The 144,179-nt window shown below is 46.0% G+C and overlaps 1 protein-coding gene and 1 pseudogene across 2 annotated transcripts; both read right to left on the bottom strand.

Moving 5' to 3' along the window:
• Positions 1 to 54,008: 54,008 nt before the first annotated feature.
• On the bottom strand, positions 54,009 to 143,649 carry DCP2 (decapping mRNA 2). Of its 2 annotated transcripts, none has more exons than XM_063964136.1 (11): positions 143,208 to 143,648; positions 141,118 to 141,269; positions 139,888 to 140,015; positions 133,299 to 133,397; positions 111,031 to 111,183; positions 110,389 to 110,501; positions 109,300 to 109,407; positions 77,672 to 77,801; positions 76,941 to 77,051; positions 76,564 to 76,615; positions 54,009 to 54,228 (listed from the first exon to the last, which is right to left on the bottom strand). In XM_063964136.1, the coding sequence occupies exons 1-11, from the start codon at positions 143,258 to 143,260 to the stop codon at positions 54,200 to 54,202; spliced, it is 1,128 nt and encodes a 375-aa protein (XP_063820206.1). In that variant the 5' UTR covers positions 143,261 to 143,648; the 3' UTR covers positions 54,009 to 54,199. The 2 variants fall into 2 exon arrangements, with proteins under 2 accessions (XP_063820206.1, XP_063820205.1); XM_063964135.1 differs by lacking the exon at positions 54,009 to 54,228 and adding an exon at positions 73,044 to 74,774 and having other exon boundaries at positions 143,208 to 143,649.
• LOC134934535 (5S ribosomal RNA) lies at positions 135,279 to 135,397 on the bottom strand (annotated as a pseudogene).
• Positions 143,650 to 144,179: the final 530 nt, after the last annotated feature.

The raw sequence follows: 144,179 nt of genomic DNA, 5'->3' as shown, positions 1-144,179 counted from the left end.
TAGCCTAAGAAGCCCAATCCACTCTGCACGCAGGTGAGTTCGCTTCTTCTCCCCTTAGTCCCTCGATGCAGTGAGCCTGTTGCCAGCAGGTCTCACTGAAAATAATAAACCTAAACTAAAACTTTCACAAAGAGCTCAGGAGAGCCCCTAGTGTGCACCCTTCTCGTCGGGCACAGAAAATCTAACTGAGGCTTGGAGGAGGGTCATAGGGGGAGGAGCCAGTGCACACCAGGTGATCCTAAAGCTTTCTTTAGATGTGCCCTGTCTCCTGCGGAGCCGCTATTCCCCCCCATGGTCCTTACGGAGTTCCCAGCATCCACTAGGACGTTAGAGAAATATATTTCTATTTTTATTTTAAGTAAAATTTAGCCTGTTGTTGTTGTTCTTCTTCTTCGTCCTCTTATGATGATGATTATTATTATTATTTTGTACTTTATATATTATTTATTCTGCAGTCTAGAATAGGGAATTTCAGACTAAGATTGGTCCAGTAATCTCACAAACTTGTCCTATAAAAGGAACAAGATGGCGGGAGCCTCATAACTCATGAAGAGTCATCCTTCAGCGCTCAGGAGAGGAAAAACCCCCTTGTGGAGGAAACCTCTGGCGACCCATGGCTGAAGGACTGCCTGTCCCTCTAGGCATTAAGAGACTATGCAGAGTTTGCCCAGACCACCCGCCCACCAACTAACTTTGCCTAACCCAGTCATCTCTTCTGTTGCCTCAAATCTGCTATTTTGACCTATTTACCCGGTCGGAGAAAAACGCACCTGTACGTCAATGATGAGAGTGAAAAAGGGAGCAAGAGATGAGTAGGAGGGAGGGGGGGGGGGGGGGGGGGGAACAGTCATAACCACCATAGTATTAATTTCTGACGCTAACTGGGATTACAACTGTACAAATGTAGCCATTCTCGTCGTGGCTCCATCTTACGGCGATTGCGCCTTGGTAGGCGCGACTGCACCGCGTACGTCTGGACATCTAAGATGTGTGTGTGTCCTATTCGCATGGATGGAGCGGCAAATACAGCTGTTCGGCACGGCTAGGCACAAGAGCGCATAGCTGCGTCGAGGGTGCACGTTTCCTTAAGATGTAGCCATGATCAGCATGGCTACATCTGTATATAGTATTGGATAAAAACAAAAGTAATGATTAAAGCACAATATAATTCTCTTACATCTCTGCACATTAATAAAAATGGATCAGCCTGCAATACTGGCACACTGGGATTTAGGCAGGCAGAGCGAGAGTAAAGGATTTCATTTGCAACATTATAGGCTCACCAAACAACTCCAAGGAGCAGTCGCACATAAAGGATTTCATTAGGAACATTATAGGCCCATCTAGACAGCGCTATTCAAATATCTTCAATGGCCCATTTGCAGCAGCTTGTGTTTGTTATGTAACGGCACTGTCCCAGTAGGTGTGAGATTTTGTTTTTATCCAATACTATGCTATCCCCAAGGTCATAAGTCCTATATTATAATAGTCATGCTAAAAGTCTGCAGACGATTCGAACTAAGCTGCTCTTATCTTTGTCCATCACTAACCTTCTACCAGTGTGCTATGCCGTGCCAGGCCTCTGAGGCATATGCAAGAGACAGCAACAGCAGAGCCCTGTATAGGCAGTTACCATTATGACATTACAGTATGACCTCACACACCCCACCAGACCGGCTAAGACTGGTTATTACTGGTTTGAGGCCCTTGTTGTCTTTTACATGACTGACCTAAGGGAAATGTGATTTCACTTATTATTTAAAACTATTACATGAGAACATTTTTATTACTAGCATTTGCCCGCATTTTTCTCGCATAGTGGCATCTAATATTGTGATGTATAATTTATATTGTACACCTAGGGCCTAATTCAGGTTGGATCGCAATAAGCGACCCAACAGCAAAAATTGCTAAGAGGATGCAAGCTCATGCGCAGTGCAGAGAGCACTCCATTTCCAAGGCGGAGACGGGTTGTTGCTGGGACAAAGATTCAAAAAGGGGGCGTCAACGGAGAAACAGGGGGCAGATTTAGGGCGGCTGCGTGACGTCACATGCAGCTGCTGCAAACATAAAAATGGCGGCGGACCTCCTGCAGGCCTCTGCAGTGGCAAACGCAGGATTTCTTGAAGGGGGTTTCCAAATGCAATCCCACAATATCCCACTCTGCGGAACATTGGAGCAAGTGCAGGAGTCTGGGGGAGTGGTAGAAGACCCTAGTAACGACTCTGAACATTGGTCTTTTTATACACTGTATACTGTATGGAAATGGAATACAGTATTTATATTTAACACTACAGATGGTCTATAGTATAGGCTGTATCAAACATACTTAAATAATATAATAATAATATAAATAAGTGGTCAGAAAAAGGTTACACATACCATAATAAATAAATACACAAACATAATAGAACCAGTACTACACATTCTTCCACCTTATGTTAAGGCTCCTGTCTCTTCTTCCTGGTAGCTACTCTCTGGTCCAGTGCACTGATTGAGGACTCAGATCCACACACACAGCAAACTTGGTAGAAGAAGCTGCTACCACTGGGCATCTGGGCATGTGCAGCAGCTCTGCTGTCCCAAAAACTACATGATGTGGCGGCAGTTCTAGTAATAGTATTATTTACCATTACTATTGTTGTCATAATTTGAGCCACTTGACAAGGGTAGGGGTGGTTTCTGTGCAACCAGAACCCCCCTGTGTTTACCTATGGCCTGACATGCGGGGTGGACTACATGCAGAGATGGGCGGGGGTGGGGGCAGCAACGCTCCATTTCCAAGACGAAGCATTGCGGGGACGAGGCTTCAAAACAGAGAGGGCAATGGAGAAACAGGGGGCATAGTCGGGGCGATCACAACAATGGCTGCAGGCTTCCTGCGGGCGCCTGACATGCGAGGTGGACTAGCCCTGTGCTGGGCGTCCCCCCTCATGTCAGTTTATCTGATCGTAGATGTGCTAAATTTAGCACATCTACAGTCAGGTCTGAATCAACTCGATTGAACAAAAAAAAAAGGCCCAAATTATCTGATTTTAGTTTTGTTTGTCAATTTTTGAAAACAAAAAAACAAAACCAGTCACGGTGGTTTGGCAAAAACCAAATACAAAGCCGGATGACGAATCAGGGCCAAATCCAGCAAAAATGGTCATGTGCATATCTCTAGTAATATTCTAATATCACATTGAGTTTGCTAGCATTGTATGCCTAGGTATATGCTGATATGAGACATTCCTTTTAACTCCTGTTTGGGGTATTCAGAGATTAATGAATTATTCCTGTAGTTTAGCTGGTCATTCAAAACTTCAGATCAGTGCTACCATATGGTCCCTACTGGTCTGCACATGTGCACTGATGTTGCTTGCTAACTGGTAGCTGCATTAGAAGTTTTTGCATTCCACATGAGATGCACAGTTCAGGAGCACCAGTGCCACGTTTTACACATGGTACCCTGAGGTTACCGGCAGAGAGGTACATCTCGGCTTGACCGATTACGTGACTTAAGTGAAATGTTTTTTTGTTGCGCTTTGACCTTTGGGACCTTGTGTTAATACTGTTGCTATAGGAAGTGATACCACTACCAGGCAGGCCATGTGGTCAAAAATGAAACTACTGCACATGTAGTTTGCCGCCTTTTTGCACATTATTCTGTTGGTAGATTGGGGAAACAATATATCTGGTGGAAAAATAGGAATTTTAATACCTACCGATAATTCCTTTTCTCCTAGTCCGTAGTGGATATTGGGGTCTGGTACTTTAGTACCATGGGGTATAGATCGGGTCCACTGGAGCCTGGCACTTTAAAACTTTTAGTGTGTGTATGTGTGTGCTGGCTCCTCCCCTCTATGCCCCTCCTACCAGACTCAGTCTAGGAAAACTGTGCCAGAGGAGACGGAATATAATATGAGAGAAGAACAATACAACAGCAGTGAGGCAACAAGCCAACACACAGCCATGAACGAATGGAGGGCGCTAACCAGAACAGCGGATAGCAACACCAACCTAACCAGGATAGCACAGCCAACCCAACAACATAATGGGACGGCAACGTCGGTGCAACCAAATACTTACACAGGTAAGCAGGAACGAAGCACTGAGGCGGGCGCCCAGTTTCCACTACGCACTAGGAGAAAAGGAATTACCGGTAGGTATTAAAATTCCTTTTTTCGCTTACGTCCTAGTGGATACTGGGGTCTGGTACTCTAGCACCATGGGAAGTCCCAAAGCTCCCAAACGGGCGGGAGAGTGCTGAGACCCCTGTTAAACCACCTGAGCAAACTGAAGGTCATCCTTGGCCAAGGTATCGAACCTATATAATGTAACAACTGTGTTCGAACCAGACCAAGTTGCAGCTCGGCACAACTGTATCCGCCCAGGAAGTGTCCACCGGCCTCGTCGAGTGGACCTGAATAGACGTCGGCAAAGGCAGAGCCATCGAAATATATGCCTGTTGAATGGTCAACCGGAGCCAACGAGCAATAGATTGCTTAGAAGCTGGCCAACCAATCTTGGAGGCATCATAAAGGACAAACAGCGAGTCAGACTTCCGATTACATGCCGTCCTTTTGACATAAACCTTCAGAGCCCTGACCACATGCAAGGACTCGGGACCAACGGAAGCGTCAGATAACACCGGAAGCACAATAGGCTGATTCGCATGAAATTTGTTTGCTTAACTGCGCACTGAGTCCCTTTTTGTTCGGATAAGCTGCCGCACTTAAAGGTGACCAACCTCCAAATAGAAACAAAAAATACAAATTTGTGCTGCGCTCAATCCTGGTGATTATATTGTACCTAAAACCATACAGACAATTAGTGATAACAGATTGAGGGGTAAGCACATTACAATCACCAGGATTGAGCGCAGCACAAATTTGTATTTTTTGATTCGCATGAAAAGCTGACACCACTTTAGGCAAAAACTGAGAACGAGTCCTAAGTTCCAGTCTGTCTTCATGAAAAATTAAATAAGGCCTCTTACAGCATAAGGACCCTAATTCAGAGACACGTTTGGCAGATGCCAATGAAAATAACATTACCGTCTTCCAGGTGAGAAATTTCAACTCCACCATATGTAAGGGTTCAAACCAATCCGATTGGAGAAAGGACAGAATCACATTGAGGTCCCACGGAGCCGTGGGAGGTACAAAGGACGGTTGCATATGAAGAACACCCTTCAGGAAAGTCTATACTTCTGGTAACATGGCATGTTGTTTCTGGAAGAAAATAGAGAGCACCGAAATCTGAACTTTGATGGAGCCCAAACGTAGGCCCATATCTACTCCCGCTTGCAAGAAAAGTAGAAAACGACCAATTCTAAATTCCACGGGAGAAACCTTTCTACTTTCACACCAGGAAACATACTTTTTCCAGATATGATGATAATGTTTCGACGTAACCATCTTCCTAGCCTGGACCATGGTGGAAATAACCCGGGACGGAAGACCCTTTCTCGCTAGAATCTCCCTCAACTTCCAAGCCTTCAAACGTAGCCGCTATAAGTCTGGATAGATGAACGGACCTTGCTGAAGAAGATCATCTTGGAGTGGCAGAGGCCAGGGATCCTCCAGAGACATGGCCAGAAGTCAGAGTACCACGCCCGTCGAGGCCAATCCGGGGCAATTAGCATTGCTTGAACACTTTCCCTTCTTAGCCTTTTTAGCACCCTTCGGATCAGCGGTAGAGGAGGAAACAGATACACAAACCGATATGTCCATGGTGTCGTCAGCGCGTCCACTACTACAGCCTGCTGTTCCCTCATTCTGGAACAGTAACAGCATAGCTTATTGCTGAGACGAGAAGCCATCAGATCTATCTGCTGACAGCCCCACAGGCGAACTAACTGTTGAAAAACCTGGGGATGTAGGCCCCACTCCCCAAGATGGAGGTCGTGCCTGCTGAGGAAGACTACTTCCCAGTTGTCCACTCCTGGAATGAATATGGCTGAGATGGCCCTTGCGTTGGCCTCCGCCCAGAGGAGGATTTTTGATACCTCTCGCATCGCCGGTCTGCTTCTTGTTTCCCCTTGTTGGTTTACGTACGCCACCATTGTCTGATTGAATCTGGATCGCCTGACCCTTCAGGAGATGGGAGGCTTGTAGAAGAGCATTATAAATTGCCCTGAGTTCCAGTATGTTTATCGGTAAAGCCCATTCCTGAACTGACCATAACCCTTGGAACTGGGCCCCTTGGGTCACCGCTCCCCAACCCCGGAGGCTGGCATCCATTGTCAGTAGAATCCACGAGTGGATATTGAAATTTCTTCCCTCTACCAGGTGAGGAATTTGAAACCACCATAATAGAAAAATCTGTGCTTTCGGAGAAAGGGTCACTTCCTAATGCATATGAAGGTGAGACCCCGACCATTTGTCTAGCACAGAGGTTCTCAAACTCGGTCCTCAGGACCCCACACAGTGCATATTTTGCAGGTAACCCAGCAAGTGCACAGGTGTATTAATTACTCACTGGCATATTTTAAAAGGTCCACAGGTGAAGCTAATTATTTCACTTGCGATTCTGTGAGGAGACCTGCAAACATGCACTGTGTGGGGTCTGGAGGACCGAGTTTGAGAACCTGTGGTCTAGCAGATCCAGTTGAAATAGCCAAGCATGAAACCTTCCATATTGGATTCCCTCGTAAGCAGCCTTCCCTAGTAAGCAGCCACCATCTTGCCCAGTAATCGGATGCAAAGATGTATGGACACCCTGCGAGGACTGAGTACTGAGCGGACCATAGCTTGGATAGTCAAGGCTTTGTCCATCGGGAGAAACACCTTTTGAGATACTGTATCCAGTATCATCCCCAAGAAGTAAAGACGCTGGGTCGGTTCCAGGGTCTTCAGTTCCTGCGGATCTGAAGATTTCTGAAATTTAGGATCCACCCATGATCCATGAGTAGGCGAGTAGTCAGATCGATGCTGTGCAGTAGACGCTCCCTGGACATAGCCTTTATTAGGAAATCATCCAAATAGGGGACTATGTTCACATCCATCTTGCGCAGCTGCAGCATCATCTCCGCCATGACCTTGGTGAAGACCTTCGGAGCTGTGGATAATCCAAAGGGTAAGGCCTGAAACTGGAAATGGCCATCCAAGATGGCAAACCTGAGGTAAGCCTGATGAGGGGGCCACATGGGAATGTGTAGGTAAGCATCCTTGACATCCAGAGACACTAGGAACTCCCCCTCCTCCAGAGCGGACACCGCAGGGACTCCATCTTGAATTTGAACACCCGCAGATACGGGTTTAGCGACTTCAGGTTCAAGATGGGGCGCACTGAACCATCTGATTTGGGAACGACAAAAAGACTGGAGTAAAAACCACTGTTGCGTAACAGAGGAGGTACAGGAACTACCATCCCTGTTTTCAAAAGTTTTTGAATAGCCTCTTGCAAGGTAACTTTTGCTGCGGGTAAAGCTGGTAAGCCAGACTTGAAAAACCTGTGAGGAGGGAGTGCTTGAAATTCCAGCCGGTATCCATGGGAAATGAGGTCCATAACCCAAGGATCCCGGCAGGACTCCGCCCACACGTGGGTGAAGTGTTGCAGTCGAGCACCTACCTGAAAGTCGCCTTGTCGCTGGAGCCAACCATCACACGGAAGGTTTAGCGACAGGGGATCCGGTGGTCTGGTCCAGGGAGACAGCAGGTGCAGGTTTACGGGACTTACCACAAGATCCTCTGGAAGTGGTGGAGACCCCTCGGCCCCTGCATCTGAACCTTGCCACACGAAAGGACTGCAAGGAGGGTCCGGAGTAAGAACGTCTAGCAGGTGGCGCAGCCGACTGCAGATATGTAGATTTACCCACCGTTGCTTGGGAGATCCACTTATTTAATTTGTCTCCAAACAAGGCATCACCTGTAAAGGGAAGATTTTCTACACCCTTTTTGGAATCAGCGTCCACCGCCCATTGACATAACCACAGAGCTCTGCACGCTGAGACAGCCATCGCAGAAGTGCGGCCATTTACCTTACACAACTCCTCAATAGCCTCGCTCATAAAATTTGCAGCATCCTGTATATGTTGCAGCAGAGTAACAACGTCATCCCAGGGTACAGAGTCTAAACCATCAATAACATTATCAGACCACTTTACCACAGCACTGGAGATCCACCCGCAAACTATTGTGGGGCGTTGTACTGTGCCTGCTGCCGTATAAATTGCCTTGAGCGTTGTCTCAATTTTACGGTCAGCTGGCCGCTTCAGGGATATAGCCCCAGGAACAGGCAGTAACAATTTCTTAGACAGTCTGGATACAGATGTATCGACCAACGGGGGTTTTTCCCCACTGAAGAGCGTACCCAGCAAACAGAACACAGCAGTATAATGTGTGGATATAAGTGTAAGTGATATAAGTGCAGCGGCGCTACCGCTGATGTGCTCCCCACTGTCTATGAACCCCTGGTACAAGTTTCAACAGTCTGTAACAGCGTGGGTCCTGGAGGAGCAGCGTGCATGCAGCCTTGATGATCCACAGCAGTAGGACATGGTGGCTTCCCGCCGCTGGTTCTGCTCCGGGAAGCCCCATCCCTTGCAATGGCGCGTGGCCCATCACAAAGATTATACTGGCCACAGTAGTAAAACACATGAGAAATGCATTAACCAGTCCACACAAAGCACCGCTAACCGGGGCCCCGGTGTCACACTCACCACACCTAGGTCTTCGGCATCTGTTAGAGGGTGGCGGCTAGCTGCTGGCATGGGCACACATACTGACGATGAGTGATCAGCACCTCAGGAGCTCAGTGTCCTGTCAGCTGCAATCACGAACCATTAACCCTCAGGAGGTTGGTTCAGTCCCCCCTCTAAGTCCCATGAAGCAGGCAGTCTGTTTGTCAAGCAGAGCTACCTGAAAATAATAAAATAGATTAAAATTAAAGAAAAATCTCTTGAGCTCCAGAGAAGTGCACCCTGTCGACCTTTTGTACTGTCTACCTTTTTCATGTCAACCTTTTGACCATGTCGACCTAATGTTTGTCTAACATACAGGGCTGGCGCCACCATTAGGCAGCTGCCTATGAGCGCCGGCGACTGGAGGGCGGCGCCGCAAATGAGGAGCAGGGATGCCGTAGACCCGTAGCCACCCACCTGTGTTATCAGCCGGCACAGCAGTTGCAGCACTGACAGTGTAAGTGTATGTAACCCATCAGCCGGCTCTTCTTAACACTGTCTGCTCCACACTCTGCAGTACTCACCCCACCCCCTCCCTCCATCATACCAACTGTGATTCCAGTGGGGCTATGCATGTCATTATCATGAAGGGTAATTCAAGCAGTAGCGGAGGAAGGGGGGGGGGGTTGGGGGTTGGAACGTGTCCCCCGCCCCCCACTCCCCCGGCTCTCTCTATGCAGCGATTGCGGTCGGGCTGTGCTGTAAACGGAGGTCGGAGGTGGTGGGGAAGGAATGAAGTGCAGTGTCCAGAAAGTTATTACTGTGTGCAGCCAACATAGGACTGGGCTAAGCTCAAGCAGGTACAAGCTAGACCAAGTCAGGGGTGAGGGGAGCTGAACATTCAGCTCATGGAGCCTAATAACGGTCAGCAGCAACAGCAGGTGTGATCCTGCCCCCTTCTCTCTCCCTGGCCACATTACACCCTCTGTAGTCTGCCCATCAAGCAGTATGTTCTCCTTGCCCTGCTTCACGCAGATAAGTGACTGCAAATATGGGCACCCCAGCTAGGGCAGGTACATGGCTAATGGCACCTTTCTGTGAGGGAGATGGGGGGTAATAACAGTGAAATGCAATAAAAAATGTGCAAACTGCAGTCTTTGGAGGTTTAACTGCATTTCCCAAATGCTCAAAGCTCTGGAAAGGTGCCTGATAGGCACAGCCAAGAATGTGGTGCTGACCTGATGGAGAGGGACCTCCTGTCTTAAGTGCCCCAGGCCTCCCAAAGGCTTAATCCATCCCTGGTCTAGCTGTTCTTGCACACCCTGGGTACACCTGCAGCATTACAGCAGCAACCTGCCCTGAAGTTCCCACTAAGTCAGCACACTGGGCGGGATGGGGATGTAGCTAGGATCCCGACGTTCAGCATCCTTGTGGTCAGAATGCCAGCTTCGGAATCCAGACACCAGTCAGAATGCCGACAGTGGCATTTAGACAGCCAGAATCCCAAACAAAAGTTTGGTTAGGGTTAGGCTGCAGGGGGTGGGGGGTTAAGCTGTGGGAGGGAAGGTTAGGGTTAGGCTGTGGGAAGTGAGAGATAGGGTTAAGCTGCGGGAGGGGAAATTAGAGATAGGTTTAGGCTCCAGGGAAAGAGGGTTAGGGGGTGGATCAGGGTTCTCTTACCTAAGCTCCCCTGTCGGGTTTGAGTCAGTCGGAATGTCGGGATCAGTATTCTGACTGCCGGCTTCCCGATTGCCAGTATACCATACCCAACCTGCGGGATGCACTAACGGGAAAATGTGGTAAAAACCCAGTTTTGGAGTTTTTATCACATTTCCAGTATGTACTAGGTGTGTGTGTGTGCAGGTGGATTGGGGGAAGGGGCAGAAGATAAAACACTTTAGGTCATCCTGGCCAGCATGTGGCTCTACAACTGTTGGGAAACCACACATCCCAAGATGCCCTGCCACAGATTTTGCATTCCCCAAGTGCATAACTGTGGCAGAGCATGCTGGGAACTGTAGTTTCACAACATCTGAAGAACCACGGGTTGGCCAGCCTGCCCTAGGTCCTTTTCAAGTCATTTAATAGAAATATGAAGGATAAAGCTAAGTACACACTATACAATTATTGGCCCAATTTGCCAATAATTGGGAGAGCGACCAAAGTTATTGTATAGTTTATACAAATGATTGTTTTGGCGTTTTGACGATCATTTTGAAACATCTTGCCCACACACACGAACAATCGTTTTTCTGTTGTCTCAAACCAAAATTCTCAGACACAATCTCCTGATATCGAGCAGTGTGTGTGCTTTCTCAATAATCCAGTGGCGCACGTGGGGGAGTTTCTGAGTACCCAGAAACCCCCCTCTATGGACCAAACCTGTTTAGGAGATGGAGACAGCCTTGTCCCCTTCTCTGCAGCACTCGCGGGCCACCCGCGATCAGAGCTGCCCGACAGGTCATTGCCTGTTCAGCTCAGTTGTCAGCACTTCCACAGAAGCGCTGAGTAACTGGTGAACTAGCCTCTTACCGGGCATGGCTGGGCTGCGCGCAGCAACCACAAGCAGCTGAGATCCTCAAGAACAGGAATGAGAGAGAGGGAGTAGGATCTGCACCGCCCAGCACGGCACTTAGTGTCAACAAGGAGACCCGCAGCTCAAAGGGCATGCTTTAATATTTAGTGTGTATAAGTATGCTATGTGTATGTATACTGTTTGTTTGTTTGTGTGTGTGTATCGATGTATGTATGCACTGTATATATGATTGCATGCTTGTAAGTAGGCTTTGCGTGTTTACTATATGTGTTATCAATGCGTTTGTGTGCAGTGTATGTACGCCGTCTGTGTTTCTCTCTCCCACAAACACACATATATATATATATATACCGTATACGTGTGTGTGTGTGTGTGTGTGTGTGTGTAAATATAATCTATATATACACACACATGTGTGGCTGCAGACATTTAGGCATCTCCCCCGACCTGTGGCTGATGCTTATCACAGCTGCAGTCTGGCCAATAACGTATGGTGTGGGGAACCCTGGGCAGAAGGGTGAGTGATTATTACTGCGCCCAGCTTTGAATCCCCCTCGGCTGCTGTTGACACAGGGGGTCATTCTGACCCGTTCGCACGCTGCATTTTTGCAGCCGTGCGAATGGGTCACAACTGCGCATGCGCGCGGGCGGCAACGCGCAGCCCGTCGCCAGGCAGCGACAAGAACAGCGAAGGAAGCGATCGAAGTGGCAAGTGCAAGAAGACTGACAGCAGGGAGGCGGATCTGGGTGTCAACTGACCGCTTTCTTGGAGTGGTGAGGAAAACGCAGGCGTGTCGAGGCGTTTGCAGGGCGGGTGTCGGACGTCAATTCCGGGACCTGACAGGCTGAAGTGATCGCAGTGGCTGAGTAAGTACAGAGCTACTCAGAAACGACACAAAACTTTTTTGCCTCGCTCCCCTGCACATGCGATTGCACACTTGCTTAGCTAAAATACACTCCCCCATAGGCGGCGACTATCTGATCGCACGGGCTGCAAAAAGTTGCAGCGTGCGATCAACTCTGAATGACTCCCACAATCGCCTGCTCCATTGCTGGTTTATCTGCTATGGGGCCTTCATACCAATCTTCTGTTGGGATTCACTTTAGCCCCCTGTGGACTCTGCTGCCTGACATCTCCCCGCATGTCCCCTCCCAGATGCCTTTCACCTACTGCAGCTTCCTATTGTGCAGCTCCAGGTCTGTAGATGCTCATTCCTACCGGGCACACATCTTCCTCAGAACAAGCCCTTGCCTTTCTGGGGGTTTGCCCTCTTTGACTCCCCTCTCAGCATACTGTAGCATCTTGCTGGTGTTGGTGGAATTCTACCTGATTTTTCTCCATTTCCTACACCATGGGAGCAGACAAGAAATTGTCTCACAAGGGAGAGATTTTACAAGCCCTAAGGATTCATCTACACAGCCAGACGCCTTTTCCAGAGCAGATTTGGACTCTGACCTTTGCGACTCTCCTTCTTAGTTACCCCCCCACCAAGCACTCTTTCTACAGGCAGCCCTGAACTCCCTACTTGTCTGTCAAAATGTGGGCCATCAATTCACGTTATTATCTATATGCCTAACAAGAACATTTTCAGTGGTATTTTGGGCAAGGCCGAGCCCCTTGTTAAAGGTGTAGTTGTCCTAGGAGGAAACATCAAGTGAGTCCTTGATCCTGCTTTGAATACTTATAATAATTCTCCGGGTGCTGCTAACAGATTGTACAATAAGGTTAGGCGGGGTTTCCATGATCATCAGCTGATCAATGCCTAGAGGACATTAAATCGCTCTGGGTGAGACCACACCTTTTCTTCGCTTCCCCTTGAAGCTTAGTCTAGAATACACTATATATTTGTTAGGCCACAGTTGCCTACATTTTCTCCATGATGCTTCTATTGGCCAGATCACATGGTCTTGCTCATACCCCAACACTTGCTACACTCTCCCTTCCACAACCATTCTTTAAGCAATAGAACTGGCATTTTAATAAATATTTGTTGCAGGATGACTACAGTAAGGCAGAACTAGATTGACAATAATCTTAAGCATAAGAATACCCCAGATCTCTCTCGTTCGGTGTGGGAAACACATAAATGCATCCATAGGGCAAATTGGATTCTACTTTATTCAAGGCTGCATAAAGATGCCTTGTTCAAAAGATTAAACACTTGGACACTCTCTCAGGTAATATTTACCTGCAGTTGGTTGAGGCAAGATCGGCGCTAAATAAATTATTGTCAGATCATATTACATAATCCGGTTATTTACATCATGCATTTCATGCTTGAATTGTAGAAATTTCAAAAGCCCTTAAATTTTAAAATTACTTTTTTCTAAATCTAAGGTCCTTGCAATTAAATTCTCTGCCTCCTTCTAGTTTTTGGGACTAGTTTTTCCTTCTTCCTGGAACCCAACCCATATTAAATACCTTGGGATTAAAATTACCAGAGACCTGTTCCATAGAAACTCTCTACTCTTGATCTCCTCACTCTGCTCTGACCAGAACAATTGGCACCTGCAACAAATCTCCAGGTTGGGGACAATGACTGTTGTGAAATTAACACACTTGTGGATTCAGAAAACCACTAGAGTTCGTGGGGAGGATGTCTTTGGGCCTTCAACTGCTGGATATTAAGAACTACCACCAGCTGATCATATTAAATAGAATTCTTGATTGGACAAGTGATGGTTACTCCAATCAGTGGGTCTCCATGGAGCGATTTTCTACATTATCACCCCTAGACAGTCCTTGGCACCAATCCAGCCCCAAATAATCATCCAATTATGACCCTCACTCTTGCATACTGGAAGCGCTCGCATCAACTCCTGCATATGCCCTGTGAATTCCCCCCCCCCCCCCCCTCCCTTCTACCTCATTTCCTGCCGGATATCACTCTACTCACTTTAGAATTTGGTTCAGGGTTGAGACCTATTGCATCAGTCAGATGATGCATCACTTCCCTCCCACCATACATCAAAGCTTAGAGGGATTTAGGACTAGATTTGCAAATGTTTCTTAACATCCACTTCAGCTCAGTATGTATCACAGTCTGTGAAGACCATATAAGACAGGTACATGCTGGTAAAGGCTTCCCTCTTGACTCCACACAATGTGTCCCTCGATCTCAGTCACCTGCAGTAGAAGTATTGGCTCTGCTGGAACACTGTTTCATATCTTGTAGGGCAGTTCACAGATGTCCTCTATGTGGTCTGACGTATCTCAGTCTCTATTCAAAATATGAGTGATTTTTGTGTGTGAGTGAAGTGCGATTGTGGGTTGTTTTTTTTTATGTTTGAATAATTCTGTTAAAGACCAGTCATGTCTTGTGAGAGACATCATAATCCTGCATGGAAAATATTTCTGTCATTCAATTGTCACCTGTCATAATCAATTAATTTATCTGCTGTTTCAGCAAACATGACTGTGTGAGGCCAGTCATTTCTTTTGGCAGGTATGCTATGGTTTTATGGTGGTTTACAAAACTGCAGCTTAAGCAATCCGGAGTTTCAATTCTATTCTTTCTATGGCCTCTATTATTTATATGGCCTGAGTTTGAGAACACAGGTTCTCAAACTCAGTCCTCAGGACCCCACACAGTGCATGTTTTGCAGGTCTCCTCACAGAATCAGAAGTGAAATAATTAGCTCTACCTGTGGACCTTTTAAAATGTGTCAGTGAGTAATTAATACACCTATGCACCTTCTGGGTTACCTGCAAAACATGCACTGTGTGGGGTCCTGAGGATCGGGTTTGAGAACCGGTGGCCTAAAACATAGGTTCTCAAACTCGGCCCTCAGGACCCCACACAGTGCATGTTTTGCAGGTAACCCAGCAGGTGCACAGGTGAATTAATTACTCACTGACACATTTTAAAAGGTCCTGCTGGCAGGAGACGCTGTAAACGGAGCAAAGCGGAAGCGGAAGTGACGCGCGCACGAGCAAGAGGAAACCAAGTGCTGGGGTTGAGAGGGGCTGAGCACAGCGGAGCAGCCAGCGGGCAGCAGGGGGATCGCTGCTGCTGCGTGTGTAGGTGTGTGAGGCCGCTGTGTGTGTGTGTGTGTGTGTGTGTGTGTGTGTGTGTGTGTGTGTGTGTGTGTGTGTGTGTGTGAGACCACTGTTGGAACTGCTGTGTGTGTGAGAGTGAGGGAGAGTGTGTGTGTTTGAGGGCCCTATCACTGCCGGGCCATTGCTGCTAGCAGCTAGTTGAGTGAGCAAACAAGTAAGGGTGTGAAGGCCACGTTCAGTGGGTGAGAAAGAAGGAAAAGAGAGGGCTGCTGCTGATAGGTGAGTGAGTGGGTGCTGCTGGGGGTGAGAAAAAGTGTGAGTTCTGTAGCAAGGTGTGAGTGAGAGGGTGTTGCTAGGGGAGACAAAGGGTGTGAGGGCTGATTCTGGGGAGTGAGGGTGTGCTGCTGCAGCCACAGCCTGCGGGAGTGAGGACTGGGAACTGTGGACAAAGCAGGTTCCGGGAGCCGGGTGCGTGGCAGCAAGTGAGAAGGAGGTGCGGAGAGCTGGAGCAACTGCGAGGAGGAGTATCGGTGACGCAGGAGAGGGCCCACTCGGATAAGTATTGATTATCTACTTTATTGTGTATATGATTGAATTGACTGTTTCTGCTGTGTTGTGAATATTGATTCTCTTCACAGCTAGGTCATAGTCAATATTGCATTGCATTATTATTATTATCCTTTATTTATATGGCGCCACAAGGGTTCCGCAGCGCCCAATTACAGAGTACATAAACCAATAATCAAAGAGGAAAACAGCAACTTACAGTTGAAGACAATATAGGACAAGTACAGGGTAGATAAACATAGCTACATCAGCAGATGACACTGAAAGTATCAAGTATCAGACCAAATCTCATCCTAACCCTCTGTTCCACGCTCTCTATGTACCCCATCTGTGTCACCCGTCTGCCTACCCCTCCCCTTAGAATGTAAGCTCTCATGAGTAGGGCCCTCTTCCCTCATGTGCTTATCCTTTTCTTACTTTAATAATCCTCAACTGCCCAAATCACGCAGTTTTTTGTCCACCTTGAAACTTATCTCTGTCATTTACTGGTGTAGTTATGCTTAGTTACCCTGTACTTGTCCTATATTGTCTTCAACTGTAAGTCACTGTTTTCCTGTTTTGATTATGTGCATATGTACTCTGTAATTGGGCGCTGCGGAACCCTTGTGGCGCCATATAAATAAAGGATAATAATAATGATAAAATAATAGGTGGCAGAAGACTGCTGGATTTGGTGCAGTTGAAGAATATTAAAGTAAGAAAAAGGATAAGCACATGAGGGAAGAGGGCCCTACTCGTGAGAGCTTACATTCTAAAAGTATAGTTTTGTATTGTTTTGCATTGTTCTTCGGAAGGTAATAGGGAGTTGAGTTTTCAAAAATGGGAGTGGCCATGATTGAGAATCTAACTCAGAGCGTGTCGTGCAAGATGTATGCGCACCTGGAGCAGCCGACCCAGTGCGAACACATATGCACGAGATCTGATCGAACGGCTGCCCTGGAAGCTCAGGTAACTGATCTAGAGCAGACCGTTACGCGACTGAGAGATATTCATAATCTCGAGCAAAGTTTAAACAGAACGGTGGAGGAGTTGTGGGTGGGGTCACCGGTAGACAAGGATAATCAGGTAGCCAGCTGGGCCACTGTTAGAAGGAAGAATAAGAGGGGGAGGCACGACATCTCTGATCTATCAAACCCAAACAAATTTGCCCGATTGGACGAAGATTCGGCGGATGAGAGCGAGGAAATGACGGAGCCAGATGTGACTGTTCCCTCTAGCAACCAGAGGAGTGGTCCCTCAGATTGGATGAAAGTTAGAGAGGCACCAAGGCAGATGGTGGTGGTAGGGGACTCTATCATCAGGAAGGCAGATAGGGCAATCTGCTACCTGGATCGTGATCGCCGTATGGTCTGTTGTCTCCCGGGTGCTCGGGTATGGCACATCACGGACCGGCTAGATAGATTGTTGGGAGGGGCTGGGAAAGACCAGGCGGTCTTGGTGCACGTCGGCACCAATGACAAAGTTAATGGTAGGTGGGATGTCCTTAAGAAAAATTATAGGGACTTAGATGTCCTTTCTTTTAGTTTCTGGCCTAAGGTAATATTCTCTGAAATATTACCAGTGCCACGCACTAACCCAGGGAGGCAGAGGGAGATCAGGGAGGTAAATGTGTGGCTTAGAGACTGGTGTAGGAAGGAGGGGTTTGTGTTCCTGGAACACTGGGCGGAATTCTCAGTTAGGCGCCATCTTTTTTGTTGCGATGGATTGCACCTGCTTGAGGAGGTAGCTGCGGTGCTGGCGGGAAGGGGGGGGGGGGGGGAAGGATGGTTAGTAGGTTGGAGGAGCTTTTAAACTATGAGCCTGGGGGGGAGGGTTTAGTTAGGAACTATGGTACATGCAGCGAGAATAGTAAAGATGGTGGTAGTGAGCTAAATGGGGTTGTAGAAGGGGGGAGGAAAAGAGCAGCCGGCAAGGGTATTTGCATGGGTTCTAAAAACGGCAGTAACAAAGGTATTGCCAAAACATTAACTAACATTTATGTGTCATCATTACAGCATATAGAAAAGGATGTACGTCGCATAAGGGAAAATACTTATGTCAGGGCGGAGAATTTAGGCCAAAACACTGGGTTGATCAAAGAGAAGAGTAAGGTGGGCAGAAGTAAGTATGGTGGGGGTGGAAAGGGAGCGAAAAGGACAGTCAGGAAGAGTAACTCTAGGGAGGCTCTAATAAACCATGATGGGGTACCTTTAAAAAAACAGGCAGGCAAGGGAACCACCAAACTAAAATGTATGCTTGCAAACGCAAGACGTCTAGCAAATAAAATGGGAAATTTGGAATTGTTAGCATCTAGGGCTGAGTATGATATTATAGGTATTACAGAAACATGGTGGGATGACTCTTACGACTGGGTTGCAAACATGGAGGGGTATTCTCTTTTCAGAAGGGACAGGGCAAACAAAAGAGGAGGAGGTGTATTGTCTTTATGTTAAACCCTCTCTTAAACCATACTTAAAGGAGGTTATTTATGAGGGGACTGGCGATAATGTGGAGTCACTATGGGTTGAAATCTCAAGTGGGGGTCTCCTTAATAGCTTACTTTGATAGTAATGATTACAATTGTTGTCGTGTACTCATTTCACAGAAGATACATGTCTGAAAAATTAAGACATACAAAACATAGTGCAACCAATTTTGGTAATAAATAGGAGGAGTATTTATTTGTTCAACTCACATAGATATGAGTAAATATAGCATATCATCCACCAAAATGGCATTGGTCCTTAGTTCTCACAGGGACTTCAGTGCAATATGGGGAAACCTCCACTAGATGGCGTATGGCATCAAAACTCCGTAGATATGCTGGAAACTCAGAAATAATAGATATATGGTGCAATACAGCTTAACCATACAGGAGTTTTATTTTGACAAAAACACACTTACATAAAACAAATAATTAAAAGCATATATCACCCATCGGTGATCAATACCGGAGACCAGGGTCCAAACAGAGCTAGCTGAAACTGTGTCTTGGACGGGATTCCGGATCGTCAGAACCTTGTGCTTGAGCGCGCTTTCGGTCTCAAAGGACCTTCCTCAGAAGCATAAGGTTCAACACTCCAGGAGCCATTAAATACCCTCTTAATTGCCCACCCTCCTGCAGATCTATAAACTTGGCTCCCTAATTCCCAACGGCCTTAACTCCGACTTTGAACTGAAATGGTTTTTAGAATCCTGATCTCTGAACCCCTGTCTTATTTTAGCACAATTTTAAATGTATGTATTTTTGTTTTTTTATATGGATTGTATTTTATTTTGTTTTTTGAGATCCACGTCTCTTCTAAAATGATTATGACCTCATCGATGTATATATGGACCATTGAACACTCTCTTACTATATGGATCCATGCTGAAATTGAAAAACGCCGCTATGTGGAACGCAAACAGGAAGAACTAAGACGCCGGTGGAACGCAAATGTCACTTCCGGTTACGCACTTCCGTATAGGAAGCCGATGCGCGTCAGGATCATGATTGTCTGCAGGAGGGTGGGCAATTAAGAGGGTATTTAATGGCTCCTGGAGTGTTGAACCTTATGCTTCTGAGGAAGGTCCTTTGAGACCGAAAGCGCGCTCAAGCACAAGGTTCTGACGATCCGGAATCCCGTCCAAGACACAGTTTCAGCTGGCTCTGTTTGGACCCTGGTCTCCGGTATTGATCACCGATGGGTGATATATGCTTTTAATTATTTGTTTTATGTAAGTGTGTTTTTGTCAAAATAAAACTCCTGTATGGTTAAGCTGTATTGCACCATATATCTATTATTTCTGAGTTTCCAGCATATCTACGGAGTTTTGATGCCATACGCCATCTAGTGGAGGTTTCCCCATATTGCACTGAAGTCCCTGTGAGAACTAAGGACCAATGCCATTTTGGTGGATGATATGCTATATTTACTCATATCTATGTGAGTTGAACAAATAAATACTCCTCCTATTTATTACCAAAATTGGTTGCACTATGTTTTGTATGTCTTTATTTTTCAGACATGTATCTTCTGTGAAATGAGTACACGACAACAATTGTAATCATTACTATCAAAGTAAGCTACTAAGGAGATCTATTTCATTGGGTGAAATTAGTAGCGCCGGGTGTGGTCACTACATTGTGTGTTTGGTTCTTGTCTGGGGTCTTGGTGAAGGCTCATTTGTTACCACATAGGCTGCCACTATATACATTTTAGCGCAGATCAAACTACACCATTCTATTTGTCTCAAGTGGGGGTATTGATGCAAAAAAACTAGTTATAGGCACGTGCTACAAACAGCCAGATATTAGCATACATGAGGAAGAACAACTCTTGCAGCAAATCGAAAGGGCTGCGGGATTGGGGGACATCCTAGTGATTGGGGATTTTAACTATCCTGATATAAATTGGAGTAACGATTCATGTGTTAAAGCTAAGGGCAACAGGTTCTTAAATATATTAAAGGATCACTACTTGTCTCAATTAGTCGAGGACCCAACTAGGGGTAAAACTACTCTGGATCTAGTAATTACTAATAATGTGGACATCATATTGAATACTAAAGTTTGGGTAACAGTGATCACTATATGATCAGTTTTAGGAAACATAGCTATAAGGGGTCAACAAAACACATTAAACTTTAGGAAGACTAACTTCAGTATGCTGAGATGTGCACTAAACGACATTGAGTGGGAGGATTTGTTTCATGGTAAGAACACTTCGGAAATGTGGGATGCTTTAAAAGGGTTGCTAGATACCAATATTCACAAAATTTATTCCCATGGGCAGCAAGCGCAGGAGTATCGAACTTAAACCGATGTGGCTTAACAAGAAGGTCAAGGCATAAATCGATAAAAAGAAGCGTGCTTTAAAAGCATTTAAATCTAATGGAAAGGAGGATTCATTCCAGTACTACAAGGAATGCAATAAAAGATGCAAAAAAGCAATTAAGAGCAGCTAAAATTGAAAACGAGAAGCAAATTGCTATAGAGAGTAAAACCAATCCTAAAATTTTTTTTAAATACATAAACAGCAAAAGATTAAAAAAGGAGAGCATAGGTCCAATAAAAGTTGAGTTTGGAGTATTGATAAATGATGACGAATCAAAAGCGGAAATACTGAATATATTTTTTTCATCAGTGTTCACCAAAGAAGAACTGACGGTGGAGTAGTGCATAGCGATAATGACAGTAAGGATTCGTGGTTAGATACTTGTTTAAGTGAAGAAGTAGTCAGGGAGAGACTATGCAAAATAAAGATTAATAAATCACCTGGCCCGGACGGACTTCATCCGAGGGTTCTTATGGAGATTAAGGCACAACTAGTAAGACCCTTATACTTGATTTTCAATAATTCACTTAGATCTGGCATGGTACCGAAGGATTGACGTATAGCAGAGGTAGTGCCATTATTTAAAAAGGGATCCAAAAATCATCCGGTTAACTAAAGACCGGTTAGTTTGACATTTATAGTGGGGAAAATATTGGAAGGAATTATAAGGGATAGCATACAGGAGTATCTGCAGACTACTAAGATTATTAGCAAGAACCAACATGGGTTTGTAAGGGACAGATCATGTCAAACTAACTTAGTTAACTTCTACGAGGAAGTGAGCGACAATCTTGACCAAGGCAAATCAGTGTTTGTGGTCTACTTAGATTTTGCAAAAGCCTTCGATACAGTGCCTCACAGGAGACTAATCATCAAATTAAAGGAGCTTGCCTAGGAAAAACTGTTTGTACATGGATAAGTAACTGGCTGGACAACAGGTTACAGCGAGTAGTGGTCAATGGAAAGTCTTCAAGCTGGACACCGGTAGTCAGCGGAATACCACAGGGGTCCGTACTCCGGCCACTACTGTTCAAAATATTTATCAATGACCTAGAAATAGGCCTGGAAAGCACAGTTTCAATATTTGCAGATGATACTAAACTGTGTAGGATCATTAATTCAGAAATAGACGTGGAGTCTCTGCAGAATTACTTATCTAAACTTGAAATCTGGGCGTCTAAATGGGGAATGAGGTTCAATCTACAAAAATGCAAGGTTATGCATTTCAGGACTAAAAACAAACTTGCATCCTACATATTAAACGGGGAAAGTCTGTGGGTAACAGTTTTGGATAAAGATTTGGGGGTACTCATTGATAATAAGCTTAATAACCGTATACAATGTCAAAGCGCAGTAAAGAAGGCAAGTAAGGTGCTAGTGTGCATAAAACGGGGAATTGAGACAAGGGACAAGGATGTAATTCTGCCATTGTACAAATCATTGGTACATCCGCACCTGGAATATTGTGTTCAGTTTTGGGCACCACTGTATAAAAAAAAAAAAAAATATCGGGAAACTTGAAAGGGTTCAAAGGCAAGCTACTAATGTGATTAAAGGGCTAGAGGGACTGGATTGTGAGGAAAGGCTTACTAGGTTGAATATATACACACTGGAGAAGAGGCGTCTAAGAGGAGACATTATTAATGTCTTCAAATATGTAAAGGGAAACTACAGAGACTTATCAGAGGAATTATTTATTAAAATAATTTTGTTTAGGACACATGGGCACTCGTTGAGGCTGGAGGAAAAAAATTCCATACACAACGGAGGAAAGGGTTCTTTACTGTTAGGGCAGAGAAAGTGGTAATGACAGACTCTGTAAATGCATTTAAAAAAGGATTGGATGAATTTCTGATTGAAAAGGATATCCAAGGTTACAATATTTAAAATATTGACGTTGTTAATCTGGGTGTAACATGACTATAGTTGTTAACTAATCATAAAAACATTCTTCAGCAGGTACAGTAAAATCAACTCAACTTAATACAGAATACAGGTTGAACACGATGGACATTTTGCCTCTTTTCAACCTCAATGACTATGTTACTACATTACAGGTGGAGTTAATTATTTTTCACTTGTCATTCTGTGAGACCTGCAAAACATGCACTGTGTGGGGTCCCGAGGACCGAGTTTGAGAACCTGTGGAATAAAACATTGATGGTCACTTCCGGTGGGTGGCGCATCCAAGATGGCCACGTTTTAACTGAGCTCCGCTCACAACGGCCCCATCCATCACCATCCACTCATTTCCCAGCCACAAATTGTGACATCTTTGATAAGATTCTCTCCCCCTAACACTGGGATACCTGCTGCTGTCTGTTGGGAGTGGATCAGTGGAGTGGAGGCCCTGTTCCCCGGAGTCGGGCCCACGTCCGGGCCGTCGCGTGGCGAGGATCCGTGCAACCCGCCCTCCCGTTTGGATGGTCCTGCAGTCACCGCCGGCTTGCCGCACCTCTATCTAGGACTTGAGGAAGCCTGCCGTACTGTCCCCTTGGGTTGCCGCCTGCCTGCAGTCGGGCTAAAAATCTGAGCCCAGATACCCGTGGAGCCGCCTTTGTGCAGCCTAAGTTGCTAACGGGCCGGCGGAGCTTGAAGTGAAGAGGAAGCCCACACTTACCTCCTCCCGTTCCTGGGACTCCTGTGGCCGCTGGATTGGGGCCGCGCTGACAGCCTGCGGCCCGAGGTGTTCGGGGCTCCGTCACCTTGGCCGTCGCTCGGCTGGCACACGCGCTGCGGCTCCCCTGCAGGGCGGACTGCCGCTAGTCTGACCCCCTCCGGCACTGACTCGCCGGTCTTGTTACCTGCTCTCCTGGCTGTCGGGAGAGCTTGCTGCCGCAGCCGTGACCCCTGTGGGTCTGAATAACGTTCCTCCTCGAGGCGCCCTCGGTGGTGAAGAATTGAGACATCCGGAGCTGCACTACCCTGACGGCGCTTCACCTACTCCGACGCTCGTTAAGGAGACTAGACCTGCTTAACCCTTCAGCGGATGGTCCTGCTGCCGAGATCCCTGCTTGTGGTGGAACCCGTGGCCAGAGACGCTCCCTGCTTGCCTGCCTGTGTTCTCCCACAACCTCCCCAACGCTGTACGCCCACTGATTTTGGATCCCTACCTCTGAAGACCCGCTGCCAAGGCTTGGAAACCTGGGCCTTGTTGGTCATCTGAGCGGGGACAGCTGCTTGATCCGACCCTGAGGGATACTGCTGACGCTCCCTGCCTCTACTTTGACAGTCCCTGGGTCTTGCTGGAGCTCCTGGACACTGCAGAACCACTGATTATTGGAGGGTGCCTGGTATCATTACCACCTCTGCCCTTATTTTCTTTTTATTGTACTTATTTTATATATTACACTCTCTTCCTATTTTTCTCCTGCCTCCCCTCTCACTTTCTTATTCCTCTGATGCTGCCCTTCTTTCCCTATTCCCCCCCTCAATTCCATCTAAAAGATATTATATACCCCCCCTTTTTTCTTCTCTTTCTCTCCACATTGATCCTCTGCAAATTGTGGTAATTCTGCTCACTGGCCTGGTAGACATTGCCACCTTGTGGCCGATTACCATTATTGTGCATATTACATACCTCACTGGTACAATATTATTAACTTATACTCTGAATCTGTCCACATCATTTATCACCTAGTGGCCGACTACCGCCACTGCGAATATTATATACCTTACTGGTACAATATTGTTAATTTATACTCTGAACCTGTTTAAATTTCTGCTCACTGGCCTGGCATACACTGCCACCTTGTGACCATTTACTATCATTGTGAATATTATATACCTTACTGGTACAATATTGTTAACTTATACTCTGAACCTGTTTTCGCTACCACTTCTGCTAGAATACCTGCCACTCTATAACCTCCTTTTTGATATTAGAGCCTGCTGTAACGTTATAGGCTTGGTACATAGCTAGGTGGTGTAGGATTAATATCTAATTATGTGATACCTTACATACCCTATTGGGGCGATATACTTTACGAATTCAGATGTTTATCATCTGATACTTCTATTAACTGGTGAACAGTATCCGATCCTCTTGGATCTTTCCTACTAAATATTTCATAATTAATGGAGAGGTTTTTGAACAGAACCGTATCAGAAAATATGGTAAAAAACAAAAAGGCAAATAAGACAGGCGGCTCTTCCCCACCGCAGTCACAGCCCGCAACAAATGTAGATGGGAACTCCGACCCCACGTCCCAACCTGACATGACCCCCCCAGTGTCCCAAACCGCCAAAGAGATTCTCTCGGTGCTAATGCCCCATATTGACAGAAAATTAGACGAATTCAGAGACTCATTCCAGTCTGCTCTGAGAGACGTGGCTTCGAACACCTCGAGAATATCGGAGGTGGAGCAGAGAGTCAATGACATAGAGGACACGGTCCGCAATGTGGAGTCATCGTCCGACTCATCCATTGGCATGATTCGGGAACTCCAAGACAAGCTAGATGAACTAGAAAATCGAAACAGGAGAAATAATCTTCGCTTTATTGGTATCCCGGAGCATGTCAAACCCCCTCTACTGGGTGACTTCCTCGCCTCTCAATTAGTTCCTGCTCTCCATATATCCGACAAAATAGAATTTCCTCAGGTTGAAAGGGTTCATAGGGTGGGGGTCGAGCGGGAAGGTCCTAATTCCCCTCCAAGACCGGTGGTGGCCCGCTACTTTGATTATAGGACAAAGGAAATAATACTACGGGCATATAAGAAAATGGGCAAATTAGTTATTGAAGGTACCCGTATATTGATTTTTCAAGATTTTTCAGTGATGGTCACCCAAAAACGCAGAGCATTCTCACCCGTTTGCAAGTTCCTAGTAGAATCGCAAAAACGCTTTGCCTTGCTTTACCCGGCTAGATTGAGGGTCACTGAAAATGGCCGCACCCTTTTCTTTGATGACCCAGAAGAGGCCCGTAGACACTTCCTGTCCCCTCTCTCCACACAGAGTTCACCAGTAACATTATCCCAGAGGTCCCCCAATCGCTGAACAAATCTGCAAACACGAATGTGGCATTTGTATTATTACACTATTTTAAATTTAGCGATAGGGGACAATGTTTTGTTTTATATCCGCCCCTAGACGGTTAACAGTTAATATGCTATTACACAGGAGACTGGCTCTCCAAGTTCAGTTTACTATTTGTTCTTTGTTGATCTCAAGAGATGGCTGCAGTGTTGTCACTGTGTCCACTCAGAAAAAATTTTGGTATGAGAAAATTCAGAAAAGATTATTGAGGCATGACTTCTCATTTTTTGACAATTGTAATATGTTCAACCCATTGTATTTACAAACGTTTATGTTATATTTTGGAGCAACGTCGGCAGAGAGATGGGAACACCTAGCCGAAAATGGGCTAGTAGGGCTGTCCTCCGCTTGCTGGGACGGGGGACCCCAAAGAATATTGCAGGGACCGTGTGACGAACAGTCCGCAGCGCAATCGGGGATCGGATGATGGCAGGTAATACACACAATTTACCATACATGCCTCCCCATGACTCGATAAAATGCCTGTCATGGAATGTAGGTGGGCTCAACACCCCCATTAAGCGTCAAAAAGTCCTATCCCATCTGAAGAAATTCAGTCCAGATATTATTTTCCTACAGGAAACCCACTGGAGGGAAGGGGATGGCTCCTCCCTCCACGCTGGCTGGCTTGGCGATTGTTTTTCGGCTTCATTTGTTAACAAAACAAGAGGGGTGGCCATTCTTTTTGCACGACACCTCCCATACACTATTTTGACCGTTGTCCAAGATCCTGATGGCCGGTATATACTGATAGATGTTAAAATTGGAGATGCCACATATACTCTTGTGAACATATACGCCCCCAACATTCAGGTCTCTGAATTCCTGACCAAAATTACCTCCCAGATACAACAACGGGAGAATTTTCAATTAATACTCGGAGGGGATTTCAATACGGTGCGTGATCCGACCCTGGACAAAACCCCAATCCCGTCCAACCGCCATTCTCCTATTTGGTCTACACTTGCGAAATTTACACTGGAGCTCCAAGTGACTGATGTCTGGAGACTCTTCAACCCATCAGATAAATCTTTCACTTTCCACTCGGGGGTCCATCGCACAGTCTCTCGTATAGACTATTTTTTAGTGGCGGACTCTCTAATATCAGAGGTGACTTCTGCAAACATCGCTGAAATTTTGGTCTCGGATCACGCACCGATTGAGTTTTCATTTAGGTTGCCACACACAGGCCCTACACACCGCACTTGGAGATTTCCTGCATATCTATTTCAATCAGAAAAATTTAAAGAATATTTGAAACGTAATTGGCTAGATTATATAGACAACAATATCACACATTGGAATGACCCGGTCCTTTTCTGGGAAGCATCGAAGTCCGTGATGCGTGGTAGTATCATCTCATACGTATCGGGGCGCAATAAGATTCAAAAAGACCAATATCGTTCCCTCTCCCACAAGGTACAGACTACATTTGCTGAATATGTGGCGGATCCCTTGGAGGAGAAATTAACCATATATAATCAGGCTAAATCTGTACTGGAAATTTTTTTACTTTCCCAGGCCCAATCACGATTAGATTACACAAAAAATAAATATTATAGATGGGGAGCCAGGACGGGACGCTTATTGGCCTCGTTAACTAAAGGTTATAAACTAAGAAATCATATTGTTTCTATCAAAAACAATAGGACTTCTCTTTGTCTGACACGCACATCGGACATATCAAAGGCTTTTTATGACTACTATTGCAAACTATATTCCGCAAGACCATCGACCCCAGAATCATTAGAAGAAGTTATTAGAGAGGCCAACTTACCTAGTCTAGATCCGGAACAAACTGATCTATTAAATTCAGAAATTACCGAAGAGGAAATAAGACTGGCAATCTCATCCTTACACACTGGCAAAGCTCCGGGACCAGATGGATTCTCGGGAGAATACTTTAAAATCCTATCCACAGATATTGTCCCGACGTTGTTAGAACTATATCGCACCATCCACAAACAACGCCCACACTATCCTTCCTTTAACGCTGCTTACACGACTCTCATCCCGAAGCCCGACCGTGACCCCACACAATTGAGTTCATATCGCCCTATCACTCTATTAAATGTGGACTTCAAAATTTTATCTAAAATAATGTCCTCTCGATTACAACTATTTTCCTCTTCCCTTTGCTCACCTCATCAACTAGGATTTACCCGAGGCAGACAGCTAGTTAAGGGTATTCGAACAGCTATCGCTTCTATTGTGGCTTCCAACCAAAATCCCACTATCTCCAACATGCTTTTAAGTTTAGACGCCCAGAAAGCTTTCGATACGGTATCATGGCCATTCTTATTCAAAGTTCTGTCAACCAGAAATTTTGGCTCAGACTTTATCAACCTTATACAGTTCTTCTATAGTTCCCCCACAACTCACCTTTTAGTAAACGGCACAAGAAGTGATCCTATTGTCATGTCTAGAGGCACCCGCCAGGGCTGTCCCTTATCCCCACTGCTCTTTAACTTATCCCTCGACCCCTTACTCCGTATAATTGATTCCTGGCCCACATTGAAGGGTATCTCGATTGGCTCGGTGGAAATAAAGCTCACCGCATTTGCAGATGATGTTCTGATATACATGTCCAATCCTAAACACTCCCTAGGACCATTGTTAGAACTGCTGGACAGGGTGGGATCCCTATCTGGCTTCTTTATCAACTTTGAAAAATCCAATGCACTTTATCTTAAAAAGGGCTTTCATAGACCGTTATGGGCGAAGCAGCTACCTTTAAATTGGGCTAAAAAGAAACTTCCATACCTAGGAGTCACCCTTCCCAAGAACATTATGGACCTCTATGATGTAAATATTGGTAAAACACTTTTAAAACTTACAAGGGATATTGAGGCAATGGTACAATTGCCACTTTCTTTTTTAGGAAGGGCGAACATAATAAAAATGATATACTTCCCGAAACTCCTTTACCCACTACAAGTCCTCCCCCTCATACTTTCTAGGCAAGATCTCCTACAAATTACGGCGACCTTTAGGAAATTTATTTGGAACAATAAGCGAGCGAGAATTGGTCTGTTCAAATTAAGTCAGCCTAAAATAAATGGGGGAATTAACTTTCCAGACATCCTGACGTATAGTTATGCTTCCCATGTTCGTTATATCAAAGACTGGTTGTCTAACACCCACACATACGCTGACTCATCTCTCGAACAAAATTTTACTCCACAGGTGTCTTTGGTAGCCTTTTTACACTTGACTGATGCCGAGATTTCACCTGACTTAATGATTAACCCCCTCCTAATGACCACGAGGAAAGTCTGGCTGTCTTTGAGACACAAATATAAATTACACAAACATATATCCATTCATTTGCCCTTTTTAAATAACCCGGGCTTCCAAAACGGAGAAGCCGCCTCTTCTTTCAAGGAATGGAAAGCCCTGGGAATATGTAACATAGGCCAACTCCTTAACCCTAAATCCCATAAACCATTAACATATGCGGAGGCCCTATCTAAATTCCCTGACATTGGTCCACAGAACTTTGCCTTTTTTCAAGCCCAACATTATATAAGTAAAATCTCCAGATTAGTACCTACAACTGATTGGGGGAACCAATTAGATCACATATTGACGCGACCAGAGCAATCTAAAGGGGCTATCTCATTCTACTATAAACAGATTCACACCACACTAGACCATTCTTTATATAAAACTGGAATAGCACAATGGTTGGAACACTTTCCCAATCTAGAAGTAGAGGGGCTATTAAGCATGTTACATTTTTCAATAACCACATTTCCAGCCGCCAAATACACAGAAATGTACCTAAGCATATTCCACAGATCCTACATCTCTCCCCACAGGGGTTTCTTGATAGGTCTACTAGCTGACTCTTCATGTCCTAAATGTGGCCACCCCTCTGCCGACCTATATCATTGCTTCTGGGCCTGCCCGCTTTTGAGAAGGTTCTGGTTAGCAGTATGGCGCTTTGCTTCTCAACATTTAGTGAGTTATACTCCCCTTACACCGGAATGGGCCATATTTGGCATTATACCCCCTGGCATTAGAGTTTCCAAACCCGTCAGGAGGTTGTTGTTGGCAATCTCCTCGGCAGCTAGGAAAGCTGTCCTGCAAATGTGGGTCCATAGTTCTGTTCCGACACTGGAAATGTTTAAGGACAAACTTTTTTTTATCTGCCATATGGATTGGCTGGAGGCCTCACTGCAAAAGGAATCTCGCACGGAACTCTTTTTTGAAACATGGGAGAGTTTTGTTGAAACGCTCCCTATTCATACCAAGGAGGCCATTGGTCAATGTTTTCGTAACACACTTTGGTATGAAACCAGGGTTTTTCTTGGAGACCCTCCCATAGAGCTTGATGGCGCTAGCTAGGGGCCCTGATGTGTTCCTATCTCTCTGTAAGTATATGGCATATTTATAGAGGGTATCTGGTATTCTTAAATATTGTACAAACCGCTTGTATATCGACTCCTCTTTAAGTCATACATTGTACTTGGTGAATACTACGTTATATCCGTCTGTTCTGCTGTTATTTTCTTAGACTGATACTCACAATGTCATTGTATTTATTGTTACTTTATTCAAAGAAATGCTTCAATAAAGAAAGAAATGTTTAAAAAAAAAAAAAAACATTGATGGTGCTTTAATATTCTATTCTGTTGTATCATAAAGTATGTGTTCTCTGTGGTTTTGACCTTAGTAAACCGGCGGATTGAAATACTGTCCCATATCATAACAAAACTGCAGAGGGGTTTACAATCTGATACTTAGTAAATCTTGCCCTAGATCTGACTTACCTTTATTTTGAAAGTCCCAAACTTCCTACTCTCATAGAGACTAGGGGCCTAATTCAGATCTGATCACAGCAGCAAATTTGTTAGCTAATGGGTAAAACCATGTGCACTGCAGGGATGGGAGGGGAGCTGATATGACGTGCAGACAGAGATTTGGGTTCAGGTGTGTTCAAACTGAAATCCAAATTGCAGAGTAAAAATAAAGCAGCCAGTATTTACCCTGCATAGAAACAATATAACCCACCCAAATCTAATTCTCTCTGCACGTTATATCTGCCCCCCTGCAGTGCACATGGGGGGTCATTCAGAGTTGTTCGCTCGATGCCGATTTTCGCAACGGAGCGATTAAGGCAAAAATGCGCATGCGGTAAGTATTTTAGCACAAAACTTAATAGATTTACTCACGTCCGAACGAAGAATTTTCATTGTTGAAGTGATCGGAGTGTGATTGACAGGAAAAAACGCGGGAGTGTCTGGAGAAACGGGGTAGTGGCTGGCCGAACGCAGGGCGTGTTTGTGACGTCAAACCAGGAACGAAACGGCCTGAGCTGATCGCAATCTGTGAGTAGGTCTGGAGCTACTCAGAAACTGCTAAGAATTTTCTATTCGCAATTCTGCTAATTTTTCGTTCGCTATTCTGCTAAGATACACTCCCAGAGGGAGGCGGCCTAGCGTGTGCAATGCTGCTAAAATCTGATAGCGAGCGAACAATTCGGAATGACCCCCATGGTTTTCCCCACCTGCTAACAAATTTGCTGCTGCAATCAGATCTGAATTACTCCCTAGATCCATAGGCTGTCCGTGTGTACAGCTTGTCTACATCCAATTAGAGTTCTGTTATAACTGCCTGTTTTATACTTTGCTTCTAATATACATCAGGCAACAGCGGCAGAGACGGGCACAGCAGAGCTGCTCTGATACAAAGCTGGTGTTGCCCTCATTTAACCTACAGCTGCATCCTGGAGTGGTGAACCACCAGCGCTGCTGTGTATTGTCTGCGGCTCAGCATTAAGGGGTGAGCAGAGCTATCTTACTGGTCTATGGGACTTTGAGTCTAAGAGTACAGTAAGTGCCCTCAATGGTGGTTTTCGGTGCGGGCGAGCAGAGCCGCTGCCTGAGGGCGCGTCTAATCGCCTGCCGCGCATTAAGAATGCAAAATATAGTTATGTACTGTATAAATACCACAAATGCACACGCGGCTGCTAATCGAAGAGATGGAAAAAAGTGAAACCCACACTATAGACAGAATACACAAAGAAAGAGATCCACTCTACAATAAGCGCACAGAATACTAAGTATACAAAGTTCTTCACAGTCATAAGATACTCTTCAGCTTGATAGTTCATGTGTCGATGTATGTTCAAAACCTCATGAAAAACATAATAAAAATACAGGCATAGTGTAATATTGTAAGTAAGAAATCACAATTTCAGATTCTGATTGTATGAACTCGTACCGCAATTCCTGGTCTACAATATTCGTAGACAAATAGGTGAAATGGGAGTGGGTTCAGACCGGTTTCAATAGACCTGAAGACCACCTCTTTTTGTCCTTCTAGCCCACAGATACTCCAAGGTACATAGAGACAGAATAAATAAGAATTTACTCACCGGTAATTCTATTTCTCGTAGTCCGTAGTGGATGCTGGGAACTCCGTAAGGACCATGGGGAATAGACGGGCTCCGCAGGAGACTGGGCACTCCAAGAAAGAATTAGGACTACTGGTGTGCACTGGCTCCTCCCTCTATGCCCCTCCTCCAGACCCCAGTTAGGGAAACTGTGCCCGGAAGAGCTGACACAACAAAGAAAGGATTTGGAATCCCGGGTAAGACTCATACCAGCCACACCAATCACACCGTACAACTAGTGATACTATACACAGTTAACAGTATGAATAACAACTGAGCCTCAGTAAACAGATGGCTCATAACAATAACCCTTTAGTTAGGCAATAACTATATACAAGTATTGCAGACAATCCGCACTTGGGATGGGCGCCCAGCATCCACTACGGACTACGAGAAAATAAGAATTTACTCACCGGTAATTCTATTTCTCGTAGTCCGTAGTGGATGCTGGGAACTCCGTAAGGACCATGGGAACTCCGTAAGGACCATGGGGAATAGCGGGCCCCGAAGGAGACTGGGCACTCCAAGAAAGAATCAGGACCACCTGGTGTGTACTGGCTCCTCCCTCCACGCCCCTCCTCCAGACCCCAGCCAGGGAAACTGTGCCCGGAAGAGCTTACACAATAAGGAAGGGATTTGGAATCCCGGGTAAGACTCATACCAGCCACACCAATCACACCGTACAACTCGTGATACTATATCCAGTTAACAGTATGAACAACAACTGAGCCTCACGAACAGATGGCTCATAACAATAACCCTTTAGTTAGGCAATAACTATATACAAGTATTGCAGACAATCCGCACTTGGGATGGGCGCCCAGCATCCACTACGGACTACGAGAAATAGAATTACCGGTGAGTAAATTCTTATTTTCTCTGACGTCCTAGTGGATGCTGGGAATTCCGGAAGGACCATGGGGATTATACCAAAGCTCCCAAACGGGCGGGAGAGTGCAGATGACTCTGCAGCACCGAATGAGAAAACTCAAGGTCCTCCTCAGCCAGGGTATCAAACTTGTAGAATTTTGCAAATGTGTTTGAACCCGACCAAGTAGCAGCTCAGCAAAGTTGTAAAGCCGAGACCCCTCGGGCAGCCGCCCAAGAAGAGCCCACTTTCCTCGTGGAATGGGCTTTTACAGATTTAGGATGCGGCAGTCCAGCCGCAGAATGTGCAAGTTGAATTCGTGCTACAGATCCAGCGAGCAATAGTCTGCTTAGAGGCAGGAGCACCCAGCTTGTTGGGTGCATACAGGATAAATAGCGAGTCAATTTTCCTGACTCCAGCCGTCCTGGAAACATATATTTTCAGGGCCCTGACTACGTCCAGTAACTTGGAATCCTCCAAGTCCCGAGTAGCCGCAGGCACCACAATAGGTTGGTTCACATGAAAAGCTGAAACCACCTTAGGAAGGAATTGGGAACGAGTCCTCAATTCCGCCCTATCCATATGAAAAATCAGATAAGGGCTTTTACAAGACAAAGCCGCCAATTCTGATACACGCCTGGCCGACGCCAAGGCCAACAGCATGACCACTTTCCACGTGAGGTATTTTAGCTCCACGGTTTTAAGTGGCTCAAACCAATGCGACTTTAGGAAATCCAACACCACATTGAGATCCCACGGTGCCACTGGAGGCACAAAAGGGGGCTGAATATGCAGCACTCCTTTTAAAAAAAGTCTGAACTTCAGGCAGTGAAGCCAGTTCTTTTTGGAAGAAAATCGACAGAGCCGAGATCTGGACCTTAATGGAACCCAATTTTAGGCCCATAGTCACTCCTGACTGTAGGAAGTGCAGAAATCGACCCAGCTGAAATTCCTCCGTTGGGGCCTTCCTGGCCTCACACCAAGCAACATATTTTCGCCATATGCGGTGATAATGTCTTACGGTCACATCTTTCCTACCTTTAATCAGCGTAGGAATGACTTCAACCGGAATGCCCTTTTCTTTTAGGATCCGGTGTTCAACCGCCATGCCGTCAAACGCAGCCGCGGTAAGTCTTGGAACAGACAGGGCCCCTGCTGCAGCAGGTCCTGTCTGAGCGGCAGAGGCCATGGGTCCTCTGAGATAATTTCTTGAAGTTCTGGGTACCAAGCTCTTCTTGGCCAATCCAGAACCACAAGTATAGTTCTTACTCCTCTCCTTCTTATTATTCTCAGTACCTTGGGTATGAGAGGCAGAGGAGGGAACACATAAACCGACTGGTACACCCACGGTGTCACTAGAGCGTCCACAGCTATCGCCTGAGGGTCCCTTGACCTGGCGCAATATCTTTTTAGCTTTTTGTTGAGGCGGGACGCCATCATGTCCACCTGTGGCCTTTCCCAACGGTGTACAATCATTTGGAAGACTTCTGGATGAAGTCCCCACTCTCCCGGGTGGAGGTCGTGCCTGCTGAGGAAGTCTGCTTCCCAGTTGTCCACTCCCGGAATGAACACTGCTGACAGTGCTAACACATGATTTTCCACCCATCGGAGAATCCTTGTGACTTCTGCCATCGCCATCCTGCTTCTTGTGCCGCCCTGACGGTTTACATGGGCGACCGCCGTGATGTTGTCTGACTGGATCAGCACCGGCTGGTGTTGAAGCAGGGGTCTTGCCTGACTTAGGGCATTGTAAATGGCCCTTAGTTCCAGAATATTTATGTGTAGGGAAGTCTCCTGGCTTGACCATAGTCCTTGGAAGTTTCTTCCCTGTGTGACTGCCCCCCAGCCTCGAAGTCTGGCATCCGTGGTCACCAGGACCCAGTCCTGTATGCCGAATCTGCGGCCCTCTAGAAGATGAGCACTCTGCAGCCACCACAACAGCGACACCCTGGTCCTTGGAGACAGGGTTATCAGCCGATGCATCTGAAGATGCGATCCGGACCACTTGTCCAACAGATCCCACTGAAAGATCCTTGCATGGAACCTTCCGAATGGAATTGCTTCGTAAGAAGCTACCATCTTTCCCAGGACTCGCGTGCAGTGGTGCACCGACACCTGTTTTGGTTTTAGGAGGTCTCTGACTAGAGATGACAATTCCTTGGCCTTCTCCTCCGGGAGAAACACCTTTTTCTGTTCTGTGTCCAGAACCATCCCCAGGAACAGTAGACGTGTTGTAGGAACCAGCTGCGACTTTGGAATATTCAGGATCCAGCCGTGCTGTTGTAGCACTTCCCGAGCTAGTGCTACTCCGATCAACAACTGTTCCCTGGACCTCGCCTTTATAAGGAGATCGTCCAAGTACGGGATAATTATAACTCCCTTTTTTCGAAGGAGTATCATCATTTCGGCCATTACCTTGGTAAATACCCTCGGTGCCGTGGACAGACCAAACGGCAACGTCTGGAATTGGTAATGACAGTCCTGTACCACAAATCTGAGGTACTCCTGGTGAGGAGGGTAAATGGGGACATGCAGGTAAGCATCCTTGATGTCCAGTGATACCATGTAATCCCCTTCGTCCAGGCTTGCAATAACCGCCCTGAGCGATTCCATTTTGAACTTGAACCTTCGTATATAAGTGTTCAAGGATTTCAAATTGTCATCAAATGTGTCCAGCCGCAGAATGTGCAAGTTGAATCGTGGAGCAGATCCAGCGAGCAATAGTCTGCTTAGAAGCAGGAGCACCCAGCTTGTTGGGTGCATGCAGGATAAACAGCGAGTCAGTCTTTCTGACTCTAGCCGTCCTGGAAACATAGATTTTCAGGGCCCGGACTACGTCCTGCAACTTGGAAGCCTCCAAGTCCCGAGTAGCCGCAGGCACCACAATAGGTTGGTTCAAATGAAACGCTGATACCACCTTAGGGAGGAATTGGGGACGAGTCCTCAATTCTGCTCTGTCCATATGGAAGATCAGATAGGGGCTTTTACAGGACAAAGCCGCCAATTCTGACACCCGCCTAGCCGAAGCCAAGGCCAAAAGCATGACCACTTTCCACGTGAGATATTTTAATTCCACAGTCTGAAGTGGCTCAAACCAATGTGATTTTAGGAAATCCAACACACGTTAAGATCCCAAGGTGCCACTGGAGGCACAAAAGGGGCTGAATATGCAGCACCCCTGTAACAACGTCCGAACTTCAGGCAGTGAAGCCAGTTCTTTTTGAGAGAAAAAGGGATAGGGCCGAAATCTTGGCCTTTATGGATCCTAATTTTAGGCCCATAGTCACTCCTGACTGTAGGAAGTGCAGGAATCGACCCCCTGGAATTCCTCTGTAGGGCCTTCCCGGCCACACACCAAGCAACCTATTTTCGCCATATACAGTGAAAAAGTCTTGCTGTCACGTCTTTCCTAGCCTTTATCAGCGTAGGAATAACTGCATCCGGAATGCCCTTTTCCGCTAGGATCCGGCGTTCAACCGCCATGCCGTCCAACGCAGCCGCGGTAAGTCTTGGATCAGACAGGGTCCCTGTTGCAACATGTCCTGACTGAGAGGCAGAGGCCATGGGTCCTCTGAGAGCATTTCTTGCAGTTCCGGGTACCGAGTCCTTCTTGGCCAATCCGGAGCAAAGAATATTGTATACACTCCTCCGTTTATTACAATTCTCAGCCCTTGGGTCTGAGAGGAAGAGGAGGGAATATATAGACCGACTGGAACACCCACGGTGTTACTAGTGCGACCACAGCTATCGCCTGAGAGTCCCTTGACCCAGCGTAAAACCTTTTTTATCTTTTTATTGAGGTGGGACGCCATGTAGTCCACCTGAGGCAGTTTCCATCAATTTGCAAAACTGCGTGAAGACTTCCTGATGAAGTCACCACTTTCCCGGGTGGAGGTCGTGTCCACTCCCGGAATGAACACTGCTGACAGTGCGCTTACTTGATTCTCCGCCCAGCGAAGAATTCTGGTGGCTTCTACCCTCGCCACCCTGCTCCTTGTGCCGCCCTGGCGGTTTACATGAGCCCCTGCGGTCTGACTGGATCAGAACCGGTTGGTCGCGAAGCAGGAACTCCGCTTGACTTAGGGCATTGTATATGGCCCTTAGTTCCAGGATATTGATGTGAAGGCAAGTCTGTTGGCTTGACCACAAACCTTGGAATTTTCTTCCCTGTGTAACTGCCCCCCACCCTCGGAGGCTTGCATCCGTGGTCACCAGGACCCAGTCCTGAATGCCGAATCTGCGGCCCTCGAGAAGGTGAGCACTCCGCAGCCACCACAGGAGAGACACCCTGGCCCTGGGGGATAGGGTGATTAACCGATGCATCTGAAGAGGTGATCCGGACCACTTGTCCAATAAGTTCCATTGTCCTTGCATGGAACCAGCCGAAGGGGATGGCCTCGTATGATGCCATCATCCTTCCCAGGACTCGAGTGCAGTGATGCACTGACACCTGTTTTGGTTTTCAATGGATTCCTGACCAGTGTCATGAGCTCCTGAGCTCTCTCTATCGGGAGATAAACCCTCTTCTGGTCTGTGTCTAGGATCAGGCCTAGGCGAGGCAGATGAGCTGTAGGAACCAACTGCGACTTTGGAATATATAGAATCCAGTCGTGTTGCCGTTTCACTTCCAGAGAAGGTGATACGCTGTCCAGCAACTGCTCTCTTGATCTCGCTTTTATGAGGAGATCATCCAAGTATGTGATAATAGTGACACCTTGCTTCCGCAGGAGCACCATCATATCCGCCATTACCTTGGTGAAATTGGTAATGACAATCCTGTACCGCAATTCTGAGGTACGCCTGATGAGGTGGATAAATGGGGACACGAAGGTATGCATCCCTTATGTCCCGATTCATTTCAGGCATGCAATGACCGCTCTTAGCGATTCCATCTTGAACCTGAACCTTTTCAGGTATATGTTCAGGGATTTTAATTCAATATGGGTCTAACCGAACCGTCTGGTTTCAGGATTATAACATGGTCGAATAATAACACCCTCTTGTTGAAGGAGGGGACCCTTGACCACCACCTGTTGAAGATACAATTTACGAATTGCAGTTAACACTGGCTCCCTCTCTTGGGGGGAGCCCGCCGGGTCCTCGGTGAGGGGGCATCTTCTCACAGTCCAGCCTGTATCCCTGCGATACAATTTCTATTGCCCAGGGATCTAACAGGGAGTGAACCCACTTGTGGCTGAACTTACGAAGGCGTGTCCCCACCGGGCCTAGCTCCGCCTGTGGAGCCTCAGCGACATGCGGTGGATTTTTGTAGAGGCCGGGGAGGACTTCTGTTCCTGGGGACTAGCTGTGTTGTACAGCTTCTTTCCTCTGCCCCCGGCTCTGACAAGAAAGGACGCACCTCAGACTTTCTTGTTTCTTTATTCGAAAAGCTGCATTTAATAATGTTGTGCTTTCCTAGGCTGTGCAGGAATATAAGGCAAAATATCAGAATTACCAGCTATAACTGTGGAGACCAGGCCCGAGAACCTTTCTCCACACAATCCTCAGCCTTCCATATGCCTCTTAAGTCGGCATCATCTGTCCAATGTATATTCTACAGGACACGTCAAGCAGAAATCGACATAGCTTTTGTCTCTAGGACCCAGTATACTCATGTCCCTTTGGGTATGCTTTATAATTATATATCTATCACTTAAGACAGCATCTTAAAATATTTATATGCATACTAGGGTCTCAATCTCTGCTGATAAGGTACCTGTCCACGCTGCCACAGCGCTATAAACCCATGCCGACACAATCGCCGTTCTGGGTAGTATACTAGAATGTGCACGCTATCTGCAGGATCCCTGAGAATAGCTAGTGCAAACAGGACACCCAAGGGGAAGATTCTCAACACATCCTGGCCCTAGTGGTGAAAGGATACAGCCTGAGAATTCTCTTGTGGGAAGCTGCCGTCTCTTGTCTGGAGATTCCCGCTCTTTTTCCTCATGAGAGGAGGGAAATTTACCTCAGCATTCTTCCCCTTAACATGTGTACTCTCGTGTCAGGGACAGATGAGTCATCAGTGATATGCAAATCATCTTTTATTCCATTAATCATATATTGAATATCTTTTAGCCCTCTTGGCTGTAACTTTGCATTATCGTAGTCGACAGTGGAGTTAAACTCCGTGTCGATACTTTGTTATTTTGGATGGTGAACATAGAGAGACTCTGAAGGACTCTGTGACATAGGGACAGACCAGGGTAGATTTCCTTTCTGTTCCCTAACCTTTTGTGCAATAATTTTACCTCAGCACTTACACATATCCAAACAGGTGTCGGCGTTGTTGACGGAGACACCCTCCCACACACTTATCCGCTCTATCACCTCCTTAGAGGAGCCTTTTACCTCAGACATGTCGAAACACGCGTACCGACACACCACACACACAGGGGATGCTCTATTTGAAGACAGTTCCCCCACCAGGCCCTTTGGAGAGACAGAGAGTATGCCAGCACACACCACAGCGCTATATAATACAGGGATGTACACTATACTGAGTGATTTTTCCCCTATAGCAGCTTATATACACAGTTTTGCGCCTAAATTTATGTGCCCCCCTCTTTTTTTACCCTTTGTGTACCAGGATACTGCAGGGGAGAGCCTGGGGAGCTTCCTTCCAGCTGAGCTGTGAAGAGAAAATGGCGCCGGTGTGCTGAGGAAGAAGGCCCGGCCCCCTCAGCGGCGGGCTTCTGTCCTTTTGTGTACTTTAATGGCGGGGGTTAATGCACATATACAATTTATCAGACTGTATTATGTGCTGTTCGCCAAGTAAGGTAATCTAATTGCTGCCCAGGGCGCCCCCCCCCCAGCGCCCTGCACCCATCAGTGACCGGAGTGTGTGGTGTGCTAAGGGAGCAATGGCGCACAGCTGCAGTGCTGTGCGCTACCTTAATGAAGACCGGAGTCTTCAGCCGCCGATTTTCAACTTCTCTTCGTTCTTCTGGCTCTGCAAGGGGGACGGCGGCGCGGCTCCGGGACCGGACGACCGAGGACTGGGCCTGTGTTCGATCCCACTGGAGCTAATGGTGTCCAGTAGCCTTAGAAGCCCAAGCTAGCTGCAAGCAGGTAGGTTCGCTTCTCTCCCCTCAGTCCCACGTAGCAGTGAGTCTGTTGCCAGCAGATCTCACTGAAAATAAAAAACCTAACAAATACTTTCTTTTCTAGGAAGCTCAGGAGAGCCCCTAGGGTGCATCCAGCTCTGGCCGGGCACAGATACTAACTGAGGTCTGGAGGAGGGGCATAGAGGGAGGAGCCAGTGCACACCAGATATAGTACCTAATCTTTCTTTTGAGAGTGCCCAGTCTCCTGCGGAGCCCGTCTATACCCCATAGTCCTTACGGAATACCCAGCAACCACTAGGACGTCAGAGAAAAGGGGGCTGAATATGCAGCACTCCCTTAACAAACGTCTGAACTTCAGGCAGTGAAGCCAGTTCTTTTTGAAAGAAAATAGACAGGGCCGAAATCTATACTTTAATGGATCCCAATTTTAGGCCCATAGTCACTCCTGACTGTAGGAAGTGCAGAAATCGACCCAGCTGAAATTCTTCTGTGGGGGCCTTCATAGCCTCACACCAAGCAACATATTTCCGCCATATGCGGTGATAATGTTTTGCTGTCACATCTTTCCTAGCTTTTATCAGCGTAGGAATGACTTCAACCGGAATGCCCTTTTCCATCAGGATCCGGCGTTCAACCGCCATGCCGTCAAACGCAGCCGCGGTAAGTCTTGGAACAGACAGGGCCCCTGCTGTAGCAGGTCCTGTCTGAGAGGCAGAGGCCAAGGGTCCTCTGAGATCATTTCTTGCAGTTTCTTGGCCAATCCGGAACGATGAGTATAGTTCTTACTCCTCTCTTTCTTATTATCCTCAGCACCTTTGGTATGAGAGGAAGAGGAGGGAACACAAACCGACTGGTACACCCACGGTGTCACTAGAGCGTCCACAGCTATTGCCTGAGGGTCCCTTGACCTGGCGCAATATCTTTTTAGCTTTTTGTTGAGGCGGGACGCCATCATGTCCACCTGTGGCCTTTCCCAACGATTTACAATCAGTTGGAAGACTTCTGGATGAAGTCCCCACTCTCCCGGGTGGAGGTCGTGCCTGCTGAGGAAGTCTGCTTCCCAGTTGTCCACTCCCGGAATGAACACTGCTGACAATGCTATCACGTGATTTTCCGCCCATCGGAGAATCCTTGTGGCTTCTGCCATCGCCATCCTGCTTCTTGTGCCGCCCTGTCGGTTTACATGGGCGACCGCCGTGATGTTGTCCGACTGAATCAGCACCGGCTGGTTTTGAAGCAGGGGTCTTGCCTGACTTAGGGCATTGTAAATGGCCCTTAGTTCCAGAATATTTGTGTGTAGGGAAGCCTCCTGACTCGACCATTGTCCTTGGAAGTTTCTTCCCTGAGTGACTGCCCCCCAACCTCGGAGGCTTGCATCTGTGGTCACCAGGACCCAGTCCTGTATGCCGAATCTGCGGCCCTCTAGAAGATGAGCACTCTGCAGCCACCACAGCAGAGACACCCTGGCCCTCGGGGACAGGGTGATCAGCCGATGCATCTGAAGATGCGATCCGGACCTCTTGTCTAACAGATCCCACTGAAAGATCCTTGCATGGAACCTGCCGAATGGAATTGCCTCGTAAGAAGCTACCATCTTTCCCAGGACTCGCGTGCAGTGGTGCACCGACACCTGTTTTGGTTTTAGGAGGTCTCTGACTAGAGATGACAATTCCTTGGCCTTCTCCTCCGGGAGAAACACCTTTTTCTGTTCTGTGTCCAGAACCATCCCCAGGAACAGTAGACGTGTTGTAGGAACCAGCTGCGACTTTGGAATATTCAGGATCCAGCCGTGCTGTTGTAGCACTTCCCGAGCTAGTGCTACTCCGATCAACAACTGTTCCCTGGACCTCGCCTTTATAAGGAGATCGTCCAAGTATGGGATAATTATAACTCCCTTCTTTCGAAGGAGTATCATCATTTCGGCCATTACCTTGGTAAATACCCTCGGTGCCGTGGACAGACCAAACGGCAACGTCTAGAATTGGTAATGGCAGTCTTGTACCACAAAACGGAGGTACACCTGGTGAGGTGGGTAAATGGGGACATGCAGGTAAGCATCCTTGATGTCCAGTGATACCATGTAATCCCCTTCTTCCAGGCTTGCAATAACCGCCCTGAGCGATTCCATTTTGAACTTGAACCTCCTTATATAAGTGTTCAAGGATTTCAAATTTAGAATGGGTCTCACCGAACCGTCTGGTTTCGGTACCACAAACATTGTGGAATAGTAACCCCGTCCCTGTTGAAGGAGGGGAACTTTTATTATCACCTGCTGGAGGTACAGCTTGTGAATTGCCGCCAGCACTACCTCCCTGTCCGGGGGAGTAGCTGGCAAGGCTGATTTGAGGTAACGGCGAGGGGGAGACGTCTCGAATTCCAGCTTGTATCCCTGAGATACCACTTGTAGAACCCAGGGATCCACCTGTGAGCGAACCCACTGGTCGCTGAAGTTCCGGAGACGGGCCCCCACCGCACCTGGCTCCACCAGTGGAGCCCCAGCGTCATGCGGTGGATTTAGTGGAAGCAGGGGAGGATTTTTGTTCTTGGGAACTGGCTGTATGGTGCAGCTTTTTCCCTCTACCCCTGCCTCTGGGCAGAAAGGACGCGCCTTTAACCCGCTTGCCTTTCTGGGGCCGAAAGGACTGTACCTGATAATACGGTGCTTTCTTAGGCTGTGAGGGAACCTGCGGTAAAAATGTCGACTTCCCAGCTGTTGCTGTGGAAACGAGGTCCGAGAGACCATCCCCAAACAATTCCTCACCCTTGTAAGGCAAAACCTCCATGTGCCTTTTAGAATCCGCATTACCTGTCCACTGTCGAGTCCATAATACTCTCAAGGCAGAAATGGACATTGCAATAATTCTAGATGCCAGCCGGCAAATATCCCTCTGTGCATCTCTCATATATAAGACTACGTCTTTAATATGCTCTATGGTTAGCAATATAGTGTCCCTGTCCAGGGAATCAATGTTATCAGTCAGGGAATCAGACCACGCTGCTGCAGCACTGCACATCCATGCTGAAGCAATAGCAGGTCTCAGTATAGTACCTGAGTGTGTATATACAGACTTCAGGATAGCCTCCTGCGTTCTATCCGCAGGCTCCTTTAAGGCGGCCGTATCCTGAGACGGCAGTGCCACCTTTTTTGACAAGCGTGTGAGCGCTTTATCCACCCTCGGGGATGTCTCCCAACGTACCCTGTCCTCTGGCGGGAAAGGGTACGCCATCAGTAACTTTTTAGAAATCACTAGTTTTTTATCAGGGGAAGCCCACGCTTCTTCACACACTTCATTCAACTCATCTGATGGGGGAAAAACCACTGGTTGCTTTTTCTCCCCAAACATAATACCCATTTTAGTGGTACCTGGGTTAATGTCAGAAATGTGCAACACATTTTTCATTGCCGTAATCATGCAACGGATGGCCCTAGTGGAATGTACATTAGTCTCGTCGTCGTCGTCGACACAGGAGTCAGACTCCGTGTCGACATCTGTGTCTGCCATCTGAGGTAGCGGGCGTTTTTGAGCCCCTGATGGCCTTTGAGACGCCTGGGCAGGCACTGGCTGAGAAGCCGGCTGTCCCACAGCTGTTATGTCATCGAACCTTTTATGTAAGGAGTTGACACTGTCGTGTAAAACTTTCCACATATCCATCCACTCTGGTGTCGACCCCGCAGGGGGTGACATCACATTTATCGGCACCTGCTCCGCCTCCACATAAGCCTCATCAAACATGTCGACACATCCGTACCGACACACCGCACACACACAGGGAATGCTCTGACTGAGGACAGGACCCCACAAAGTCCTTTGGGGAGACAGAGAGTGAGTATGCCAGCACACACCACAGCGCTATATAAACAGGGATTTACACTACACAAAGTGATTTTCCCTATAGCAGCTATACAATACAGTTTGCGCCTAAATTTAGTGCCCCCCCTCTTTTTTTTACCCTTTGAGCCTGGAAACTGCAAGGGAGAGCCTGGGGAGCTGTCTTCCAGCGGAGCTGTGAAGAGGAAATGGCGCCAGTGTGCTGAGGGAGATAGCCCCGCCCCCTTTTCGGCGGGCTTCTCCCGCTCTTTTATTAATATTATGGCAGGGGATTTTTACACATATATAGTTTATTAGACTATATTATGTGTTGTTTTGCCAATTTAAGGTACTCTAATTGCAGCCCAGGGCGCCCCCCCCCCCAGCGCCCTGCACCCATCAGTGACCGGAGTATGTGGTGTGCATAGGGAGCAATGGCGCACAGCTGCAGTGCTGTGCGCTACCTTAATGAAGACCGGAGTCTTCAGCCGCCGATTTCCAGGACGTTCTTCTTGCTTCTGGCTCTGCAAGAGGGACGGCGGCGCGGCTCCGGGACCGGACGACCGAGGCTGGGCCTGTGTTCGATCCCTCTGGAGCTAATGGTGTCCAGTAGCCTAGAAGCCCAAGCTAGCTGCAAGCAGGTAGGTTCGCTTCTCTCCCCTAAGTCCCTCGTAGCAGTGAGTCTGTTGCCAGCAGATCTCACTGAAAATAAAAAACCTAACAAATACTTTCTTTACTAGAAGCTCAGGAGAGCCCCTAGTGTGCAACCAGCTCGAGCCGGGCACAGATTCTAACTGGGGTCTGGAGGAGGGGCATAGAGGGAGGAGCCAGTGCACACCAGTAGTCCTAATTCTTTCTTGGAGTGCCCAGTCTCCTGCGGAGCCCGTCTATTCCCCATGGTCCTTACAGAGTTCCCAGCATCCACTAGGACGTCAGAGAAAAAAGCTTTTGTCTGTGCTAGATAGACCTACATTTTTGGTAGGAGTCTGCCCTACTGTTTTTTAAAATAAATATTTCTTTGTATGGTTTTACACTATGGAGATTTTTTATTTTGTCTCTATGTACCTTGGAGTATCTGTGGACTAGAAGGAGGAACCCCCTGGGACTGAGCATGGAACCCAGAGCATGAAACCCCTGACAACAAGCATGAGACCCCAGAGCATGAAAACTACTGACAATATGCATGAAACCCTTGGCAATGAGCATAGGACCTCTAACAAGAAGCAGCTAATTTCAAATTAATTAAAAACCTTACTGTGGGGCATAATTTGTAAGGGACATTACTGTGTGGAGCATAAAATGGTGTCAGGGCATAACTGTATGTGGCATAACATGTAATGGGCATTACAGTGTATGACAATGTGAAATGGGCATTACGGTGTGTGGCATAATGTGTAATGGGCATTACTATAAGGAGGAAAAATGACAAATAATGTAAATTAATCAGGGTTTTTTTCCCCTGTGTTGTAGAGGGGACTCTACCTGGTGTAAAGTGTATAAGGGGCTCTGCTCTACTGTGGTTTGATGTGTGTAAGGGGCTCTAACATTGCATAATGTGTATATATTATTCCAGGTTGAGGGATTCTCAAGCAATAGCAGTGGATGCTCTGGTGACACCATGGGTGTTTCAGACGGTGTATGTATTCCCTCCACTTCCTCTCATTCCAAAAGTTCTAAAGCTCTTAAGAAGAACAAAGATTCAAGCGATCCTCATTTGAAGGGCTTGGTATCCAGATCTTCAGGAATTACTCATAGGAGATCCCTGGCCTCTTCCTCTACACGAGGACCTGTTACAGCAGGGGCCGTGTGTGTATCAAGACTTACCGCGGCTACGTTTGACGGCATGGCGGTTGAACGCCAAATCCTAGCCCGAAAGGGTATTCCCAGTGAAGTCATCCCCACACTTCTTCAGGCCAGAAAAGGAGAACGTCGAAACATTATCATTGTATTTGGAGAAAATATGTGTCTTGGTGCGAATCCAAGAAGGCTCCTACGGAAGAATTTCAGCTAGGACGTTTTCTCCATTTTCTACAAACTGGTGTGGATGCGGGCCTAAAGTTGGGCTCAATTAAAGTACAGATTTCAGCCTTATCAGTTTTCTTTCAAAAACAATTGGCCTCCCTTCCGGAAGTTCAGACTTTCGTGAAAGGTGTGTTGTACATCCAACCCCCATTTGTGCCCCCGTTGGCACCATGGGATCTTAACGTGGTGTTGCAGTTCCTTCAATCACATTGGTTTGAACCTTTACAGAAAGTGGAGTTGAAGTTCCTCACTTGGAAAGTGGTCATCCTGTTGTCTTTGGCATCCACAAAGCGGGTGTCTGAGTTGGCGGCTTTGTCTCACAAGAGCCCTTATTTGATCTTCCATGAGGATAGAGCGGAATTGAGGACTCGTCAGCAATTTCTGCCGAAGGTGGTTTCATCTTTCCACATTAACCAACCTATTTTGGTGCCAGTGGCTACTGACGCCTTGGTCGAGTCGAAGAAAATTTATGTCGCCAGAACGGTTTCGGTTAGGAAAACGGAAGCTCTGTTTGTCCTGTATGCTCCCAACAAGATTGGGTGTCCTGCTTCCAAGCAGACCATGGCACGCTGGATCTGTAATACGATTCAGCATGCTCATTCCACGTCTGGATTGCCGTTGCCGAAATCGGTGAAGGCCCATTCTACTAGAAAGGTGGGCTCGTCCTGGGCGGCTGCCTGGGGGGTCTCGGCATTGCAACTAAGCCGAGCAGCTACTTGGTCGGGTCCAAACACTTTTGCAAAGTTTTACATGTTTGATACCCTGGCCGATGATGACCTCAAGTTTGGTCAATCGGCGCTGCAGAGTCATCCGCACTCTCCCGCCCGTTCTAGAGCTTTGATATAACCCCATGGTTCTATGGTGACCCCAGCATCCTCTAGGACATATGAGAAAATAGGATTTTAATACCTACCGGTAAATCCTTTTCTCTTAGTCCATAGAGGATGCTGGGCGCCCGTCCCAGTGCGTACTGTATCTGCAGTTAATAGTTGTGGTTTTACACATGTTGTTTTACGTTTATGATCAGCCTGTTGCTGACATTGTTCATGCCGTTGACTTGTGTTCTGTTGAATGCCACGTGTTGCGGCATGCTTGTGGTGTGCGCTGGTATGAATCGCACCTTAGTTTAACAATAATTCCTTTCCTCATATGTCCGTCTCCCTGGGCACAGTTCCTATAACTGGAGTCTGGAGGAGGGGCATAGAGGGAGGAGCCAGTTCACACCCTTAGAAAGTCTTAAAGTGCCCATGTCTCCTGCGGATCCCGTCTATACCCCATGGTTCTATGGTGACCCCAGCATCCTCTACAGACTAAGAGAAAAGGATTTACCGGTAGGTATTAAAATCCTATTTTCGCACAAAAATACACTCCCCTGTGGACGGCAACTATGTGTGTGCATGGCTGCTAAAAACAGCTAGCGAGCGATAAACTCGGAATGACCCCCAAGATACTTAAATACAATTTCCAAGCACCAGTTACGGGTATAAATATCTGCTGCAGTCTAAAACAAGAGGTATTGCCAACCTTACCTAAAAACTTTAACGCTAAAAAATAGACTGCGCTAATATACTGTATCCTAAGTAAATGTCAAACCAGCATAAATTAATTAATAAGTACACCTTATTTCTTTATATAAATACCACTTCCTATAACTGCACATAATCTTCTTAGCAAGTACATATAGGTTGTAACAAGAAGAATTTAAAAACAACTGTTTCTTTTGGATAGCACACAGCCTAGATAATTGCAAGTATTTAAAAAAAAAAAAAAACGTTCTAAGATATTAGCAGCATCTGTATTTATTAATAAATCATAATAGATCATAAAAGTTTAAATGTCTAGACAAGAGTGCTGTCAGTCTTTATGTTTGTATAATTGTTGCTATGGAGTGTTGAATTATTCTGCCTGATAAAAGTCAATATGAAAGTTGCTTTATTAATCTTAGCTACAGTCCAACTGTATAGCCATAAGTATCAGCAGTTTCCTAATATATATGCTACTGTTAACACAATGAATGAGTGCACTTAGTGCCGGTTCTAGACCTTGTGACGCCCAGGGTGAAAGTTTTGTTTGGCGCCCCCCATTCAAAACAGGGACAGTGTGTGCCATAGAGGCGTGGCCACAGAATAGTCCCAATTCACATTACACCGCACAGTAGTACCCCTTTTCGGAAGCTTCTTGTTGAACCGAGAGGCCATCATGTCTATATGAGGAATTCCCCAATGACTTGTCACTTCTGTGAAGACCTCTGGATGGAGGCCCCACTCTCCTGGATGGAGATCGTGCATGCTGAGGAAGTCTGCTTCCCAGTTGTCCACTCCTGGAATGAAGATCACTGACAGAGCGCTTGTATGCTTTTCCGCCCAGCGGAGAACCATTGTGGCTTCTGCCATAGCCGCTCTGCTTTTTTCCCCCCCGCCCTGGCGGTTTATGTGCGCTACTGCAATAATATTGTCCGACTGGATCAGTACGGGCCGATTGCGAAGAAGATGTCCCGCTTGTACAAGGCCGTTGTGAATGGCCCTTAACTCCAGAACGTTTATGTGGAGACAAGTTTCCTAGCTTGACCATCTTCCTTGGAAGTTTTCCCCCTGTGTGACTGCTCCCCAGCCTCGGAGACTTGCATCCGTCGTCACTAGGATCCAGTCCTGGATCCCGAACCTGCGCCCCTCTAGGAGGTGAGAACTGTGCAGCCACCACAGGAGTGATATTCTGGTCTTGGATGACAGGATTATCCTTCGGTGCATGTGCAGGTGGGATCCGGACCACTTGTCCAACAAGTCCCACTGAAACACTCTGGCATGGAATCTGCCAAACTGAATGGCCTCGTAGGCCGCAACCATCTTCCCCAGCAACCGAGTGCATTGATGGATTGACACTCTTGCCGGTTTCAGAATTTGTTTGACCAGACTCTGAAGTTCAAGAGCCTTTTCCACTGGAAGAAAAACTCTGTAGTTCTGTGTCCAGTATCATTCCCAAAAGTGACAACCGCGTCGTCGGAATCAACTGTGATTTTGGCAAGTTTAGGAGCCAACCATGTTGCCGAAGAAATGTCAGGGAGAGTGCAACGTTTTGCACCAACTGGTCCCTGGATCTCGCCTTTATCAGGAGATCGTCCAAGTACGGGATAATCATGATCTCCGCCATCACTTTGGTAAAAATCCTCAGAGCCTTGGATAAACCAAACGGCAACGTCTGAAATTGGTAATGACAATCCTGCATTGCAAATCTCAGGTAAGCCTGTTGTGGAGGATAAATGGGAACATGCAAGTAGGCATCCTTTATGTCCACCGATACCATAAAGTCCCCTTCCTCCAGACTGGAGATCACTGCTCGGAGAGACTCCATCTTGAATTTGAATTTTTTTAGGTAGAAATTTAGGGATTTCAGGTTTAGGATTGGTCTGACCGAGCCGTCCAGCTTCGGGACCACAAACAGGCTTGAATAAAAGCCTTCTCCCTGTTGTGACTGGGGAAACCCTGACAATGACCTGATTTTGACACAACTTTTGTATTGCGTCGCAAACTACCTCCCTGTCCGGAAGAGAAGCTGGTAAGGCCAATTTGAAAAACCGGCGAGGGGGGAACGTCTTGAAACTCCAGTTTGTACCCTTGGGATACTATTTGTAAAACCCATGGGTCCAGGTCCGAACGAAACCAGAACTGACTGAAGAGTTTGAGACGTGCCCCCACTGGCGTGGACTCCCGCAGATGAGCCCCAGTGTCATGCGCTGGATTTGGCAGAAGTCGGGGGGAGGACTTCTGCTCCTGGGAACCCGCCACGGCTGGTGATCTTTTACCCTTTCCCCTTCCTCTAGTGGTAAGGAAGGAAGAACCTCACCCTTTTCTGTATTTATTGGGCCGAAAGGACTGCATTTGATAATGGTGTGTTTTCTTTTGTTGTGAAGGAACATAAGGCAAAAATGACTACTTACCCCCGGTAGCCGTAGATACCAAAACTGCGAGGCCGTCACCAAACAATACACTACCTTTATATGGTAGAGACTCCATATTCTTCTTGGAGTCAGCATCCGCATTCCATTGATGAATCCACAATGCTCGCCTAGCTGAGACCGCCATGGCATTGGCCTTTGATCCCAAAAGGCCAATATCTCTCGCAGCTTCCTTTAGAGAAGCTGCAGCGTCCTTGATATAACCCAGCGTCAAGAGGATGCTATCCCTATCCAGGGCCTCTATATCAGATGACAAGTTATCTGCCCATCTTTCGATAGCACTACTCACTCACGCAGATGCAATGACCGGTCTGAGTAGTGTACCTGTGGTCGCATAAATGGATTTTAACGTATTTTCCTGTTTACGATCCGCAGGGTCCTTAAGGGCTGCCGTGTCAAGTGATGGGAGAGCCACCTTTTTGACAAACGTGATAGGGCCTTGTCTACAATGGGGGGGCGATTCCCACTTTTCCCTATCCGCAGAGGGAAACGGATAAGCCACCGGAATCCTTTTGGGAATTTGAAACCTTCTGTCGGGGCTTTCCCAGACCTTTTCAAATAGAATGTTCAGTTCACGAGAGGGAGGAAACGTTATCTCAGGTTTCTTTTCCTTATACATACAGACCCTTTTATCAGGGACAGTCGGGTCCTCAGTGATATGTAATACCTCTTTTACCGCCACAATCATGTACTGAATGCTTTTTGCCAATTTTGGATCTAATCTGGAATCGCTATAGTTGACACTGGAATCAGAGTCCGTGTCGGTATCAGTGTCTGCCAACTGGGCCAAGGTACGTTTTTGTGACCCCGAGGGGACCTGTAATAACATATCCTCCACAGATTTCTTTCATGCCTGGGTCTGAGACTCAGACTTATCCAACCTCTTACTAACAAAAGCCACATTAGCATTCAACACATTTACCCAATCAGGCTCCGGTCACCCCCACAGCTGTTTGTGTCCCTAATACAGCCTCCTCCTGGGAAGAGCTTTCAGCCTCAGACATGTCGACACACGTGTACCAATCACCCACAGACACACCGGGCATATAGGGGACAGACCCACAGTAAAGCCTGTCAGAGAGACACAGAGGAGATTTGCCAGCTCAAAACCCAGAGCCAAATCAACGGTCTGAAACCACTAAGCATTTGCCCCAGACCTGTAGCACTTTTACAATCAAGTATATTGCACCAAATTCTACTGTGCCCCCCCCTCCCCGTGTGCACCCTGATACTTGTCAGCAGTGTGAGGAAGGACCAGCGTCTCTGCAGCCAGCGGAGAGGAAATGGCGCCGTGAGGAGGAAACTCCGCCCCCTTAATTGCACGCTTCTGTCCCGTTTTTCTAAATTTATACCGGCGGGGGTTAGGACAGTGCCTTGGCACTAGTGTCCCCTCTTGCCAGTGAAAAGTGAGGATTTTTTAAGCTGTTTGCTGCGCGGTACCTCAGCAAATGCCGTCACTTGAGAAGAAGTCTTCTTTTCTTCTGCTACTCACCTGTCTTCTGGCTCTGAAAGGGGGTGACGGCCGGCTGCGGGAATGAGCATCTAGGCGTACCCAGCAATCAGCACCCTCAGGAGCTAATGGTGTCCTGTAGCCAGAAGCAGAGCCATTAAACTCACTAGAAGTTGGTCATATTTCTCTCCCCTAAGTCCCACGAAGCAGGGAGACTGTTGCCAGCAGTCTCCCTGAACATAAAAAAACCTAACATAAGTCTTTTACAGAGAAACTCAGTAGAGCTCTCCTGTAGTGCGTCCAGTCTCACTGGGCACAACTCTAAAACTGGAGTCTGGAGGAGGGACATAGAGGGAGGAGCCAGGTCACACCATTTGAAAGTCTTGAAGTGCCCATGTCTCCTGCGGATCCCATCTATACCCCATGGTTCTACGGTGACCCTAGCATCCTCTAGGACGTATAAGAAAACATTTTGTGCAGTTTCTGAGTAGCTCTGAACTTACTCAGCCCTTGCGATCACTTCAGCCTGTCCGGGGCCGGAATTGATGTCAGACACCCGCCCTACAAACGCTTGGATACGCCTGCGTTTTTCCAAACACTCCCAGAAAACGGTGAGTCGACACCCACAAACGCCTTCTTGTTGTCAATCTCCTTGCGATCGGCTGTGCGAATGGATTCTTCATACAATCCATCGCCCAGCAATGATCCGCTTTGTAGCTGTAAGACGCGCCTGCGCATTGCGGTACACGCATGCGCAGTTCTGACCTGATTGCAGCGAAAAAACCTAACGTGCGATCAGGTCGGAATGACCCCCCCTAGATTCATAGGCTTGACTCTTCGTGTCTATGGAAGATATTCTCTTTGGCTGACAGATTTGTAGAATTTTAGTGGGACCTGATTTCCTGGATGGAGTACAAGACCTCAGCTGCTTATGAAATGCAAATGTCTGCCCTGTGTCCACCAACATAGAAACCATACCCCCTTATTGCATTGTAATCATAATTCTTCAGGTCTTGATCTGGACTCCTTTACAGTTATTGCCTTGTAAATGTTGTAATTTCCACATTGCGATCAGCTATCTCTCGCCTCCTTCATTTCGCTTCTCCCTTGCATCCTTTGAGGTGCATATACACGGTGCAATATAACTACCAATATGGACTATACAGAGGCATCAAGTGACAACCAGTGCGTACTCTGTATTAGTACCCCCCCCCCCCAGTCGCAGGCGTCTGCAAAGGGGTGTAGCCTAATTTAAAAGGGGCGTGGTCTTACTGATCTTTTCACCTTCGTTCCGGGGGCATGTCCAGCTTCCCCGAAGATGCTGGCTGCCCCGTGGAGACTGAGCAGCGTGCAGTGCCGACTCTTATCTGTGACAGGAGCAGAGCGTTGCAGGAGATTATCTCACTGAAGCACTCTGCTCCTGTCACTGCAGAAGAGCTGGCACTTTGGTGTCACCCCTTCCGAGGGGGACACCCGGGTGCGGGCCGCAGCCCCCTTCTGACGCCACTGGGACTATATAGCCCATATGGGAATAAAAGATGGTGCATATCGCACAGTGTGTATACACCCTGCGATGCCGTTGCACAGCCCCACAGGGCAAGTATCTCAAGAAAAAAAGACTGTGCAGGCATGGCAATGCTCACTATGTTGTGTACAATCTAGTGCATATCGCATGTTTCCAGTAGTGACCGATATTAGCTTGCGATACCGATCTACGTCCCCCTTAAATATCCCGATATTGAAATGAGCTGTCAAAATCGTCCATAGCCAAAATCGCAAGTAAATATAGTCAAAATTGGTGATTCTTGGCTCCGGGGAGTTCAAGGGAAATCGCATAGTCAAAATTGGGCTACAGTCAAAATCTCACCGGGTCTATGCACCATTACTTAATTCTATTTTTTATGTATTACTTTTTGTTACTGTTCTATTCCAGACATCTCTATATCCCTACATAATTTATATACACATGTATTTCCGCTTTCTTTTGCTTTTGATTTCATTATACGATATATATGTTGGCTTTTTTTCTGGTTTTATTTTCTCAATACGTAAAAGTTCATACAAATATTAATTTGTGAAGATGGAGTATTACATTTTAAGGAGTATTTGAAATATATGCATTGGCTAATTTTTTTATTGGTGTTTCCACAGACCAGGATATTGGAATGACTACTGAATCACAATTCTACTAGTGTACACATACATATGGATAGTACTGAAACTAGCTTAGAACAGGATATAGCCATACAATGGAAATGTGCATTGTAAATAGTGCAACAAAATGCCACGATTCAGTTTAATATGCTAATAGTTTTTGCGATTCGCTCTCCTCTAAAAATACATTTAAGGGCTGGAGGCATTAAACAAGTTTTATGCATTTAAAAGAAGTGTAATGACACAACCAGGGCACTTCAGTTTTGCAGGATCTTTAACTACTCTCTATTGTTGGGAAATGCTTTCCTTCTACTATTTAACGCAGTCTAAGAATTCCCATTACCGCCATTCCTCTCAAGTAAATTAAACTAATTTACAGAATTATGTATGCTTTTTAATGATAAGCTGATAGATTCAAAATAATAAATAAGATCTTGGTTATTTGTCTTACATAACTCTGAAATAGGAATCCGTTTAGAATGTGGGGGCAGGTCTGAGTAACTGGTGTGCAGTCTTCTAGGTAACAGTAAAATACTGACATTAAATGTTTTCACCACATAATATATGGCATAGTATGCACTGGCTTATTTTTTATTACTATTATTAATAATAATAATAATAATAATAATAATAAAACACTCCAACTTTCCTCAAACATAAAAAGCTGCAGTGGAAAAAAAGTAAAAGTGAAACTGACATTTCCCATACCATGCTGCTGACACACAACAAAAAGTTCACTACATCGTCTTATTTAACTTTATTTGGTTTATAAAATAATCACACATTGTTAAATTTCCAAAGAGTATTAACATGTGGTATATTCTATTAAAGAAGTAGATTATTATTATGATTGTCAAAAAGCTATTCTACAACTATGTAAGAGAAATGCAAGAGACCAGTAACCATGGGTAAGGCAACTTCATATAAACATGCTTAATGTTCCTTACTGAGCGGTCCACGACCTACAAAAAACAGAATATGTATAATTCATTAATTTCACAGTTGGAGGAGAGTCCGCATGGTAACTGAAGTAGCTGCCTGGCTCTAAGTGGCTCCACAAGTCCGTTACTACATCTAGATAGATGCTTCGTTTGGGTGGGGTGGGAGATAAATCTATGGAATAACAATTCAGATGAGGACTATGACACATAATATATTCTTTAACTTTTATAAAAGAGCTACTAATAACATTCGCAGATATATAATGGTCATACAGAAGACTGTAATATTATTGTTCTCTAACAGTTATTGTCAGAAAGGAAGCAGACAATAAGAATAGGGACAGCAGCTTTGCTGGGTGTACACAAATATTCCCTGCACAATCAGCACTCCAATATCATCTAATAAGCTCCCTAAACTCAGGGGTGGACAATAAAACAAAGAATTTAGGGGGTAATTCCAAGTTGATCGCAGCAGGAAATTTTTTAGCAGTTGGGTAAAACCATGTGCACTGCAGGGGGGACAGATATAACATGTGCAGAGAGAGTTAGATTTGGGTGGGTTATTTTGTTTCTGTGCAGGGTAAATACTGGCTGCTTTTATTTGTACACTGCAATTTAGATTGCAGATTGAACACACCACACCCAAATCTAACTCTCTCTGCACATATTATATCTGCCTCCCCTGCAGTGCACATGGTTTTGCCCAACTGCTAACAAAGTTCCTGCTGCGATCAACTCAGAATTACCCCCTTAGTAGGTAGCCCAGTGAAATGACACAGGGGGTATATTTACTAAAATTCGATTTGGGTCGATTTTGATTCATTTTTGGTCAATATGTGGACGAGTTTGTGTTTCAGGGTCTGTATCACACATTTACTAGTAGATGATTTTTGAAAAAGTGTAAAAAAAATTGTGAAAAATCATCTGTTCATAAATGTATACCCTGGAACACAAAAGCAACCAAGAATCGACCCAGAACGACTTTCAGTAACTATGTGCCTAATTCAGACCTGATTTTGAGCGCACATCTACGATCAAAATCTGTGGCATGCGGGGGGACGCCCAGCACAGGGCAAGTCCGCCCCGCATGGTGGGTCCTGCCCTCCCCGCAGACATGCAAAAGCATCGCCACCGTGCAATGCTTTCACACCTGATGAGTAGCTCTCTGCCTACGCAGCCTAGCTGCGAAGGCAGGCGGCTACCCATGTTTAGGGTTGCAGTGGCTGCGTGTGATGTCACGCAGCCACCATGGCCCTCCCTGCAAACGGTCCAGACACACCTGCGTTGTCCGGACCGCACCCCCCAAACGCAGCAGAAGTGCCCCGCGACTGCTTCTGCCTGTCAATCAGGCAGAGGCTATTGCACATGTGAGTTGCCATCGCATCTCACTGTGTGCACACGTGCAGTGCGGCTGCTGCGCGAGCGCACACTTCACTGGTCTTCAGCTTGCGTGCGCTGCCGCACCCAGGTCTGAATTAGGCCCCATAACCCTATATTCCACATTTACTAACAGATGATTTGTCTTTTTTTAATAGATGTCAAAAATCATCTGTTAGTAAATATGGGATTTAGACCCTGAAACACAAAATTGATAAAGAAACAAATCGACCCAAATCAACTTTTAGTAATGGACTTGTAAATATTAGTAGAGCTTGTATTTGGGGCGTGTACTTTGGGATTAGTTGTCCTTTAATGCTGTTACAGTAGTTCATAAAGGTAAGCTGCATTTAATAGATGTGAGATGTATAGCAGAGTGTGTTACATTGTGTACAGGGGGGATTTGTCACTTATTCAGTCAAAGTTGGAGCGTAAAGATAATCCATAACCACACAAACCATAGCGGATGACTTTCCCATCCCATCCAAGTCAGATCTATACACATATAGAGTTCATTGGTTACATTTATTTATTTAGCACCAATACATTAGAGAATGCTTACTCGATCAGTGCCTGCTCCAATGGAGCTTACAATCTAAATTCTCTAGCACAGAAATGCACACATCAGGGTTATTTTCATCAGACGCTGACTAACCAGCCAATATGTATTTGGAAATCCACATGACCATGGAGAAAGCCACTATGCCACCATGTTGGCCCCATTTTTTGTACTGAAAAGTAGGTGTACACGTTTATAATAGGTGCCTATGTATTCCAATTACTATAGGTTCCCTTTCCTTAATGTAACAAAATGAGATTTGAATAAAATCACACTTTAATGTAATATCTGCAACTCAGTGCGGCTGTCAAGGAAAGAACAGTGTAAATGACAGGTGTGCATCCCATGCAGCCAGATACACAGGTGACATTGTTAAGGCAGCAGTACACATTGGGTGGAAAGAACACCACTTCATACACACAGATACTGCACACTGGCAGCACAACACGACAAATGCCCCGGCCTAAAGCAGCAGTAGACACAACAGTGGGGCAGAAAATGAAAACATACTGTATACAGAGAGGATTAGTGTAGCTTGTGCCCGCTGGGAACATGTGTGTATACAGTGATGCATAATTCAGAATTTAAGTGTGTTTTGTATATTGTAATATTATATTTTCAAAGAGAGTTATTGAAGCCAATACAGATAAAACATGCACATTATACACACATAATAAAGACTCCGGTCCTCGGTCTCGCCATGTTGTATAGGAAACACAAGACTTTAGGATCAGAGTTCCTCTGCTACACTCAAGTGTTCCAAACCAAGTGTAAGGATTCTCCGCTATTCGTAAGCATTACGCAATGACAGCCATGATTTCTGAGGTGGTGGGACAATCGGTCCTGAGGTCTATAATGATAGTGACTAGTGGTGCTTAAAGTGCACATGCAGCAGGCTGAGCACTGATTGCATGGTTATTCCTAAAACTGTACATACATACATAGTGTTCCCCCTAGGATGAGGCAGGGGCAGGGCGTCGGAGTTCGGGGGGCACATTTGCGAGCGCCCGAAACGGGGGCGCTGCCATGCAAATTAGGGGGTGTGGCAACGCCCCCCATAATTTTCGTGGGCGGTGCGGCCCACAGACGCTACTATAGAGGGCATCTGTGGCCGGCGATGTCACTTTTGGGGGCGTGCCCAGCACCTCCGTCGGGGCTGGGCTTCCCCCAGCTCTCTCCCAATGCGTGAATGGATGCCTCGCGCATGCGCACAGCATCTTTACACGCTGGGAGGGCAGGAAGCGGGCGGCTGTTCTAGCAGGGCGCCGCAAAAGGGGCAGGGCAGGTTTTGCCTTCTAAAAAACGGGCAGGGCACGGCGCCCTACTAAAACAGCCTAGAGTGAACACTACATACATGCATACATACATACATACATCTTTCAGATTCAGTAATCCAGCACTCACACAATTACTCAGATATTGCTCAATGCGTTAAAATCAAAATGATCAGGTTTCGGATTGATAGGGTTTTGGCTGGAGATGCCAATGATTTTGATATAGCAGTTTGGCATCATGTGTAATCTCATCATTCCACTTACATGACAGACCCCCAAATCCAATAGTCAATTAAATAACTAAATCTGGCAATGTGTGAACAACCTAACAGAGATGCATCATGAAACAATTAAATACGACTGAAACGTATGGGCCAAACATCACCATGTAATCTCGCGTTTCTCTTCCTGTGTCAGGAACCCCTGCTTACTTCCTCTTTCAGATTCTGTGTGGCATATTTACTAAGCGGTTGGCAGTACTGCAACATAATATTAAATACGGAACAGTCTTGGTTTTGTATTTAATAATATAGCCTTTTTAAATACCACAAACAGAACCAGTGACTATGAAACGCAGCAATTGTTAAATATCCCTTGGACATCTTCGCATACTGATACTACAGATCTGACAACAGAGGGAGGTCTCGGTTAGAGATGTCCATCATACCCGTCACATGAGCTGCTCACACAGCACTACTATACTTACACCAAATAAACTCCCTCCACCAATCACCAGCAAGCTTTCTCAAGCCATGTTACTACATACGAGTATCAGACCTAGAAAGGAGAGATTATGCATACTTTATGATTGGTAGATTCTCTTGACTTAAAGGAAGTGGGAGGTACTGGCATGACTGACAGCTCTGACGTGTACCTGCCTCGCTGAAGGGTTATATGGAGCATCAGCACACCGTACAGATGAGATTGCTAACAGAAAGAACATGAAAGAGATAGTAAGCACATATTCCTGAGAATGGATAAACATAATATAAACACCCAATATACCATGATGAAACACATTATAACAGATAATAAATTGACCAATACAATAGCAGATTTCTGTTTTTAAATAACATAACTCCTGTAAGTTATAGAACCAGCTATCAATAGAGAGGTTTTAGTTACAACCTAAGAGCAGAATACACCTACCCATTAGCGTTTCTATAATGGGTGCAGTGTGTGCGGTGCCCCACGGGCCCCTGGGTCCAGGGGGTGCCCACACCGCACACATTGCACCCATTTAAATACTTACCTTACCGGAGTCCAGTGGTGGAAGCAGTGTCCGCGGCGGAAATCGCCGCCAAAATGGCCACCGCGCATGCGCGGTAGCCAAATTGGTCTCCAGATCATGGCGGGCACCATGTTTCTGGAGACCTACGCATGCGCAGTAGACTCCGGCACATTGCCGGAGTCTACATCGCCGTTCAGAGGAGGGGCTCCACCCGGAGGTGCACACGGGCCCCCTTCTCTGTAGAAACGCCCCTGCACCTACCTACTATTATAAGCCACAACTTCACATCTACATTTGCAGGTACAAACAGCTAGAGGAATATATAATGCATTTTCAGAGCTGCATGGCTCAGCTTTTAAATCACAAGCTTAATTAAGAGAGATTGTGGGGGTAATGAGACAGAAAACATAACTTATTCTAGTTTTAAAGGATTGGGGGTTATTGCAGAGCTCAGGAGCATGACAGTCAAATCCAGGAGTCAAACTTCTCCTAACGAGCCAGGGAACATACACTCCCACTGACATCAGCAGCGATGGCCCTGTTCAACTCTGTTTTACCAATCCTTTACAAAGCTTAAACCACAGGTGGAGTAATGCATAACTAGAACATGTTTACTTTTTAGGTTAAATTAGTAAAATTAAAAATTAGGAAGTATGTAAAGAATTCCAAGACTTGTCAAATGTAAAATGTCCAACACACACCATCATTTAAGCTTTAAGCTTAATTATATGTACGATAATTAAAAAGGTTGATTGTACAAAGTGAGCCTCAAAGCTGGATGTGCCTTCTTTCATGGCAGCTGTATAAGTCACACAAATGCAGTGGCTGTATTCTGCATCACCCCCAGTACAGGGACGGATGTCCCAACCTGGTCAGGTGGCAGTAGACTGTTATGGATCAATTGGTCGACATGGACATGGTCAACATGGAGAAAAAGTCGACACAGTGAAAAAGTCGACAAGGGACAGGTTGACACATGAAAAGGTTGACATGAGATTTTTAAATGTTTTTGATGTCGTTTTTTTGCATAACATGACCAGAAACCCCAATTAGTGCACCGCGTCCCCTTGAATGTTGCCGGTTACTATTCCCAATCGTAGTCCACATGGATGGTAAAGTATGAAAAAGTTAAAAATCTGATAATTAAAAAATAAAAAGTCATGTCAACCTTTTTACAGTGTCGACCTTTTCCCCATGTCTGCCAATAGTGATCAACCTACCATTTGGATACCAAAGCAGACACTGCTACTTTTTCGGAACCACTTAAGCTCTGACAGTACTAGGGATACAGATAAGTGAAAGCCATTTCTTATTACAACTGGCAAACTTTCCATATTAGTAATCAACTACATGCAGAAAGTGGCTGTATTGCACATACTGTATTCTGGTTTCTTTGGTTTTAATTTTTACAGTTTAATGTGCATCTAGCTTTCAGTCTGTACTATATGCAACATATCGAGCCCATAGTGCAGTGGTTCCCAAACTTTTTTGAATCACAGCGCCCTAGAGTATCAGATTTTTTTCCACACACCCCTACGCCAAACGTTTCTTATTGAAAAATGTAGAAATAAATATTAAATTAAGTAAATTGTCTTTATAAGTCATACTTAGGGTCAGTTATGTGGTGAGGGACAAGATTTGCTTCTGTTTGTCCAAATATTTTATGATTGGCAGCCACTAGCACTATTTTTGCCTATTACATTGACCAAACAATGGGGCAGATGTATTAACCTGGAGAAAGCATAAGGAAGTGATAAACCAGTGATAAGTGCAAGGTGATAAATGCACCAGCCAATCAGCTCATAACTGTTAATTTACATATTGGAGCTGATTGGCTGTTGAGTTTATCACCTTGCACTTAACACTGGTTTATCACTTCTGTATGCCTTCTCCAGGTTAATACATCTGCTCCATAATTTGAATTGGTCCTGGACCACCAAACCAAGGCACCCCTGCAAGTGTCCCACGGCACACAGTTTGAGAACCACTGCCATTGTGTATGAGGCATCTATTTATACAGTCAGAGTGGGTATTTTCTATCATACAGAACACTCCAACTACTTATGCTGGCTAAGTGCTGACAAAATCTCTCACAAGCCAGGCAGTACTGTGCATGCATATACATTACAGCGAGGCATGCAAATGTTCCGTGGGAGGTGGGGGAAAGTGGGAAACAATACTGTAAATACAGTTTGAAGCAAATGTATATATCTACTTTTACAGTCTGTGCAACCAACAAGACAATACTTTCCCCTTTTGGATTTTTATTTTAAAGTTACTCATAATCATCCTCAGACTAACTACAGGTCTCAGTACCTCTAGCAAGCAATAACTCCGCAATCTAGAACATACAAATATGCCTTTATATTATTGGACAAACCAAAAACCAGATCAGTATTTTTGTTGATTTAAGCAAATTACAGAGCCGAGAAGTTTAGCCTCTTTACAGTGGCGCTCATTCCGAGTTGTTCGCTCGCTAGCTGCTTTTAGCAGCATTGCACACGCTAAGCCGCCGCCTACTGGGAGTGAATCTTAGCTTTGCAGAATTGCGAACAAAAGATTCGCATAATTGCGAATAGAAATTTATTTGCAGTTTCTGAGTAGCTCGGGACTTACTCTGCCACTGCGATCAGTTCAGTCAGTTTCGTTCCTGGTTTGACATCACAAACACACCCAGCGTTTGCCCAGACACTCCCCCGTTTCTCCAGCCACTCCTGCGTTTTTCCCAGAAACGGCAGGGTTTTTCCGCACACACCCATAAAACGGCCAGTTTCCGCCCAGAAACACCCACTTCTTGTCAATCACACTCCGATCACCAGAACGATGAAAAATCCTCGTTATGCCGTGAGTAAAATACCTAACTTTTGTGTAAAATAACTAAGCGCATGCGCTCTGCGAACCTTGCGCATGCGCAGTAAGCGACTAATCGCAATATAGCGAAACTCGGCAACGAGCGAACAACTCGGAATGAGGGCCAGTGACAGGTACAACGTAGGGTAAGAAAGACAACAAGATTTTGCACTGTGTCCTCGCTTTAGAATGTTGGATGCACTTTCATTACTAGATGCACTTTCATTAATGCTTCACAAACTTCCCTGGAGAGAAGTGTACTATGAACTTGGTAAGTACCACTGTGAGTAACATTGTGTTAACTTTTCTGAATTTGAATTTTCTGAAGCTAAAACTGACGAACGTGTGTCAGAAAGCGTGTATACAGGTCTATTTGCTCAATTCATTTTTGGGCTTTCAGTGCATTTAATATGATCTAAGAAAATCACAGGAAACATTTGCACGTCTGTATGGGTCCTAAACCGAGAAGACTCCATCACTTAGAAGTTGCATTGCTCTCAGTGTTCAGTGCTGTACTGAAACTGGTACACACCATAGAATATACATTCATAAAAAAAAGTTCATAGTGACCATGATTTAAAAGAAACACAAATCCTTACACTGTATATGTCTACACATGTACACACAATGATTAATGTACAGTGCTAAGTATTGCATTCCTGTATCTACAGTTATATGCCCATTGTTGACACACTCCTTGCATATAATGGCTCTCTTCTCTTATTTTCAATTTCTCTAAGACAATTCACTTCAGAGTACGCTGTAAAGCTCTAAGCCCAAAGAAACGCAGTCAATAACCAATTTAGGGGGACATGTACTAAGCAGTGATAAAAGTGGGGAAGTGAGCCAATGGAGACGTTGCCCATGGCAACCAATTAGCTGCTCTGTACACTTTCATAGTATGCAAAGTATAAATGTTACGTCAGTGCTGATTGGTTGCCATGGGCAACTTCTCCACTGGCCCACTTCTACACTTTTATCACTGCTTAATACATCTCCCCCTTAGACACACACAGCCATCTCTCCCAATATAACTGGAGTCAAGTAGTGCAGTTATACGACCACATCACAAACTGCCAATAGCCGTTGCCTTCTGCTCAGATTCAAAAAAATACCTGCTAGTAACCCAACTGTAGTATATTCACAGAGTTCCTAAATATCCTAATGTGTGGCCAGCAGTAGTCCAGTAATATTGTTCACTTTATCTTACAGCTGACCCGCTTCAAAGCAAAAAAAAAAAAAAGATTAGATAGGATAGGTACAGTATGCCTGCACAGTTTACATTCTGATACAGAACACTATATTTCAACATTGGCAGTAACTGTCGGAGACAGCCAGAGCGACCCAGTGATCTCTTGGACGCACCAGAAAACAGGGCATGGCTTCGCTGGTAGGGAATATGGACTCATGGAAGTAACTTGCTGACATCACTACAGGGGGCATGGCCTCACAGGAAGCCCCCGATTACCCTACTTTACGGGCGTTCCCTGCATCCCTGGAGATGCTGGGCAGCCTCTGTGGATTCTGGCTGCACTGCATTGTCACACTGCAGCAACTGGCCCTCAGTCACTGTGGAGGAACCAGCATTTTGGTATTACCCGCGGGAAGGGTGACACCAAGGTGCAGCCCGCAGCCCCCTTGTGACGCCTCTAATTACAGAACAGACATCAGATCTAACATGTCAAATTTAAACGATATCCCTTTTTTCAGTAGGTTTATTTAAATGATGTACTTTATATACTTATAAAAGCATTTAATTGGTAAAATGTTATTGCACTGCAATATCTTCTATCAGAGTATATACAGCACTAGTCCTAAAGCTCCTGCTATGATCAGTGAGGTCTCAGTCTACAGCATCCCCACAGCTGTGTCATACACATGACATCATACTGAAGTAGCCTTTCATGCAGTGATCTTAGATGCAGGGTCTGACATGTTCAACGCAGTGAGAGCAAAGTGCTTGCTAAGATCACACAGGATAGACATCTTGCATGTTACTAAAACCCCTTTTCCACTGCAGCAATAACCCAAGCTATTGCCGAGTTAACCCGGGTCATGGCTCATTGGAAAAGGGTCCCAAAACAGTGACCCAGGAATCCAACCTGGGCAGCAAGCAGAGTTGGACCTGGGTAACGTGTTCAGTTAAAAGCACAAGGGAGAACCGGACAACCGGCGCATGGAGATGATTTCTGGGGGATGGGGGTGACGGAACATGCGCTAAAATCACATCAACACCACATTTGTTTCCATTCTACAACCTACAGCAGACAGAAAAGCTGTTCATTGATTTGGTGCTTTGATTTGGTGCTTTGGTTTGGTATTAGTGCAGATTGGCAACTTCGCTATGTCAGTAAATTACCCTCCCTGTGTAAATCAAAACATACAAACAATAATACTCCTTAACAATTTGTAATTTATTCATTCTGGCAGAAACCAGACCTGGCAAAGCAGTTTTTCACCGGACTCATTAAATTTTTACCCCGCCCGTGAGTCCCCATAGTCCTGCAAGCGAGCCCATAAAGTCTGTGTGAAAAATCACCACAAATATTGGGTCGCGTGTGAGAAAAAAAACCCACACAGTTTACGCAGCGTTAAGCACAATTTTTAGGCTCGGGAAAAGGGGTATTTAATTGAATAGCCTTTCCCTGTGCCGCAGGGATTATTGCTAGAAATCAGTTGCTGGGTAAACCCTACTACCAACTGAATATCCCCCCCCATAGACACCCAGTAGGTCATAAAAAAAAAAAAAAACAAACAAACAAACAAACAGATCACTGGTAGTGTAACACTGGAAATACAAATTTACAACAATCATTTTTGCAGAAGTCCCAGTCATATCATTGGAGAAAGAGACCACATTCATCCCTAAGCTGGGATATGTTACAGGCCAGTCTTCTGCATTACTTACATAGTATATCTTACCAGTAATCCTATATCTTCTGGTAGTGGTGAAGCCACTAGAATACGCAAAGTACACAGGGCCCTAAAGCTGAAAAAGTGGTTCATATCAAACTTTTCATCAAGCTGACTACAAGAATGGGAAACATACAGTGCAACAATGCAAAGCAGTCATGTACAGATGTATATGCCAACATGGGCATTCCACAGGAAGTCATGAAATACATGGCATGAACAGGTAACACACAAAATAATGCAGACATATACTCCTGCTCCTATCCGTGCAGTCTATGTAAGTAGACCCAATTCCCCAGGAGCTTTATGTTGTTCACAATTCACAGATAGAGGGGTCTATCCATGAAGCAGTGAAAAGAGTGGAGAAATGGACCAGTGGAGAAGTTGCCCATAGCAACTAATCAGCTTTGAAGGAAGCCTTTATCAAGTACATTCTATAAAATTTAAGGGAAATGCTGATTGGTTGCCATGGGCAACTTCTCCACCGGTCTTTATCTCCACTGTTTTCACTTCTTCATGAATAGACCCCAAAATCCTGCGTCTAAATGAGACCTACATTAATTCAAGAAGTCTCTGCATTGAGTACATTAGGTTACCAAACAGAAGACAGTATGGCAGGAACCAGCCCAGTTACTGTAGTATACTGAGAAACATGCAAGTAAACTAAAAACAAACCTTTACGGGCTATAGCGCCACTCCTGCTAAATAAATCAGCGGACAGAGGCCTGTTACATACACCAGGTTATAACTATTTAGGAATAACAGTATTCTAATTTTGCTTTAACCAAATTCCTACATGTTCTTGCAGGAGAACTAGGCACATACACTAATCAGCATAAGATAGCAACAAAAAGCCATTAAAATAAGTTTTACTCCAGTCCATTGTTAACGAATCCAATATAGTAAAAGGCTAATGCTGCTACTCACCTTTTTGGGGGGGAATTAAAGTGTTTTGCGCGCCGGTGGTCAGTAGATGCATACTAGGTGCGCACAGCTGTCATCACTGACATTACTGTTATATTGTTCTGTCATTTTGATGGGCTGGTAACTAGTTTAAAGTCTAGCTTGTCCTTAGTAAATCGCTTTCTGATCCATCATTATACAGAATGTTCAGCATTGTTATAGAGCTGGTAATACTGATGGACTAAGCTGATCCCAGCCAATCAAGCATCCAGAAAAGTACACTCTATGGCAGCTGTTTTCTGCTCAACAAGACAAATCCAGCCAGCTTCCACAAACTACCGAAAATCTCCCAACCGCCCACACCAGTAGCGGATCTTGCTACGGGCACACAGGATTTTTGCCCGGGGCGCCGCCTTCCGGAGGGCGCTGCCGCCGTGGCAAGATCCGCTACTGGTGGTGTCCCCCAGTGCTGTGCGTGATGACGTCATCGCGCACAGCACAGCATTGTGGGACTGGCACAGACGCTAGGGGTCTTAATTGACCTCTAGTGTCTATGCTGTGCTATGAGAGAGACGTCATGACGTCTCTCCCATAGATCCGAGGAGCGGCGCCGGCGGCCGGAGATGGAGGTCAGGAATCAGGAGCGGGGATGGTGCGTATTAATTTATTTTTGTTTTATATATTTTTTTTTGTAAGCGGCACAACTCTACTGGGGGCACAACTCTACAGGGGGCATGACTGACCACGCCCCTTTATGAAGCCACACCCCTATTTTCACCCGGGGCACCACAAGGGATAGAACCGGCCCTGGCCCACACTGATGGAACAACGTCTACAATCTACAACAGGTACATGGCATGCTAACCATTGTGACTAAAGGAAATATTTTACATAACTCTAAGAAACTGCAGACCGTCAGAGCAAATGCTCTTCTGAAGCCATATTTGTACAATTGCATCTAATCATTTATATGGGGAAGCACATGGATTAGTGTGTCACATTAATGCCAACTGCATTGGATACAAATGCACTTTCTACTGCATACACATGCAAAACCTGCTGTAGGAGAACGATCATTTAGGAACAAGGACATTTAAAAGTTTTTTGGTGATTTGTATTTTCATTTATTCACATTTTATTTATGATAGAAGTTTTCTGCAGAAATTCCAGAAGGTAATACTGAATATATATATTCACAGCATTTCAACAACTGGAATGATTTATATATCCCCCCTAAAGGGCCTCAGGTCCTGGTGCATGTGCACCACTAAATGCTTGGTCTTTGCCCCAGCAGGCCTCAAAGGCAAACTACACAGATGACATCATAAGCTAGAAGGAAACTTTGGGAAAACAAAGAGCTGAAGATCATTAGAGGCACATCATGCAAACAGTAAATACGGGGCCTGATTCAGAGATGGTTGGTAATACAGCCGCACTGTCAAGAGCGGTTGTGGAAATATGCAAATGCTAATCTCAGCCTTCCCTTTGTGCTTCGCTGTGTGATGGAGCGTACGAGCACAGAGACTCCCACTTTCAGGCTCTGTGGTCTGTGGAATTGCGATGGAGATTGTAAACACTCCAAAACCAACAGAACACGTTGTGCAATGGACATTTGTGGTAGCCTAGGGTCTACTCTAGCTACTCTCCTCAAATCCAGCTAAACATGGCCTCTGAAGCGGTGGATTGTGATGGGGAAAGCAGCAGGATTCCTGGACATGACCATGACACTGCCATAACACGCCCATGAAAACAGCCCCTTTTAGCGTTAATTTTAGGCCACTTCCCAGTCTCCATCCTGAAATGCCCAGGGTTTGCAAACCGCTTGAAGTGTCAGCGATGCTGTACACAACTGTGAATGCCATCGTACACTTGGGTAAGGGTTTCAGAGACATTACCACATATGGAGTAGCAAAAAAATATCACTTAACTCTGGGAACATCGCCACTGCGTCCGTCTCTGTATCAGGCCCATAGTCCAAACTAATACAACTTTGTTTTACCCGATTCCTGAAAATAAACTTACGTTTTTCAACTAAGTGACAAATGGGCTGTGTTAATAGTATAGAACAAGACCTGAAGACAGTCTGATTTGAAAGAATGAGAAAAGCTGCAATCCTAAAGATGCTCACTCTCCGCTCCTTCATATTACTTCAATACAGGAAACCTTACGTCTGCAACACTCTGCAGGACTAGGCACATTCGTCTACTTCACACTTTGCAAGGAATAACTTCTGACAAATATCTCAATTCTCCCTGCACAAGCGTCATCATCTTATTCATTAAATCAATGGATCCTGGCAAAAACCTAGGCACATTCCAGGACCCAAACTGGATGTTACACAGATCACAGGGCAGATCACACTTCGCAAGAGGAGCACCTCTGCCTACTTCTACTAACGGTCTCACCGAGCATGGCGTCAAATGCCACCTAATGGTTAAGGGCCAATTGCTGTTTTAGATGACTAACAGAAATGACTTTAATGCTACACAAGATGCCTCTCTATCATAAAGCACACCTGGGAGGACTATGAACTCACTTAAGTTATAGAAGAAAATAAAAACGGGGGGGAAAAAAAAAAAAAAAAAAACGAAAAAAAAACGAAAAAAAAAAAAAAGAGAGAGAGAGAGAATACCTTTTATGTAAAGCACTTTTTTAAATGGCAGCCATGATGTACACTACAAATAGCACAGCTAGAATGTGGGCCATGTGAACGTGGCTGTGAAATCTGAGAGATGCGTCTCAGTTGGGGCCCGATTCACATGTAGTTGAAGGTGCTATGGCTGTTGGTTACATGGAAACAGCAGCAATAGCACTAATATGTTCATTCAGCAGGAGGCGGTTGCTTCCTACCTGCATAAGTAACCCGAGCTTCATCTTAGTGTGCATGCCCAACCCACCCAAACCGCAGCAGAATGTCAACGACAGCAGACTATCAATCACTGACAGTCTGCTACCAACGTCACAGACCCGTACTGCACATGCGCATCGGATCCCTATGCCATCTCTGCACTACATGGCCTGCAGCCATCAGCATGCATGAACCAAGGTCCCAAATGTGCAGCTGAATTGTCCCGGTAGATAAGTATCTGCCTCCGCAACTCACCATCTGTCCCACGATGAATAGGTCCCTAAATCATGCTACTTACTTTATTTTAAATCTTGTAATAATGGGCCTAATTCAGACCTGATCGCAGCAGCAAATTGTTAGCTGATGGGCAAAACCATGTGCACTGCAGGGGGGGCAGATATAACATGTGCAGAGAGAGTTAGATTTGGGTGGGGTGACTTCCAACTGAAATCTAAATTGCAGTGTAAAAATAAAGCAGCCAGTATTTACCCTGAACAGAAACAATATAACCCACCCAAATCTAACTCTCTGCACATGTTATATCTGCCCCACCTGCAGTGCACATAGGGGGTAATTCAGATCTGACCGCAGCAGCATATTTGTTAGCAGTTGGGCAAAACCATGTGCACTGCAGGGGAAGCAGATATAACATTTGGAGAGAGAGTTAGATTTGGGTGGGTTATATTGTTTCGGTGCAGGGTAAATACTGGCTGCTTTATTTTAACATTGCAATTTAGATTTCAGTTTGAACTCACCCCATCCAAATCTAACTCTCTCTGCACATGTTATATCTGCCCCCCTCTGCAGTGCACATGGTTTTGCCCAACTGCTAACAAATTTGCTGCTGCAATCAGCTCTGAATTAGGCCCAATGGGGCAGATGTATTACGAATGGAGACGGCATAAGAAAGTGATAAACTAATGATAAGTGCAAGGTGATAAACGCACCAGCCAATCAGCTCCTAACTGTTAATTTACATATTGGAGCCGATTGGCTGGTGCGTTTATCACCTTGCACTTATTAGTTTATCACTTCCTTATGCCTTCCCCAGGATAATACATCTGCCTATGTTCCCTAAGCAACAAAAAAAACAGGCTAATTCAGCATATTAACCAAAAGAAGTTGTCAGTTTATATTATTGTAAAAAATATATATGTACTGAATGTATTGTATAGGAATGCAAATTAAAGAGACTTGCTAACCATTACACTTCCTTGGTGAAGTGGGAAGCTGGAAATTAAGATTACTCTAATGAAGGGGTAAAAGAAGCTGCTTTGGTAGAGGACGTTTAAAATCATCACACACCAACATAAAACAAGAAGAAGAAAAAAAGAGAATAATCAAGACTGAAACCAAAGAAAAAGGTGGTTTGACAAGTTTGGTTTATGGCGGTTATGTAATAGTTTATTACTAGATGGATAGAACTCCAGACTGAAATCAATGGCAAGCTTTATGTTGGTGTGTGATGATTTTAAACATCCTCTACCAAAGCAGCTTCTTCTACCCCTTCATTAGAGTAATATTCATTTCCAGTTTCCCACTTCACCAAGGAAGTGTAATGGTTAGCAAGTCTCTATAATTTGTATCTCTAGGTTCGGACCAGAAGTATGAACTCCCCTCAGAGGATAGATTCCATGCGAGTAGAGAGAAAAAAAGACGGACAATATAAGGTCTAAAAGTTCTGTGACAAGATTCAAAGGATACCACCAATTACTGTACACAATCAGGGGAATCCAGTCAAAGTGGACTGACTAATGCAAGTTTCCAAGCCAGCACAAATGAAACTCTTGGACTCAACTATAATTGACTCTTTGGCCAGTAAGGTGTAATTGCGTAAACTTCTTTCAATGATTGCGATGTCCGGTTACTTAAAAAATAAAAATCCTAAATAAAGTTTTCAGAGCAGCACCCATTAGGTACTGTACCAGACATCATGTAGAAAAGAAGAGGGGACAATTCAATTAACCACAAAATGCAGCTTTTACAATCTAAATGGGGCTTTTAGCACAACCCGTGAAAAGCCGCTATTTAACTGTGTGTGAAAAATTATTGACGGTTATTCTCCATAGGTTTACCACAAAATTATTTTCTCCATCTCCTGAGCAGGTGAAAAGTTGTGGGGAAAAACTAAATCGCTATTTTAAGGTAAAAATTATGGAATTTGGATAAGAACCCCTTGGATACCCCTCTGAAGAGGCACTTAGAAATTTTTAATTAGACAATAATAACATTTTTGTGATAAAAAAAAATGGAAAAATGATAGAAAATGGGGTACAATGTATATTGGGATACTTTATGGGTGGGATAAGTGTTTTTAGGCTTGCAGGTAGGAGTTATTGGGATTATTGTTTTTTTGGAAGTTTATTAAAAGTAGCATAAAATGACCCAAATATATACTTTATTTTATGTACCCTCAATTTTAAATTGAGCACTTATTTTGCGGAAAAAACACTTGCTTTCTATCAGTTTTACCTTTTTTTTCTGAAAAATGCATATAACTACCATTTGGCACATTATAATTACCCCAAATCTTTTTATTATGACTTCTAATACACTTCTATACTGTTTTCCTATATTAGTTTGGCTTTTTTGGGAGTACAGACAGATTTCCCTATTTTCATCTACACTTCCCTCTGGTTTTGCAGACAAGACTTATAGCATGAATCCTGTTTCCGTGTATTTGCATTGAATAGGTTGCATCGCGGGAATGCGCATACCTGCGTAGCCGCTTTTCGCTGCCCTTTTCGTGCGATAGCCGCAAAAAGTTCTACTGTGGTAATTATTGCATTTTTTGCAGCTAAATGAATTCCCCCCCCAGTGTATAACATAGTCTTTGGGATGTAGAAACTTCACAGTATTGCTTACAAAAAGGGAAAGAGTAAACAAATTACATATATGGCTCACAACTACCAATGTGGATAGGAATTTAAAGAGCTTGTATGCAATTTTTTCCTGGTTTAAAAAGGGTGTTAAATCTCTGGCTACATCATAACATTTATTGCAATGTAGGCTGGCAGGCAGCAGGACATGCCTGACTGAATATGTCATCCCTGTATTACGTTACATGATTCCCGGGAATTAAATGGCAAACGCGTCACTGGGGGTTCCTACTCTTTTAAATTCCAATCTCTGGTTTTACTGATTGCCAGTTGGAGGAGTATGAAAAAGGGAGGGAGTGTTCAGTGCTATAGAGGACAACATTCAAAACTTACACCCAATCATAATCCATCTCTGAATATTACATTTTCTATCAACGTCTACTGGCTGATCACTGTTCAAGGTGAAGATCAATGCTTAAGTAGGTGGGCCACAGTAAGCCTGTATTAAACATCTATAGACTGAAGCCCTGTACACACCGGGCGATACATTAGACGATATGAACAATAATTATCTTTTTTAAACAATCTATTGTTCATATTGCCTAGTGCGAATGCCGGAACAATGAACGATATGCACACCCGCCGGTCGTTCTCGTTCAGGCATTATCTATCGAACATGTAACTCAACTTTAACAATATCGTTGAGCTGCATGTTCGGGGAGTGCGGGAGATGACATCACTGAACGATATCATTCATTAATATCGTTCAGTGTGTATGCACTGGCGATCTCCCTTAATTAGCAATCAGTGATATAGCACTGATTTTAATTAGTCGCGGTCACCCAGTGTGTACGGGGATTAACAATGTTATTTTAAAAACTTGCTAAATCTGCACCTGTAAGAAAGCGCACAAGCTAGCGTCACATGGCGAGAAGAGGCTGCCTCCACAAACCCAGCGATAGCCGACCACATCAACTACTTTAATGTAGAGAGCTCATTAATCACTTTTACTCTTTTTAAAATAAAATAATTATTGCTTTAGAAAAATAATCCACCACCCAACCCAACCCCCCCCCCCCACCCACAAATCAAACTAAACTCTAAAATATAAGTTAATCAAATAAGAAACATCCTGTAACATTCATCACGTGTACATTAAACAGAAGGTTCCCATACTTTGAAAGAGTTTTGATAATGTGTTCACATTTGCTGTGCAATCTAGCCCAATCTAGTGTGCTAGGCTTAATAACAGTAATACAAGTGTGCACAAGGAGGCCCATCACAGCTTAATATCTCCTACACTCACAAACATGATACATACACTTCTGAATGTTACCAGTAGTTCTTTTCCAAGAGGAAACGTAATTGATGGTAGTTTTGCAAGTGTAATCAGAAAGCAGTATCTATGTCCCATTTTGCTGAAAGTTTCATTAAAACACATATCACAAAACATGCTGTAGAAAAAAAAGAAAATAAGTGTCTAGGTTTCCTTTTGAGGATTTCATCGCCCAACATCACTTTCCCCAAACCTGAAGGTACTAAAGTTGTGCTACATATCAACTACAAAATACATCCAGAAAACAGATAGCGTCACCTCCCAGAACAGAAGCTGCTGTCTAGAGCTGCTGCACACCTAATGAGTCCCATAACAGAAGGGTACGGGTTGTTGGGTCGACACAACTTAGGTCGACAGTCATTAGGTCGACCATTGAAGGTCGACATGGGCAATAGGTCGACAGGTGAAAAGGTCGACAGGTGAAAAGGTCAACATGAGTTTTTGGACTTTTTTTGGGTGTTTTCTTCGTAAAGTGACGGGGAACCCTAATTAGTACATTGCGTCCCCTCGCGAGGTGCCTCGCTCTGCTACCGCTGCACTCAGCACAGGTTACCGTTCCCAATTGTAATCCATGTGGATCGTAAAGTATGAAAAAAGTCCAACAAATTTGAAAAACTCATGTCGACCTTTTGACCTGTCGACCTAGTGCATGTCGACCTAGTGCCCATGTTGACATTCAGTGGTCGACCTAATGACGGTCAACCTAAGTTGTGTCGACCTAACGACCGTATCCCTAACAGTCATGGTCATGGACACAGTGCTACTCTCAGAACTGTTTGTATGAATGATGGAGAAGTATATCAGTGCAGACCAGGATCTGAGAATACTATAGGGTGCTGTTTACTCCATAGGACAAGCAGTCCATACAGTACATAAAGACATAACTTGGCTGAATTTTGCGTCTCGGTCTCTAAACGATCACAAAGGAAAGTGGTCCGGCCACACCAATGTTCTTTCAATCTTCTCTTTACCTTGACGTGATGAACTAGAGGGTGCGTGAGCTGCCAACAGAAACACTAAGTGGCTGACAGACCTGCACCTGTTTCTATTACAACAGAACCAAGCTGATTGGTGACAGTCTCAGGAAACGGTTATATGGGTGTCATGGGTAATACAAAGCAGCTGCTACCCACAAAGTGGGTGAAATAATTAGATGGATTCAGTATGATTTACCGGCAGCCAGGATGCCAGCCATCAATATACCAACAGCGGCATCCCGCCACCAATATGCCGGCAGCGGGGTGAGCGCAAAGGCCTGCTGCACTCGCCACGCTGTTGGCTCGGTGTGCTTGCCACAGGTTCTATTCCCACTCTATGGGTGTTGTAGATGAGTAGGAATAGTCCTGTTGCGCTGGTATTCCGACTGCCAGCATTGCCAGCTGTCGGGATTCCGGCGTCGGTCTCCTGACCGCCGGGATCCTGACAAACAGCAAATTAAACGTATACCAATTAGATAACCTAAGGCAAAGGACATACAATCCCCACAAAAGCAGACACATTCCTCCTAAGTCTTCTCCAAATCTCATACTGTATACAACAGCGGAAGAATGAACTGCTTGCAGTAGACATAAAGTGGACTGATGTGCTTGAACATTACCGTCAAGTGTGTAAATACAGTGTAGCCTCAACGAGAAGATCCACCTTGAGTCCTACTATAGTTAGGATTACATACACACTTATATTTTCACTAATTTGTCATGCTTTGTATAGAAGATTACAGGGACAGACAGAAACAGTGATGACCGTTCAACCCTGAAAAAAAACGTACCCACTTCATACATGAAGAGGTCAATGTCTGCTAATCCGCAGTAGAGATTACACAAGACAACATAAGCACATGACTGACAAGTGATTGCAGCAAGGCTGAACTCCTCTTTGACTATGCATCCAGATTACATTCAAGCTACAACATAAAAAAATAAAAAATGATATATATAGTAAACCAAATGTCACATCTATGTCAGGGAGAAGAGAAGAAAAGACAGTTTGTTAATACAAACTACATCTAGACAGTGTCCACTGAATACATATGACAGGAGAGTAAAACACTGAGAAGGTACTAGTGTGTATAAAAGTCAATATTGCAAAAACAGTGCAAGAAGAAGAAAAAACCACCGCCCACAAGTCACTCACAATCACATAGGGAACATAACCAGGTAGCAAGCCATGTCCATAGGACAGACCTTTTCCAAACCACCAGAAAATCCCTGCACATCCTGAAAAACACCTGAGGAAGGTAAGGCTGGATTAAAACTCGATCCCGGCTGCGACACGACGCAGCACTTGTGAAACTTGTGCAGCTGCTGGTGGATCAGAGATCCAAGGATTTCATGATGGCATCCCTGTCAAACCGGAAGCCCAAGAAGGCTTTTGAAGAGAAGGGGTACGGCACGATCCCATTGTAAGCTTCATCCTCAGAGTGACTGTACTGCTGTCCTTCAGAGTCAAATGCAGAGTCTGGCAAATAAGTGCATGGTAATTATTTATATGCTTATGTTTGTGTTGCACTGAATTGCATGGCTTTGTGATGTGCAAAATCATTTCTTAGGACACAAACACTAGACATCACTTTGGAGCTTTGCGGGAGTATCCCATTTTCAGTTTGTGCATCCTCATTACTGGTTAATATATATATCTATATATTGTGCAAACTATGTGCTGAAGAACATTATATGCAAATGATTTTAGTCCTGGTGCTCTGAATTACAGAATCAGTAACTCGAAGCAACAAGACTAGAACAAACAAAATTCTCATTTTGTAAACAACCCGGTCTCTCACCACAATTGGCCTTGTCATTAAATTGTTTAGAAGAGGTCCTTCATACTACAAAGGAGCACTGCTAAATAATCCTGGCTATATGTATAAAATTAGTACAAAAGAAGCATTTTTTAGATATGTTTGTTGTCTATCTCTATAACGAGTGTTGAGATAACCGACCACACCCTTGTACTGTATTACATGCTGTTTGAGTCGCTATAGTTACAAGGTGTCATACAGTGGCGTTGGCAGCATTTCCACACCATTCCAATGGCAACTCACCCCAGCATCTCAATAAATTGACCCCTATGTGTTATTATCCTACATCACAAAAATTCAATCTATTTTTTATTAAAATGCTAATATTTGATTATGCTGCAGGATGATCGAGAAATGGTAATAAATAAGTGGTTCCCAAACTTTTTTGAATGACGGCACCCTAGAGCAGTCTTTTTCAACCAGTGTGCCGTGGCACACTAGTGTGCCGCGACCAGTTGCAAGGTGTGCCGCGGAGCCAGAGCAGCTTCCTGCACCTTCAGAATGAACTGTTGGCCCAGGCTCTTCTTAGCGGATCAGTCATGCTCCGGCCATGACCTATGCCTTGGTGACGCGGCGGTGTGATATCACAGGTCACGGCCACCGCGTCTCATCACTCAGCCAGCCCACCCGCCTGCATACACAACTTCCAGTTCCCGCCTGCATCCACAGCTTTCCTTGCCAGCCCACATCCACACCTGCCCGACCGCTCGCTGCTCAGTATTTGCAGCACTCCACTATGAATAACCCCCGCCACTGAGGGACAGGGAGGAGGACAGCTGATCGGTAGGGGCTAATATTTGTTATTTTATTTCTCCTGTGGGGAGCAATAGTATTTATGGGGGGGAACAATGTGAATAATTAATGTGGGAAGCAATAGGATGTATGTAGGGAGCAACATGATTTATGTGGGGAGCAATGTGATTGTATTTTCTGTGTAGGCCAATGTGTGTGTGGTTTTTTTTTTTCACTGTGAGTGCCAATGTGTGTTTTTATTTTTTATTTTTTCCTGTGGGTGAACTGATGGTGTGCCTTGGCAATTTTCAAATATTGTTCGGTGTGCCGCGAGTAAAAAAAAAGGTTGAAAATCACTGCCCTAGAGTATAAACATTTTTTTCACGGCATCTCTAGATCAAAAGTTTGTAACGGAGAAATTCAGAATAAAATAAATTGTCCTTATGAATCATCCTTATGTTCAGTTATGTGGTGAGGGACAGGATTTCTCGTTTTGCTTGTCCACATATTTTATGTTTGGAAGCCACCAGCACTGGTTTTGCCTGTTACACTGACCACAAATAATTTGAATTGGTTCAGGACCAACACATCATGGCATCTCTGCCCTGAGGCACCCCAGGGTGCCACAACTCTCAGTTTGAGAACCACTGTAATAAATGATGATAATTTTCTCATTTCTAGAAAGAACGCATATAAAACCAAGAGAAAGACACTTACCCACTTCAAACGTGTCATTGAGCCTCTTAGGGGTAAGTTTTCGCTCAGATTTCTATGAAAATATGATTAAAATGTACTGCAAATAATACTGCGTTGGAAACACGTAGAGCACACTGTTATATGGACTTTCCACAGATAGAATCAATGCATCAATTTATTTTATTATAGCTTGGACTTTTTTAATTTATTTATTATTTAACTTCTACATAAAATGTCTTCATTAGAATTACTGGCAAATAATAAAAATGCTACACTTGGCTGCATAGGTTATTCAATACTGATATAGCGATGAGAAATACCAATGTATTCGGAAACAATCAAGGAAACATTGTACAACAGAAAAAAGTTTAAGGTCATAAATAAATGTTGTGCCTTACCAAAACACTATTCTGTGGCTTGACTTGCGAATTGAGGACCCCATTTGCCTTCTTCTTTTGGTTTGGAGAGTCTTGATGCTGTTTCTTACCGTTACTCCTCAGGTTTTGATTCTACCACACACAAAAAAAAACACTGACTTTAGTATGAGTTATGTTCCATTTAGCAAGAAAGAATGGTAGTAGCAATAGGCCACCGATGCATTCACAACCATCCACTACATTCATATCAAAATCAATGGGAGAACCAATCAAAAGTCTCTATTCAAAGACTGCAGCTGTGATTGGTCCTCCTGCTCACACATGATTAGCAGATTCCATTATTATAGAACCAGCAGAGCCCCTGGATAGATGGCTGATGTAGCAGCCCCCAGGCATCCAGCTGGTCATAGCTTTAGGTTCAAACATGTAAAATCGGCAATAATGTGTGCCAATTAACAGGGGTAGTTACTGTGCAAATTTGCTGTTATAGCACAAAACCAAAGCATCAGGTTCAGGTAGATTCTATCTGTCCAGTGCAAGTCAGACAATGAGAGCAAATGTTTTGTTGTAAATTTACAAAACCTAATGGGAAGCATTATATACAATCATCGACGTGGATAGCTTTAGTAATGTATTAGCATTGCATAGCAAATTTTATTTAATTCACAACACTAAACACTCAATAAGTATATGTTACAGCATTATGAGAAATGTTCAGGAAATTATTCCCCGTATATCTGAAATAGAATTACCTTGATTTTAAGAATTTCTGACATCTCAACTGGATTGAAATTACTATATGGCTTTTGTTGGATCTTGGCCTTTGTCCACTGTTCTGATAGAGAAGGCTCGGAAAACTGAGGCATACAATGCATTTTAGGTCTGCCAAGAAACAAATGTTAAAAAGGAGATTTATGGTACACTGGGTTCCACAGGGAATAAATTGGGGTGTAGAGATGGATCTTGATCCAGAGGCACCAACAGGCTAAAGCTTTAGACTGTCCCAGAATGCATTGCGGGTCCTCCTCTATAACCCCGCCTCCAGGCACTGTGAGCTCAGTTTTGTTAACCAGTCCAATGCAGAAGCAGGTAAAAGAGAAGGCAGGTGTTAGTCACATAAAACCACGTTCTCACGACAGGAGAAGGGACTAGCGGCTAATGCCATACAAACCCAAAGAAGCTAAGGGCGTCAGGGTTAGCACCCTGTGGAACAAAGTGTACCTCGCAGAAAGAGATTTAACCATGGTAAGACTACCATAAATCTCCTTTTCTGCAGCGGGGTACACTGTGTTCCACAGGGAATACATCGGGTATGTCCTAAAGCAGTTCCTCAAAGGAGGGGATGCACCTTAGCGGGTATGAGAACCCGGCGTCCAAATAAAGCATCCTGGGAGGCAGAAGTATCAAAGGCATAGAACCTAATAAACGCGTTCACCGAGGACCATGTAGCCGCATTGCACAATTGTTCTGTGGACGCGCCATGACGGGCTGCCCAAGAGGGTCCAACAGACCGAATACAATGGGCTTTAATAGCAGCAGGAGCTGGGAGTCCAGCCTGTGCATAAGCTTGTGTAATCACCATTCTAATCCATCTGGCCAAGGTTTGCGTATTTGCAGGCCAGCCACAATTGTGGAAACCAAACAGTACAAAGAGGGTATCTGACCTCCTGGTAGAGGCAGTCATCTCCACACATATACAGAGAGCCGATACCACATCCAAAGACCGTTCTTTGGAGGACAATTCACAAGAGATGAAGGCTGGAACCACAATCTCTTGAGTAAGGTGAAAAGATGACACCACCGTAGGTAAATAACCAGGGCGAGTTCTAAGAACTGCTCGGTCACAATGAAATATCAAAGGGTGGACGACAGGACAAAGCGCCTAAGTCTGACACCTTTCTAGCAGAGGCAAAAGCCAACAGAAATAGGACCTTGGCTGCGAGCCATTTAAGGCCCACTGACTCAAGCGGATGGAGACTCTTGCAGGGCATTGAGGGCAACAGACAAATCCCATGGAGCCACAGGAGTGACATAGGGAGGCTGAATCCGCAGTACGCCCTGAGTGAATGTATGAACGTCAAGTATAGACGCAATTTTTCTGTGAAACCACACCGACAAGGCAGATATGTGAACCTTGAGGGAGGCCAGACGAAGTCCTAAATCCAGGCCTTGTTGCAAAAAAGCCGGATGTCTGGAAGTACTAAACTTGGAAGCATCATAATTCTTAGCAGCACACCAGGTGAAGTAAGAATTCCAGACCCATAATAAATCCGTGCAGAAGCCGGTTTGCGGGCCTTTAGCATAGCTTGGATAACCGCCTCGGAGAATCCTTTGGCCCTCAGGACTGAAGCTTCAAGATCCACGCTGTCAAAGCCCGTCTGGCCAGGTCCGGGTAGACACAAGGGCCCTGAACGAGGAGGTCTGGGCGTCAAGGAAGTAGAAGAGGACACTATCGATAGACCCTGCAGGACTGAGAACCAATGCAACCTGGGCCACGCTGGAGCGACTAGAACTAGTATTCCTCCTTCTTGCTTGAACTTCCCTAGTACCCTGGGCAGAAGTGACACTGGAGGGAACACGTAGGGCAGCCGAAAGTTCCATGGAATTGCCAGTGCGTCCACTAACGCTGGTTGAGGATCCCTTGTTTTTGATCCAAAGACCGGAACTTTGTGATTGTGTCCTGACGCAATCAGGTCTACATCTGGTAGACCCCACTTGTTCACTAGGAGTTGAAAGACTTCCTGATGAAGACTCCACTCTCCAGCGTGTGTACATCCTGACGACTGAGGAAATCCGCTTCCCAGTTGAGGACTCCCGTAATGAACACTACCGATATTGCTGGCAGATGGTGTTCCGCCCAACAAAGGATTTTTGACACTTCCATCATTGCCATGCAGTTTCGAGGCCGCCTTGATGGTTTATGTATGCCACCATGGTGGCGTTGTCTGATTGTACTTGAACAGGCCTGTTCTGTATCAGAGGCAGGGCAAGAGTCAAAGCATTGAACACTGCCCGCAATTCCAGAATGTTTATCGGGAGGAGAGATTCCTCCTGGGTCCACTGACCCTGGAGAGAGTGTTGCCCCAGCACCGCACCCCAACCCCTCAGACTGGCGTCCATAGTCAGTAGGACCCAGTCGGGGATCCAGAAGGGACGACCCCTGCTCAACTGCTGGTCATGTAGCCACCAGCTCAGTGACAGACGAACCTCCGGAGTCAAGGTGATTATTTGAGACCTAATCCGATGAGGCAGGCCATGCCACTTGGAAAGGATCAACCTCTGTAGAGGGCGGGAATGAAATTGAGCGTACTCTACCATGTCGAAAGCCGACACCATGAGGCCTAGTACTTGCATCGCCGAGTGTATCGACACTCTTGGGTGAGAGAGGAAGTATCCTATCCTGTCCTGAAGTTTCAGGACCTTCTCTGGAGACAGAAACAGTCTTTGGCTGTGTGTGTCCAGCAGCACCATGCTCCGAGCAGGGACCAGCAAGGACTTCTTCCAGTTGACGAGCCACCCGTGGGCTTGTAGGAAGCGTACCGTCAGTTGCAGATGACTGAGGAGGACATCTTGGGAGTTCACCAGGATCAGTAAGTCGCCCAGATATGGCAGGATCCCGATTCCCTGACGACGCAGATGAGCAGTCATCACGGCCATAACCTTGGTGAAGATCTGAGGGGCCGTGGCCAGTCCAAACGGCAGAGCCTGGAACTTATAATGAAGGTTGCCAATAGCAAACCGCAGATATTGCTGATGAGATATGGCAATAGGTATATGCAGATAAGCATCTTCTATATCCACGGATTCCATATAGTCTCTGGGTTCCATGGCCAATACAATTGAGCGCAGTGTTTCCATACGGAACGTGGACACTCTCACAGACTTGTTCAGTGATGTGAGGTTGAGAATAGGCCAGAAAGTTTCAGGACTAGTAAAAGGGTCGAATAGTATCCTCTGCCTCTCTGGGACAGAGGTACCAGCACTACCACCTCCTGTATCCAGGAGGGAACGCACAACCATCTGTAGAGCTTGCGCCTTTAACGGGTCCAAAGGGATAACCATTGTGCAAGACTGGCGAGGGGAACGTCTCTTGAAAGAGACTGCGTACCCGTGAGAGACAACTTCTCGCATCCATGCATATGAAGTGGTCAATAACCAGACCTGGATGAACCGTAGAAGTCGGCCCCCCACCCTGGGATCCCCCAGGGGGAGGCCTGTCCTGTCAAGCAGCAGGCTCGTCATGAGAAGCAGGCTGACGAGCAGCCCAGGATTGGCTGGCCTTAGATTTCCCTTAAGGACGAAAGCAGAGAAAAGTGGTACCTTTTGCCTTCTGTGCAGAAGTAGTAGCATTTGGGAGAAAGGCAGTCATAGTAGCCGCAGATTCAGATCCAATTTTTAATTAGGTCTTCCCCAAATAAGATGTCCCCAGTAAAGGGGAATACCTCCAAGGACTTTTGGAGTCCAGGTCCACCTTCCATGACCTCAACCACAGAATACGGCGAGCCAGGACAGACGTATTCGACGCCTTGGCAGCCAACACACCCGCCTCAAAGGATGCCTCCTGGTATAGAAAAAGGTGGTGGTGGTATTGTGAGACAGGGAATGTCTAGCATTGTCAGATATATCCTTGGGCAGTTCTTGCTCTAATGCCCGATCCAGTCATCAATCTATTTTGCAGCCCCAAGAAGATGCAATTAAGGTCTATGTACAACATCCATAAGGGAGTAAAAGACTTCAGGCATCCCTCCACGCGCTTATTTGTCGGTTCCTACAGTGAGGGGACAGTGGTGAGAGGCAGAGTGGACGACACCCAATGGGTGACACATGAGTTCATTAGCAGTGAATTACCTACTTGTTATAGAACTCTGCATGGGGAGGATATCCAGCTAATGCCCATTGTAGACAGGGGGAATGTCTTCCCTGGATTAGACCAGGGGTCTTGTCTGATGTGCACTTAATGGTCAGATTATGGTAACAGAGTTGTATTTACCCTCTGACCATATCATATCAGTTTGCTTAACCACAGTAGGGGAATCCGCTTATCAGTGATTTGTAGGATTTGCTTCCCAGTAACCACAAGGGCAGTGGTGTCATTTAGCAATGGAAAATCCTTGTCAGGAACACCTAATATAGGGACTGACAGGACAGCATGATCCCCCCCTCTTCAGATAAAATATCAGAGAGATTATTGGATAGGGAGGAGGAAGCAGCCCGCTTAGATGACCCAGAGACACGAGAGTGACCTGGCATAGGGTTTTGCCTGACCAAGGAAAGAGTCATATGCTACAACCTGTGAGGCAAAATTTTCCCGCACAAAGCAGAGTAACCATGGGGACATCAGTGACTGTAATGTTACAGGTGGTCCCATAGGGGGGCATAAAGCGTTCAACTAGAGTACCCAGTAGGTTTGAGAACGCAGCCCAGGTTGGCTCCTGATTGATTACAGGGGCTGCGGACTGACTGGGAGATGTAGGAGACATAGGTGGTCATTCCGAGTTGTTCGCTAGCTGTTTTCGGTCGCTGCGCAGCAATCAGGCCAAAAAACGGCACTTAGGCGCATGCGGCGCAATGCGCACGCGCAACGTACTTTCACAACAGCCGAAGCAGTTTCACACAAGGTCTAGCGACGCTTTTCAGTCGCACTGCTGGCCGCAGAGTGATTGACAGAAAGTGGGTGTTTCTGGGAGGTAACTGACCGTTTTCGGGGAGTGTGTTGGAAAACGCAGGCGTGTCAGATACAAACGCAGACGTGCCTGGGGAAACGCAGGCGTGGCTGGCCGAACGCAGGGCGTGTTCGTGACGTCAAAACAGGAACTAAACAGTCTGAAGTGATCGCAAGCTAGGAGTAGGTCTGGAGCTGCTCAGAAACTGCACAGTCTTTTTTTGTAGCAGCGCTGCGATCCTTTCGTTCGCACTTCTGCTAAGTTAAGATACACTCCCAGAGGGCAGCGGCTTAGCGTTTGCACGGCTGCTAAAAGCAGCTAGCGAGCGAACAACTCGGAATGAGGGCCATAGTACACAGACCATCACACAAACTTCCCCCTCAGGTAAATCCGTTGCACATGTTAAACATTATACACAAATGCAACAGAGAGCGGTTTAGTACAATGAAGCCAGAGTACAATACCTGCTTATAAATCCGTTAGCATGTGACTGAGTACCCAGTACACAAACACCTGCGAATAAATCTGGTATTATGTGACTGAGTACACAGTAGAATACACGTAATAAGTAAATACTGTGACGCACTATAAATTGACACAGACGCACCTATTCCCCTAGGGTACAGTATACAGTGATAGATATATCTGGAATACACCGCAGTGAAATCACATAGCTGATAGAGGCACACAGTCACGTTTGCAATGCACATAATTATTTTCATGACATTATATATATATATATATATATATATATATATATATATATATATATATAAATAAAACAATGCGCGGTCTGAGACCGGATATAGTGCTCCCGCTAAGCTTATTTCACAGTGCGCAGCGCCCTGCCCCTTTTAAATAGACCACCAAATGCGCCCTGTCCTATTTTGTGCGCCCATCCGCCCTGCAGTACTCACGGGGATTGCCTTGAGGACCGCCATGCCCCGTCCCGCTGTTATCAAAGCACCGCCGCTCTCCGGCATGCACACTGTTCTGTCTGCGGCGATGCACCCAGCTGAGCAGTCTCAGCCTCCCCGCACTGATGCGCTGCTGTATCAGCACATAGCGGCTCACACAGCTCTTCTCGGCTGTTGTTTCCCCCTCCTCCGCCTGCAGGACGCTGGCTGGATCTGGTGAGCCAGGATGGCTGGGTTTGCCTCTCCTGCCGAGGCAAACCCAGCCCTACTGTCTGAAGTGTAAAGAAGGGCCAGTGAGGAATCTCACTATTTTGCTGGCCGTGTAAAAAAGAGCAGCTCCGCGGCGGCATGAGCTCCTTCCCTGCAGCTGCTGTGACACACACTCCAGACTGGCTTGGTTTGTAACTTTTGGCTACTAGTGCAATGGATGCCCCCTTTTACTTTAATCTGGCACCACTTTGATCTGTTCTATAAAATGCCTTGTGCCTCTTTAGCATTTTAAGTAGTACAGTACATCATAGTGCTGCCAGATTAAGGAACTACAAGACATTTTATATAGTAGATCATAGTGTTGCCAGATTAAAAAGTAATGATGAAACAAGGCATTTTATTATAAAGTGTGACCGCTGTGCCACCTTTATGTGCGCGCTGCTGGTTGTTGCCCTCCAGAGTGATTAAAAGGGGGCGTCTTGTGAGGCCACACCCCCTTTATGTGGCCGCGCACGGAGCTGTGCCCTCCTTAGTGTCTAGTACCCTGCCCTAAAAAATTCCTAGAGTGAACACTACGGATGTATAGATCAGAATACTCGTACAATATATTATGTTACAGGTACACTTGTTCTTAACGAACGCTGTCTTACTATCGACATGTAGAATACTTAAGTGCTTGTAAAACCACGGCGCTGATGTACAGGCGGGTTTACAAAGAAGACCTTGCCTTGCAGTCCCGGAGACCAGTCGCATCTATTTTAGAAAATGGCACCTAGCGTCTCAGTCAAGGGAGTGAGGGAGAGTGTGAGGCAGCTCCAGGGTGGGAACACCAGCAGTAGATGGCACCCTGGGCCGGGGGAGAGGCTACAGGTCAAGCGCTGGCTCCCCTATGCTGGACTTCACCACCTGGTACTGTGGAGTCTTATTAAAATGGATATTAGTATATCCGACCTGTACTCCTGGATATAGTGGGGTCCCTGCTCGGTGACAGTGTCCACGCCAGCGTCGCAGTCAGTCGCCCTAGACTGCGATAAGAACGCAAATTAATGGCAGGTCACGCCTGAGGGACCATCTTACCTCCTCCCTTCTGTAGCAGCCACGTGAACCAGGAGAGCGTCTGCGACCGTGTGCCTAAGCCGGAGCGTCTCCGCCGCAAGTACCCAGGAACAGAGTCACCGGGAGTATGCGACACCGCTGGGGAGGTGATGGAGCCACAGCACAGTATGTCACACTGACATATGAAGTGCTGCAGCCCTTGAAGTCTTCTAAAAAGCTTTTTCAGGGCTGTCTAGCGCAGCCTCCCTGTTAAGTGACCTGCTTCATGCAGGCACCAACTCTAAAACTGAGCTCACAGTGCCTGAAGGCGGGGTTATAGAGGAGGCCCCGCAATGCATTCTGGGACTGTCTAAAGCTTTAGCCTGTTTGTGCCTCTGGATCAAGATCCATCTCTACACCCCGATGTATTCCCTGTGGAACACAGTCTACCCCGCTGCAGAAAAAATTATTTTTAACATGTCACCAATACATGCCTAATACTCTAGTCTCTCTCTAAGCTGTCTGTGCAATGGTATGGCTACACAGCATGATAATAAACGAAAATTATATTGTCGAAGTCAAAAATATTACATAGAAAGAACATACAAACTCTACACATATATAAAAGTCGCTATACTTGCAAATACGCGCAGCGAGCACAGCAATAATAAGAATTTACTTACCGATAATTCTATTTCTCGGAGTCCGTAGTGGATGCTGGGGTTCCTGAAAGGACCATGGGGAATAGCGGCTCCGCAGGAGACAGGGCACAAAAAGTAAAGCTTTAGGATCAGGTGGTGTGCACTGGCTCCTCCCCCTATGACCCTCCTCCAAGCCTCAGTTAGGACACTGTGCCCGGACGAGCGTACACAATAAGGAAGGATTTTGAATCCCGGGTAAGACTCATACCAGCCACACCAATCACACTGTACAACCTGTGATCTGAACCCAGTTAACAGTATGATAACAGCGGAGCCTCTGAAAAGATGGCTCACAACAATAATAACCCGATTTTTGTAACTATGTACAAGTATTGCAGATAATCCGCACTTGGGATGGGCGCCCAGCATCCACTACGGACTCCGAGAAATAGAATTATCGGTAAGTAAATTCTTATTTTCTCTATCGTCCTAGTGGATGCTGGGGTTCCTGAAAGGACCATGGGGATAATACCAAAGCTCCCAAACGGGCGGGAGAGTGCGGATGACTCTGCAGCACCGAATGAGAGAACTCCAGGTCCTCCTTAGCCAGGGTATCAAATTTGTAGGATTTTACCAACGTGTTTGCCCCTGACTAAATAGCCGCTCGGCAAAGTTGTAAAGCCGAGACCCCTCGGGCAGCCGCCCAAGATAAGCCCACCTTCCTTGTGGAATGGGCATTTACATATTTTGGCTGTGGCAGGCCTGCCACAGAATGTGCAAGCTGAATTGTACTACACATCCAACTAGCAATAGTCTGCTTAGAAGCAAGAGCACCCAGTTTGTTGGGTGCATACAGGATAACAGCAAGTCAGTTTTCCTGACTCCAGCCGTCCTGGAACCTATATTTACAGGGCCCTGACAACATCTAGCAACCTGGAGTCCTCCAAGTCCCTAGTAGGCGCAAGGCACCAAAATAAGCTGGTTCAGGTGAAACACTGACACCACCTTAGGGAGAGAACTGGGGACGAGTCCGCAGTTCTGCCCTGTCCAAATGGACAACCAGATATGGGCTTTTTTGAGAAAAAAACCACCAATTTGACACTCGCCTGGTCCAGGCCAGGGCCAAGAGCATGGTCACTTTTCATGTGAGATGCTTCAAATCCACAGATTTGACTGGTTTTAAAACAATGTGATTTGAGGAATCCCAGAACTACGTTGAGATCCCACAGTGCCACTGGAGGCACAAAAGGGGGTTGTATATGCAATACTCCCTTGACAAATTTCTGGACTTCAGGAACTGAAGCCACTTCTTTCTGGAAGAAAATCGACAGGGCCGAAATTTGAACCTTAATGGACCCCAATTTGAGGCCCATAGACACTCCTGTTTGCAGGAAATGCAGGAATCGACCGAGTTGAAATTTCTTCGTGGGGCCTTTCTGGCCTCACACCACGCAACATATTTTTGCCACATGTGGTGATAATGTTGTGCGGTCACCTCCTTTCTGGCTTTGACCAGGGTAGGAATGACCTCTTCCGGAATGCCTTTTTCCCTTAGGATCCGGCGTTCCACCGCCATGCCGTCAAACGCAGCTGCGGTAAGTCTTGGAACAGACATGGTACTTGCTGAAACAAGTCCCTTCTTAGCGGCAGAGGCCATAAGTCCTCTGTGAGCATCTCTTGAAGTTCCGGGTACCAAGTCCTTCTTGGCCAATCCGGAGCCATGAGTATAGTTCTTACTCCTCTACGTCTTATAAGTCTCAGTACCTTAGGTATGAGAAGCAGAGGATGGAACACATACACCGACTGGTACATCCATGGTGTTACCAGAACGTCCACAGCTATTGCCTGAGGGTCTCTTAACCTGGCGCAATACCTGTCCCGTTTTTTGTTCAGACGGGACGCCATCATGTCCACCTTTGGTATTTCCCAACGGTTTACAATCATGTGGAAAAACTTCCCGATGAAGTTTCCACTCTGCCGGGTGGAGGTCGTGCCTGCTGAGGAAGTCTGCTTCCCAGTTTCCATTCCCGGAATGAAACACTGCTGACAGTGCTATCACATGATTTTCCGCCCAGCGAAAAGTCCTTGCAGTTTTTGCCATTGCCCTCCTGCTTCTTGTGCCGCCCTGTCTATTTACGTGGGCGACTGCCGTGATGTTTTTCCCACTGGATCAATACCGGCTGACCTTGAAGCAGAGGTCTTGCTAAGCTTAGAGTATTATAAATTTACCCTTAGCTCCAGTATATTTATGTGGAGAAAAGTCTCCAGACTTGATCACACTCCCTGGAAATTTTTTCCTTGTGTGACTGCTCCCCAGCCTCTCGGGCCGGCCTCCGTGGTCACCAGCATCCAATCCTGAATGCCGAATCTGCGGCCCTCTAGAAGATGAGCACTCTGTAACCACCACAGGAGAGACACCCTTGTCCTTGGATATAGGGTTATCCGCTGATGCATCTGAAGATGCGATCCGGACCATTTGTCCAGCAGATCCCACTGAAAAATTATTGCGTGAAATCTGCCGAATGGAATTGCTTCGTAGGAAGTCACCATCTTTACCAGGACCCTTGTGCAATGATGCACTGATTTTAGGAGGTTCCTGACTAGCTCGGATAACTCCCTGGCTTTCTCTTCCGGGAGAAACACCTTTTTCTGGACTGTGTCCAGAATCATCCCTAGGCACAGCAGACTTGTCGTCGGGATCAGCTGCGATTTTGGAATATTTAGAATCCACCCGTGCTGTTGTAGCAGTATCCGAGATAGTGCTACTCCGACCTCCAACTGTTCCCTGGACTTTGCCCTTATCAGGAGATCGTCCAAGTAAGGGATAATTAAGACGCCTTTTCTTCGAAGAAGAATCATCATTTCGGCCATTACCTTGGTAAAGACCCGGGGTGCCGTGGACAATCCAAACGGCAGCGTCTGAAACTGATAGTGACAGTTCTGTACCACGAACCTGAGGTACCCTTAGTGAGAAGGGCAAATTTTGGACATGGAGGTAAGCATCCCTGATGTCTCGGGACACTATATAGTCCCCTTCTTCCTGGTTCGTTATCACTGCTCTGAGTGACTCCATCTTGATTTGAACCTTTGTAAGTGTTCAAATTTTTTTAGATTTAGAATAGGTCTCACCTAGCCTTCTGGCTTCAGTACCACAATATAATGTGGAATAATACCCCTTTTCTTGTTGTAGGAGGGGTAATTTGATTATCACCTGCTGGGAATACAGCTTGTGAATTGTTTCCCATACTGCCTCCTTGTCGGAGGGAGACCTTGGTAAACCAGACTTCAGGAGCCTGCGAAGGGGAAACGTCTCGACATTCCAATCTGTACCCCTGGGATACTACATGTAGGATCCAGGGGTCCTGTACGGTCCCAGCGTCATGCTGAGAGCTTGGCAGAAGCGGTGGAACGCTTCTGTTCCTGGGAATGGGCTGCCTGCTGCAGTCTTCTTCCCTTTCCTCTATCCCTGGGCAGATATGACTCTTATAGGGACGAAAGGACTGAGGCTGAAAAGACGGTGTCTTTTTCTGCAGAGATGTGACTTAGGGTAAAAACGGTGGATTTTCCAGCAATTGCCGTGGCCACCAGGTCCGATGGACCGACCCCAAATAACTCCTCTTCCTTTATACGGCAATACACCTTTGTGCCGTTTGGAATCTGCATCACCTGACCACTGTCGTGTCCATAAACCTCTTCTGGCAGATATGGACATCGCACTTACTCTTGATGCCAGAGTGCAAATATCCCTCTGTGCATCTCGCATATATAGAAAATGCATCCTTTAAATGCTCTATAGTCAATAAAATACTGTCCCTGTCAAGGGTATCAATATTTTTAGTCAGGGAATCCGACCAAGCCACCCCAGCTCTGCACATCCAGGCTGAGGCGATCGCTGGTCGTAGTATAACACCAGTATGTGTGTATATACTTTTTATGATATTTTCCAGCCTCCTGTCAGCTGGCTCCTTGAGGACGGCCCTATCTATAGACGGTACCGCCACTTGTTTTGATAAGCGTGTGAGCGCCTTATCCACCCTAAGGGGTGTTTCCCAACGCGCCCTAACTTCTGGCGGGAAAGGGTATACCGCCCATAATTTTCTATCGGGGGGAACCCACGCATCATCACACACTTCATTTAATTTATCTGATTCAGGAAAAACTACGGTAGTTTTTTCACATCCCACATAATACCCTCTTTTGTGGTACTTGTAGTATCAGAAATATGTAACACCTCCTTCATTGCCCTTAACGTGTGGCCCTAATAAGGAATACGTTTGTTTATTCACCGTCGACACTGGATTCAGTGTCCGTGTCTGTGTCTGTGTCGACCGACTAAAGTAAACGGGCGTTTTAAAACCCCTGACGGTGTTTCTGAGACGTCTGGACCGGTACTAATTGTTTGTCGGCCGTCTCATGTCGTCAACCGACCTTGCAGCGTGTTGACATTATCACGTAATTCCCTAAATAAGCCATCCATTCCGGTGTCGACTCCCTAGAGAGTGACATCACCATTACAGGCAATTGCTCCGCCTCCTCACCAACATCGTCCTCATACATGTCGACACACACGTACCGACACACAGCACACACACAGGGAATGCTCTGATAGAGGACAGGACCCACTAGCCCTTTGGAGAGACAGAGGGAGAGTTTGCCAGCACACACCAAAAACGCTATAATTATATAGGGACAACCTTATATAAGTGTTTTCCCTTATAGCATCTTTTATATATTTCTAACGCCAAATTAGTGCCCCCCCTCTCTGTTTTAACCCTGTTTCTGTAGTGCAGTGCAGGGGAGAGCCTGGGAGCCTTCCCTCCAGCCTTTCTGTGAGGGAAAATGGCGCTGTGTGCTGAGGAGATAGGCCCCGCCCCTTTTTCGGCGGGCTCGTCTCCCGCTCTTTAATGGATTCTGGCAGGGGTTAAATATCTCCATATAGCCCCCGGAGGCTATATGTGAGGTATTTTTGGCCAAAAAAGGTTTTCATTTGCCTCCCAGGGCGCCCCCCTCCCAGCGCCCTGCACCCTCAGTGACTGCCGTGTGAAGTGTGCTGAGAGGAAATGGCGCACAGCTGCAGTGCTGTGCGCTACCTTAAGAAGACTGAGGAGTCTTCTGCCGCCGATTCTGGACCTCTTCTCGTTTCAGCATCTGCAAGGGGGCCGGCGGCGAGGCTCCGGTGACCATCCAGGCTGTACCTGTGATCGTCCCTCTGGAGCTAATGTCCAGTAGCCAAAGAAGCCAATCCATCCTGCACGCAGGTGAGTTCACTTCTTCTCCCCTAAGTCCCTCGTTGCAGTGATCCTGTTGCCAGCAGGACTCACTGTAAAATAAAAAACCTAAGCTAAACTTTTCTAAGCAGCTCTTTAGGAGAGCCACCTAGATTGCACCCTTCTCGGCCGGGCACAAAAATCTAACTGAGGCTTGGAGGAGGGTCATAGGGGGAGGAGCCAGTGCACACCACCTGATCCTAAAGCTTTACTTTTTGTGCCCTGTCTCCTGCGGAGCCGCTATTCCCCATGGTCCTTTCAGGAACCCCAGCATCCACTAGGACGATAGAGAAATATGGTAACACAAGCATTTACACGGACGTGCCACAGAGATGGATTCGACACTTATTTCATACAGTACATAATTATAATAATATCAAGCGCCAGACATCATAAGGATTTAAAATTATATAATGAAGTAATGTCATGTATGTGTATTATTTGAACAAAATAAGATACACCTGTCATATTTGGTATTTAAGCAACCAGATTAATGTGTAGATTCATTTGATACTTGTTATTCAGTTGTAGGACATTGCAACAAATAGTTATGATTAAATGTATGAAAGCTAAAATCACTCTTATTAGGACAATGGACAGGAAACTCAGGCCAGCCCCTTTGATTGTCTTCAGGGCTGAACCTGGTTAGCATACGAACAAACCAGTGACTCATCATGAATGAGAAAGTCCCTCCCTTAGACTAGATGTGTGCACTACCCCCAAACTAGATAACACATTGCTGATCAGACACACACAGGAGTTGTTGTTTTGTCCCAGACGATGATGGAGATGCTGTCTGACCAGTTCCTGCATGATTTTACAGAGAGAGAGAGAGAGAGAGAGAGTGATATGGAGAGACGAATTTATATGAGAAAGATATGGTAATTGTATTGCTGGCCTATAACTGTAACTGTATGTAACTATGTATTAACTGCTTACTGTATGAGTTGTAACCATGTAACTGTAGGTATACTGTACATTGTAATATATTGAATCCATATCCTTTTAATAACAAATATATACATCAATGAGCTTTGGAACTCAGATAATGTGTGGGTGTATTGTTTTCTCTTATGGGATGCAGGTGTTTTGCTATGTATAGCGCACATTCATGGCACATGGTAATAAGAGGTGCAGGCGTTTACAATATATATTAGAGCAGCATTTTAAATATTTGTTAGAAAGCAATTTGGTATTTACAATATTTTGCTAGTGCCTTTGTAAAAGCAATATGGATGATAATCAAATCTACCTATCATTTCCAGGTCACTCACCATTTGTGTTGGCCCGAGTTACCGAATGTATTTCTGCCATATCACATTGGACACCATCTCACCACCTCAAACTATCTTTCAAACACAGACTTAATAATATTTCTACCAGATATGGTAGTTACCAACCTGTTGACAAGACGACAAAACACGCTACCGCTCAAGCACGCTACCAACAACAGTCTCCTTACTGTTCTTCCCCTACACAGACTTTCACCCCTACAATCCTCTTTGAATGCAGCGGCTAGACTGATCCGACTCATAAAACGCTCTTTTACTGCTGCTCTGCTTTGTCAGTCCTTACATTGGCTATGTTTTACCAAATACTCAAGTTCATGAACCAGCAACTAACATTTTAAGCAAACCACACACACTACACAGTTCACACAAAACTTACTATGTTCTCTTACTATATTCACACATCCTGCTAACTGCAGGCCAACAATGGTCTGTGAATGGATCATAAAGCACAATAAGAACCTTTTATCCATGTAATCTGGCTACACAGTATATAGTATTTAGCAAATATCTGCATTATATTCATGTATCTAACAGGGCCCTTTTACCTATCAGTCTGTTAAGACTCAGTCTCTTTTTATTACAGTTATGATCCCAATTGTAAAGCACAATAGAATATGTTGGCGAGAAAAGTAAAGGTCAATATAGCGGTGCATCTGGCTGTGTGTATGGGCAGTTCGCTGACTGCCCGTAAACTTGCAGCATGGGCTGATATCACAGCTGGATGGGCAAATTCAAAGGCCTGCCCAGCTGGAAGAGAGGACTGACACATCGAGCGGCTGATTGGTAAATGTATGTACTTACCTGATTTGACTGTTCTATTGGCGGGTGCACAGACAAGTCTGTCTGGTGTGTACACAGAAACAGGATTCCGTTACCAAAGTACAAAAGCAACAAGGGCCTATCATAGGTTGACTGACTTGAAATGCACAACCCTGATTCAGTTTTATACTAGAAGTGGGAGGCAGAAAGTGTAATCACGATGTGCAGCGTGGATCAGCTGCAAGCTAAAGACTCAGATAGGAGTGTTGCCGTCATTAGATGCTGCAGACCTCAAAAGTGCATACAGTGTAGACTGTCTGGATCCCCCCCCCCACCCAGAACAGGAAGAAATACATTATTGTAGAAATGTTCTTCTATTATCTGTATAGTAGTATAAATGCAGAAGGTGTATTTAGCTACACACAGTGTTGAGGAATGAAGTCCAGCAGCAATGTATGTAACATAGAACACCACATATAGATTAATATTAATTGAGCATTTGCTCTGCGTCCTGTTTGGGGGATGGTGCTAATTTGACCACAACATTCTTTTGATTGCACTGAGGGAAGTCTTTCTGTCCAAGAATGATTAGTAGTGGAACTGTCCAAATGAGGAAGCATGCAGGAATTTGGAACTAACAGATGACAAACCATTGTTCCCTATGTGTAGAGCCATTCCCTGATGCTAACCATTACTATGTAATTGCACTATAATGGCGTTGAAAGCTTTCCCGGTTTCAAGGGGAGAGGATTGGCCTCATAATCAGTGAAGAGATGACTAGCACATTAGCAGAAAGTCCTTGTCCACTGGCCAAATGAAACCATGACCCGAGTCTGCCAATTATACTGTTAATTCCTTTCAAGCATCATAGCTGATCTGTATATATTACTTATATCATAGTTCCTCTAAATAGAAGTTTTGTTAATTGCCCTTACTCTCACTGCTGCACCGTCTGCAGAGTTTCTTCTATACACTGGCGATTATAATATTATTTAGAAAACCTTATAATAGAATAGTTTCAATGTTTCTTAAAGAGTTATTAATGTATATCTGATCATTTGCAGCTCCGAGTTTGCTACATATTATTATGAGTGGATATAGTTGCAGCTGACAATATTCATGGACAAGTTTGCAGGAGGAATTGGGTGGGACTGAGCCACGTTCAAAATGAACAAGTCCCAGTTAGCAGAACTCTACTGCAGCCTGGAGGTGGAAGAGGTATCGCTTGCAGCAGTTCCTCAGTGATGAATCGAGTAGATAGAAATGTTCCTACTTCTGCGCAGACTGAAATGGAATGCATATATAATAATGTCATATGTTTTAGTAAACCTTACTAGGTGTAATTTGTTGGCCTTACCTGATCTAGGTCTTTACCACAGCAACCAGTTTTATGGTTTTAATTTACAGAAAACCGGTTGCTGTGGCAAAGACTCACCAGGGAGGTTATTTCAGCAATGCTTGGCTACTCTGGTGGAGATCCACACTCACCTTGTTTGATTTATTGCAATGGCCCTCCCCTTTCTAAGTAGCTGTCTGTGGTGCCCGACCTGACTACTTACAGTACCACACTATCCTGTTAGCAATAAGCAAGAAATCTGCATGTCCACACTTACATTCACCAAATATGGATCACTGAGCTACAACAGATTACAGATATGGTGCGCTTGGGAAAAAGTTACGAATTACAATAGGTTTACACGTTTAACCACTGCAATGCTATGGACAATGGGGCCAGAGACTCATCCTAAGTGCTACAGGGTTCAAATAGGGGGGACTTGAAACCTACTTAAAAGCATCCCCCATCTATCACTATAGTTGCTGACACACAGCCAAAAGGGGCGGAGCGTGATGAATTTGCAATGGGGGGGGGAGGGGGGGCGCGCAAAAGCATTAAAAGTCAATAGTGGGTGGGGGGGATAAGTATCAGCATATGGTAAGTGTGCTGCTGTCGTTTCCCCCCCATGTACTTATTCAGTGGAGTGTGCTCAGTTACAGGGGCGCTATTCGCCTCTGTCATTATTGGAGCCGCTATCTAAGATATGCAGGGCAAAGTAGTAACGGTCAGTTGCACTGACTGTTCCGACACCTGCAGGTGTCATTGCTCATACACCACAGCCAAGGACAGTCTGCCGACTCCGGGCTGCATGTGAGATCTTGCGATAATAGCAATGTCTCGCACATGTCCCCTGGTGCCGGCCAGGGGGAGACACACAGGGCATCAGCGCTAGGCTGATGAGCTGTGGGGCACAGGCAGCGATCGCCAGTTCACTCCCCCACTTCGGCATCCGAGATGTTCATAAATCTCGGTACTGCTGCTTCAGCGAAGCAGAAAACGTTATACCCGCACGATAAGTGCTGGTATAATACTTTTACCCCTGGGAACCTTATTAGGTCATAAAGACCTACCATTTTCAGGCAAATAAGTGCACACATTTTTACATGCCAAGAAATAGGGGGAAAAGCATACAAAGGGCGGTTTTCAAATTATATATCAGGCCAACCTTCTTTATAAAATGATCCCTGTTATCGCGCATATCGCACCCATAGTAATCAGGTTTAGCTGCATAAAGGGTTGGGTGCCTCACTACCCCGGTGGTAGCGAGCTGAAATAATGATACCATGCCCTCAGCAGAAACAGAACAAATGTGGAGGGGCCCGGAAAATAAGATTTTACTCACCGGTAAATCTATTTCTCGTAGTCCGTAGTGGATGCTGGGACTCCGTAAGGACCATGGGGATTAGCGGCTCCGCAGGAGACTGGGCACAACTAAAGAAAGCTTTAGGACTACCTGGTGTGCACTGGCTCCTCCCACTAAGACCCTCCTCCAGACCTCAGTTAGGATACTGTGCCCGGAAGAGCTGACACAAATAGGAAGGATTTTGAATCCCGGGTAAGACTCATACCAGCCACACCAATCACACCGTATAACTCGTGATACTATACCCAGTTAATAGTATGAAATATAACTGAGCCTCTCAACAGATGGCTCAACAATAACCCTTTAGTTAGGCAATAACTATAAACAAGTATTGCGGACAATCCGCACTTGGGATGGGCGCCCAGCATCCACTACGGACTACGAGAAATAGATTTACCGGTGAGTAAAATCTTATTTTCTCTGACGTCCTAAGTGGATGCTGGGACTCCGTAAGGACCATGGGGATTATACCAAAGCTCCCAAACGGGCGGGAGAGTGCGGATGACTCTGCAGCACCGAATGAGCAAACTCTAGGTCCTCCTCAGCCAGGGTATCAAACTTGTAGACTGTTGCAAAAATGTTTGAACCCGACCAAGTAACAGCTCGGCAAAGTTGTAAAGCCGAGACCCCTCGGGCAGCCGCCCAAGAAGAGCCCACTTTCCTCGTGGAATGGGCTTTTACAGATTTAGGGTGCGGCAGTCCAGCCGCAGCATGTGCCAGTTGAATCGTGCTACAGATCCAGCGAGCAATAGTCTGCTTAGAAGCAGGAGCACCCAGCTTGTTGGGTGCATACAGGATAAATAGCGAGTCAGTTTTCCTGACTCCAGCCATCCTGGAAACATATACTTTTCAGGGCCCTGACTACGTGTCCAGTAACTTGGAATCCTCCAAGTCCCAAGTAGCCGCAGGCACCACAATAGGTTGGTTCACATGAAAAACTGATACCACCTTAGGAAGGAATTGGGAACGAGTCCTCAATTCCGCCTTATCCATATAAAATACAGATAAGGGCTTTTGTATGACAAAGCCGCCAATTCTGATACACGCCTGGCCGACGCCACGGCCCACAGCATGACCACTTTCCACGTGAGGTATTGTAGCTCCACGGATTTAAGTGGCTCAACCCAATGCGACTTCAGGAAATCCAACACCACGTTGAGATCCCACGGTGCCACTTGAGGCACAAACGGGGGCTGACTATGCAGCACTCCCTTAACAAAAGTCCGAACTTCAGGCAGTGAAGCCAGTTCTATTTTGAAAGAAAATCGATAGAGCTGAAATCTGGACCTTCATGGAACCCAATTTTAGGCCCATAGTCACCTATGACTGTAGGAAGTGCAGAAATCGACCTAGCTGAAATTTCTCCTTTGGGGCCTTCCTGGCCTCACAGCACGCAACATATTTCCACCATATGCGGTGATAATGGTTTGCGTTCACTTCTTTCCTAGCTTTAAATAGCGTAGGGATAACTTCCTCCGGAATGCCCTTTTCCTTCAGGATCCGGCGTTCAACCGCCATGCCGTCAAACGCAGCCGCGGTACGTCTTGGAACAGACAGGCCCCCTGCTGCAGCAGGTCCTGTCTGAGCGGCAGAGGCCATGGGTCCTCTGAGATCATTTCTTGGAGTTCTGGTTACCAAGCTCTTCTTGGCCAACCCGGAACAATGAGTATAGTTCTTACTCCTCTCTTTCTTATTATTCTCATTACCCTGGGTAAGAGAGGCAGAGAAGGGAACACATACACCGACTGGTACACCCATGGTGTTACCAGAGCGTCCACAGCTATCGCCTGAGGGTCCCTTGACCTGGCGCAATATCTTTGTAGCTTTTTGTTGAGGCGGGACGCCATCATGTCCACCTGTGGCCTTTCCCAACGGTGTACAATCATTTGGAAAACTTCTGGATGAAGTCCCCACTCTCCCGGGCGGAGGTCGTGTCTTCTGAGAAAGTCTGCTTCTCAGTTGTCCACTCCGGGAATGAACACTGCTGACAGTGCTAACACATGATTTTCCGCCCATCGGAGAATCCTCGTGGCTTCTGCCATCGCCATCCTGCTTCTTGTGCCGCCCTGTCGGTTTACATGAGCGACCGCCGTGATGTTGTCTGACTGGATCAGCACCGGCCGGTGTTGAAGCAGGGGTCTAGCCTGACTTAGGGCATTGTAAATGGCCCTTAGTTCCAGAATATTTATGTGTAGGGAAGTCTCCTGACTTTTCCATAGCCTTGGAAGTTTCTTCCCTGTGTGACTGCCCCCCAGCCTCGAAGGCTGGCATCCGTGGTCACCAGGACCCAGTCCTGTATGCTGAATCTGCGGCCCCCTAGAAGATGAGCACTCTGCAGCCACCACAACAGCGACACCCTGGCCCTTGGAGACAGGGTTATCCGCCGATGCATCTGAAGATGCGACCCGGACCACTTGTCCAACAGATCACACTGGAAAATCCTTACATGGGACCTGGCGAATGGAATTTCTTCGTAAGAAGCTACCATCCTTCCCAGGGCTCGCGTGCATTGATGCACCGACACCTGTATACGTATTAGGAGGTCTCTGTCTAGAGACGACAACTCCTTGGACTTCTCCTCCGGGAGAAACCCTTTTTATCCTGTTCTGTGTCCAGAACCATACCCAGGAACAGTAGACGCGTCGTAGGACCCAGCTGCGACTTTGGAATATTCAGAATCCAGCCGTGCTGTTGTAGCACTTCCCGAGATAGTGCTACTCCGACGAACAACTGCTCCCTGGACCTCGCCTTTATAAGGAGATCGTCCAAGTACGGGATAATTATTTCGGCCATTACCTTGGTAAATACCTCTGTGCCGGGGACAGACCCACGGCAACGTCTGGAATTGGTAACGACAATCCTGTACCACAATTTTGAGGTACTCCTGGTGAAGAGGGTAAATAGGGACATGCAGGTAAGCATCCTTGATGTCCAGTGATACCATGAAATTCTCCAGGCTTGCAATAATCGCCCTGAGCGATTCCATTTTGAACTTGAACCTTCGTATATAAGTGTTCAAGGATTTCAATTTTAGAATGGGTCTCACCGAACCGTCTGGTTTCGGTACCACAACATTTTGGAATAGTAACCCCGGCCTTGTTGAAGGAGGGGTACCTTGATTTCACCTGCTGGAAGTACAGCTTGTGAATTGCCGCCAGTACTACCTTTCTCCGAGGGCAGCAGGCAAGGCTGATGTGAGGTAACGGCGAGGGGGAGTCGCCTCGAACTCCAGCCTGTATCCCTGTGATACTATTTGCAGAACCTAGGGATCCACCTGTGGGCAAGCCCACTGGTCCCTGAAGTTCCCGAGACGCGCCCCTACCGCACCCGTCTCCACCTGTGGAGCCCCAACGTCATGCGGTGGACTCAGAGGAAGCGGGGGAAGATTTTTGATCCTGGGAACTGGCTGCTGGTGCAGCTTTTTCCTTCTTCCCTCGTCTCTGTGCAGAAAGGAAGCGCCTTTGACCCGCTTGCTTTTCTGAAGCCGAAAGGACTGTACCTGAAAATACAGTGCTTTCTTAGGCTGTGAGGAAACATGAGGTAAAAATTTTTCTTCCCAGCTGTTGCTGTGGATACGAGGTCCCAGAGACCATCCCCAAACAATTCCTCACCCTTATAAGGCAGAATCTCCATGTGCCTTTTATAGGCAGCATCACCTGTCCACTGCTGGGTTTCTAATACCCTCCTGGCAGAATGGACATTGCATTAATTCTGGATGCCAGCCGGCAAATATCCCTCTGTGCATCCTTTATATCTAAGACGACGTCTTTAATATGCTCTATGTTAGCAAACTATTATCCCTGTCTTAGAGTATTAATATTATCTGACTGGGTATCAGACCACGCTGCAGCAGCACTATTTATGCTGAGGCAATTGCAGGTCTCAGTATATAACCTGAGTGTGTATATACAGACTTCAGGATAGCCTCCTGCTTTTTATCAGCAGGCTCCTTCAAGGTGGCCGTATCCTAAGACGGCAGTGCCACCTTTTTTGACAAACGTGTGAGCGCCTTATCCACCCTAAGGGATATCTCCCAACGTGACCTATCCTCTGGCGGGAAAGGGTACGCCATCAGTAACTTTTTAGAAATTACCAGTTTCTTATCGGGGGAACCCACGCTACTTTACACACTTCATTCATTCATCTGATGGGGGAACAAAACACTGGCTGCTTTTTCTCCCCAAAAATAAAACCCCTTTTATGTGGTACTTGGGTTCATGTCAGAAATGCGTAACACATTTTTCATTGCGGAGATCATGTAACGGATGTTCCTAGTGGATTGTGTATATGTCTCAACCTCGTCGACACTGGAGTCAGACTCTGTGTCGACATCTGTGTCTGCCATCTGAGGTAACGGGCGCTTTTTTGAGCCCCTGATGGCCTTTGAGACGCCTGGGCAGGCGCGGGCTGAGAAGCCGGCTGTCCCACAGCTGTTTTACGTCATCCAGCCTTCTATGTAAGGAGTTGACATTGTCGGTTAATACCTTCCACCTATCCATCCACTCTGGTGTCGGCCCCACAGGGGGCGACATCCCATTTATCGGCCTCTGTTCCACCTCCACGTAACCTTCCTCATCCCACATGTCGACACAGCCGTACCGACACACCGCACACACACAGGGAATGCTCTGACTGAGGACAGGACCCCACAAAGCCCTTTGGGGAGACAGAGAGAGAGTATGCCAGCACACACCAGAGCGCTATATAATGCAGGGATTAACACTATAACTGAGTGATTTTTCCCCCAATAGCTGCTTGTATAAACAATATTGCGCCTAAATTTAGTGCCCCCCCTCTCTTTTTAACCCTTTGAGCCTGAAAACTACAGGGGAGAGCCTGGGGAGCTGTCTTCCAGCTGCACTGTGAAGAGAAAATGGCGCCAGTGTGCTGAGGGAGATAGCTCTGCCCCTTTTTCGCAGACTTTTCTCCCGCTTTTTTATGGATTCTGGCAGGGGTATTTATCACATATATAGCCTCTGGGGCTATATATTGTGATGATTTTGCCAGGCAAGGTGTTTATATTGCTGCTCAGGGCGCCCCCCCCCCCCAGCGCCCTGCACCCATCAGTGACCGGAGTGTGAGGTGTGCATGAGGAGCAATGGCGCACAGCTGCAGTGCTGTGCGCTACCTTGGTGAAGACTGAAGTCTTCTGCCGCCGATTTTCCGGAACACTTCTTGCTTCTGGCTCTGTAAGGGGGCCGGCGGCGCGGCTCCGGGACCGAACATCAATGGCCGGTTCCATGCGGTCGATCCCTCTGGAGCTAATGGTGTCCAGTAGCCTAAGAAGCCCAAGCTACCACCAGTTAGGTAGGTTCGCTTCTTCTCCCCTTAGTCCCTCGCTGCAGTGAGTCTGTTGCCAGCAGATCTCACTGTAAAATAAAAAACCTAAAAGTAGGATTTTGGTACTTACCAGGTAAATCCTTTTCTTTGAATCCATAGGGGGCACTGGAGTACTCTTGGGATATGGACGGCGTAGCAGAAACAAAGGCACTGAATATTTAAATTTAGAACTCTCCACCCCTCCATATCCCAGAGTACCTCAGTGTACGACCTCAGTGTTTTTTACTGAGCGAACAAGACTATAGAGAGGTTGACAATGGAGAATTCCTATCACATAACGGACAACAACAAAGTTGACCCATAACGTTACTGTCAACTAAACAGTTGACACCATAACCGATAGACCTTTATAATTTGAACCAATCGGTGAAATTTTCTTACTATAAGCTCCTCTGAGCTTAATACAACCCTGGTAAAATGTGTTATCATAAGCTCCTTTGAGCTTAAAACAACCCAGGTAAAACAAACAACCCAGGTAAAACTGCTCTGGGTGGGCGTCCAGTGCCCCCTATGGATTCAAAGAAAAGGATTTACCTGGTAAGTACCAAAATCCTACTTTCTTTTTCATCCACTAGGGGTCACTGGAGTACTCTTGGGACGTACCAAAGCTTCCCTCGTGGGCGGGAGAGCTGTTTGACACCTGTAACAGTAGACGGCCAAAGCTAGATGCTGATGCCGCAACAGTTTCATAACGTGTAAACGCGCACAAACGTGCAACCGTTTTATAACGTGTAAACGCGCACAAACGTGTGCACTGAAGGCTATGTAGCCGCGTCGTAGACTGCTGCACGACCAGCTGGTCATGACATTCCCACAGAACCTGTGGGATGAGCTATTACTGACGTAGGCGACTAACTTAGCCTTAAAGTAAGCCTGACTTGTAGTCATTTTTATCCAACTGGATAATGTTTGCTGAGAAACTGGCTAACTCCAGTTGGCAGCATCATATATAACAAACAACGTATACGTATTACGTACTGTAGACGTTCGGGACATATAGACGCGTAATGCGTGTACCACATTCATAATTCTAGAATGTGCTGTCAACACAGGAACCACTCTTGGTTTATTGCTGTGAAGAATAAGAAATCGGAATTGGTCCGAAGTTCTGCTTTGTTATGATAAAACTCAAATACGGTGGCTTGGAATACAAGGCACCCAAATATGAAAACAAAACCCCTTGCCGAAGCTACGGCTAGAAGAAAACGTTTTCCAATTGAGAAACTTAATACCCATTTGTTGTAAGGGTTCAAAAAATATGAAAACTGTAAGAAATCTGAACCCAGCTTCAAGTCGCATGGCGCTGTAGGTGGGATAAATGGAGGCTGCACCTTGATGACACACCTTGTAAAAAAGGTGTGTACCTACGCAATAGATTCAAACGTCTGTGAAAATAAATTGACCACACAGATACCTGCACCCTCAGTGCAGATAAACGCAGTTCTCCATCCCACCCCGTCTGTAAATAACAGAATACGGGTAACGTGAAAGATGATGTCGGAAACTGCTGAGCCTCACACCCACCTATATAGGCACACCAAATTGTGTAATAATGAGCTGCCGTAAGCGGCTTCCTAGCTCATAACATGGTTGGTATACCAATGCTGTAATGCCCTATGTATTTCCTTAAGAGGGTGGTCTGAACCCCCACCCCGTCAACCGCAGCCGCGGTACATATGTGAATAGGGGTCAACGAACGGTCCCTGTTGTAACAGGTTGGACGTATTATGAGGGCACAAGATCGTGTGCAAGTATTCTTTGGAGCTTTGAGAAGCAAGCTCTCCGAAATCCATGAGATATCACTAGTATGACTGTGACGAACTGTCTTATGATCCGTTTTAGCAACGGAGAGATAGAAAGAGAGCAGAGGAAAATGGTGGAGGCAGATACACGAAGCTGTATGACCACACGAATGTGAGACCTCCACTGCCACTGCTCTTGTGATCTCTCGCTCTGTACACATACTGAGCGATAGTAATTGTGGCGAGATGCCATCATGTATACCTGAGGGTAACCCCACTTGTGGATTCACATATGAAACACCTGTGGATGAAATGCCCAGTTTTATGGATAAAAATTCCGACGGTTGAGATCATCTGTCTAACAGATGTCCACTCCCGGAATGATCCCCGTAGACAACATCACCTAATGGTGTTCTGGGCAATTTGAGGATTCGAACTACCTGCCGCATTGCCATGCGGCTTCTCGGTCCTCCCTGGTTGTTGTGTATGCAACTCCCGTTGCGTTGTCTGACTGCACTTGGACAGACTGAAAGCGAAGCATATAGTGCATTGTAAATTGCACGGAGTTCCAGGACATTTATAGACAGCAATCTGTCGTGATCCGTTTTAGAACCCCTGTCGCTGATCTTTTTAACTACAACTCCTGAACCTCTGAGACTCTCGTCCAGAGTATATACACTCTCGCCCTGAAACCCGGCGAACTAAAGCGCTTTGAAAAACATCATTGTTCCAGCGCTTTGAAAACACATCATTGTTCCTAATAGGCGAATACACCAATGTACCGCTAGTGTGCGTGGCTTTTGCACGAATTGTACTAGTTGGTATATTTGTTCTTGCTGGTGTAGTAGTTAAATCTCTTAGATTTACCGTATTTATAATCTTACCTAGGAACTGAAGTCGTTTAGACGGAATTAGATGCGATTGTTTTCGAACTTGACCTGCTACCGTGGTGTACATTAGTAGCGCAAGTAAGATGAACTTCTGTTGAGACAGAGTTCTTATGAGCAGATCGTCTAAATATGTAACGATTGTCACCGCTAGGGCTCTGAAATGAGCTATTGCCCCAACATCACCTTGGTGAATACCCGAGGCACTGACAAGAGGCCAAACAGTAGAACCTGAAATGGTTAATGGTTGTGGCGTATTGCAAAACGCAAGAACCTGTTATGCGGTGACCAACCCGGAATGGGTAAATACACATTGTGAAGATCAAGCATAATCATGCAATCTTGTGGCTTCAACTATGCAAGTACTAACTGCAGTAAATCCATTTCCAACTGTAGTAAGTGACTTGCTGATTGATACTGCGACGGAGCCCTTCGGCTTCGCTACCCCAAACAGAGGGGAATAAGTAACCCTGACTCTGTTGGTGTACCAGGTGTGGAAATAAAAACAGCTGAAACCAGCAGATGTAAATAGCTGATACATCCATGAGTGGATGTTTGGAAAACCCGGCAAATGTCACGTGTAACGGCGCGCTTCCACAATTGGAAATGCTAGATGACCTAAGAGGCCGTTAAGCCACTGGCTTGTTGACTTTAGCACCATGTCGTTACAAGTCGTGACTGTTTTTGTACCACAGCCTTGAAACAAAAACTGAAGTCTAAAGGGATTAAACGTCGGGTAATCTTTTGTCTGAATATCAAATTAGCATTAAACAAGTTCTTGTTTTGGTGAAACTAGCGACGATGAAAAGCTAGAATCGTGTTAGCCGAAGCTTTACAGAAATACTCTGCAGCTTTTTATTAACAATGATCGTCATTGTTTACATACATAGAGCGTCTAGTGACCCAAATGTTTATAATGTTTGTCACAGACGAATTCACCAATGACGTATTGTCCCATTTAGAACGGGTAAATAGAGTTAACTGTTAGTCAGATATTGTAACTAATAACTCATTGAAAATCTGTTGTTTAGGAAAATCGACAGATTAGATGTTAGAGTCTACCTAATCTCTGTAAAATTTGAGACACTGACTCACTGTTATTAGCAATGTATGGTTGTCAAACCCCCGCACTATCTGACTGCTGGTTTAATTCAGTGGTAGGTACCGCTGTGAGGTTTGTATAATTGTCAGATTAAATTATAAGTATAAATTAATACCCTGGACTGAAAATCCTTTGTTAGAGCTTGCGGAGTAACTTTGGAGACTCCGATCTTACCGCTCGTGTGGAGAGGCGTTATGCTTAACATAGGATCTGGGACTGACCCTGCTTCCGGAGTGGAAACGTACAAACCAACAGAATTTGCGGTAGATTTATGTACCGACATTATAGTAAACCTTATATTTAGTCTGTGTTGTATGCTTATACAGACAGACACCACAATAGCCAAAGGACAGACTTAAAGTGCGTAATATATATATATATATATATATATATATATATATATATATATATACTTATGGATAAATTTATTTATGGCTAAATACAGTTTACATGGCCTATGTGAAACCTGTCCCAAATTTTTTCCCACTAACACCCCTGCGCCTCCGGTGGCGAAGAGATGTAGTGTAGGAATGTTCTGGAATTATGGCAGCAACAGGAAACATGATTAAAAATGGCCCCCATGCCATGCTTACATTGTAACTCATAGGAGAAATTACAATATCTGCTGCCCATGATAATCACAGTCTAATATACACTGATAATCACAGCACATGCAGGTTACAATAACATCACAGGCAGATGACCTTTAATATAAGCTCTGCCTTTAATATCTTCTGTTAATATTAATAACTTTTATACATAAATATATATATATATATAGGCTCAACAGCCTATTACATGCATCTGGCAGCTGCAGCCATGCAGTAATCTGCCAGGTCCCCCACTCCCTCCCCCTTCCCTGTACTCCCTGTAGCGCTGTGTCTCAGCGGGGAGCTGGGAATGCAGGGAGGCGAAGGACCATAACCCCGAGCAGCCGAAATCGGCTGGCCGGAGCGCGTTGCTAGTCAAGCTGCCCGGGTTTCTATGTGAGAGCCCCGCTGTCTGTGCGGCGGGTCTCCGTACCTCCTTGTACTCTCTGCTGTTAGCGGTGAGCTGGGACGCTCACTGCAGGGAGCGATGACGGCGCCCTGTTGTACGGAGCGCTGTACGGAGCGGCTGTAACGGACCCCATAGCGAGAGAGCTGCGGCGGGCGGCGGCCTCTGAGAGCAGATCAGCGGAGGCCTGGCCGGAGGTCTTGTGCTGAAGACTGTGGCCGTGTGGGGAGGGCGCTGAGTGGGGAGACCAGCGGCGGAACGGGCGCCAAGTGGAGCGAGCAGCGGCGTGCGCTAAGCGCTACAATGTCCCCACACCTCGGGCGGCAGCGGGAGCTGACCTCCCCCTTCACTGTGAACGGCACACCACACAGCGGGGCGGCCGCCTGCGCTGACCGCCCCGTTTTCCCCAGCATACCTTATTCTAAGCTCAGAGCTTTCCGGGCGTAGCTGCGACGGGGCTTCTATCTGTAAGCTCCGTCCAGCTGCTTGATCCTCTTCATGGCTGTGACGGGGCTTCTTTCTGTAAGCTCCGTCCAGCTCTTTGATCACTTTTTTATGGCTGTGACGGGGCTTCTTTATGTAAGTTCCGTCCAGCTGTTGCAGGCCAGTGGGCCTGTGGCTGTGAGGGTGCTCTTTGTGAGGACCGACACGCCATGCGCTGTTGCAGCGGCACTATCCCGGACCCATGTTTTTCAATAAACTGGGAAGGGATGTATAGTAAAAATTGAAAATTAAAAAATAAAAATGAAAAATTAATAAAAATCTTCCACAAAGTGTGGGAATCCCACAAGCCGTTGTTAGTGCTTTGAGCACGGAAAAAACACTGAGGTCGTACACTGAGGTACTCTGTGATATGGAGGGGTGGAGAGTTCTAAATTTAAATATTCAGTGCCTTTGTTTCTGCTACGCCGTCCATATCCCAAGAGTACTCCAGTGACCCCTAGTGGATGAAAAAGAAATATACTTTCTTTCTAGGAGCTCAGGAGAGCCCCTAGTGTGCATCCAGCTCAGCCGGGCACAAGAATCTAACTGAGGTCTGGAGGAGGGTCTTAGTGGGAGGAGCCAGTGCACACCAGGTAGTCCTAAAGCTTTCTTTAGTTGTGCCCAGTCTCCTGCGGAGCCGCTAATCCCCATGGTCCTTACGGAGTCCCAGCATCCACTTAGGACGTCAGAGAAAGAATTGAATACCGCCCAAAGTGTTCTAACCTCACCACTCCTGGCACCCTCTGACCCAGTGGTACCCTCGTTGGAAAGAGAGGGAGTCCCCTCTTTAATTTATGTTTCCCCTGAAAATTTATTTTCTGGTGATCATGTGTTGTCACCAGAGAACACTCCTGCACTGGAGAATTAATGGAGAATGAATTACTGGGGGAATATTTGGGGGAATTTTCCCTTATGCTTTAATAAACTCAGGGGGGCATTCTCACAGATGTGTCCTCTTACATCTTTGCTCCGTGCGCTACAAGTCGCGTTACACAACGCATGAGTGCCGTGTGACTCGGTTGTGCTGTGTGTTTAGCTGTGTGCTAATGTAATAGGACACACACACACAGCTTCTACTGATTAAAATAATATGCAGTATGCCTATATTCTGTGTGTGACTGCGACTGTTTTTGCATAAATGCTATGCTACAGTGTTTTCATGGAAAACGTACTTTGCCTCTAAGATGCATTTATGCTGTGGGAAAAATGCAATAAAAGGCGCTCGGCGCTACAGAATCCCGCCACAGCATGGCCCGACTTCAAGGGCTGTTTAGCGTGACTGCAGCAAGGATGTAAGAGGACACATCTGTACGTGAATGAGTGCCGTTCCCCTTTCAAATGATATGGCCCCTTAGTGGGAATTCAATTGCATGTGATAACCTGTTTTCACATGTACTGTAAAACGGATTTCTTTTTTTTCCAGGACAGGTGAAAATGAACCTATTAAACTGGCCTCAAAAGTTAACACGTGTTAATTCTCCATGGGATTCAACATAGATCTTTTTTTGACTCCTGAGCAGGTGCAAAGTTGGGGAAAATCCCTATTTTAAAAAGGTAAAAACGTCAGGACTTAGGTCAGAACCACTGGGATGCCCTCCCTAATAAATAGTAAGACACCTGGAATTTAATTATGCTAATTTGGCTAATAATATCATGTCCTTTTTCAGGTGAAAATTTGCAAAATGCAGGAAAATGGTTTACAGGATATGGGGCAGGTATATAAGGTGCTGTATGAATGGTACAGGTGTTTTTAGGCTAAGGTAGGAGTTACAGGTGCTTTTTTAAAGATTTTCTTAAACGTAGCTTAAAATTACACAAATATCTACTATTAATCATTTCTGTGCACCCTTCATTTAAATAGAGTATTTAATTTGCAGAAAAGTATGTGCTATCATTTCTTCACGGTTATTTAAAAATGCTTACAACACCCAACTGACATAATTTAATAAGCCCAAATACTTTTCTTATGTCTACTAACAGGCTTCTATACAGTTAGCCAATATTAATTAGCATTTTTGGGGGTACAGGCAAATTTCCTCATTTTCACCTATATTTAGCACTGGTTTTACCAGCACGAATTATCGGGTGAATGCAGAATTCCTCCTTCTTTATAATTGGATTTCATAATAAATGGGAGCACACATACATGCGTTAAGTTAAATTAACGGGCGATATACATGATAACTTAACACCTGTGAAAACAAAATTACAGCTTGCAATTGAATGCCCCTCCCTTAGTCGCTATTGTCCGGTAATAAACTCTGATCAACAAACAGTATTCACCTTCACAGGAGAAATACCAGTTGAGGGGAAGATCTTTAGGAGAGGAGCTTTAAAAATTTTTATCTTCCCCATCCTAGCAGCTACACAGTCAGCGGACATCCTTGTTTGAAAGGGAGACTCCCCTCTGTTATACACTATGCCACTGTACAAGTTACTATCTGGTGATCACCTATACTAAAGAAAGCGGTTAAAAAATCTAGATACTGTATGGAGTTTCTAATGCCCAGATCTCCCCACCCATTTAATGCAGTAGGTTATCTGCGATTCAAACTGGTATGCCTTGTTAGGCTACTATATTATTCCTACTCATTTTCTGCATTTAGATCAAACGCATTAAAAGGAAAAAAAATATTATTTTAAAGTGCAAATTTTATTAGGAAAACCCATGTGTAGAATCTGGCTTTTTTTTGCCGTTTTGTAAAGGTGGATTAATGACGAAGCAAGTAGCACAAAGTATTTGTTGGAGGTGAATAGAAAGGCAAAAAAAAAAAATGTGTATTATGGTCACCACATTGCAACTTCAATAAAAAAGTACTTTGAGCATTGTGGTTACTGCATGGGTGTTAAAGTTGGAAGGTGACAGTCCAAAACAGTGCCAAAGTGGCAAAGGGGTTAATCAATACACCATACACTTCAGGAATCTTATGCATGAAACAAAAAGAAGGGGGGGCGGGGGTGAATTCATCATATTATTGTGGCTTTCAGCTGGATACACAAAATAAGATTACATGTGCAATCTTTCTAGTTGGAGTGAATATTTGGTAAAGCATGGGAACAAATGACAATCAACCATTTGCTAAAAAACGCCAGAAAATAGGCAAAAATGATTATTCGGAAAAATTGGTTACATCAAATGGATTTAACCAATTTGTCTGAATGACCATTTTTGTCTGTTTACAAATGGTCAATTGTCAGTTGCTCTTATACATTACCAGATTTTCGTTCCAACCAGATAGAGGGGACAGATAATGTTATAGTGTGTAACCAGCTTTAGTCATTTTCCTGAAACCTTGCAAATTCATCTAAAGTTCTGTAGTTTCTCCAACACAAACAACTGGTCTTACTTTGATTTCTCTACATTAGGTTTTGACGGCGTACTTCCGGCAGATGTAAATCCATTGTCACTGTCTGAGGAGTCACCTAGTCTCCGGTGTAGCCAGTCCCGCAATGGTCTGAGGAAGAGGAAGGAATGAATATAAAATGCTAAAAGTTGCTTTCCAACAGAAATATGGTTTATACAAATAAAAAACACACCAGTCTTCATTTACTTCTATGGGGGGTATTCAATTAGCTCTGACAATTTCGGAGATATCAAATTCAATTTTGTCAGTTTTTAAGGCATTTTCCCCAATGCCTTTCACTTTTTTTTTTTTTAGGGGGGTGAAAATGCATTGGCAAAAAATGCCTCAAAATTGGCGAAAACGGTACACATGTTTTCCCAGCGCAGGTGCAAAAACATGTGGATTTGCCAATTCACAAGTTTTTCGCTGCTGACTAATTTTTCACCAAGGCGAAAAACCGTCCCTAACTGAATACCCCCCTATGTGTTGCGTGCAAGAAAGAAAATTATGAACATATTTTAGGTGTTTATGTTCGATCCTGAATAAAAGCATTTATGTATAAGACGCCATTAATTCACACACAACAGGCAGTTATAGAGGACTACAAGTCACTGTCACTCCCTCTCTGCCACCTCCTCCCCACTGAAAACAAAAATGTTGATCAGTAAGTTATTTCTACCATCAGGTATGAAGTGTAGTGGTGTTAGCAGGATTGGAGGATGGTGTTCATAGTACACACATACTGTAGAAGGTCATATATGAAAATATATAATATACATTTCAGAATGACTGTTTTAATTGCTGTAACGTTCACTGGGGCTAATTCAGAGTTGATCGCAGCAGCAAATTTGTTAGCAGTTGGGCAAACCCATGTGCAGTGCAGGTGGGGAGGCAGATATAACATGTGCAGAGAGAGTTAGATTTGTTGCTGCAATCAACTCTGAATTACCCCCACTATCAGAGTCTCTCTATGCAAAAATATTATTTTTATAATTCCATTAGAGAACTCATATTGGACAGCGTTATTAAGTGGGATAAGTGTGCCCCTTTATGAACGTAAGAAAATAAGATTGTTCACATTCCGATACTGACCTTACAAAAGGTATAACCATAAAAAACTTGTTTGGAGCCAATCCTAGCTTAGACTTGGGAGTCATATCATTTTTATGGCAAGGCAGTTTTTCAATTGGAAACCACTCAATATTCTGCAGCAAAAAAAAATTAAAAATAAAAAGATATTACAATATGACGCGCTACTGATGACATGTAGAAAAAAAATTGCTGAGAAATTGCAGAATTTTAACAACACTGGAGGCTAGTTATATAATCATGCAAACTGTTCTACAGATATACAAAGAAGAAATGAGACAGCGCTACTGACCCTGGTTTAGAGATTAAAATTGTATTTATACAGTGTACATACACAAAGATGACAAAAAATATTTTAAATATAAACAAGAAAAGATACCGGCCAGTATCACATTAAATTAATAAAATTTCATCATAAATTTGTATATTCTTCATTAGAGGGTTTTTGGATCATCCCTTAGAGTTCAGCTGCTCTCACTCTGGTCAGTGATTAGCGCCAGGTGCATTCCCATTTCTTTGTTCTACAGATAATAGTGTAGAGATAGAGGTGGCGACTGTAGCCATCCAAAAAAATCTCATTCTTCAAGTGTCAATTTTATGATCTAACAACAGTACTAGCAAACATTACCAACTGTACATACTTACTCTGATTTCTCGTCTTGTTTTTGGGTTAAACTTGGTGTCCTTTGGGACTCCAGGAATGATATACAAACGGGCTAACTGGTCATTGATCTTCAGTTCAATGTAATCATTATTGCACATGCGATCTTTGATATCAAAGCCTGTCTCTTCAAGTACCTAAAAAAATAATTCCAATTCATCAATCTACAAGTCTTAAATGTTATATATAGAAGGGGCATATGTGGTTGTCTAATACTTTGCTCAGTGGACAATGGTCTGGTCTTAAACTTTTTAGAAAACTTTGTTGAGCCCTACTCTACAGGCTCCTCACTATATGTCACAGGTCACACATGAAGTTTATAAAACAAATTTCCATCTGACTGTAGAAGCAACAAAGCAGTAGGCACAATGGCTCACATTTAGCGCTCGCTCATAAGAGTTTTGTATTTCCATTCCCATGGATAGTGAATAATATAAACTGCACCTTAGGGAGCTGCTGTGTGGGGTACTATGATTTGTGGGAGCTGCTGTGTGGCATACTATGAACTAGGTGCCAGTAATGAGCATGTGGCTATGTCTAATGGAGATTAAAAGGGACAGGAATATGTATGATAACTATACAAGTATTCATATACTCTGCTTGGTGGACAATGGTCTGGCTCCTAAACTTTTAAGCTGGCACCTAGATTTTAGAAAACTTTGCTGAGCCCTGATCTAAAGGCTCATCACTATATGTCCAAAGTCCACCATGAAGTTATCAAACCTTTTTTGCACCTAGCTGTAGGAGCAACAAAGTAGGCGGCACAACAACTCACAATTAGTGCTCGTCTCATCATCAGAGTTTTGTATTTGCAGCCCCATGAACCCTAGGACCATCATGTTATATAGGTATGCAAAATTATCGTCCACCTTCTGAAATGCATAGAAGCTCTTAATCTTAAAACTGTACAATGGCTGTGTACATTATCTCCAATTTATCACAAGAATTAATCTCAGAAGGCATATGCAGGAAACATGTTTTGAGCTAAGTAAATCCTAAACCCTCTTTAGTTTACAAGGGCCTCTAGAATCCAGCTGAAAATATAATAGTCGGAGACTCTTACATGCCTCTTTCTTCCTAATGCACTCTAAGAGAAATTAGCTAGAAGCCGCACTATAGTACACTTTTTTTTATTTTGCTGACAAACGTTCACTACTCTCAGTAGTTAACCCCAAGTACCAAGACTGTGGAAAAAATAGGATTTTAATTACCTACCGGTAAATCCTTTTCTCGTAGTCCGTAGAGGATACTGGGGTCCATTTAGTACCATGGGTATAGACGGGTCCACTAGGAGCCAGGGCACTTCAAGAATTTCATAGTGTGGGCTGGCTCCTTCCTCTATGCCCCTCCTACCAGACTCAGTCTAGAAAGTGTGCCCAAGGAGACGACATACTTCGAGAGAAGGAAATACACAGATAGTGGCCAGATTCATGCCAGCTCACACAAGGCAAATCCGGCCAACAGGCCGGAGAACTCAGCAACAGCTGAAACAGTACTGAAACAGAAACGAACACAGAACTTACCTAGGAACCAGGTAGTACTGAACCAAATAACCACTGCAGGATACAGAAGCGTTGGGCGGGCGCCCAGCATCCTCTACGGACTACGAGAAAAGGATTTACCGGTAGGTATTAAAGTCCTATTTTCTCTTACGTCCTAGAGGATGCTGGGGTCCATATTAGTATCATGGAGATGTACCAAAGCTCCCAGAACGGGAGGGAAAGCGCGCACGCTCCTGCAGAACCGCTTGACCAAACTTGAGGCCATCAGAGGCCAAAGTATCAAAACTTGTAAAACTTAGCAAACGTGTTCGAACCAGACCAAGTAGCTGCTCGGCAAAGCTGTAAGGCCGAGACACCCCTGGCAGCCGCCCAGGAAGAACCCACTTTACGAGTAGAGTGGGCCTTAACCGATTTTGGACACTGCAATCCTGCCGTAGAATACACATGCTGGATGGTGAACCTGATCCAGCGAGAAATCGACTGCTTAGAAGCAGGACACCCAATTTCCTTGGGATCATAGAGGACAGAGTCAGATTTCCTGAGACGAGCAGTCCTCTTCACATAAATCTTCAAAGTCCTCACAACATCCAAAGCCTTTGAAGCAATTGAGGAGTCAGCAGCCACTGGCACCACAATAGGTTGGTTGCTATGAAAAGCCGACACAACCTAAGGAAGGAACTGTGGACGAGTCCACCCTATCTTCATGGAAGACCAGATAGGGACTTTTACAGGACAAAGCCCCCAATTCCGACACACGTCGAGCAGAAGCCAAGGCCAACAAAGTTACAGTCTTCCATGTGAGAAACTTGATTTCAGCCTCCTGTAGAGGCTCAAACCAATCCGATTGCAGGAACTGCAACACCACATCAAGATCCCATGGTGCCGTTGGTGCCACAAAAGGAGGCTGGATGTGCAGAACCCCTTTCAAAAAGGTGTGAACCTCAGGGAGGACAGCCAATTGTTTCTGGAAGAAATGGATAAGGCCGAAATCTGGACCTTGATGGAGCCCAATTTCAGGCCTAAATCCACACCTGCTTGCAGGAAAAGGAGAAACTGTCCAAGCTGAAACTCCACCGCAGGAAACCTCTTGGATTCACACCAAGACACATACTTTTTCCAAATTCGATAGTAATGTTTAGACGTTACCCCTTTCCTAGCCTGTATCAGGGTAGGAATAACCTCGCTCGAAATACCCTTCCGAGCTAAGATCTGGCGCTCAACCGCCATGCCGTCAAACAAAGCCGTGGTAAGTCTTGATAAGCAAACGGCCCCTGTAGTAGAAGATCCTCCCAAAGAGGAAGAGGCCTTGGATCTTCCAGCAGTAGATCCAGCAGATCCACGTACCAAGCCCTCCTTGGCCAGTCCGGTGCAATGAGGATTGCCAGAACCCTTGTTCTTTTTACAAGTTGTAAAACTCTTGGGATAAGAGGAAGTGGAGGGAACACATGCACTGACGTGAACACCCACGGCGTTACTAGGGCGTCCACCGACACTGCCTGTGGGTCTCTCGACCTGGAACAGTACCTCCTCAGCTTCTTGTTGAGGCCATCATGTCTATGTGAGGAACCCCCCACCAACCGGTTACCTTCTCGAACACCTCCGGGTGGAGGCCCCATTCTCCTGGATGGAGATCGTGTCTGCTGAGGAAGTCCGCTTCCCAATTGTCTACTCCTGGAATGAAGATTGTTGACATCGCTACAACGTGCCTTTCTGCCCAGAGGAGGATCCTTGTCACCTCTGACATAGTAGCCCTCCTCTTCGTTCCGCCTTGTCGGATTATGTAGGCCACTGTGGTCACGTTGTCCGACTGCACCTGAACAGCCCGATCCTGTAGAAGGTGTGCCGCTTGAAGAAGGCCGTTGTATATGGCTCTTAGCTCCAGGATGTTTATCAAAAGAAGGGATTCCTGACTTGACCACCTTCCTTGGAAGGTTTCCCCTTGAGCGACTGCTCCCCAACCTCTTAGACTTGCATCCGTGGTTAGAAGGATCCAGTCCTGAACCCCGAACCTTCGGCCCTCCAGAAGGTGAGGTAGTTGCAGCCACCAGAGGAACAAAATCCTTGCAGGTGAGATCCCGACCACTGGTCCAGGAGATCCAGTTGAAAGGACCGAGCATGAACCTTCCGTACTGCAGAGCCTCATAGGAGGCAACCATCTTCCCCAGCAGGCGAATGCACTGATGAACCGATACTCGAGCCGGCTTCAAGACATCCCGGACCATTGTTTGAATCACCAACGCTTTCTCCACCGGTAGAAACACCCTCTGCACCTCCGTGTCGAGGATCATCCCCAGGAAAGACAGCCTCCTTGTCGGCTCCAGATGAGACTTTGGAAGGTTCAGGATCCAACCGTGCTCCTTGAGCAGATGCATCGTGAGAGCAATGGATCTTAACAACTTCTCCCTGGACGACGCCTTGATCAGCAGGTCGTCCAGATACGAAATTATGTTCACCCCCTGCATGCGGAGAACCATCATCTCTGCCATCACCTTGGTGAAGATCCTCGGCGCTGTGGAGAGACCGAATGGCAGTGCCTGAAACTGATAGTGATCATCTAACAGTGCAAACCTGAGATAAGCCTGATGTGGCGACCAAATGGGAATGTGGAGGTACGCATCCTTGATGTCCAGGGACACCAGGAACTCCCCCTCCCTCAGTCCTGAGATAACCGCTCGCAGAGACTCCATTTTGAATTTGAAGTCCCTGAGATAAGGGTTCAATGATTTCAAGTTCAGAATTGGCCTGCCCGAACCATCCAGCTTCGGTACCACTAAAAAGGTTCGAATAGTAATCTTTGTTCAACTGATGAGGTGGAAGTGGAACAATGACCTACAACAATACCAAGTTTCAGATACAGTCCAGTAAAATAGCTCTGTCTGCCGGCAAAGCCGGCAAACTGGATTTGAAGAATTGGTGAGGTGGGAGAGTTTGAAACTCCAGCCTGTACCCCCGGGACACAATATCCTGTATCCAGTGATCCAGGCCGGACGACATCCAGACGTGGCTGAAATGCCGGAGTCTCGCTTCCACCTGACCTACTTCCAGGCTGTGCAGTCCAAAGTTATGCTGAGGACTTTGAGGCACCAGAAGCAGGCATTTGGTCCTGGGAACCTGCAGGAGCAGGCTTTTTGGATTTGGCACGACCACCTCTAAAGAAGGCCTGAAAGGACTGAGACGTGTTGCGAGAAAAAGCATTCTTCGTAGCCGGTGCAGCTGAGGGGAGAAAAGGAGAATTACCCGCTGTAGCTGTGGCAATCCACGCATCCAGCGCCTCCCCAAACAGAGCCTGACCTGTATAGGGTAGGTTCTCAACACTTTTCCTGGATTCCGCGTCCGCAGACCATTGGCGCAGCCAGAGACCCCTGAGAGCATAGACGGATATGGAGGAGATCCCCGCAGCCATAGAACCCAGATCCTTCATGAATTCCACCAGAAACCCTGCAGAATCCTGTGTGTTATGTAAAAACAAATCAACATCACCTTTATCCATCGTAGTCAAGTCCTCCTGCAGAGTGATTGACCACTTTGCTATTGCTTTTGAAATCCATGCACAGGCAATAGTAGGCCGCAGTATTGCCCCTGAAGCCGTGTATATGGATTTGAGCGTAGCATCCACCTTGCGTTCCGCCAGGTCTTTCAACGCGGTAGATCCCGGGACAGGCAAAATCACTTGTTTTGACAGCCTGGAAACTATAGGCGGGGACTCCCATTTTTGTCTATCGTCCTCCGGGAAGGGAAAAGCAACCAGAACCCTTTTAGGGATATGGTTTTCCCAGGCCTTTCCAGAAATGGCATTTAATTCTTTAGAAGCAGGGAAGGTGAGAGGGGCTTCTTTACAGTCTGTGAAAAAAGCCTCCTCAACCTGCTCAGGAGGTGTGTCAGAAATATTTAACACATCCCGCATGGCCTCAATCATCAACTGCACCCCTTTAGCAGGTGATTCCGTCCCCCTGGACACATCCCCATCAATGTCTGCTGTGTCAGAATCGGTATCCGTGTCATCCTGCGTTATTTGGGCAAGAGCACGTTTGTGAGAATGTACCGCAGGGGGCCCCGGGGGAGCAGTATCAGACCATACTGCCATAGAGGACTGCAATACCTGAGTAGCATGCTCAGTCCTTGCAACTCTTTCAGAAATCTGAGAAATAGCCCCTCAGGCTAACCACTCTAGGCTAACCACTCTGGTTCCCTAGCCGGGATCTGCGCTACAACAGTACAATTCTGATTACATGGGATGGGATCTTCCTGGGAAGATATATCCTCTGCAGCATATGAGACAGAGTCTCTAGAGATGGTTGCTTGCACACCCCACATACACACTGGGTACAGGGCAGACAGAGTTTCCACCCCAAGAATGGCAGAGAGATACAGAGATTGGAGCCAACCCACACACAGAGCTATACAGGTATAGGGAGACCCTTAACCAGCGCTGACTGTGTCCCTTAATAGGTGACCGTGTCTATACACAGCCTTCCCTCCCTTCTACAACCCCCTGGTACCGTACAGATAGCTGGAGTTGCTCTGGAGAGACTGCTCTTCACAGGCAGCGTGTCTGCAGGCAGGAAAATGGTGCTGAACGCTGCTGGGTCCGCTCTGGGGAGAAGCTCTTCCAAGATTATACTGGCCTGAGGATTTTCTGCTGGCTGAGATCAGAGGACCTAGAAGTTCCGATATTGGTCAAGCACAGAGCTCCCACCAAATCAGGAGAGTAGCCCGCACCGAGGTATCTTGATTATAGTTTGTGTCACAAAGTTGGGGTGCCTTACCATACTCTGTTTCAACCCTGGTTTTGGGATTTCACATATGTATATGTGAAACAGAAGGATTAAGGCTTACAAGGTGCTACCACCTGGTTTGGACAAGGATACAAAATCAAATCCCCATAGAGAGGGGAAAGGACAAAGAAACCAGGTACGATTTGAGATGCACCTCAAATCGTACCTGGTTTCTTTGTCCTTTCCCCCTCTATGGGGATTTGATTTTGAGATCAGAGGACCCCGACAGGCTTTCTGGTCAGTGTAGGGTTAAGGCGCCGGCTCAGGGCGCCCCTCACAGCGCCGCACCATGTACCGCTGAGCCCCCGGAACGCAGTCAGTACTGTGCTCCCTACCCTGTAGCCATCATTTTCACATCGGCTCCCCGCTTGCCAGGGAACCGATGACTCACTCGCCACATTTCAGCTCTGCAAGGGGGTGGCGGCATGCTGCCGGGGTGAGCGTTCCCTTGCGGCGGGGAGCGATCTATCCCCTCTGGAGCTCAGTGTCCAGTCAGCGGAGACAGTGGCTCAGAGCCCGCAGGGCGGATACTGCTCCCCCCTCCCCCCCCCTCAGTCCCTCGAAGCAGGGAGGCTGTTGCCAGCAGCCTCCCTGTAAAATAACAAACTCTAAAAAAACTTTTACTAAAGAAGCTCTGCAGAGCTCCCCTAGCTGTGACAGACTCCTCCGGGCACATTTTCTAAACAGAGTCTGGTAGGAGGGGCATAGAGGGAGGAGCCAGACCACACTGTTAAACTCTTAAAGTGCCAATGGCTCCTGGTGGACCTGTCTATACCCCATGGTACTAATATGGACCCCAGCATCCTCTAGGACGTAAGAGAAAATAAGATTTTACTTACCGATAAATCTATTTCTCGGAGTCCGTAGTGGATGCTGGGGTTCCTGAAAGGACCATGGGGAATAGCGGCTCCGCAGGAGACAGGGCACAAAAAGTAAAGCTTTTTCAGATCAGGTGGTGTGCACTGGCTCCTTCCCCTATGACCCTCCTCCAGACTCCAGTTAGGTACTGTGCCCGGACGAGCGTACACAATAAGGGAGGATTTTGAATCCCGGGTAAGACTCATACCAGCCACACCAATCACACCGTACAACCTGTGATCTAAACCCAGTTAACAGTATGATAACAGCGGAGCCTCTGAAAGATGGCTTCCTTCAACAATAACCCGAATTAGTTAACAATAACTATGTACAATTTATGCAGATAATCCGCACTTGGGATGGGCGCCCAGCATCCACTACGGACTCCGAGAAATAGATTTATCGGTAAGTAAAATCTTATTTTCTCTATCGTCCTAGTGGATGCTGGGGTTCCTGAAAGGACCATGGGGATTATACCAAAGCTCCCAAACGGGCGGGAGAGTGCGGATGACTCTGCAGCACCGAATGAGAGAACTCCAGGTCCTCCTTAGCCAGAGTATCAAATTTGTAAAATTTTACAAACGTGTTCTCCCCTGACCACGTAGCTGCTCGGCAAAGTTGTAATGCCGAGACCCCTCGGGCAGCCGCCCAAGATGAGCCCACCTTCCTTGTGGAGTGGGCCTTTACAGATTTAGGCTGTGGCAGGCCTGCCACAGAATGTGCAAGTTGGATTGTGCTACAGATCCAACGAGCAATCGTCTGCTTAGACGCAGGAGCACCCATCTTGTTGGGTGCATACAATATAAACAACGAGTCAGATTTTCTGACTCCAGCTGTCCTTGCAATATATATTTTTAATGCTCTGACAACGTCCAGTAACTTGGAGTCCTCCAAGTCACTTGTAGCCGCAGGCACTACAATAGGCTGGTTCAGATGAAATGCTGACACCACCTTAGGGAGAAAATGCGGACGAGTCCGCAGTTCTGCCCTGTCCGAATGGAAAATCAGATATGGGCTTTTGTAAGATAAAGCTGCCAATTCTGATACTCTCCTGGCAGAAGCCAGGGCTAGAAGCATGGTCACTTTCCAAGTGAGATATTTCAAATCCACCTTATTTAGTGGTTCAAACCAATGAGATTTTAGAAAGTCCAAAACCACATTGAGATCCCACGGTGCCACTGGAGGCACCACAGGAGGCTGTATATGCAGCACTCCCTTAACAAAGGTCTGGACTTCAGGGACTGAAGCCAATTCTTTTTGAAAGAAAATCGACAGGGCCGAAATTTGAACCTTAATAGATCCCAATTTGAGACCCATAGACAATCCTGATTGCAGGAAATGTAGGAATCGACCCAGTTGAAATTCCTCCGTCGGAGCACTCCGATCTTCGCACCACGCAACATATTTTCGCCAAATTCGGTGATAATGTTGCACGGTTACTTCCTTCCTTGCTTTAATCAAAGTAGGAATGACTTCTTCCGGCATGCCTTTTTCCTTTAGGATCCGGCGTTCAACCGCCATGCCGTCAAACGCAGCCGCGGTAAGTCTTGAAACAGACAGGGACCCTGCTGAAGCAAGTCCCTCCTTAGAGGTAGAGGCCACGGATCTTCCGTGATCATCTCTTGAAGTTCCGGGTACCAAGTCCTTCTTGGCCAATCCGGAACCACTAGTATCGTTCTTACGCCTCTTTGCCGTATAATTCTCAATCCTTTTGGTATGAGAGGCAGAGGAGGAAACACATACACCGACTGGTACACCCAAGGCGTTACCAGCGCGTCCACAGCTATTGCCTGCGGATCTCTTGACCTGGCGCAATACCTGTCCAGTTTTTTGTTGAGGCGAGACGCCATCATGTCCACCATTGGTCTTTCCCAACGGGTTACCAGCATGTGGAAGACTTCTGGATGAAGTCCCCACTCTCCCGGGTGAAGATCGTGTCTGCTGAGGAAGTCTGCTTCCCAGTTGTCCACTCCCGGGATGAACACTGCTGACAGTGCTATCACATGATTCTCTGCCCAGCGAAGAATCCTTGCAGCTTCTGCCATTGCACTCCTGCTTCTTGTGCCGCCCTGTCTGTTCACATGGGCGACTGCCGTGATGTTGTCCGACTGGATCAACACCGGTTTTCCCTGAAGCAGAGGTTCTGCCTGGCTTAGAGCATTGTATATTGCTCTTAGTTCCAGAATGTTTATGTGAAGAGACGTTTCCAGGCTCGTCCATACTCCCTGGAAGTTTCTTCCTTGTGTGACTGCTCCCCAGCCTCTCAGGCTGGCGTCCGTGGTCACCAGGATCCAATCCTGTATGCCGAATCTGCGGCCCTCCAATAGATGAGGACTCTGCAACCACCACAGAAGAGACACCCTTGTCCTTGGAGACAGGGTTATCCGTAGGTGCATCTGAAGATGCGACCCTGACCATTTGTCCAACAGATCCCTTTGGAAAATTCTTGCGTGGAATCTGCCGAATGGAATTGCTTCGTAAGAAGCCACCATTTTTCCCAGGACTCTTGTGCATTGATGTACAGACACCTTTCCTGGTTTTAGGAGGTTCCTGACAAGGTCGGATAACTCCTTGGCTTTTTCCTCCGGGAGAAAAACCTTTTTCTGAACCGTGTCCAGAATCATCCCTAGGAACAGCAGACGAGTTGTCGGCATTAACTGGGATTTTGGAATATTCAGAATCCACCCGTGCTGTTTTAGCACTTCTTGAGACAGTGCTAATCCCATCTCTAGCTGTTCTCTGGACCTCGCCCTTATTAGGAGATCGTCCAAGTATGGGATAATTAATATGCCTTTTCTTCGAAGAAGAATCATCATCTCGGCCATTACCTTTGTAAAGATCCGAGGTGCCGTGGACAATCCGAACGGCAGCGTCTGAAACTGATAGTGACAGTTTTGTACAACGAACCTGAGGTACCCCTGGTGTGAGGGGTAAATTGGAACGTGGAGATACGCATCCTTGATGTCCAAGGATACCATAAAGTCCCCCTCTTCCAGGTTCGCTATCACTGCTCTGAGTGACTCCATCTTGAACTTCTTTATGTACAGGTTCAAGGACTTCAGATTTAGAATAGGCCTTACCGAGCCATCCGGCTTCGGTACCACAAAAAGAGTGGAATAATACCCCTTCCCTTGTTGTAGAAGAGGTACCTTGACTATCACCTGCTGAGAGTACAGCTTGTGAATGGCTTCCAAAACCGTCTCCCTTTCGGAGGGGGACGTTGGTAAAGCAGACTTCAGGAAACGGCGAGGTGGATCTGTCTCTAATTCCAACCTGTACCCTTGAGATATTATCTGCAGGATCCAGGGATCTACCTGCGAGTGAGCCCACTGCGCGCTGTAATTTTTGAGACGACCGCCCACCGTCCCCGAGTCCGCTTGAGAAGCCCCAGCGTCATGCTGAGGCTTTTGTAGAAGCCGGGGAGGGCTTCTGTTCCTGGGAAGGAGCTGCGTGTTGCTGTCTCTTCCCTCGACCTCTGCCTCGTGGCAGATATGAATAGCCCTTTGCTCTCTTATTTTTAAAGGAACGAAAGGGCTGCGGTTGAAAAGTCGGTGCCTTTTTCTGTTGGGGAGTGACTTGAGGTAGAAAGGTGGATTTCCCGGCTGTAGCCGTGGCCACCAAATCTGATAGACCGACTCCAAATAACTCCTCCCCTTTATACGGCAAAACTTCCATATGCCGTTTTGAATCCGCATCGCCTGTCCACTGTCGCGTCCATAAAGCTCTTCTGGCCGAAATGGACATAGCACTTACCCGTGATGCCAGTGTGCAGATATCCCTCTGTGCATCACGCATATAAAGAAATGCATCCTTTATTTGTTCTAACGACAGTAAAATATTGTCCCTGTCCAGGGTATCAATATTTTCAATCAGGGACTCTGACCAAACTACCCCAGCACTGCCCATCCAGGCAGTCGCTACAGCTGGTCGTAGTATAACACCTGCATGTGTGTATATACTTTTTTGGATATTTTCCATCCGCCTATCTGATGGATCTTTAAGTGCGGCCGTCTCAGGAGAGGGTAACGCCACTTGTTTAGATAAGCGTGTTAGCGCCTTGTCCACCCTAGGAGGTGTTTCCCAGCGCTCCCTAACCTCTGGCGGGAAAGGGTATAATGCCAATAATTTCTTTGAAATTATCAGCTTTTTATCAGGGGCAACCCACGCTTCATTACACACGTCATTTAATTCTTCTGATTCAGGAAAAACTATAGGTAGTTTTTTCATACCCCACATAATACCCTGTTTAGTGGTACCTGTAGTATCAGCTAAATGTAACGCCTCCTTCATTGCCAAAATCATATAACGTGTGGCCCTACTGGAAAATACGGTTGAATCGTCACCGTCACCACTGGAGTCAGTGCCTGCGTCTGGGTCTGTGTCGACCGACTGAGGCAAAGGGCGTTTCACAGCCCCTGACGGTGTTTGAGTCGCCTGGACAGGCACTAATTGATTGTCCGGCCGCCTCATGTCGTCAAACGACTGCTTTAGCGTGTTGACACTATCCCGTAGTTCCATAAATAAAGGCATCCATTCTGGTGTCGACTCCCTAGGGGGTGACATCCTCATATTTGGCAATTGCTCCGCCTCCACACCAATATCGTCCTCATACATGTCGACACACACGTACCGACACACAGCAGACACACAGGGAATGCTCCTAACGAAGACAGGACCCACTAGCCCTTTGGGGAGACAGAGGGAGAGTTTGCCAGCACACACCAAAAGCGCTATATATATATATCAGGGATAGCCTTATAATAAGTGCTCCCTTATAGCTGCTTTGTTATATCAAAATATCGCCATAAATTTGCCCCCCCCTCTCTGTTTTACCCTGTTTCTGTAGTGCAGTGCAGGGGAGAGACTTGGGAGCCGTCCTGACCAGCGGAGCTGTGAGAGGAAATGGCGCCGTGTGCTGAGGAGATAGGCCCCGCCCCTTTTCTGGCGGGCTCGTCTCCCGCTATTTAGAAAAATCAGGCAGGGGTTAAATATCTCCATATAGCCTCTAGGGGCTATATGTGAGGTATTTTTAGCCTTTATAGGTATTCATTTGCCTCCCAGGGCGCCCCCCTCCCAGCGCCCTGCACCCTCAGTAACTGCCGTGTGAAGTGTGCTGAGAGGAAAATGGCGCACAGCTGCAGTGCTGTGCGCTACCTTTAGAAGACTGCAGGAGTCTTCAGCCGCCGATTCTGGACCTCTTCTGACTTCAGCATCTGCAAGGGGGCCGGCGGCGCGGCTCCGGTGACCATCCAGGCTGTACCTGTGATCGTCCCTCTGGAGCTTGATGTCCAGTAGCCAAGAAGCCAATCCATCCTGCACGCAGGTGAGTTGACTCCTTCTCCCCTCAGTCCCTCGCTGCAGTGATCCTGTTGCCAGCAGGAATCACTGTAAAATAAAAAACCTAGCTAAACTTTGTCTAAGCAGCTCTTTAGGAGAGCCACCTAGATTGCACCCTTCTCGGCCGGGCACAAAAATCTAACTGGAGTCTGGAGGAGGGTCATAGGGGGAGGAGCCAGTGCACACCACCTGATCTGAAAAAGCTTTACTTTTTGTGCCCTGTCTCCTGCGGAGCCGCTATTCCCCATGGTCCTTTCAGGAACCCCAGCATCCACTAGGACGATAGAGAAATAGGATTTTAATTACCTACCGGTAAATCCTTTTCTCGTAGTCCGCAGAGGATACTGGGGTCCATTTAGTACCATGTGTATAGACGTCTCCACTAGGAGCCAGGGCACTTTAAGAATATGATAGTGTGGGCGGGCTCCTCTCTCTATACCACTCCTACCAGACTCAGTCTAGAAAACTGTGCCCGAGGATACTTTGAGAGAAGGATAGATAAGGATAGTGGTGAGATTCCGAACCAGCACACACAACAAGAGAAAAGCCAAGCTAATCAAACTTGAAACAAGAACAGCAATGGCTGAACCAACATTACTTAACCAAGTAACAGTGCAGGAAAAACGAAGCACTGGGCAGGCGCCCAGTATCCTCTACGGCAGAGGTTCTCAAACTCGGTCCTCGGGGGCCCACACAGTGCATGTTTTGCAGGTCTCCTCACAGAATCGCAAGTGAAATAATTAGCTCCACCTGTGGACCTTTTAAAATGTGTCAGTGAGTAATTAATACACCTGTGCACCTGCTGGGTTACCTGCAAAACATGCACTGTGTGGGCTCCCGAGGACCGAGTTTGAGAACCTCTGCTCTACGGACTACGAGAAAAGAATTTACCGGTAGGTAATTAAAATCCTATTTTCTCTTACGTCCCAGAGGATACTGGGGTCCACATTAGTACCATGGGGATGTACCAAAGCTCCCAAACTGGGTGGGAGAGTGCGGAGGTTCCTGCAGAACTGATTGGCCTCCGAGGACCTTCAGTTTGGTCAAAGTATCGAACTTGTAGAACTTAGCAAACGTGTTCGAACCTGACCAAGTAGCTGCTTGGCAGAGCTGTAAAGCCAAGATACCCCGGGCAGCCGCCCAGGAAGAACCCACCGACCTAGTCGAGTGGCCTGTACAGATTTTGGACATGGCAGGGTGCAGCATACCTTGTTTTGGGCACTGCACTGAGACTCAGACTGCAGGACATGAACTGCCCATCTCTGATTAGCAGAAGCAGCCAGCTGGATCTCCAACAAACAGCATAAGACATCTGCAGGACAGCCCTGTCACAATCACACGGGCCGCCTTTTTAAAGCTGAGCTGAGTGTGACTGCACCTAGCATGGTGGTAAAGGAAGTGGAGGAGGAAGCACTGGCATTATTGTGCGGTGCAGTGAGGGCTAATGAAGCCTTCTGCGCTGTCATAAGTAACAGTCTTACTCTATGCTGGCATTTGAAACCCGCGCCTGGGCTGGACTCTGGCTGGCTGGCAGTGGTGGAGGTAGCTTGCGGTGTGAGCAGGGGGAGGCTGGAGCTGCAACTCCAGCATACCCATTGGTTACCACACGGACTTGCTGTTAGAGCAAGGCGGGTCCTAGTACCTGCCAGCTCTTTTATCAAATCTGACTGACGGAAATAGCAGTAGTGCTGCTGCTGTTCTCCTTTTGAAAAAAATAGGATTTTGATACTTACCGATAAATCCTTTTCTCCTAGTCCGTACAGGATGCTGGGGACTCCAAAAGGACCATGGGGTATAGACGGGATCCGCAGGAGCTTGGGCACACTGAAAAGACTTAAACTGGGTGTGAACTGGCTCCTCCCTCTATGCCCCTCCTCCAGACCTCAGTTATAGGAACTGTGCCCAGGAAAGACGGACATTTCGAGGAAAGGATTTTTGTGTAAACTAAGGGCTACAAAACATACCAGCCCACACCACAAACCTACCGTATCACCGGAGTAATAGTAAACCAGATAACCGTATGAAATAACAACAGCAACAAGCTGAAAACCAGAAATACACTACCCGTGTACAAACCAAGTTAACCAACACGAAAACATTGCCAGTAACAGTCCGCACTGGGATGGGCGCCCAGCATCCTCTACGGACTAGGAGAAAAGGATTTATCGGTAAGTACCAAAATCCTATTTTCTCTTACGTCCTAGAGGATGCTGGGGACTCCAAAAGGACCATGGGGTCTATACCAAAGCTCCAGACCGGGTGGGAGAGTGCGGACGACTCTGCAGCACCGACTGAGCAAACGTAAGGTCCTCATCAGCCAGGGTATCAAACTTATAGAACTTGGCAAAAGTGTTTGCCCCTGACCAGGTGGCTGCACGGCAAAGCTGTAAAGCCGATACGCCTCGGGCAGCCGCCCAAGACGAGCCCACCTTTCTGGTAGAATGAGCTTTTACTGACTTCGGCACGGGTAGCCCAGCCGAAGAATGAGCCTGCTGGATCGTACTACAAATCCAGCGTGCAATAGTCTGTTTTGAAGCAGGATGACCAATCTTGTTAGAAGCATACAGGACAAACAGCGCCTCAGTTTTCCTGGCAACAGCTGTTCTGGCGACGTAGATCCTCAAAGCTCTCACGACATCCAGAGACTTTGGAACCGCCCCAGCCTCCGTAGCCACCGGCACCACAATAGGTTGGTTAATGTGAAACGAAGACTCCACCTTCGGCAAAAATTGTTGACGAGTCCGCAATTCTGCCCTATCAGAATGAAAAATCAAATACGGGCTCTTATGAGATAAAGCCACCAATTCTGACACCCTCCTGGCAGACGCCAGAGCCAACAGCATGACTACCTTCCAAGTGAGAAACTTCAACTCAACCTTACGCAAAGGCTAAACCAGGAAGACATGAGAAACTGTAAGACCACGTCAAGATCCCATGGAGCCACAAACGGAGGATTGATATGCATTACTCCTTTCACAAAAGTCTGAACCTATGGGAGGACAGCTAATTCCTTTTGAAAGAAAATAGACAAAGCCGAGATCTGTACCTTGATGGAGCCTAATTTTAGGCCCGCATCTACACCTGCCTGCAAAAAATGGAGAAAGCGACCCAAGTGAAACTCTTCCGCAGGAGCCATTTTGGTCTCACACCAGGAAACATACTTTCTCCAAATACGGTGATGTTTCGCCGTAACCTCCTTCCTAGCCTTAATGAGAGTGGGAATGACTTCCCCAGGAATACCCTTACGAGCTAAGACCTGGCACTCAACTTCCATGCCGTCAAACGCAGCCGCGGTAAGTCTGGAAACACGCATGGACCCTGCAACAACAGGTCCTCTCTTAGAGGAAGTGGCCAAGGATCTTCCTCCAGTAACTCCTGAAGATCCGGGTACCAGGCCCTTCTTGGCCAATCTGGAACGACGAGAATCGCCTGAACCCTTGCTCGTCGAATGATCCCCAGTACCATTGGAATGAGAGGAAGCGGAGGGAACACATACATCGACCTGAACACCCACACCAGGGAGTCCACTGCACTTGCCTGGGGGTCTCTGGACATGGAACAATACCTCGGAAGCTTCTTGTTGAGACGAGACGCCATCATGTCGATTAACGGAATTCCCCAACGCTTTGTCACCTCTGCAAATACCTCTTGGTGAAGAGCCCACTCTCCCGGATGGATATCGTGTCTGCTGAGGAAATCTGCTTCCCAGTTGTCCACTCCCGGTAGGAAGACTGCTGACAGAGCACTCACGTGTTGTTCTGCCCAGCGAAGGATTCTTGTGGCCTCCGCCATTGCCGCTCTGCTCCTTGTTCCGACTTGACGGTTTATATGTGCTACCGCTGTGATGTTGTCTGACTGTACCAGGACAGGTCGACCCTGAAGAAGGCTTCTTGCTTGTTGCAGGCCGTTGTAAATGGCCCTTAACTCGAGAACATTGATCTGAAGACAAGCTTCCTGGAGCGACCATTTCCCCTGGAAGTTCCTTCCTTGGGTGACTGCGCCCCAGCCCCGGAGACTTGCATCTGTTGTCAGAAGCACCCAGTCCAGGATACCGAACTGGCGACCTTCCAGGAGGTGAGAACTTTGCATCCACCACAGGAGAGAAATTCTGGCTCTGGGAGATAGACTTATCTTTCGGTGCATGTGCAGGTGAGACCCGGACCATTTGCTCAGCAAATCCCACTGAAACACCCGGGCATGAAACCTGCCAAACGGAATGGCTTTGTACGCCGCAACCATTTTCCCCAGAACCCGAGTACATTGATGGATGGACACAGACTTCGGCCGCAGAAGTTCCCTGACCATTGACTGCAGTTTTAGAGCTTTTTCTTCTGGAAGAAATACTCTTCGTAACTCCGTGTCCAGAATCATGCCCAGAAACGACAGCCGAGTGGCCGGAATCAACTGAGATTTCGGCAAATTCAGCACCCAACCGTGCTGCCGGAGCACCAACAGTACCAAACTCACACTCCTCAGCAAACGTTCCTTGGACCTCGCTTTTATCAGGAGATCGTCCAAGTACGGGATAATTGTAACCCCTTGCCTGCGAAGGAGAAGCATAATTTCCGCCATGACCTTGGTGAAAATCCTCGGGGGCCGTGGAAAGCCCAAACGGCAACGTCTGAAATTGGTAATGAGAATCCTGTATCGCAAACCTTAGGAAAGCTTGATGTGGAGGATAAATTGGGACATGTAAGTAGGCATCCTTTATGTCCACTGACGCCATAAAATCCCCCCCTTCTAGGCTGGCAATCACCGCTTGAAGAGATTCCATCTTGAACTTGAAAACTTTCAAGTATGGATTGAGGGATTTTAGGTTCAGAATCGGTCTGATCGAACCGTCCGGTTTCGGCACCACAAAGAGGCTCGAGTAGAACCCCTCCCCCCGTTGAGACGGGGGAACAGGAACAATGACCCTCTGAAGACACAACTTTTGTATTGCTGCCAGCACGACCTCCCTGTCGGGAAGAGACACTGGCAGGGTCGACATGAAAAACCGGTGAGGGGGAGTCTCCTGAAAATCCAGCCTGTAGCCCTGAGATACAATCTCTAGAACCCACGGATCCAAGTCCGATTGGACCCAGACCCGACTGAAGAACTGCAGACGGACCCCCACCGGGACGGACTCCCCCAGGGAAGCCCCAGCGTCATGCGGTGGACTTGGTAGCGGCAGGGGAGGACTTCTGGTCCTGGGCGCCTGACACCGCAGGCGACTTCTTTCCCCTTCCTCTACCTTTTGAAGCGAGAAAGGACGAACCCTTTCCTCGCCTGTATTTATTTGGACGAAAGGACTGCATCTGCTGATGTTGTGGCTTTTTGTGTTGTGTGGGAACATAGGGAAGAAACGAGGACTTACCCGCCGTCGCGGTAGACACCAGGTCCGCCAAGCCTTCCCCAAACAGGACATTACCTTTGAAGGGTAATGCTTCCATAGCTCTCTTGGAATCCGCATCAGGATTCCATTGATGTATCCACAGCGCCCTTCTGGCCGAAATCGACATGGCATTGGCTCTTGATCCCAAGAGACCAACATCCCTCGCCGCATCCTTCAGGTAATCTGCAGCGTCCTTGATATAACCAAGACTTAAAAGAACAGTATCTTTATCAAGGGTATCGATATCAGCAGCTAAATTCTCAGCCCATTTAGCAATAGCACTACTCACCCATACCGACGCCACAGCAGCTCTGAGCAATGCACCCGTATTAGCGAAAATGGACTTTAGAGACGTCTCCAGCTTGCGATCCACCGGATCCTTGAGAGCTGCCGTGTCAGGAGACGGAAGCGCCACCTTTTTAGACAAACGAGATAAAGCTTTATCAACATTAGGAGAAGCCTCCTATTTTCCCCTATCAACTGATGGAAAAGGATACGCCATGTAAATCCTCTTGGGAATCTGCCACCTCTTGTCTGGCGACTCCCAAGCCTTTTCACAAAGAGCATTCATCTCATGAGAGGGGGAAAACTGTACCTCAGGTTTTTTCTCCTTAAACAAGCAAATCCTTGTTTCCTGTACTGCAGGTTCCTCAGAAATGCGTAACACATCTTTTATAGCCACAATCATGTACTGAATACTCTTAACTAATCTAGGGTGTAAAGGAGCCTCAGTGAAGTCGACATCGGATTCAGAATCCGTGTCGGTATCCGTATCTACCACTTGAGTGAACGGCCTCTTTATCGACCCCGACGGGGTCTGTACCTGTGATAAAGCATCCTCCATGGATTTTTTCCACACCTGTGTCTGTGATTCAGATTTATCTAATCTCTTCGATAAAGAAGTGACATTAGAATTAATTGTATTCAACAGTGCAAGTAAGTCAGGTGTCGGCTGCGTCGACAGAGCCAACTCCATACCTGCATCTGCCTCCCCCAAAACCTCCTCCGGTGAATAACATTCAGCCTCAGACATGTCGACACCTAGTATCAACCCACCGACACATACAATGCCTCAGTAGGGGACAGGTCCACAAGGAAACCCGGACAGAGAAACACAGAGGGAGTATGCCAGCTCACACCCCAGAACCCATATATCCCACCAAGGAAAAATTTATGTACCAGCGCTGCCCAATTAACCAAATATGCACCAGCTACTGTGTCCCCCCCCCTCCCGATAAGCTCCCCGTTACTCTGATGGAGCTCGTGGAGGTCCCGGACCAGCGTCTCCTGCCTGCGCACGCGGAGAAAATGGCGCCTGTGAGCCGCGTGGCTAAGCTCCGCCCCCTCCCGGCGCGCTTCAGCCCGCCAAATTCAAACTTGCGAAAATGCCGGCGGGGGTCCCGAAAACGGTGCCAAGGCACCGAACAAACATCTGCCGGCCCCAGAAGACCCAGTAACATGCTGCCCTGTGAGTGCTGGAGGAAATGTGTGTGGGAGCATGGAGCGCAGCGTTGCCACTGCGCTGTACCTTTACTGAAGTCTTCTGCCGTCCTGAAGTCTTCTCATACTCACCCGACTTCTGGCTTCTGTGAGGGGGGGTGACGGCGTGGCTCCGGGAACGAGCAGCTAGGCGCACCAAGTGATCGAACCCTCTGGAGCTAATGGTGTCCAGTAGCCAAGAAGCAGGGCCTTTAAACTAAGAAGAAGTAGGTCCTGCTTCTCTCCCCTCAGTCCCACGATGCAGGGAGCCTGTAGCCAGCAGGTCTCCCTGAAAATAAAAAACCTAACAGTCTTTTCCAAAGAAACTCAGGAGAGCTCCCCTGTGAGTGTCCAGTCAGTCCTGGGCACAAAGTCTAACTGAGGTCTGGAGGAGGGGCATAGAGGGAGGAGCCAGTTCACACCCAGTTTAAGTCTTTTCAGTGTGCCCAAGCTCCTGCGGATCCCGTCTATACCCCATGGTCCTTTTGGAGTCCCCAGCATCCTCTAGGACGTAAGAGAAATGACAGGGAGGGCACAGGCCCGAGTGCCCCCCCCCTGGATCCGCCTATGCCCTCTGGTACCGCTGAGGTAATTTGACAGGGAGCTTCGCGTCCCTGTCAGTCAGCGTCTGTGTCCACTGCAGAGGGAAAATGGCGCTGGTGAGCTGCTGGATCTGCTCATAGTGAAGCCCCGCCCCTTCAATGGCGCACGGTCTTCTCGCTTTTTTTATACTGGCTGAGGTAAGAACCGTTTTAAGGCTGTGTTTGCCTGTTTGGGTACGGTGTACAGTGTACTGAGACACAGTTGTGTACTGTGGCTGGAGACGCATTCCGCCCCGTTTCGAAGCCATGCGTCTCCGTAACCGGCAGGCCGGCTCAGTACCCACCACTCTTCATTCTTCTGGTTCTGTTAGGGGTGGTGTCGTGCTGTGGTGTTGTACGCTTGCCAATAGTTCCCACAGGAGCTCAGCGTCCTGTCAGCGGGGAACAGGACCATTAATCCTTCAAGAGGTTGGGTTGTTCCCCTGGGTTGTTTCCTCCCCCCCCCCCCAAGTCCCACGAAGCAGGCAGGCTGGTGCCAACCAGCACTGCCGGAAAATAACAAACATAGAAAATAGATGCAGAAAACTCTTCAGGAGCTTCCTTCAGCGTAACCAGCTCCTCCGGGCACATTTTCTAAACCGAGTCTGACAGGAGGGGCATAGAGGGAGGAGCCAGCCCACACTATCAAATGCTTAAAGTGCTCATGGCTCCTAGTGGACCAGTCTATACCCCATGGTACTAAATGGACCCCAGTATCCTCTAGGACGTAAGAGAAATTAATAAGAATGTTTTTCAAAGTGATCATCAATTGAAGAATAACATAAAAAACACTAGTGGGCATCTAGGTTAACTAAAGCTGCAGTAATAAGAACATTATTACATTATTTTTAAATAGAACACACTGCGAAAGGTTACCTGTGCGTTACCTGAAAGATGTTGTTTTTCATCCCTTTACTTACAGTATATTCTTCAAACAGTTATTTACAATTCAAGAAAGGTCATGTGGTTACCATATCAACCACAGTCACATGATGTGATGAGATGCTTTAAATGTCCCTATTTACAGCACACTCATTTTACAATATAGAACAAATCCTTACCCTCTCTCTCTTAACCCCACTCTAAAGCTGGGGGCTTGTGACTGACTGCATATGACTCAGATCAGGTTACACTATCTAGGGTCCCTGCTAGGCTTCTTTTGTAGGGCACTGCCCCCTACCTTAATTCACAGTGCCTCGCTGAACTCTCCAGCTTCCTCTCCGACCTCTGGGTGAACCCTCTCTGATCTTTTGCCGCACTGACCTCCGGACAAGGTGGCCTCCGGAGACAGCTGCAATTGAATACAACAATTTTGGTGCCATCTCCTCTAGCATCTGGTGAGAGATAGAAGGGCTGGGTGTGCCTCTTTTCTTCGGGGAAAACTGAGCCCCCAGATAGCAGAGGAAATGCCAATGAGGCATGGACATTTTAGGTTTGCGGCCATTAACAGACCACGTGCAGTACTGGCAGCCGAGTAAGAACATCTTCCTGGGGCAGACTGATTGTAATCATTCCTCCTGGTGGTACCTAACTCACTGAAGGGGCATGTCTGAGGGGTATTGATGGGGAAATGGACTTGAGAGCTGATAGGCTGTAACTTTCCGCAAAATTATTCATCACAGAGCAATACACCCGGTAAACGGACTAAGCAGTAACATTCTTTATGTAAGCAGAGGCCATGACATAATAGATGTGCTAAACAGTTCATCCCCTGGACACAGAATAAAAACAATGACACAATATAGACCAGTGTTTTTCAAATCTATTCCTCGGGACACACTAACAGTACATGTTTTCCAGGACTCCTCATAGAATCACAACTTGTGGATCTTTTGAGATGTGTCAGTCAGTAATGAACACACCTGTGCTCTAGCAAGGAGATACAGAAAATATGTACTGTTAGTGCGTCCCAATGGTTGGATTTGAGAAGCACTGACATAATGCCTGATTCAGAGCTGCATGCAAACCTCATGATTTGCATATAACTCTGATGGTGGGTAGACTGCACATGTGCAGTACAACTCCTGCATCATTGTATGTAGAGCAGTCTAAGACGCATCCTAATTGACAGGCTGTGGTGGTGAGGGGGTGGCGCCAAACAGCTTTCCCGAAAATAGAAGCGTGTTGTCCCACTATTCTGTGAGCGCCAAGGCAGGGTCAGCATATTCGGACACAGATTCCGGCCAAGCAGAGTGAAACCACCGGCCTACCTGCATAACCTGTGGGTCACTCAAATGGCCGATATTAATCGCAGATGCACCAATGTTGTGTTCTTGGACACAGCATCGGATCACAGAAGCCGGCAGTAGGCGTCCATTTACATGCACTTGGTGCTTAATAGTTCACCTCTCTTGCAGCACAATCATATGGAGCTTCCTCTTTATTCACTTTTCCTTTTGGAAATCCCCAGCCAGACTTTGCTAAATAGCCTTGGACAAGCAGCACCTGCAAAACAATGACACAAAATGGTCAATTTTGTAGATAAAACAATTTAAAAAATTTAAGAAACTTCTATTATCACAAAATTAGGATTTTGTGTCTAAAGGGCCCCATACACTAGGGAGATGTATCTCAGCAATGACTTCCATGCAATTTTCCTGCAATCTGGCTGGGAGCTTCCCAGGGAGGGCCTGCAACTGCGATTTCGTACTTGAGTGTCTTTTTACATGTGATTTATCTCAGGCAATCTAATGTTATTAAACCTATTTCCTTGCAATTGAGATAAATCTCACGTGCAGCACGTGTGATCTGCGATTGCGATGGGTGACACACGGGAGCGCGCAATCGCAAGAAAAGTACATGCAATTTGACATTTTTCATGCTTTCCATCTCAGGAACTCATCACAATTGCACGAAAACGTGCAATATCGCACTAGTGTATGGGGCCCTAAACAGTGGTTGCCAAACTAAGGAGGGTATTCAATTAAGTGCAGTTTTATTCGACTGGTTGAAAAGCTGGCACTAATTTGACACAGGGTATTCAATCGCAGGCGTTTTCGCCCATTTTTTTTATCCATTTTCGCCCATGCCATTTCACTTTTTTATGCTGAATCAGCATGGGCGAAAATTGCACCAAAAACAGGAGAATTCAACAAAGCACGTGTATCAGCGGCTATACACGTGGTTTTAAACCAGTCACAAAACTGGCACGGGCATTGAATAGGTCAAATTTAAATTTGACCTAAATACCATGCAAAATTCTCAAGGCACTTTAACTACTCAACTGATTAATACTTTTTCCCAAAAAAATGCTCAGAAATTGTCAGGTGTTTTTTAAAAAAATCTATTTAAAACATATCCAACACAATTTATTTTTCTTAAATTACAGGGAAGGTAATGGCAGCCTTACTTTCCCTGTATGGGCAGCTTCTATTACATTTCCGATTTGCAGTAATCGGTTGCACAGCAGGCACTAGGGCAGGGAAACTGGACGGAGAAGGACTGGTAGACACCTCTGAGATTGCTGATGCCGCCCAGTGAGCGTTTTTGATATGTTGCATTAGATAGAAGCATCAAAGGTTTAGCGTCTGCACTGGATAGAATTGTTGTGGACAAAATAAAAAAACAGAATAACGAATAAATAGTATTAAAATAGTATTAAACTACTGACTTTGCCTCAAGGGTTTTGGGCAGTAGTATCTGGTTGGTGGTGCTCCCAGAAATTGGCTCAGAACAAACTATTTTGTGGGGTTTTGCAGAGACGCAAAAAGACTATTTAGTCTCTCTGGGGAACACTTTTTACATAATAATAAGGTAAGTATATAGGTTTGGTTATGTGGTAAGTGTCATCATGGTAGGTAAGTGAAAATATATTAGTTAAAACAACTTATTAAGGGTATACAGACAAAAGTTTAAACAGTTACAAAAAATAATAGATTAAAAAACGTATGAAATGGGTTGCTCACCTATATTCAATCTAATTATCCAGTGTCCTAATGGGCACCATCTATATCGAGTGTGAGTAACAATAATGGGAAGACGTTTATCACAGCGAAAATTTCTATTTTTCTGTTCTCTTATCTCAAGTAATAAAAGATGTTATGTGCGTATTAGAGAAGAACAAAAAAAAAAAAAAAATCAGGCTTTATGACTCCAAATACATTAATATTTTTTACTTTTTTCTATGGGGTAACCAACTGAGTGACCATTCAATGGTACCGCACCCGTATTCCAAAGAATAATGATAGGAACCAGTCACTTCTGCTTTTGCCCATCTGTTACCATCGAATGGGCAATGAGAGAGTATATGCGCCAAAATAATCTGGTTGTGAAGAAAGTACAGTACACTTCTGCTTCCTGGGTACGTATATAGGTTGCTCATCCCCAGAACTACAGTACCAGGTATTCCCAGAGGGTCTCCCTTTCTGGTACTGACCTGGCCCAACACTGCTTGGCATCCAAGATCAGATGAAATTGGGCATTTCCAGTGTGGTATGACTAGAACTTTTTGGGGAAAGTTGTAATGCGTGCGCAGCATTACCCAAATTGGATGAGAGAGTGTGTTTGGAATAAAAGAAAATGACTAAGAGGTAAGAGAGGTACTGTATAAAGACAATAGTGCAAGTGAATAAGGAAGATAAGTATTGCACTTCTGCTGTCCAAGGGGGTAATTCTGAGTTGATTGCAGCAGCAAGTTTGTTAGCAATTTTTTTAGCAGTTGTGCAAAACCATGTGTACTGCAGGGGGGGCAGATATAGCATGTGCAGAGAGCGTTAGATTTGGGTGGGTTATTTTGTTTCTGTGCAGGGTAAATACTGGCTGCTTTATTTTTACTGCAATTTAGATTTCAGTCTGAATACACCACACCCAAATCTAACTCTCTCTGCACATGTTATATCTGTCCCCCGTGCAGTGCACATGGTTTTGCCCAACTGCTAACACATTTGTTGCTGCGATCAACTCAGAATTAGGCCCCAAGTGGGAGCCTCTGTTACTAATGAGCATTGCAGAGGGCAACCTTCATTTCGGATGAGAGAGTGCACGAAAAGAGAGAGAGAGAGGGGTAGAAAAAAAAAGATTCTTATTGGTCAAAGAATAGGGCTGTTATATTGCCATGTGTCACTCAAAACAGAGAAAATCAAGGATATCATTCAGGTTGTCAGCCTGGATAAAGCTTCACTGACAGAGTATTGTATCCAAAAAGGTTACTGTATAATGTATCAATTTATGTAGTTACATTTGTAACAACCCAGTGTTTTAATGTGGCACAGTGCTTTGCACAGCTTGAAACACCAAAATTTATCAGGAAATTACATAAGGCCAACACTGTCAAAATACATAGAGTGTCAGCTACTACGCAAATTATCCAACTAAATACAGAGCTGTGATGTGCAAAACACAGAATTCAGTAGTATATAGAATTCTGAAACAGAGGTCAGTTACTCAATTTGAACCCACATCCAGGATATACCAGCTCAAGGTGATGTCAAAATATCAATTATTAAATTATTGTTACTCACACTCGATATAGACGGTGCCCATTAGGACACTGGATAATTAGATTGAATAGAGGTGAGCAACCCATTTAATACGTTTTCAATCTATTATTTTTGTAACTGTTTAAACTTTTGTCTGTATACCCTTAATAAAAGTTACGTTTTAACGAATATATTTTCACTTACCTACCATGATGACACTTACCACATAACCAAACTCAGATAAAAGCATGTCAGGGAAAGCCCAAGCCTGATGTGGTCACATCACCAGGTTAGTTGCTATTGGTTACAGAACAGTGCCATGTTATTAAATAAGTTTAAAATATCACACGGTTTCAGCAGCATGGAAGGATAGCCCTAATAACACTGAATAAAACACCCATCTAATCATAAACAAAAGTGTTAATGTTAAATACAAAACATACATACCCTCCAACATGACCCATTCCATTAGGTACAAAATGCTCTGTTCCTGGACTTCCTTTCCAGTGGCGACTCCAAAGGTGGGGCTGCAGTATAGTCCAAAATTCAGATAGGGGAGCCACTCCAACTGCCACCACAACCACTGCCTGCCAGGATTTATTGGTAGTTGGTGTGGCTCCCCTATTTGAATTTTGGACTGTGCTGCAGCCCCACCTCTGCAACTGCCACTAGCAAGGAAATTCAGGAACAGAACATTTTGTACCTAATGGAATGGGTCATGTTGGATGATATGAACATATGTTCTTCAAGCCATGATAAACATGCTTTGACACAGATAGCCAACAAATATATACAGGGTAATTCAGAGTTGATCACAGCCACAAATTTGTTAGCAGTTGGACAAAACCATGTGTACTGCAGGGGGGGCAGATATAACATTTGCAGAGAGTTAGATTTGGGTGGGTTATACTGTTTCTGTGCAGGGTAAATACTGGCTGCTTTATTTTTACACTGCAATTTCGATTTCAGTTTGAACACACCCCACCCAAATGTAACTCTCTCTGCACATGTTATATCTGCCCCCCCTGCAGTGCACATGGGGGGTAATTCCAAGTTGATCGCAGCAGGAATTTTTTTTGCAGTTGTGCAAAACCATGTGCACTGCAGGGGAGGCAGATATAACATTTGCAGAGAGAGTTAGATTTGGGTGGGTTATTTTATTTCTGTGCAGGGTAAATACTGGCTGCTTTATTTTTACACTGAAAATTAGATTGCAGATTGAACACACCACACCCAAATCTAACTCTCTCTACACATGTTATATCTGCCTCCCCTGCAGTGCACATGGTTTTGCCCAATTGCTAACAGAATTCCTGCTGCGATCAACTTGGAATTACCCCCATGGTTTTGCCCAACTGCTAACAAATTTGTTGCTGCGATCAACTGTGAATTAGGCCCATAGTAAGATAGGAACTTGTTCACGCAGAGACACTTTCTTACACATGTGCAATTTACATCACTTTTGATGTTGCTTGTAGGGTTTACAGGTATTAATGCTTGGTGCAGCATAATGTATTCCATGTGAGCAGTGCCGGCACTACCCGCACAGCAAGGTCTGCAATGCAGGGAGGCGCTGTGCAGGATAGGCGCTCTCCATGCATTACAGACCTTGCTGATGTGCGATATTGCTGCCCTTTGCTGCTGCGCGTTGTCACTCTGTGTGACAGGCAGCGGCGCAGTCAGTGGCGGAACTTCACTGGGGCCCACTGACAGTACGTTGTTGCCTGCTGCTGCCAAAGGAGGTGGTCCGGCCTCAGGAGAGGCATGGTCCTTTGCTCTCTGCCTCCCTTCCCTCTCCTCCTGGCTCCTCTCCTCCACACTGCTGTTGCCGGAACCGTTGTCACCATCTAGCTCCGGCGCAAAACCTAACAGCCTGGCCATCTCTTCCCTTCCGGTGCGGCTTGCTGCTGGTCCGGAGCATCAGCGCCCAGGCTCTCCTGAGGTCAGCATGGAGTACCAGGCAGCTGGAGTAGGTAAAAGGGAGGCCTGACACGTTGTGCAGCCGCTGGCAGCAGTGCCCAAACACCCCCATCCCCGTAGCTGCAGGAGGGATGCACCAAGTACCCAGCCACGTGTAGTTCCACCCTGGCAGTCCCCATGGGGTTTTGAGAACTACAGTAGCTGGCCGGCCCGGTGATATGGTGTTTCCTCCTGACGCCTGTAAATGAGCGTGGGGGAGGAGAGGGCAGCACGCAGGGAGTGGTGGGCATTATGTGTGTAAGTGGTGCTATTACTGTGGTGGGCATTCTGTGTAAGCGGCGCTACTACTGCGGTGGGCATTATGTGTGTTAGGGGCACTTTCTGTGGAATAAGGGGTACTATTGTGTGGTGTAATGTGAATGACGGACACTATTGTGCGTTGTAATGTGAATTGGTACTATTCTGTGGGCATGCCCCTTCCCTATGAAGCCACACCCCTATATTATTGCTGCGCGCCTCCGGCACGCATCTGTCCCTTTGAGCACTATGTGGGGGAGGGCGCAAATTCATTGTTTGCAGGAGGGCGCCGAACACCCTAGCACCGGCCCTGCATGCGAGTACTTATTGAAGTATGTAACACACTATGGGGTCGATTCTATTCGGCAACTAACGAATAGCGCCGGGAATTAGCTCCCGACGCTATTCAATTCAGCAACTAGTTACGTCGGCGATGGCCCGTTCTCGCCGACAAAACAGGTTGAATTGTCGGGAGAACGGGCATTCTCCGACTTAACTCCCCGGCGCGAGGCTGATTCCCGACAGAATCAGCCTCGCGCCGGCCGCGAGGCAGCACTTTTGTCGGGTTTCTCTTCTCATCCCCCGGGGATGAGAGAAGAATTCCCGACAATTGCAGGTAATTAGTTGCTGAATTGAATAGCGTCGGGAGCTAATTCCCGGCGCTATTCGTTAGTTGCCGAATAGAATCGACCCCTATGTGACAAGAAAGATGTGTAACCTGCTTCTATCACTCTATTAAAGAGGTGACAACATACATAGTTTGTCTACTCATATCTAACACTGATTTTCAATTCAGCTGCAAATTGGTCAATCAACAGCAGCCATTTGGCCAGGATGTAAAGCAAAAAAGTCACTTGACCAAGTAGGGACCTCTGAACCAGCAACTGACCACTTGACCAGCACTACATACTTTCTACTATTTTCTTGCCAATAAGGGATCACCTGCTATGACTGGTTGGAACTTAATGCTGATTGGCTGTTGGGGAATCGTTAGGACTGCAATTCAATAAGTCATAGTATTGGCTGCTTCCTGGACCTGCGGTAATACCATTGCGCAACCATGGAATTCTGTCAGCAGCGGCGGCCAATGCTATCATTGTGCCTGTACTCCAGAACATCTAGGTATTTTATTCAAAATAATCATGTAAAAAGGCTTTTATTTACTGTAGTTACTAAACAGCAGATTAGCACAATATCACTCTGAACAAATGGTTGTGTCGTTTAAGAAATCCATTACACAAAAATCCCCACAAACAATTCATATCAACTGCCATTATTATAACATAGTAAAAATGACTTACATTTTCAAGTGTCTCATCGAGAATAATGGCACCATAGGTGGGTACTCCCATCTTGTATTCCTTCCATTCATCCAAAACCCTTTGTACATCTTCACCATTGGGAAGTAAAAATGGGCAATGCTGAAAAAGTGCAACTACTGTAAAGGAGAATTATAGCAGATATACTCAAAAGTTCACAGGAGATTTCCTGTTTTAGATCGCAGATAAGCAACCTGTGGGTTACAATGGCCACTAAGGGGGAGATTTATCATGGCTTGGCAAGAGAGAGTACCAACCAAGCATGTTTGGGGACCAAAAAGGTCTCAGAGTATTGAAGCAGTCTGCCCCAGCACTGATGTCAAATTGCATTGTAAAATGGCAGGGTACCTGGCACAACCAAAGCAACCTAAAGAGAAAATAAGTTTGCAATATATGATAAGGCACCAAAACAAGTGCATGAATGAACACCAGGCAGGACTATGTACAAGGCTGGTGCCAGGGTGATTTATAGAAGTTAAGCTTATAAATAATGTGCAGGTATCCTGGTTACTTTTTGGTGTACTGGTTCTGTCCTGCAAGATGCATTTAGCATCCTAGCAGTCGGGATGCCAATGGTCATGTGACCGACGTCGGAATCCCGACAACACTTGGGAGTCCCGGCCTTGGAACACAGTCCGCTGACATACCAAAAGGTAATTATCGGGGTCACTGTTAGGGTCGGGCCCGAGGGTGAGATAGGCACTATGTAGCCACAGCCGCCACCCCGAGTCTTAGCCCTAGTCGCGTCCCCAGGTGGGTTAGGGTTAGAGTAAGGGAAGGGGTAAAATAATTACCCTGTTTACAGTCTCAATGTCGGGATGCCGGTGTTAGTCATGTGACTGCCGGAATCCCATACTGAATCCCTGTCCTGCACCTCATCCCATAAATAGAATTATGGAAAGAAAAGGTCTCAATGAAAAGAATTCCTAATGCCTACATTTTAGATATAATTGTTTTCTACGATGCTACTAAACTAGCAATAGTCCCACCATCCTGCAATGTGGAATGCACTTAAGGTACTATTTTACCAACAAAATAAACATTTTATTTAGCTCAGGAGAGTCAAAAATCTAAACTATAATTCAGAATAAACATTTGGGATGAAATAGGTACCACATAGGCTCAAAGTTCAAAGCCACTGAGGTGAAACCAGTGCAAACCCAGTCAGACGGCAATCTAAGATTCCCAATATACATGGACATAAAAGGATATCTGCTTTAGCGAAGTCTCTTATCCCACACTGAGGCAGGCCTGGAAAGTTCTGCATACAGAAGTCCAAGTAAAACCAATGGGCCAGTTCAATCTGAAAGCAAACTCTGATTGCATTGTCTCTTTCCTCACTGGGAATGTGTAAGATAAATCGGCTGTGAAAAGAAACACGTTATCAGCATGGAATAAACAGTTTGATTTAAAGAACATAGGGGCAGATGTATTAACCTGGAGAAGGCATTAGGAAGTGATAAACCAGTGATATGTGCAAGGTGATAAAGGCAGCAGCCATTCAGATCCTAACTGTTAATTTACATATTGGAGCTGATTGGCTGGTACCTTTATCACCTTGCACATATCACTGGTTTATCACTTCCTTATGCCTTCACCAGGTTAATACATCTGCCCCATAATAACAAATACAAATCCTATCTGAGAAATATCTGCTAAGTGTTGCATGGAAACAATTGCTTGCAATATCTTTATAGAGGAATATAATTGCTTTCCTATAACAGGCAATACATCTGCAGGAAAAAAAAAACATGCACATTAATCAATACTTTTATTAATAGTTGACACGAAAGTATCATGTATGTATTTTAATGTCCTTTTCATATTTTTGTAGAGGTCCACAACAGCTTTACGGCTGTCAATCGGTGGTGCTGTGGTACGGAGATTCAAGTGGCATTAAAGGTGTCCATCTGTGTTGCTATATACAGTAGATGTGACTGCACCTAGCGAAGGGAATCCCACCAAAGTAGTGTTGGTAATAGAAGCTAGTTAATAAAACCTCTCTGAAGTTTTGGACACTAGACAGAACCCGGGAGCATCCAGGTCCACTACAACGTGGATGCAGCTGCATGGCCATCACTAGAGATCATTGACGTTTTGGGCAAATATGATCTTCCTACTTACTGAGAGCAGGGCACACCTGACACGTATCTAGTGTGCCCGAGGCCTAAAAATGATGTGCCTTTCATTCTTCATCATTTGCAGTATATTTATAACAAAGCCATGCATCTTCACTGCCAGGAATAAAGAGGTCCATGAGGAACACATGGGAGCAGAGTGGACAATAAATACACATATGATGCCTGTATGAATGATACATAATCCCTGGACAGGTATATGCTAATTCTGGTAGCCCACTGCAATGAAAGTTCTATTTTATGTGACCATGTATGTAAAAGTGGGCCAGTAATTACTGAAAGCATAGTAAGTTTCACACACTTTACACCGTTTCCTCTGTCTGTCTCCATAATAAAACTAATATTGTATGCTGGCTATCAGGGAAGCGCTTATATATGCCGAGTCTCATAAAATAGGTGGGGGATTTGGGACCTGAAAGCAGATGATCTTTCCATATTGTTTCTGGAGCCAAACCTAGGGATCCTCCTGTTTTGTGCAGTGTATCCATTTCCTTTGCAGATTTCAAGTGAAGGAAATGTATTCATATAAATCCCATATCCTCCTTAACTAAAACTACCACATATTAGACACAGCTTTTAGCTGAACATTTCCCAGCGGTCACTGAGCAGATAGGCACTTCTGCTGGGACAGAGTATAACACTGTCTGATGCGTATATTAGTAATCAGCAAAATGTATAAATGTGCAAAATGAATGTCAGAGAGATCAATGACCTTTCTTATAACTCACTCAACTATCCATACACACATATACCACTGCTGGCAATTCCATGCATACAGAGCCATACTACACACAGTCACTTGTCACCACCTCATGGGACATAAGCGGTAAATGAGATTTTGTAATAATGTAGCTGGTGCTTTATTCATTTACATATAAAGCCCCCCGCAGCCCAGATGAGTGACACCCACTGCTGTTATTATGCTACATAAATGTGACAGGTTACTTATCTGAGGACGAGTGGCAGCCCATTGTGTGACACTCACATAACACTGCACAGCCACTAACAGATAGGAATCATTAAGCCCCTGGCTCCTCAGCTGTAGAACTACAAGTGCCAGCAGTTTGCCTGGGTATGCTGAGACTAGCAGTTCCACTGGGCAGGGCTAGTCGCGGAGAGGTAGCTTATAAAAGTGCATCGATGGATAATGTACTGAATGACCACCTGCACAGGTCGTCCAACACCCCATCGGGAACCTCCACTCGCTTATTTTCCATGTTGGACACAGGAACATCCCGGAGACAGCGAAACCCAGGAGCCTGCGAGCAGCAGCGGGAGACCGGGATAGGAGAAGCCGGAGGAGGAAGCGAAACAACAACAATAACATCAGCCGCGTAGCGTCACCTCCGCCGCCAGCCAGCCAGCCAACCAGCGCGGCTATGCACCAATCAGCTCTGCCAGCGCCTCCGGGCAACAGCGCTGTCCACCAATCCGCTCTGGAGAGAGGGACTCGCACATCGACGCGGCAGTGTCGCTCTAACCAATCGAAGCCCAGCATTCAGGAAATCCCGTGGCTGCCCTTGGCAACAAGTCGCAAGATGATTGGAGAGGCCGCGCAGGGAGGTGTGGCGTGCAGTAACTGCGCGCCTGACTGGGCGGGTGGAGAATAGGATGGACATCGAAAGCAAACCATCATATGATGGCATCAGGTTGGTTCTATATCGGAGGGGCTGAAGGGACCTTGTGACGTATTGAGGGGAGGAGCTACGTCACCAGGGGGAGGAGCTACGGGCGAACAGGGTACCCGAAAAGTACCCTCGCGGGCTCGCTTCGCTCGCCACGCTTCGGGCACGGTGGCTCGCTCCGCTCCGCTTCGCTCACCACCTAATTACTAAAGGTAATAGTTGGTGGCGTGGATAGTAGAGGAACTATCCCGCTGGCCTAGCTCCTCCCCCTTGCGTCGTAACTCCTCCCCCTTACGGAAAAGGTCCCTTAGCCCACTTGATTCTAGCATCTACCGATGGCATCATGGCAATGCTTCCGCCATTGAAACTTTCGATGCGATGGTTATAACCATCGCATCCATCGCATCAAAAGTATTCAATGGTGAAAACTATGTATATGACTAGTGCATGCGCAAAAGCCTGCATTTCCGTTTGCAAGGTGGAAATTGGGATCGGGGGCAGGGCCAGACTC

The sequence above is a fragment of the Pseudophryne corroboree genome, chromosome 1 (assembly GCF_028390025.1).
Source record: "Pseudophryne corroboree isolate aPseCor3 chromosome 1, aPseCor3.hap2, whole genome shotgun sequence".
Taxonomy (NCBI): Eukaryota; Metazoa; Chordata; class Amphibia; order Anura; family Myobatrachidae; genus Pseudophryne; species Pseudophryne corroboree.
Note: the sequence above shows the minus strand (reverse complement) of the source record. Positions and strands in the feature narration are given on the sequence as shown.

Coding starts and splice junctions, on each gene's coding strand:
- DCP2 (XM_063964135.1), bottom strand. CDS start 143,260: ATGGAAAATAAGCGAGTGGAGGTTCCCGATGGGGTGTTGGACGACCTG. Junction 110,502..111,030: donor AAACAAGACGAGAAATCAGA/GTAAGTATGTAC, acceptor TTTTTGCTGCAG/AATATTGAGTGGTTTCCAAT. Junction 77,802..109,299: donor CCTAATGTAGAGAAATCAAA/GTAAGACCAGTT, acceptor GTTTCTTGGCAG/ACCTAAAATGCATTGTATGC.